This window comes from Gobio gobio (assembly GCF_949357685.1).
Source record: "Gobio gobio genome assembly, chromosome: 6".
Classification (NCBI taxonomy): Eukaryota; Metazoa; Chordata; class Actinopteri; order Cypriniformes; family Gobionidae; genus Gobio; species Gobio gobio.
In genome coordinates, this window is record NC_137102.1 from 25,332,534 (window position 1) to 25,476,712 (window position 144,179).

The following is a 144,179-nucleotide window of genomic DNA, read 5'->3' on the forward strand; positions in this document are numbered from 1 at the left end:
TTCGACGATGGAAGGCTGGAGTTGTGTTCCAGATACATGGATGTTGTAAAATCAGCATGACCTGCTTATGTGTACTGGGGGTGATTAGTCATTCCTTTTTTTTAACCCCTTGTCCCTTGTTGTCACAAATTTGTGACAAATCCTTTCTAGCTTTTATTTATTTGTATCAAACTGATTTATTTTCTTTCACTTACTCTTATTTATTTTATATCAGTCACTTATTTCTTTATTTATTAATTTTATTGATTTAATATTTTATTCCAGTCTTTTTCTTTTTGTGATATTGTGAGATTTTTTTCCTGTATTTACTTTGTTTTTATTTAATTTAAAAAAATCATACATTAAGGAGTTAATGAAATTGTCCCTTTGTTATGGAATAGGATCAATAGAAATTAATTCATTTCTTCTCAAATCAATTTGTTTATTGTCATGTGTCAATATTTACAATACAAGAAAAAGAATAGCACTCAAAAGGTTTTTTTTTTTTCTCACTCGGGCAGACCACCAAACCTTTCACATTGATGTCATGACCTTGGTCTTGCAGGTATTGCCTGGCTCAGAAACTCAGGGGTTTCCACCACGAGCAATGCCCCAAAGCCTTTCAGCGCCGTAACGGAGCCATTTTTACAGCATCCCAGCAAAGATGAACTCTGATGCTTCCTTTTTATCAGCATTCACTTGTAATGCACCTAAAACAACAAGATGTTAGTAAATATTTGGAAATGTGACTAATTATACATTACAAATGTACTACAAAATGAAGTGAAACTTGAATTGTGATCAAAATCTTTACATTCCAGTTAAAACACGCTGAATTTAAATTCAATACTATTTCATTAATTTTAATATAGACTTTTCCCTTTAAAGCACCTGCAGACACACAGGAGGAATGAATGGAAAAGCAAGGTGAAAATATCTTCAAATATATATCTTGTTTTATCTAATATTAATACTGTATTTAATAGTAACAAATAACGTGCGAAAGTGAAACAAGTAAATCAATAATCAAGTAGCTAAATTAATAAAAGAGGACCTGGATAGGCCACACTATGCTTTGGAAGAGATTATCAATTTTACAACACGAACTGGAGGCGCAGCAGTTTGCTAAATTTCTGCAGTTTGATATAGCTGCCTACAGAACTTAAAGATCTCACTCTTCTTTCTTGCTGCATTAAAGATTAAATTGGAATTCTGTAATTCTGGTCGCCCCTCATGAGCTAATATCACAGCTGAAGCAGGGCTACGGACTGATTGTCCTATTTCCCCTCACCTCCAACAGGGCGATCAGTTCTAGATCTGCTTCAGCTGTGATATTAGCTCATGAGGGGCGACCAGAATTACTGACATATAGGCCTACCATATACCACAAATTCATCCGATCGCCGCTCGTTTCTATCTGTACACTGGACAAATATGGGATGATTTTACTATAAAAAATATTAATAAATGCAAGCACAATAATCCATGAACATTTTGTAGATAATTTTAATGTCCACAAACAAATGCCTTTCAACCTGTGTGTGCTAAATACAGAATTGCATGAATGTGCAGCATTTTGTACAAATAGACATAATTGTGAATGCAAAACTTCGATTTTGTATTAATGTTGGTCAGAATCTGTGCGTGCTAATGCTGCGTTCACACCAAACGCGAATTGAGCGTCAAAATCGCGTCTACCGCGTCTAGTTTCACGCGCGAACATTTTGAATGCATTCGCGCGTCTGCAGAGAATTGGACGCGCGTAGAAATCGAGCGTTTGAAGCGAAATTGACGCGCGTTCAAGGCACTCCAGGAGAAATATGTCATAAAACACCACTCTGCCTCTTTTCATTTTCATTAAACATATATATTAAGCATTAATAGCCACACAAATGTGGTCCAGGCAACTCCTACATCATCTTCAGTACATGTATATTTAAATATCCTAAAAATATAAAGTTATTAAACTTCTCTTTGCCCTCAGTCAAAACGATTTGGCAGACAACAAATTATAGATTCATGAGAGCAAAGCTCGGCCGTTAGATCTACACAAAACGAACCACTACAGGACATCAGAGCCAGCGGCAGACGCCAGAAGGACTGGACGAGGAAAGGCTGCCTTCGCCGGGGTTATGAGCAGTGATTGCCCGGTGATCGCCTGGATCTCACAACTCCAAAAACACAAGATTATTATTATTTTTTTAATAGGCGCTCTCTTTATAAATAAACCACAGATTTGAGCTTTAAACAACTGAATTCCCACCTGAAAACGTCTTAAAACTACATTTTGTGACACAATAGTACTGTTTTTAATTTATGCAGGGTTTCTCATACACGTCACTTTACCACGTGACAGCAGCGGGCAGGCTCCTGATTGGTTAACGCGGCGCGAATTGACGCCAAAGTTCAAATTTTTCAACTCGGGCGTCAGACGCGAATTCGCTTCAAACGCGTGAATGCACAAAAGCACCATTCGCGTGTAACGCTGCGTTCACACCAAACGCGAATTGAGCGTCAAAATCGCGTCTACCGCGTCTAGTTTCACGCGCGTACATTTTGAATGCATTCGCGCGTCAGCAGAGAATTGGACGCGCGTAGAAATCGAGCGCTGGAAGCGAAATTGACGCGCGTTCAAGGCACTCCAGGAGAAATATGTCATAAAACACCACTCTGCCTCTTTTCATTTTCATTAAACATATATATTAAGCATTAATAGCCACACAAATGTGGTCCAGGCAACTCCTACATCATCTTCAGTACATGTATATTTAAATATACTTAAAATATAAAGTTATTAAACTTATCTTTGCCCTCAGTCAAAACGATTTGGCAGACAACAAATTATAGATTCATGAGAGCAAAGCTCGGCCGTTAGATCTACACAAAACGAACCACTACAGGACATTAGAGCCAGCGGCAGACGCCAGAAGGACTGGCCGAGGAAAGGCTGCCTTCGCCGGGGTTATGAGCAGTGATTGCCCGGTGAACGCCTGGATCTCACAACTCCAAAAACACAAGATTATTTTTTTTAAATAGGCGCTCTCTTTATAAATAAACCACAGATTTGAGCTTTAAACAACTACATTCCCACCTGAAAACGTCTTAAAACTACATTTTGTGACACAATAGTACTGTTTTTAATTTATGCAGGGTTTCTCATACACGTCACTTTACCACGTGACAGCAGCGAGCAGGCTCCTGATTGGTTAACGCGGCGCGAATTGACGCCAAAGTTCAAATTTTTCAACTCGGGCGTCAGACGCGAATTCGCTTCAAACGCGTGAATGCACAAAAGCACCATTCGCGTGTAACGCGCGTATCGCGCAAGACGCTCAATTCGCGTCCAATTCGCGCCATTCGCGCGAACTGGACGCGCGAATGAAGCGGATTCGCGTCCTTCGCGCCACGCGTAACGCGCCGCGGGACCTCAAGACGCGCGTCAACGCGCCTTTCCATTGACTTAACATTGAAATCACTCGCGCCTGACGCTCAATTCGCGTTTGGTGTGAACGCAGCATTAGATGTGCATTTGTGGATCCAGTGCCGCGCATGCATTCATTGACTCGTTTGTGAGTCGATCCTATTTGATTCATACGAGTCAATGAATGCATTTGCGCCACCGGATCCACAAATGCAAATCTTACGCCGCATTCACACGGGGCTTCGGCGTCAACGCTTGACGGAGGGCGTGGCTGAAGCTTGGTGCTGACGCGACCGTCATAGTGACAACAGCTAATCACATACTTGCCGCTTGGACCACAACACAACACAAAAAAGCGCCTTTTTTGACAGCTAGTCTGTGAGACTATTTTGTGTATGAAAACTGATCACTTTATTTGATTCCTCATTTGGCTGGGGGATAGCGCCTATTTGAACCACACATGATATGCTGCCTGTCATTCAATGATAAACAGAGTACACGGACGAAATACAAGCATGATACATTCCAGATTCTCCAACCGTCTCTGCCATCTCCTTCCAGGCCTGGTCTCTCCAGTTTGTGTCCCGGTATGTAAATAATGATTAGTAGTAAAGGATCGGGTGATTACCCACCGCAATTATTAAAAAATTATTAGCTTTTCCTCCATTTTAGATCGTTCTTCACTCTTCATTCACTCTTCATTCACCGGTGTTTTAAACGAACGCTATTGGCTAGCGTCTGCTCTAGGATATTTGCATAGGGTGATCTGATTGGATGACGCCTGCGTTGGCGCTTGAAAAGTTGAGAAATCTTCAACTTTTGCCGCTTGCAACGCGAGTGAAGCGCCGCGACGGAACCCACAATTCAGTTCGGCACATATGACGTCACCCATTCAAAGTGAATGAGAAGCGTTGACGCCGAAGCCCCGTGTGAATGAGGCGTCACTCGTTGCACGCACAGATGAATCATTTGGAGTGCATCTATTTTTCATCGTTGAAATAACATTATTTCAGGATGCAAACCTGACGACAAATCAATGTTAAATATCAACATCGTTTCAATGATAATTTGATTAATGCATTAACATTGATTCAATGTTGATTCAGTGTTAAATAAGTGATTTAATTGTAGTTGAAAAAATATTGATTTTAAGCCCATCTTCATCTATTTTTCATCATTGAAATAACATTATTTCAGGGTGCAAACCTGACGACAAATCAATGTGATGCTGCGTTCACACCAAACGCGAATAGAGCGTCTGGCGCGAGTGATTTCAATGTCAATGGAAAGGCGCGTTGACGCGCGTCTGGAGGTCTCGCGGCGCGGAAGGCGCGTTTCGCGCGGCGCGAAGGACGCGAATCCGCCTCATTCGCGCGTCCAGTTCGCGCGAATTGGACGCGAATTGAGCGTCTTGCGCGATACGCGCGTTACACGTGAATGGTGCTTTTGTGCATTCACGCGTTTGAAGCGAATTCGCGTCTGACGCCCGAGTTGAAAATTTTGAAATTTGGCGTCAATTCGCGCCGCGTTATCCAATCAGGAGCCTGCTTGCTGCTGTCACGTGGTAAAGTGACGTGTATGAGAAACCCTGCATAAATTAAAAATAGTACTATTGTGTCACAAAATGTAGTTTTAAGACTCTTTCAGGTGGGAATGTAATTGTTTAAAGCTCAAGTCTGTGGTTTATTTATAAAGAGAGCGCCTATTTAAAAAAAAATAATCTTGTGTTTTTGGAGTTGTGAGATCCAGGCGATCACTGCGGGCAATCACTGCTCATAACCCCGGCGAAGGCAGCCTTTCCTCGGCCAGTCCTTCTGGCGTCTGCCGCTGGCTCTGATGTCCTGTAGTGGTTCGTTTTGTGTAGATCTAACGGCCGAGCTTTGCTCTCATGAATCTATAATTTGTTGTCTGCCAAATCGTTTTGACTGAGGGCAAAGAGAAGTTTCATAACTTTATATTTTAAGGATATTTAAATATACATGTAGTGAAGATAATGTAGGGGTTGCCTGGACCACATTTGTGTGGCTATTAATGCTTAATATATATGTTTAATGAAAATGAAAAGAGGCAGAGTGGTGTTTTATGACATATTTCTCCTGGAGTGCCTTGAACGCGCGTCAATTTCGCTTCAAACGCTCGATTTCTACGCGCGTCCAATTCTCTGCGGACGCGCGAATGCATTCAAAATGTTCGCGCGTGAAACTAGACGCGGTAGACGCGATTTTGACGCTCAATTCGCGTTTGGTGTGAACGCAGCATTAGGTTTCAACATTGATTCAATGATATTTTAGTTGATGCATTAACATTGATTCAACGATGATTGGTCTGCTATCTGGGAATAAGCTTATTAGCCAAAAAAAATCACTAATCACATCATTAGCACACAGGAAAAGTACTAGTCAGGTGAAATTTACTCTCGTATTCTGATTGGATTGTAAGAGCAGACTGATGGCTATAAAATGTAGGAAAGAAGTTAAAATTAGGCAATGGTTACCTCCAAAGAAAGATGTGCAGCCATCACCAACGTGCATCAAATTGGCCTCACATGCAAGGAAATTGCGGCAAACTAAGACCAATTTACCAGATGATCAAGAACTTCAAGGAGAAGAGGTTCAGCTGCAGCTCCTGGGAGTCAGCTAGGCAATGTGCAGAACTGCTCAATATTGGCAGCAGGTGGTTTCGAGTGCATCTGCACACACAATCAGCCAAAGAGTTTTGGAAAACAGCCCGGTGTCAAGAAGGGCAGCAAAGAAGCAATTTTTCTCAAAAAAATATCAAGGACAGACTGAAATTATGAAGGAAGTATAAGGATTGAACAGCAGAAGACTGGTGCAAAGTTATTTTCTCTGATGAAGCCCACTTCCGACCGTTTGGGACATGTGGAAAATCGATTGTCCAGAGAAGAAAAGGTGAATGTGACCGTGTGCTACTGTGTCGTGCCAACAGCGGAGCATCCTGAGACCATCCATGTGTGGGGTTGCTTTGCATCCAAGGGAGTGGGCTCTCTCACAGTTCTGCCCAAAAAACACTGCCAGGAATAGGATCAAAATGTCCTCCCAACAATCCAGGAGCAATTCAGTGAAGATCCATGCATTTTCCAGCATGATGTCACAAGGCAAGAGGGATAATGAAGTGGCTCAGAGATCATTACACTGACATTTTTAATCTGTGGCTTAATGGTAGAGAACATGTGGTCAATCCTGAAAAGGCAAGTGAACAAGCAGAAGTTCACAAATCGTGATCAACTCCCAAGCACTATTAAGGTGCAGTGTGTGATTTTTAGCAGCATCTAGCGGTGAGGTTGTGAATGGCACTGCAACGCTCACCCCTCCCTTTCAGAGTACATAGAGAAGCTAAGGGGGCCGACACAGGACAACAATTTTGTCGTTGGAGAGAGCAGAGTAGCTAGCGCTCTGTAGAGAAGTTTGTCTGTTTAGGGCTACTGTAGAAACATGACTGCGCAAAATGGCAATTTCACTGAAAGGGGACCTGCAGTTTATGTAAATGGCTCATTCTAAGGTAATAATAAAGGTACATTAAGTAAGTTCTTTATACTCCACTGAAAACATAGTTACCTGTATGTATATTATATTGCATTTCTGTCAATAGATCCTCATAAATACTACACACTGAACCTTTAAGGTAATAATAGATTGCCATCAGTCAGGATTTGGCACAGAAGCTGATATCCAGCATGCCAGAGCGAATTGCAGAGGTTATGAAGAAGAAGAAGGGTCAACACTGTATACTGACTCTGCATATATATTTAAAATGTATGAAATGCTTATAGTTTTCCCAGTATACCATAGAAACGTGAAAAAATAATCTACAAAGACTGAAGCAGCAAACTTTGCAAAAAAATTTGTCACATGGCTGTACTGTACCAAAAATGTTACCCCATATTGCTACTTTCTATGATCTGGCAATCAATAGGGTGAACTAATGTGTTATGAAGATGTTTACACAGCTTTTTGAAGGTTTTTAATACTACTCGATAAAGCAACAATATGTATGATAAACAAGTTTATTTATCCATGAAACAGGAATGCTTGTAGAGCATCAAAATGAGTTTATGATTAAAGACATTAAAAAGAAGAGGAAAAATAACATTGTGTTGCAGCGTAGTAGACATAAATAGAAACTCTTCTTTCATTCTTCTTTCAGGCGCTGGGAGCGTATTGCATGGCAAGTCTGTCAAATTCATTCTCCTGTGGAAACAATTGAGTTTACATTAAACAGGGTAGCTATTTTTTCAGTTTTTCAAATAATGCTCTCACAATGCGTTCAAAAAAAAAGGAAAAAAAGAGCAAGGTGTCCAGTAACACAGTAAACAACCTTACCTTGGCAAGATAATCCTTAATAAAAGGATGTGACTTGTGGGCATCTTTCAGTTGAGACAAATATCGATTTGTCACCTGTGCAGAAACATACACACACAGGCGATATGATAATCCGTGATGATTCCTCAAGGGTGTAAAATGAAGCTCACATACATTGAAGAATGCAGATTAGAAACGTTTTTTTTTTTTTTTTACACACGTAACATGTTAACATTTACATTAATGGAGTTTACCTCAGGAGGTTTGCCCACATGCTGTGTCAACACAATGAGGTTGATGAGTGTCTCCGGGTGGCTGCTGTCCTATAGAAGATAAAGGGCAGATCATGACATTTCACTGGACCACTGACTGATCAATATCCAGTGCATCTTCATGAATTGTTTTCCCTTTCTCTTGTTTTCCCTCCAAGGCATCCAATTTACTGCCTTGTATAAATCAGCATAAGACACTAATAGGATTTATACGAAACTTAATATTCAGTAATATTATCGGTTTAACTGCACTGACAGATGAGAACAATTTGTTTTGAATTGAGCTGGATAATGACACCAAATTTGCAACATTGACACTGTTGTTGAACTGAATTGAATCAACACTGAACTGAATTGAACTTGATTAGCGACACTATAATCTTATGTGGAGCTGCTTTACAGCAGAAAATGTATTTGTTTTATAAATGATGAAGCACTATATAAATAACTATGACTAATGGAAAAATAAAGCAGAATGTTCCCGATCAAGAATAGGGGTGCTTTCACACCTGGGGCCCGTTCTTCGTACCTCGCTAACTCAGTTAGCTGGATTTGATTGTTGACGATTTGGCATGATCTTGGATTGTTTGGTTCTTCGAAGCTCATCCTGGACTTGCTGTCATAGTAACAGGTCCGTAAGCTTAAACCTGCTCGGGAGCAGGCTTATTTCATGTAAACAGGATTAGATTGCATCTTGAGGTGATACTTAAAATCTGTCCCAGCCACTGCTACTTTATTACAAGAGTGCATTACTGAACCAGGGGCAATAATAATAATTTTAAATAATAATATAAAAATGTTATATTGTATATGTATATGAGAATGTATAATGTTGTGTATAGTACTATAGACACAGCCACTTGATTGAGCGATTTATTTGTGATGGAATAATTACTTTATATAGTTATGTTTTTATTGGTTTACACACATGTTGTACAGTTACTCTGAGCCGTGCATTAAGTGATCACGGATATTATGGGAGTGGCTTGATGCAGCGCAATAGAGGATAATTTGATCTTGACCCTTAAGAAACTTAAATACTGTCACGTTACAAATCTGCTTCAAATTTAATTAAAAATTAAATTACAACATTGAAATAAAAATGTAAAGGGTGTACAAATACTGTATAAAATCGTGAATATAAATAATTGGTAATCATGTAAAAGAAAAAAAACATTTATAATTTATCTATTATAACTTATGTTGGTTTTGTCGTTTGGCTGTTTCCTTATAAAGGTTAAGAAATTCGTGTTTTTTTTTGTGTGTAATTTGTCAAGTTTTTATTTTTTATTTGTCAAGTTTTTTGCCAGGTGGCTTTTTAATTATATGATGTCATTATGTTGCTGTCTTGACGCCAGCCAATCGCTGCATTGCTGATCGTGGTTTCGAGTATCGATGCATCTGCCCTCTTCAGGGAAAAAAAGAACGCTCAGTAATCTTAGATCATTTAATCCAGATATTTTAATCCAATCCGCAAATTCGTTTGAAGAACCAAATTAGCCAGAGATCAGTTATCACGATAAAAAGATCTGGGATCTGTCAAATCATCTTAGATGTATTAAGCGAGGTATGAAGAACGGGCCCCAGGCTCGTTTGGAGCGTTTGTTTGTGGTGCGTTTTCTCGCTTAGTTCCGTTTGTTTAGGCATACGTGAACATGGCAATCACGGTCTGATCCGCACCAAAACCATCGCTCCGAGATCGCCTGAACAAGATAGTCTTGGCCGATTGCAAACGAGCTCTGGAGTGGTTCGGTTGAGGTGAGAAAGCAATACGACCCAACGGACCAATGACCCAAGCGGTATCATGATTCCTAACGGCAAATGTGTTATATAAAAAGCAGCGTCTGATTTTGTGAGTGAGCACACCAAAGTGAGAAAACCAAAGAGCACCTCTCATCTTAAATTGTTGTGTAATTGCTCTTTGCTCTGTGCATTGCAGGAATAATGTCCCGACGAAGCCTTGCTTCCCTCTTGAACTGCATTATATAGGCTATATAATAATGCAGGAATGACGGCTACATTCGTACAAAATTACAAATAAGCCAGAATAACTTTAATCTTTTTAACTTAATCTATACTTGTAATGTATTTTCGCAATGCAGACTCGCAGGACCAAAGTTAAACTTTTTTAACTCCCGTTTGCAGTGGGAGACAAAAGTTCCTGCCATTTTCTGTGCTTACTTTGTCCAGAGCATCCTGTAGTACTGACTCAGCCTCCTCCCACTTATTCTGAGCCATGTGACTGGCAGCCTGACCGTTCAGCAGCAGCAGTGTGGGCGAGTACTTGTCTGACATTTCCTGGAAGATGTAGAATGCATCCTGTAATTTATCTCCCCCCTGTTGGTAGAAGAATGAGGTAGAAGACATTCAATTCCCAGTAGATAAGGAAAAAACATCATTCAGCAAAACTAGCAAATACTGAATAGGCAATAGGCATGCAGAGGCATCTCAAATATTTCAGCTCACTACCACAATGCATATGTCTCAATGCAAAACTGTACAGTAAATGGATGTATTTGGAATGCATAAATGTACCTATTTGTCAGTTATTAAGGCTATTGAACCCCAGCAGTCAAAACAGATTAAAGACAATAAGTGTACTTCTAATGACATGAAAGTACTATATTTTGTTTTAGTATTTACTTTAATATTTTAATATTTTGTGACCTCTAACCAAAGCTCACAAAGGGAAACGTAAATTGTTTTATTCACTGACAAATGCCGTACTAAAATGGATGTTCTAGATGGATGGATTTTTGGATGGTTGGTGAGTGGCCACCACATTCCAACAAGACAGTGACATCAGCAAGGAGATGGTGAGTGATGATTTGGGCTGGAATATTGGGGAGTGAGATCCAAGGTTAGCCTGGCTCCGCCCTCCTACGTACTTCCGCTCAATTTTCATTTTCCTTCAGTACTACGTCTGGGACTGCGGTGTATGCTTAGGTTTTCCCCCGAACAATTTTTTACCGGTCCCATCAGCGAACAGAGGGAGTGGCTGAGAGCGATGACGTTGATGTCGTGCGCTAGTTTGAGTTGTAGTTCAGTTATGGCGGCGGTGAAAGATGCGAGTGTGTGGCAGCGCTGACGAATGTCCAGAAGTTAAAAGTGTGGCGAGGTCAGAGATGTATAGTAACGAAGTAGAACTACTTCACTACTGTACTTAAGTACTAAAAGGCAGTATCTGTACTTTACTAGAGTATTATTTTTTTCTCCTACTTCCACTTTTACTTCAGTAAATATTTTCGATGAGTTTAATACTTTTACTCCGATATTTTTTTTATGTGCTGCATCGTTACTCGTTACAATTATAAAAATGTTACGAATCATTCCATTCCAAACCCACATTACCGCTTATGAGAGAGAGCGCGCGCGCGAGAGTGCGAGAGAGAGACAGAGCGCGAGAGAGAGAGAGCGCGCGAGAGAGAGAGCGCGCGAGAGAGAGAGCGCGCGAGAGAGAGAGCGCGCGAGAGAGCCCCGCGAACGCGCATTCACTGTCTTTAAAACAACACGAGCGTCTTGCGCTCAAATTGCTCTCTATTTGTTTACATAGTTAATGTGCACTGAAGTAACATATACAAACAATGAACAGCTGTATTTTTATAACTAAGATTAACAAAGATTAATAAATACAGTAAAAATGTATTGATCATGGTCAGGGGCGTAAATTTCATCTAACAGTTGGGGGGGACGATAAACATGAAATTTCTCAAGAGCAATTTTTGAAGGGGACACAAATAATACAGCCAAAATCGTACTTGTAAGGATATGTGTACCACAAAAAAATATATAATAATATAAAAAAAAAAAAAAAAAAAAACATTTTGTGCTTATTTGGCGTTTTGGTGCACTGAAAAATGATCTAATGTTTTTCTTTTCTCTGTCATTTTATCTGACCAACAACACAAAGCGATAGTTGTTTAAATATGAGTAAGGTTCCCCACGCAGTCATATTATAATTATTAAATTATCTCGTATCCTACACATAGTATTTTATACTATGATATTCAGATCTTTAGATATTCAACTGCAGCAAGCCCAACACAGATCTGGCGGAGCGGCCGTCCGCATATACTTTAGATTTAGAATTAGCGCCAATTCGAGGGCGGGTTCGGGTTGCTTGAATTATGGGTTCATTAGCCTATTATTCTTAATGAAAAACACAGCAAGAAAACAGTACAATGACACACTCCGTTAAATAGGCACTTTTACATGTCGCTTTGAAACCAAATGTTCCGCGATCATCTTCTGTCAGCTGTTTGCTCTGGTGATTAATGAAATCTGACTCTCGTTCGGCTCGTGCTGTATTGAGCAGACACATGCAGTTTTTAATTGTTGTGTCTGTTCTCTAACTAAACAAAATTATTTTATTACTATAAAAATGAAAACGACGGTGGCCCGGGGCGGTGCCGCGGTGGGCAAGTGATATTAACAGTGTTTTGCCTAATCTGTATTAAAGAGAAAAGAGGCCGAAAGAGTTCATCTGATGTTTAAAGTGAATAAAATAGTATTGACAGCTTACTGGAGTTTCATAACTGCTGTCTGAAGGGCTTGTTGTCTCCCCAAACTTGTGTTGTAGTTTTTTTTACGTTCTATGGGTAACGTTAAGTTAGTTGAGGTGCGCGGTGGATCAAACCACTGTGGGGCAAAGGGGGAGGGGGGAACTCAAAATTTTTCTAAACTTAAACGCATTTTTTTGTCCTGTTTGCTTTTGTATTGTTTTACTACTTACACATGTATTTTAAGTATATATCATTATATTATTTACAATACTCAGTGTGGTTTTTAGGGGGGGACAGCCCTCAGATTGGGGGGGTCCTGTCCCCCCCGTCCCCCCCGTGATTTACGCCCCATAGTTCATAGTTATTAGTCTAATACATTAACTAATGTAATGTTAACAAATCAAACCATATTGTAAAGTGTTGCAAACAAATAATTTACTCAGAACACCTCTTGAAATGAGAATATAAGTGTGCTTACCCCATTTTTTTTAGTAAGAGTGGTTATAGTAAGATTTAATCTTAATGAACTACAGTATTTTCAGGTTATTTATATGACAATATGTAGAAAAATTACGTACCAACATTGTGATTGTCCTTTAGCTTAATCATTTGAAATAACAAAAACAATATGATGTTCAAACTTTTGACTACTTTCTTTAATAACTACATAACACAATACTTGTACTTTTACTTTCAGTACTTGAGTAGTACATTTTAAAATAAACTACTTGCAATACTTAAGTACAAAAAATGTTGAATACTTTAGTACTTCTACTTAAGTGTGGTGCTTAAAGAGCACTTCAACTTCTACTCAAGTCACTTTTTTGATAAGGAACTTGTACTTTTACTCAAGTATGTGTCTCTAGTACTTTATACATCTCTGGGCGAGGTGGACGAGTGAGCGACACCGGTGTGCGTGATTGAGACACACCGATCTCGAGGGAGCACGGAGGCATATAAGGACGAGCGACACCGGTGAAGGACGAGAGAGGACCAGGCCTGGATTTTAAGTTGGGTTTTGTTATGTTTGTGCGCGGCAGTCGTCCGTGAGGGGCTGCCGCTTTTACTTTCATTTTGTGTTTATTATTTGATTAAAAGTTGTTAAACGTTCGCCGGTTCCCGCCTCCTTCTTCCCTGAACAAACGAACTCCCTTTACACGGAGCAAGAACAATCACTGCTGTACTGCTGATGTTGTGGTCCGGGAAAAGTCTTTTTCAGCTCGCTCCATTAGTGGTGAAGGAGTTGGCTGAAGCCGTCCGTCTCCCACCACCCGCGAGAAAAACCCAGGCTGAATTACCGACTTTTGACAAACACCAAGGTCGTGTGGTAATGTAATTGCTGTCCGAATCCACATCTCTGAGTTTTCAAGAATATATCACTTCAAAACTCACTGTTTATATCCTTTATAGACCCTTTCAGAGCACTGTGCGGTTGCGTGAGCTGTAATTTGCATTTCTAGACTTGTATTTCTTTAAATACTGGCAAGTGTTTACAAGAGCAAAATATTTCACCACCGCTCAAAAAATAAAAGAAGAAAAGCACGTAAACATTTGAATTGGGCTGTTATTCAAGGCGGCATTTATTCTTATCATACTAAGCATATGACATTTTATTGACAGCATACAATCATATATGATTGCACGAGATATGCACCACAAGAGCAGCGCGTTCAGATCACAAAACTCTCCTCTCCACCGTGAATATATAACAATCCGAATGTACTAATGCACGAGGTTTTATCACTTACACTGAGGTGGTGTGCTCAGTTAATGTGAGAATCAAAGGCGAACGGCGCGTGACATACGTCACGACCAAACGTTAGTGATTGGTTAGGCAGATCCAGAGTGACTCTTCGCAGATCCAATAGTTTTAAACTTCAACAGAGTACCCGCCTTCAAGGAAGTAAACGCTTGTCAATGGAGAGTGGCCAGACTCTATGTACAAATGAAATGTACGAGAGTCTGGTAAAACCAGGCTAATCCAAGGTCCCTTTAGTGTGTCAAAATTAGTTATGCAAGAGTTTATTACTGACCATTTTCTGCTACGGTATAAAAAGAAAGGATAGTGTTTAATGGCATCTTTTTATGAATGAAGGCCAGTATCACTGATACAAATGTCTCAATGAAAATGATTTGCCCTCCTAATTTTAAACATTAATTATAGCCATTCAACAATACAGTGTAATTGAAAGCTATCCATTTTTTAACATTTATTAGGCTACAAAAATATAACTTCATTTAAGTGAACTTAAAACAATCCTCACATAAACCCATTATAAATGTCATATTTACCTGTGCCCTTTCTACCTGTCTAATAGGAAATATTAAAGTTATCAAACAGTCTGCACTGCATAAATTATAAATTAAATATAGATTAATTCTTATTAAAGGTATAAAGTTCTTTAGTCAAGAGCAGTGAGTAATTTTCTCTGTTCCCTTTGTTCTCTGATGGACATTAATGACACACAGCATTAGTGGCTGCTGTCCTTTTAAGATCTGCCGCTGCCACACATGACGTGGATCTCACACGCGTCCCATTTTCTCACAACTCTATGTTCATTTAAGACTTTTTTTTAACTCATTTAAGACTGCTAAACTCAGCAAAATGGACATTTTGCCATAATTGTGTGTGTTACTGTTTGTTCAAGCGTGAAAGAGAACTCGACTCTGGTGCGCTGTGTGTGCGTACGATACTGGCACACGTCTTTCTGAGCGTTGTGTGTTTGTGAGGGCATTCACAGACAGCACGTTCTCTTGTCTTTTCGTGCTTTAACGGTAGGGCTGGGTATCGATTCAGATGTTCCGATTTGATTCGATTTCGATTCACAAGCTCTCAAATCGATTCGATTTAGATTCTCGATTCAATCTCGATTCAACTCAATGAATATAGATTTAATTCAAATAGCCTACGATGTTTATAAAAAAAGAACAGTGAACAAGTTTACAAGTGGGTTATTAAAAAGAAATTAAGAGCCACAAACCTGTATATTGAACTCTTTTTATTTTAGGTACACTTGGGTAGGCCTACATTAAAACCGAACCAATCTCTATATTTCAAATGCATACAATTATGTTAAATACAATATAATTTTGTTTTTATGGATATTTTGATACACTTATTCTAAAACATAAAAAGGATATTGGATGATTTTCAGCAATTTTCAGTAAAGGACAAGCATTTCTTGCGATTTAGCCGACCGTCATTCAGACTCTGTCCGTTTTTATGGAGGCTTTTTCCTCCAGGGGCGTCTGAGCTTTGATTCGTGCCCCGGATGATGCATTATATTTCGTCACTATCTCTGTTATTTGCGTGCCTTCCTTAGATGCGATTGCCATTCGATTTTATCTTAACGACAAGCATATATGCGATACCGGGCAGGATCGACTGGAAACTACAGGGAAAAAAAAAATCGATTCTTGGTCTTGAGAATCAATTTTGAATTGACCACATTTTAAAAAACGATTAATCGAAAAATATATATTTTTTTCCCAGCCCTATTTAACGGTTTAAATTCATTTGCATGAATAAGAACGTGATCTAGGGCCCTATGAAATCCGTTTTATTTTTTCTCAAATTCCGTTTCATTTTTTCCCAAATTCGGTTTTTTTCCGTTTTAATTTTTGGGAATTCAGTTTTTTTTACCCTTAACTGTTATTTTAGTCGTAAAAAGAGTGTTTTTAATGTTAATATAATAGAACATAAAACATAAAATAGGAATGACCTTAAATTTATTGAGGTAACAAACATCATATTTACTTTTCAGGACAAATACTGCAACATAACACTGCACTCTAAGCACTTTCAAGTCACAACTAGATATTAGTGCTGTGAATTGATAATTTAAAAAAAAAACTAATTAATCGCATTTTTTCTGTAATTAATCATGACATTGGAGTTTTTAATATTTTGATATTGTAATAATTTCAGTTACTCTCCAAATTAATTTAGATACAATTTAAAGACAGCATATTTTAAATGTGTGTTGTAATGGCATCTTTTTATAAATGAAGGCCAGTATCACTGATATTAATGTCTCTATGAAACATGATAACGTTACATTACAGTATAACTGAAAGCTACCAATTTCAACATTTATTAGGCTTTAAAAAATAACTTAATTTAATTGAACTTAAAACAATCTTTACATAAACCCATTATAATAAATGTTATATTTACCTGTGGCCTTCCCTGTCAGACATAGTCTACACAGAAATTGAATAAAGTTATCAACACCTTTCTTAACTGCATAAATAATAAGTGAAATATAGATTAATCATCATTAAAGCTACAATCTTCTGTTCCCGTTGTTCTTTGAACATTAATGACAGACATTATCAGTGCTACTGTCACTTTAAGATCTACCTCAGCCAAACATGATGTGGATAATGCTGCCTTCACGTGCTATCGGAAATTTGATGATTCCGACTTCTGAAGTCGTGATTACGAGCGCATTGCATTCAAGTTTCAAAATGTGAGGGCGTTCATGTGCAATGTTTACCTAGGAAACTCGTATATTACGATAATTCCGAGAGCACGTGAAGGCAGCATAAGACGCGCTGACCAGCGCATCTCATTTTCAAGTTCATTTAAGGCATTATTTTCCATACAGTACATTAAAGTGCATTAAAAACAAGGCAAAATACAGCAAGCACTCCCCGTGAGGGAACTGCTCGGCTCGGTACAGAGGGCTTAGCGTTGCGTTTCTTAACTTTTTCACCGACGAAAGCAGAGCCGTGGTGAGTCGCTTCGCCATACTTTCATTGATTTGAAGGGGGAGCTGAAATGACTGGAGGGGTTGTGTTGCCCAGATTTGCTTCCCCCGTCTGCATTTTCCCCAGACATACGTTCTTCTCCCACACAAAACCGCATTTCATTCCACGTCAACACTAGATTCCGCGTTAATATGCCAATTCCGCGATTCTGTCCGTGATTCGGTGATCGCAGAAATCATAGGGCCCTAGTGATCAAACCATTCCAAAGGATGAATAAAAAAATGTATGCTGTGTTAATTGCGTTAAATATTTTTAACGCGTTAAACTGGAAAAAAATTAATCGCATGCGTTAACGCATTACCATTGACAGCAGTATTAAATATCTATTTGGCGATTGGTTGACATTATCCAATAGCCTGCAAAGTAATTTCAGAGGAAACATTGTGATGATCGATAATGAAAACAAAACTTTTTATCTTTAGGATGACGTGCACCAATGAATCGGTCACAGGAACACAAGGAATGCCCATTAAGAAAGTAAATTATTTTAATATCACATTGATTTGTATACTCACAATGGCAAGGTTGACCCAGGCTGTAGCAAGCTGAGTCAAAGTGGCATCTTCATCTTGGTCTTGCATCTTCTTTAGCTCCTTTCTGTTAATACAACAGATCCATGAAAATATGAAAACATATTTAAAGGCATTAAAGGTACAGTATGTCAGTTTCGCCGCTAGAGGTCACTTATTCAAAATAATACAAAATTAAAATGACGTCATTGATAGGCCAGGCCATGACTCTAGACTTTACACTGGTTAAAATAGCAGATTTCTCTGGATTTAAACCTTGTTGGAAACATTTAGAATAATGTAAGTACACAAGTCAATAAAATATATAACATTGTTCTTAGCAGTTTTTGAACATTTTCATCCAAAAATCGTACATATTGTGCCTTTAAAGGCAGGTTTAATTTCTTATTTGTAGATTAGAGTCAGAAGTTAGGCAACATAATATAGTGTCAAATAATATTTAGCAGGTTCAAAGGTATTGTTAATAAAACATGCAAATAGCATTCACACGCACACAGAGAACCTAAAATAAATAATTAATAAACAAACAAATACCTTGCCATATCAACTCTGTCCAACTTTAGGAGTACCTGGACAGTCATGGCCATGCTATAAGAGAAATACAAAATGACAGTGAGCAACTTGTACATTTGTAATCCCACTCATAAACTATTTATGAAAACTCCCGACTCACCACTCCAGACTCTCTCCCTGGTGCAGGGTACGTAACGCCGCATCTGTGTTCATCTCATGCAGATAGATGGAAGCCGCCATCAGCAGGAAGGTGGTGTTGGAAACATCAACACTCTTAGCCATCTTTTTGTCCAGTTCTGCCACTATTGCATCCCTAAGAAAAGCATTGTGCCACCAGAAGTATGGTTTAGTTCACTTCATGCCTAATCATTAAAAAGGGATAGTCCACCCAAAATTTGCTCATCCTCAGTCGTTCCAAACTCACTTTCATTCATCTTTGGAAAAACAAATGAAGATCTTTTTAATGAAATCTGAGATTTCTGTCCCTCCATTGACAGTCTACGCAACCACCACTTTCAAACCCCCAAAAGGTAGTAAAGAAATCATTAAAGTCATGAGTTTCCAGTGGTTTAGCCACAATTTTATGAAATGACACGAGTGCTTTGTTTACGCAAAGCAAAACATAATTTACCACTTTATTTACAAAATATGAATCTCCAAAGCGCGTTCCGCAATGTCTGCTCTTGCGTCAACAACACAAATGCCTCACGGTGCTCTCTTGAACACATTGAAGATTAATATTTTCAAATAAAGTGGTAAATTATGTCTTTACTACCTTTCTCTCAGATTTTAAAAGATCTTCATTTGTGTTCCAAAGATGAACGAAAGTCTTACAGGTTTGGAACGACATGAGGATGAGTAATTAATGACAGAATTTTCCTTTCTGGTTGAACTAACCCTTTAACTGATAGACCAAATGGCTAACCTGTAGTATATGTATCTTGGGTTATATTTATATATAGTCTGAAACAATTAATTAAAAAAAATGATAGTTTAACTGCACAAACCTCTTGCCTTCATTGGACAGGTACTCGGCAAACATCCTAACAGCCTGCATCTCCTCAGAGGCGCTGGGCTTTATTTCATCCAGAACCACACCATACTTCCTCTGAGAAGACAACAGAAATCATCAGTTATTTAGAACTCAAAATTAACAGCACTAACTGTAAAGCATATGCACATATATGAAAATACACATATATGAGGGGGGTAATATCTGTCTGCTTTCTGTCATAGAGGGAAAAAAACGCTATAGCTGACAGTTAAATCGAAATATAATATGCAAATCAATCTAATTTAGTACGGGTTGGTGTTCAATTGTTTTAATCTCAACAACATTAAACCAACAAAACAGTAGCACGGCGCCACAACAGAATGACTGATGCTAAACATAACTTACCTGAGCAATATATGCTCTGTACAGAAAAATGTTCTTCTCTGCATCCTTTTCTGGCCCTGTTGTCTAAAAGAAATATAAGATATTTACAAGTGGTTGTTTGTCATTTGTTAATTACGGTCTTGTTAAAATATTTAGGTAGTGAATTATAGAGACGCTATAAAGAATTAGCCACAGGCTAACAGACATACTCTAGAATCTATAGGCCTAAGCGTTTCAGTAGGACATGTTTTCGTGTCATGGAGAATATTTTCAGGACACTCACCTTTACTTTTTGGACTTCGTTAATGCAGTGTTGATAACTGCCGATGTAAAACGCGTTTTTAACATCGAACAGCTCATCCACTTCATTCTGCTGCGACGCCATGTTTGTGAAACGTCAACTTTGTTGACGTCACTATGGCCACGTAACCAGAACGGCTTGCTTCATTTCGCTGATGAATTCATACCGGTGTGTGTATGGTGTCCTCTTGTGGCGTCGTCAGGAATAGGCGAAAATTACTATTCCGTCCAGTGGAGCTCAGTGAAAATGACACCCAGGCCCAGCTCCCCGTCTCTAAACTTATGCAGACATACTGTAGGCTACATGTTACATGCATCAATAAAGTTACTTTAAAAAAAAAAAATTCATTTTAGTACCATTTTTAGGTCTACTTAATGTATTGGAACTGTTAAATATTTGTATAATATGTTTATATAGGCTATATATATATATATATATATATATATATATATATATATATATATATATATATATATATATATATATATATATATATATATATATATATATATATATATATATATATAGTGTTGGGGAGTAACTAGTTACATGTAATTACGTAATTTAATTACAAAATAAATGTAACTGTAATCAGCCTACAGTTACTGAGAATTTTTTTTAATTAAATTAGTTACTTATGAAAATATGAATGATTGCAAAGGGGGAGGAAATGTGTTATATAATACACGAATCATGATGTCTCCTGCCATTTAAAGGTTTTGCAAAGCGATGCTATTCTTTTGATTGGCTCTTGTTTGAATTTGCAGCGTGCCACATCAGACAATTACATAAATCCACATTGTCGATGAAAGCTTTAGGCTACAACCTGTCTGAGAGTTGCCACCATAGCGAGTGATAAAAATGTGTTTTCAGTGCTGGAAAATAGAAAAGTAATCCAAACGTAATCAAATGTCATCAGTTACATTACTTTAATAAAGTAATTGAAAAGTTACACTACTTATTACATTTTAAATAGGGTAACCTGTAATCTGTAACCCATTACATTTCTAAAGTAACCTTCCCAACACTGCATATATATATATATATATATATATATATATATATATATATATATATATATGCAGTGTTGGGATATATATACTATATGCAACTTGCCCCGAACACTGTTATATTATTCACACAGTTAAACTGCTCAGTTGACTCATGTTTATGTTATATGTACTGGTTTTATTGTGTTTATTGTGTTGATTTTAATTTGAAGGACAGATTTCACACACACACACACACACAAAAAAGAAAAAAGAAATAAATAAAGCAAGATACCAACATACAAAAAAGATAAAAAGCATTTGTGTAATTGGACTTTTGTCTCAAACAAACATAGCCTAGCCCTTGTGACTACTTGCCTACTAGACTCCTCTATATCTTAATTTTGGTCCAAATAATTCAAATTATTATATTACAAATTTGAATTTCCCTAGTCCTTATTCTTGTTTTCATTGAAACTCATTGAGACTCACTCCATCTCATCATCTATATTTCTTTCGTTTCAGGCCTATAGTTTGGTTATTTGTAAAAAATAAAAAAAATAAATAAAATAATAAATAAATAAATAAAACATTTACGGATGTTTAAATACTGCCAATTTCAAAGTTAAACACCTTCACAGAAAAATTAATATTCATACATATTCCAGAGTTGTTGCTAGACATCCAGGGCTCAGAATTATAAAATTATAAAGGAAAAGCCACATTTTCACCTGTGTCATAGTGATTAAGTATATCATATTGCACCAAGCAAATAATGATTGTTGATGTCAGGAAGGTTGGCAATATAATTAATATTTCTTACAAAAAACATATGGTTACAGGCTATGAAATATTAACTCAAATGACATATAATGCCTCAAACAGGGATGCACAATAATGATACGGTGCAAAATAAAAATAAAAAAACAATCAAAAAACATAGACTCAAAACCATTCTTATACATTAGAACACTGAAGAAAGCAAAGTCTCAAATTTTGAGGTCAGGGTGTAATTAAGCAAAACACAAGGAACTGCTCTCACAAAGCTAGCACCCATTCCATTATAAAAACCTCTGACTCCATATTTCTCATAGATCCCGACGAGTCCTTGAAGAGCATCTGCAGGCTTGTGTGAGGTAGAACAGAAAGCTGAGATTGTGAGAGAAAAGACAACAACACAGTGATCAAATTACAAACATTTTTAGTAAATGCAAAAGAAGACAAATACTGATACATTCACACAGTCTGGGATGAACGTATCCTGTATGTTCTACGATTGTTTTGGCTAATGTTCCCATTAAGTTATGAAAACATTATATCTGAATGTTCTTTGAATGTTTAAAACAACCAGTTTATTTAAATGCTTTAGAGAAAAAAAATAGTTACAAACATTAAGGGAACATTCCTTTTTTATAATTGTTCAACATTATAGCAACGTTACTTTTGAACATTCTTTGAACATTCTGAAAAAGCAGTAACATTTAAACAATGTAAGACGAACGTCCAACTTAATTTCAGACAAAAGTTCAATGAGAAAGGTAATGTTTTGAGAACATGTTAAAAACCAGATAATTTTTAACAAACAGTCTATTAACATTTTCGGAAGAATATTTGTTCATAACTATGAAAGAGACATTGCCAGAATGTTACGCCAAAGTTCTGAGAATGTTTGCTGTTATAGCTGGAATTCTGCTGCTGTGTGAATGCAGACAGAAGATGAGCATGATTTAAAAAAAATGCCAGATTGTACAGCACAGATATCAATCATTAAAAGCCTTAAAATATATTTGAGTTAATAAAGGGAAACGTTCATGCAAATAATTATTATCAGTTCAGGACAGGTTAACATTCACCTTGAGCTTGCTGTTGTGTTCTAATGACAGCAAGTGGGTAACTGGTGGCCTGTCCCGATGCAAACGCTGCAAAACTGAAGAGGAAGAGCTTGGAGTCACTGATGTGCTCTGGATCCTGTCTTGCCCAGCTTATAATCGACTGCCAGAGGGGGAAAGGTTTCATGTTAAAGGGGTCAAGAACTGAGAAATCAAAAATCATATATTTTGACATATATTAGGCAGCAAGAGAACATTTTGTCCTCAAAGTCGATGTGTTAGAAGCAGGTAAAATGGGTAAGCATATGGATTTGAGGGAGTTTGACAAGGGCCAAATTGTGATGGCTAGATGACTGGGTCAGAGCATCTCCAAAACTGCAGCTCTTGTGGGGTGTTCCTGGTCCGCAGTGGTCAGTATCTATCAAAAGTGGTCCAGGGAAGGAACAGTGGTGAACTGGTGACAGGGTCATGGGCGGCCAAGGCTCATTGATGCACGTGGGGAGTGAAGGCTGGCCCTTCTGGTCCGATCAAACAGACAAGCTACTGTAGCTCAAATTGCTCAAGAAGTTAATGCTGGTTCTGATAGGGGGTGTTCTGAAAGGTGTCCGAATAGACAGTGCATCGTAGTTTGTTGTGTATGGGGCTACATAGCCACAGACCAGTCAGGGTGCCCATGCTGACCCCTGTCCACAGCCGAAAGTGCCACCAGTGGCCATGTGAGCATCAGAACTGGACCACGGAGCAATGGACGAAGGTGGCCTGGTCTGATGAATCACGTAGATGGCGTCGCTTACCTGGGGCACACATGGCACCAGGATGCACTATGGGAAGAAGGCAAGCCGGCGGAGGCAGTGTGATGCTTTGAGCAATGTTCTGCTGGGAAACTTTGGGTTCTGCCACCCATGTGGATGTTACTTTGACACATACCACCTACCTAAGCACTGTTGCAGACCATGTAGGCCTACCTGTACACACTTTCATGGAAACGGTAATCCCTGGTGGCTGTGGCCTCTTTCAGCAGGATAATGCACCCTGCCACAAAGCAAAAATGGTTCAGGAATGGTTTGAGGAGCACGAGTTTAAGGTGTTGACTTGGCCTCCACATTCCCCAGATCTCAATACAATCCAGAATCTGTGGAATATGCTGAACAAACAAGTCCGGCCCATGGAGGCCGCACCTCTCAACTTACAAGAATTAAAAGATCTGCTGCTAACATCTTGGTGCCAGATACCACAGCACACCTTCAGGGGTCTAGTGGACTCCATGCCTTATTTACAACATGTAAATAACTGTGTTAATTCAAATGCCTGATCTGTGATCAGTGATTTCTGATATGTAATGATTCATGTACAGTCAGATGTTCTTTGTCTATATGTGTAAATCAAACCAGTGACTAAATGGTCAACTTCACATTGTGTCTCTTAGGATGAAAATAATCTGTTATTTAAACTGAGATTAAATTGTAGAAATCGACAAATCTTTTATTTACATCATGTTTGCACTGTTAGTTATGATGAAAGCATTCGTGAGAGTGCAGAAATCGAGCTGCAATGACGAGATCACTGCATTCATGTGCTCAACATGTCTGTGATCGGCTACAATGCTCATCACTGCAAACTTTATTAAAGATATAATGCTATAGTCAACACTTTTCATGATTCTCACAGTCTCACAGCAGACACGCCCCTTCAAAAAGAGCGTTCAAATCAGAAGGTTAAATTCAGGGTAGGAAAAATGCCTTTTATTTCTCAATTATGACTATTTATTCTGCACCCCAGGAAACATTACACTGCCCAGCCACACTGCCTGAAAGTATTTAGTCTCTTCTTGATTGAATACTCAGATACCTCCTCCAGTGCCCCGAATACCTGATGCACTGCACATTCCACCCCAGCATAAGGTATCATGCAGAGTATGCTGGGTTTGAACCCTCTGTAGAAAGCTGCCACCGACTCGTTCTGGTAAATCAACTTGGCACATCCCAGTACTCCATTGTAGGTGCCAGCAGGCTGGAGATTGAGTCTCACTTTCAGCACCTGCCATTAGAAGAATACAAAAAATTAAACTTAACATATCAACTTACATGTACAAGTCAAGAAAGATGACTGGTGTTACTCTAATAATTTGTAATTGTGAATGTTACAGTAACTACAACTTAGTTTATATTGTTGATGGAAATTACTAATATGGAAGGTACTGTATGTATGAATTCTCATAATTGCAACTTTGGACCCACTTTATATTAGGTGACCTTAACTACTATGTACTAACATTTAAATTAATAATTTGATACAATGCACTTATTGTGTACATACATGTTTCTTACATTTAAAAAATTACCAGCATGTAATTACATCTGTAATTAATTTCTGTAGTTACATTTATAATTACACTGTAGACACTTCCCTTACACCTAACCCTACCATTAAACTTACCCATTCCACCACACCTGTCCTTAACTTTACCCGTAACCCACCTCAATATCAGCAAAAGTGTTTTGCAATACAATATAATCACAATAAGTACATTGTACTTGTTTTTTTAATGTAGGCTAAGTAGTAAGGCCACCTAATATTAAGTGGGACCACAACTTAATTTCTTGTAATTCACAGTTGTGACTTACTATTGCGACTATTTCTCATAGTTACACATTTTGTCATAATTGTGACTATATATCTCACAATGTCACTTTACCTTACATTTCTAATAATTGTAAGTTAAAATGGCATATTACAACTTATTGTAACTAAATGTTTACCTTCTTCATAAAAATGATGACAGAAGTGTATATTTGACAGACAACACCTAACAGTAAGGAACTCCAACCTGTTGTTTGACTGTGATACCTCTAAGGGGTAGAACACGGCATGTGCCACAGCCCCGGACACACAGCCCAGTCCAAACCTCTGATGGACCGACAGACTGTCCCTCTCACCAAGAGTGGACAACCTCATCTGTTGGGAGAGTGACATAAAGAACGTTTGAACATCACTGCACATGTGAGTGAATGTTTGTGCATGTTTGTGTGTTCACCTGGGCATAGATGAAGCACTGAAGCGTTGATTGTGGTGTTCCTTTAAGAACATTCACAGCATTTCCTTGCCACAAGGATCTAAAACCTCCAGTCTGCAGCTCTCGGAGTCCCAGAGACACAGCTTTGGATCCAAAAACCTATCCAGTACACTGAAGTGTGTTAGGCTACTATTGTTAAATCACACAAATAAAACATATCGTATATTAACTTGTTGGAAACTCAGAAGTGAAGACCAGGAGACTTGGATGTATCTTCAGCAGGATTCTTTATTGTGAACGTGCTGTCTGTAGCTGTAGTCCATCAAGTCCACTAAGGCAGTGTACATTGTAGTTTTTAGGTGGCAGGGGACGACCTTAAACAAAGCATGCAAATGAAGTATCCAGGTAAAGGGACCGGCCCCAGACTCTAGAGTATCACCAGTCCTAATTCAATCAGCATAACTATTCAAAATGGGACAGGGGCTTCAAGAGCCATTAAAGACAAAAGGTGAGATTCTAAGTAATCTGGCTCGTTTGACTTACAATAAAGAGAACAGGAACTGGCAGAAAACTCTTGCTGGAAACTTTGCTTAACAGAATAATTAATCTGATGTCACCATCTTTACCATAATGCTAAATACAATGTACTTCCCTTAGTTTTAAACATATTTGTAACCCCACATAGCCTACTCCTAATTTAACTGAAATACTAATATTCAGTAACTGCACTGACACTTTTGGATGAGAACCAAATCTTGAACTGAATTGAGCTGGATGATAACACTACTGTCTCCTGTAGAGATGCTTAGCTTAATTGACTGCTTAATAATTGACAAATTCTGCAACATTAAACGTTCCATTTTGGTTTCTGTTTCGTTTTCCTGGACTTTTGGGGGAGCGGAAAACATTTTATGCATTTTGGCCATTAATTTACTAAAAATGCAAACTTTTAAAAACAATAAAAACTTTTGTTTTTGTCTCTGTGTAAACTACAAAAACTAAAATTGGGTGTTCAGACAACATTAGGGCTGGGAAAAAAACATCGATTTTTCGATTAATCATTTTTTAAAATGTGGTCAATTCAAAATCGATTCTCAAGGCCAAGAATCGATTTTTTTCCAGTCGATCCTGCCCGGTATCGCATATATGCTTGTCGTTAAGATAAAATCTAAGGAAGGCACGTAAATAACAGAGATAGTGACGAAATATAATGCATCATCCGGGGCACGAATCAAAGCTCAGACGCCCCTGGAGGAAAAAGCCTCCATAAAAACGGACAGAGTCTGAATGACGGTCGGCTAAATCGCAAGAAATGCTTGTCCTTTACTGAAAATTGCTGAAAATCATCCAATATCCTTTTTATGTTTTAGAATAAGTGTATCAAAATATCCATAAAAACAACATTATATTGTATTTAACATAATTGTATGCATTTGAAATATAGAGATTGGTTCTGTTTTAATGTAGGCCTACCCAAGTGTACCTAAAATAAAAAGAGTTTAATATGCAGGTTTGTGGCTCTTAATTTCTTTTTAATAACCCACTTGTAAACTTTTTCACTGTTCTTTTTTATAAATATAGTAGGCTATTTGAATTAAATCTATATTCATTGAGTTGAATCGAAATTGAATCGAGAATCTAAATCGATTCGATTTGAGAGCATGCGAATCGAAATCGAATCGAATCGGAACATCTGAATCGATACCCGGCCCTAGTCTACCCCAGATAGCATTGTGACATTGAGTCAATGTTGAAATTCCATCAGAATCATCAATTTGGTTGAGGTTGAAATGTCAATGCTAAGTAATATTGGATCAATGTTGAAAATTCTATGCTAAAAGAATTGTGGACCAATGTTGAAAATTCAATGCTAAATAATATTGGATCAATGTTGATAATTCCATGCTTTTCAGTGTTAAAAAGACAAACATTGAATCAATGTTGATTTTTGGTCAGCTTAATTCTCCACTGGTGAGGCTCACTATATATCTATCTGTCCCATCATTCAACATGTTAAAGCAAATTCAAATCAATTGGGTACATTTCTGTGAAATGTGAGCAATCTCCCCCGAGTGTGTGGATTAACAAAGAACCACCACCATCAATTGAACTCAATGGGACGAACCAGTTGATTATTATAGGCATATTGTTAATATTACTGTTTTAATTATTGTTTTAAAATCTCCTCCATCATGGAAAACATCTCCAATCCTCTAGTGTTATCTGCTAGCTACAGCACATGCAGAGAGATATATAATGACTGTCACTTAATTCTAAATATATAATGAGAGTCCTTAATTCTTGTGGTCATCCAGTTATATAAATCATAGCCTGTTTTAAATTGATAAAATGTAGGCTATTATTATTATTATTATTTGAATCATGTATAATTTACATACATTTAATTATTTATCTAAATAATACAGGGTTAATAAAGAATTTAGAATATTTTACCCTACCGATCGAATGCGACACAATCCAATCCAGTAGGTGACGGTAATGCACCTCCAGATCAAAGCGCAGCTTAACAGACTTCAAGCGTGAAAAAGACAGAGACAGGACAGCAGCAGTGTTTTTTTAGAGGTAAGTACAAACAGATTAATACAATTCATCTCAATTTTCATTTTGTGTTTTTATTTATCTTTATTTCTTACAACTTGTGTGCTTCTCCTGGGCGAGTCAGAGTGAACTGCGACGTTAATAGAGTCACGTGAATGCCCTCTGTACACAACCAACGGCCAGGATATTCTTTATTACATCGAATTTCAGTTTGTTTTTCACCAAACCCTATCATATTTTTTTTATTAATCTTTATTTCTTAAGCTGGGCATACACAGTGAGATTTTCGTCCGATTTCGAGCCAAATTCTGACTCATGCAACTCGGGACGGGATTATTTGGACTCGGGATTATTTGGGTCGGGACGATTTTCAGCTTTGTCGTGCGCCGTTTGTTTTGAGGTGTTCACATGATTTTAGAATCAAAATGATTCATCTGTGCGTGCAACGAGTAAGATGTGCATTTGTGGATCCGGTGCTGCGTATGCATTCATTGCCCCGTTTGTGAGTTGATCCTATTTGATTCTTTTGGATTTTGAGACAATAGGGTCGACTCACAAACGACTCAATGAATGCATGCCTGGCACCGGCCCCGCAAAAGCACATCTTACTCATTGCACGCACAGATTCTGACCAACATTAATACAAAATCGAAGTTTTGCATTCAAAATTATGTCTATATTTGTACAAAACGCTGCACATTCATGTAATTCTGTATTTAGCACACACAAGTTGAAAGGCATTTGTTTGTGGACAGTGAAAAATCTACAAAATGTATCAAGTTCATGGATAATTGTGCGTGTATTTATTAATCATTTTGATAGTAAAGTCATCCCATATTTGTCCCGTGTACAGGGAGAAACGAGAGACGGTCAGATGAATTTCTGGCATGTCAGTAATTTTGGTCGCCCCTCGTGCGGGTATCGCACAGCTGAAGCAGAGCTACGAGCTAATTGCCCTGTTGGAGGTGAGGGGAAATAGGACAATCAGTTCGTAGCTCTGCTTCAGCTGTGCCTGTACGATTAGCTCACGAGGGCCAACCAGAATTAATGAATTCCAATTTAAAGGGTTAGTTCACCCAAAAATTAAAATTCTGTCATTAATTACTCACCCTCATGTCGTTGGACACCCGTAAGACCTCCGTTCATATTCGGAACACAAATGAAGATATTTTAGTTGAAAGCTGATGGCTGAGAAAGGCTTCACACAGGCCTCCATTGGCATTCAGTACATTGACACTTCCAAGATCCATGAAAGGCACTTAAAACGTCGTTACAAAGTCTATCTCACCACAGTGGCTCTACAATAATCATACAATGTGACGACAATAGTTTTTGTGCGCAAAAAAAAATCAAAATAACACCTTTATCCAACTTGTTCTTGTCTTCCGTGTGTGCCTCCACGACGCATGCGCGAGAATATGACGTAGCGCCGGTGTTCGGGAATCGATGAAATACACACTTAAGCTCCATTTTGAGCACTACGCCGAGACCTAAAGCACGATCAATGTAGAATCCAACAGCTTAGACACGCGCGTCTTCCTCTGCTCGTAAACAAATCGCTTCTGGGTCATATGTCCGAACGCCGGATCTGCGTCATATTCTCGCGCATGCGTCGTGGAGGCATACACGGAAGTCGAGAACAAGTTGGATAAAGGTGTTATTTTGATTTTTTTTTGCGCACAAAAACTATTGTCGTCGCATTGTATGATTATTGTAGAGCCACTGTGGTGAGATAGACTTTGTAACGACGTTTTAAGTGCCTTTCATGGATCTTGGAAGTGTCAATGTACTGAATGCCAATGGAGGCCTGTGTGAAGCCTTTCTCAGCCATCAGCTTTCAACTAAAATATCTTCATTTGTGTTCCGAATATGAACGGACGTCTTACGGGTGTCCAACGACATGAGGGTGAGTAATTAATGACAGAATTTTCATTTTTGGGTGAACTAACCCTTTAATCTTTAATGCAGCAAGAAAGAAAACGAAAGAAGAGTGAGATCTTTAAGTTCTGTAGGCAGCTATATCAAACTGCAGAAAACTGCTGCGCCTCCTGTTCATGTTGTAAAATGGATAATCTCATCCACTGGGGTGTCCAATCCTGATCCTGGAGGGCCACTGTCCTGCAAAGTTTAGCTCTAACCCAAATTAAACACACCTGAACCATGAGCATACTAGAAACTTCCAGACAGGTGTTGAGGCAAATAAGAGCTAAACTCTGCAGGACAGGCCCTTGAGGACCGAGTTTGGACACCCCTAGCCTATCCAGCTCCTCTTTTATTAATTTAGCTACTTGATTATTCATTTACTTGTTTCACTTCCACACTTTATTTGTTTATTTACTTTTAAATACAGTATTAATTTTAGATAAAACCAGATAGATATTTGAAGATATTTTCACCTTGCTTTTCCATTCATTAATCCTGTGTCTGCAGGTGCTTTAAAGGGGAAAGTCTAAACTAAATTTCATTAAATAGACTTGAATTTAAATTCAGCTTGTTTTAACTGGAATGTAAAGATTTTGATCACATTTCAAGTTTCACTTCATTTTGTAGTACATTTGTGATGTATAATTAGTCACATTTCCAAATATTTACTAACATCTTGTTGTTTTAGGTGCATTACAAGTGAATGCTGATAAAAAGGAGGCATCAGAGTTCATCTTTGCTGAGACGGTGCACAAATGGCTCCGTTACGCCCCTGAAAGGCTTTGGGGCATTGCTCGTGATGGAAACCCCTGAATTTAGAGTATTCAGAGTATTTCATTCTCTCTTCTACCTTTTTTCTTTCAGTACTACTGTCCCATTTCTGTCTTTATTGGCGAGTTTCCATTTGTATTTACTTCCATTTTGCAGATGCAGGTTGTCATGTTTTTCACTTGTGTTATAAATTCAGATGTAATTGTTTTAAGTCAATGTGAGATTTCTTGTTGAAACTGTGGGGGCATAAATAAATACATTTGCATGTAAACTGAAGGATGTTGTTTACTTTGAGTGACTAGATACAAAATCTGTCACGAACGCTATGGTGAAAAAAGGGGTGAGGACTCAAATGCAGGTGAACATGAATTTTATTAACCAAAGAAACATAAACACAAAACAAAAACCCACTATGGGGTAAAAATCAAACATCAAACAGAGACAAACCAGGGACCGAGATCAGGGACAAGAATCAGGAACCAGAATACCTCCACACGTAACATAGACAACATAACCGCACAGGACTGAAAATGGAAGGAGACTAAATAGCAGACAAACAAGGCAGGTAACAAGGGACAACAGGTGGAGCAAATTAACTAATAATCAGATAACGAGGAGTGGGGTCAAGACAGATGACAGGCGCACACAGGACAGAAATAAACCAAAACACCATGTGCTACACAGGACAAGACAGACATGTGACACTACCCCCTCTCCAAGGAGCGGCTTCCAGACGCTCCATCAGAACCCAAAGAGGGACAGACCAGGGCGGGACGGGAGGGACAGACGGCCGGGGGGGCGGCCCGCAGAGTTCAGGCGGCCGGGGAGGCGGCCCACAGAGTTCAGGCGGCCGGGGAGGCGGCCCGCAGCGTTCAGGCGGCCGGGGAGGCGGCCCGCAGAGTTCAGGCGGCCGGGGAGGCGGCCTGCAGCGTTCAGGCGGCCTGGGAGGCGGCCCGCAGAGTTCAGGCGGCCCGCAGAGTTCAGGCGGCCCGCAGAGTTCAGGCGGCCGGGGAGGCGGCCCACAGGGTTCAGGCGGCCGGGGAGGCGGCCCACAGGGCTCAGGCGGCCCGCAGATTTCAGGCGGCCGGGGAGGCGGCCCGCAGAGTTCAGGCGGCCGGGGAGACGGGCCGCAGAGTTCAGGCGGCCGGGGAGACGGCCCACAGGGTTCAGGCGGCCGGGGAGACGGCCCACAGGGTTCAGGCGGCCGGGGAGGCGGCCCGCAGAGTTCAGGCGGCCCGCAGAGTTCAGGCGGCCGGGGAGGCGGCCCGCAGAGTTCAGGCGGCCCGCAGAGTTCAGGCGGCCGGGGAGACGGCCCGCAGAGTTCAGGCGGCCGGGGAGGCGGCCCGCAGAGTTCAGGCGGCCGGGGAGGCGGCCCGCAGAGTTCAGGCGGCCCGCAGAGTTCAGGCGGCCCGCAGAGTTCAGGCGGCCGGGGAGACGGCCCGCAGAGTTCAGGCGGCCGGGGAGGCGGCCCGCAGAGTTCAGGCGGCCCGCAGAGTTCAGGCGGCCGGGAAGGTGGCCCGCAGAGTTCAGGCGGCCGGGGAGACGGCCCGCAGAGTTCAGGTGGCCGGGGGGGCTCGGGCAGAGCAGGGCGCCTGGGCGGCTCGGACAGAGCAGGACGCCGGGTCGGCACGGGCAGAGCAGGGCGCCGGGTCGGAGCGGGCAGAGCAGGGCGCCGGGTCGGAGCGGGCAGAGCAGGGCGCCGGGTCGGAGCGGGCAGAGCAGGGCGCCGGGTCGGAGAGGGCAGAGCAGGGCGCCGGGTCGGAGAGGGCAGAGCAGGGCGCCGGGTCGGAGAGGGCAGAGCAGGGCGCCGGGTCGGAGCGGGCAGAGCAGGGCGCCGGGTCGGAGCGGGCAGAGCAGGGCGCCGGGTCGGAGCGGGCAGAGCAGGGCGCCGGGTCGGCGCGGGCAGAGCAGGGTGTCTGGGCGGCGCAGACAGAGCAGGGCGCCGGGTCGGCGTGGGTGGAACACGGACCACCAGAACAGCCTTCCTCCTCCGTTTCGGAACAGGGACCACCGGAACATGGAGCACCGAAACACGGACCACCGGAATAAGGTCCACCGGACCACGATCCACCGGACCTGGGACCACCGGAACATGACCCACCGGACCTGGGACCACCGGACCACGATCCACCGGAACAGGCATGGAGGGAGCCTTTCTCCTCCTCCTCCTCCGTTTTGGGACCACCGAAACAGGGACCACCGGAACAGGGACCACCGGAACAGGGACCAGTGGAACAGGGACCAGCGGAACAGGGACCAGCGGAACAGGGACCACCGGAACTGGGACAATGGTCATTGGAGGGCTGGGGTCAAGATAGTCTATGAACTCCCAGAAGCCAAAAACCCCCATCCTCCCCATCTCCTCCGGAGTGAGGGGCATGTCCAGACAAAGATTAAAAACCTCCTTGGTCTCTGCCTCACTAAGGTCCAAGTGATCGATCTCAATGAGGAAGACCCGAGCAAACCTTCTCACATCAGCTCCCTGCTGACGTAGATAACGGGAGTTCACATACCACATAGCCTCTAGGTGGGTGACAGGTTCCATGGAGAGAAACAGAAAAAAGGGCAAAAAACAACTGCTGAGTCCTCTACTGGCGGTTATGTTCTGTCACGAACGCTATGGTGAAAAAAGGGGTGAGGACTCAAATGCAGGTGAACATGAATTTTATTAACCAAAGAAACATAAACACAAAACAAAAACCCACTATGGGGTAAAAATCAAACATCAAACAGAGACAAACCAGGGACCGAGATCAGGGACAAGAATCAGGAACCAGAATACCTCCACACGTAACATAGACAACATAACCGCACAGGACTGAAAATGGAAGGAGACTAAATAGCAGACAAACAAGGCAGGTAACAAGGGACAACAGGTGGAGCAAATTAACTAATAATCAGATAACGAGGAGTGGGGTCAAGACAGATGACAGGCGCACACAGGACAGAAATAAACCAAAACACCATGTGCTACACAGGACAAGACAGACATGTGACAAAATCATGTCAATTGCAGCCATACATGAAAATTAACTGGCATAGAATCCTGCTGTACATAAAGCAAGATTGAGGTTTTTTTAGTGTTTCTATGTTGATTCAGTGTTAAATAAGTGATTTAATTAAAGTTGAAAAAATATAGATTTTATGGCCATCTTGATCTATTTTAATCGTTGAAATAACATTATTTCAAGGTGCAAACCTGATGAAAAATCAATGTTAAATATCAACATTATTTCAATGATAATTTGATTAATGCATTAACATTGATTCAATATTGATTCAGTGTTAAATAAGTGATTTAATTGTAGTTGAAAAAATATTGATTTTAAGCCCACCTTGATCTATTTTTCATCATTGAAATAACATTATTTCAGGGTGCAAACCTGATGAAAAATCAATGTTAAATTGCAATATTAGGCGTTTCTCAATGTCAAGGAAGGATCCTCGGAAGCCAGAATTCCGAGGATGCTACATCATCGACGTCCGTCGAAGGGCTGTTCCAATGTCTAGGATCCTCGGAATTTCAACCAAGGTCTGAGTCCTTCGTTCGAAAGATATGCCATATACAGGAAAGGATGCATACGAGTAGACTTCGCGCACTTAGCGTTCTCAAATCACCCACAATCCTATGCGCGCAGCTTTGCTATCTTGTTCAAAAAAATACAAAATATCGGACGTTGGTGGAGTGTTAACGGGGCAATATGCTTTCAAGTGTAAGTATTTACGTTACCAAACATTAGTTATAACCGTAGTAAATGTAAGTAAAGTTTAACTTTTAAATGCCAGTACAAATTACAACCGTTATACAAATGACGTTATTGATGGCTAACGGACCTTTTCACTGACGTAATGAGGCTGACGCGCACTTGCTAGCCTGTTCCATTTACCTGTTCTCCGAATGCTAAAGAGGAGCCTCGCCTAGCCTCTGAAGGAAGAGACTTGGAAGGACCAGTCCTGCAGAGGAAGGATCCTTGACATTGAGAAACACCTAGTGATTCAATTATATTTTAGTTGATGCATTAACATTGATTCAACGATGATTCAGTGTTGGTCTGCTATCTGGGACATCACTATCTACTAGCCGGGAATTAATACCCAGCAGGCACACAACGTCATAAGACGTTGCTATTTGGCTACATTTTGGTTGCGACGTCAGGTGACCAAAATTCAACGTCAGCTCAACGTCTAATGCCAACGTTAATTTGACGTCCAATACCAACGTCAGCTGATGTTGATATTTAGTTGTTTTTAGGTTGTGTTGTAAAGTAACCAAAATCCAACATCGAGCCAACGTCTCAAGCCAACATTATATTGACGTCAGATTCTAACATCATTAGACGTTGATGCTTTGTTGGTTTTAGGTTGTGGTATTAACTAACCAAAATCTAACGTTGAGCCAACGTCTCCAGCCAACATCATATTGACATCAGATTCTAACATCATTAGACATTGATCCTTTGTTGGTTTTAGGTTGTGGTATTAACTAACCAAAATCTAACGTTGAGCCAACGTCTCAAGCCAACATCATATTGACGTCAGATTCTAACATCATTAGACGTTGATCCTTTGTTGGTTTTAGGTTGTGGTATTAACTAACCAAAATCTAACGTTGAGCCAACGTCTCAAGCCAACATCATATTGACGTCAGATTCTAACATCATTAGATGTTGATCCTTTGTTGGTTTTAGGTTGTGGTATTAACTAACCAAAATCTAACGTTGAGCCAACGTCTCAAGCCAACATCATATTGACGTCAGATTCTAACATCATTAGACGTTGATATTTTATTAGTTTTAGGTTGTGAAACTCTAACATGAAACAGGAAACTCTAACATCATTAGACGCTGATATTTTGTTGGTTTTAACACATTTGTAGTGGAGTAGACCTCCCGAAACTACTAGTGTCGAGGAGCGGGCATGTTACGGATACGTGGTGTTGTCAGACGCGGTACGCAGTAGGCGGATGTTTGTACAGTGAGCTGAAATGACAAGAGTGCACATTTGGTAAATAAATATAAAACAACATTTATTCATCACACAACTATCTACAACACAACCAAGGAGGCTTTGCTTGAGTTGTTTCTCTGGATTTTGTTGTTTTTAAGGAAAAAAAATACTAATTTTGTCTCTTTAGCATTGTCACCTTTTCCGTTCTACATGGAGCTCACGCGTCCGTTGTTTTTTTTAAACATTTTTTTATAAGGACTCATTTTTTATATAAGGATTTTTTTCTACTTGCCCTGCCAAAATTTTCACTGGCCCAACAACAACAAAAAAAAGTAATAAATAAAATAAAATAAGCCCAGTATTGTTTTTGTTGGTTTTGATCCATGTAACCTTAACAAATAAGTTTATGACTCCAAAAACTACTAGCCTAACTAATATATATTGTAAATATTGTTAAAGACAATCAGTAATAAAATAAGAACAATCAAATTACGAGCAACAGCACAGCAGAACAAACATACAAAAAATGTAGGTTAATATAGGTCTAAACTAGTTCCCTTTCGAGGGAACTCCCACTGCATCGGAACAACGAATTTGGGGACACTCCCTAAGCAACAGCGCGTCTGAAGTATGAATGAAATCAGGCCAATCCTGATTGGTGTTGCGTCATGACGTAACTATGATGGCATACCCGGAAGATACATAAAGGGGAGCCCGGGCATAGTAATGGCAGTTATCGCTCTTCAGCATAGCGCTCTTTGTGAAATCTGTCTGTCTATTTATTGTTGTACGTTGTGAGAGTGAAAAAGTGTGTGTGAAATGGCGACTGAGAAAGCAAGAGACTTTAAGCAGTGTGTGCATCCGTGTCCCCGTTACATGTCGGGCTCGGACACACACTCGCTTTGTGTACAGTGCCTGGGTGTTGAGCATGCTCGGGCGGCTCTCGAGGGAGCCGCCTGTGATCATTGTGAGCGGCTCACACTCAGGCTCTTGCGTTCTCGGCTGGCCGTGTTTGATGAGGCCGGCCAGCCTCGTGAGCCCTCTGGTTCTGGACCCCCAGTCGCCGAGGCGGCTCGGCGTCGCAGATCCTGGGGCTCACAGCGGGATCTGTCAGACAGGTTTGGGACTGCTGAGGCACCTTCCCAAACTTTGTCTGACGATTCCTAGATTCTCCCTCCCCGTGTGGAAGCCTGCGCTGCGGCTTCTTCCCCCGGGGTGGAGAATCCGGTGTTCATTCTCTCTGGTTCTGAGGAACCAGATGAGGTGGATATCGAAGCGGGTGGTGGAGCACCATATGAGTCGCCACTTCACCCACCCGCTCAAGAGGAACTGGTCGAGGTTTTGACCCATGCGGTGGCCAAATTAAGAATTGATTGGCCACAGGAAAATGAGGAAATCCAGCCACCAAGCAGGCTGGATGACCGATTCCTTTCACGCCGGGCTCAAACACCTCGTCGGGGCTTGCCTTTTTTCCCGGACCTGCACAATGAGTTGTGCAAGTCTTGGAGAAAGCCGTATTCGGCGCGCGTTTCCAATCCCCCTGTATTGGACTATTCTAATGTCCTGGGGGCGCGTGAAGCTGGATACGGGACGATGCCGCGGGTGGAAGATGCTCTCGCGGGCTATCTTTCTCCCGAATCGGCATCGTCGCTGAAAGCCCCGGTACTGCCCACCAAGCCCTGCAGGGACACCTCAGCCTTGGTGGGCAGAGCCTATATGGCGGCTGGGCGGGCTGGTAGTTCCTTGCATACTCTTTCCATCTTGCAAGCCTACCAGGCCGACCTCCTGAAGGAGTTAGATGAGGGTGAGGGTCCCTCTCCGGGGGACATATTGGAGCTCCGGAAGGCTGCGGATTTGTCTCTCCGCATCACCAAGGAGACGGCCCGTGCTGTGGGCCGCTCAATGGCATCCATGGTGACTGTGGAGAGACATTTGTGGCTGAATTTATCGGGGATGAAGGAGAAATAAAACCTTCCTCCTAGACTCCCCGATCTCGCCTTCTGGACTGTTCGGCGAAGCTGTTAATACCGTCGTCGACAGATTCCAGGAGGCGAGGAAGCAGTCAGCGGCCTTCCGCCATACCTCCCTCGTCGCTCCAAAGGGAAGGCTGCCTCCAGCGGGCAGCCTCAGCCGTCCACCAGTTCCTCGCACCGGCAGGTGCAAAAGCAGAGCATCGCCTCTCGAGCCCCTCCTCCTGGAGCTTGGCAACAGAGGCGGCGCTCGCACCAGCAGGCTTCCGCACCTATGGGCGATTTAAGAAACGTCCTTCAGGCTAGGAAGGCTGCTGGGAAGAAGTCCTAGCTTCGGCTGGACTTCATAGAGCGGTCCCCCCCGCGCGGGAACAACCGAGGTTATCCCCGCCGCGGCGTTCTCGGGAAATCGATGTGGTGATCCCGCCGTCACAGACGCTTCGGGCCACATCGATTTCCCGCGGATGTTCACTGCTCCAGCCGCCTCCGGGAGGACTTGCGACTGGGCAGTTAGCGCGTCCGTACACCGAAAATTGTCCCCAACTGCTCCCTGCCGGTCCGCCGCTTCAGGGGGTTGGGGACGAGGCTCGGTTGACACCCGAGGCCAGCCTCGAGAGGCTGGTTCCCTTAGTAGATTATCTCGGCGCGTGGGAACGCCTTCCGAGTATTTCTATGTGGGTCCTGCAGACTGTAGAAAAGGGTTACAGACTGCAGTTCAGTCATCCTCCACCAAAATTCTGTGGAGTGACATGGACTGTAGTGGAACCAGAGCGGGTTCGGGTTATGGAACAGGAAGTAGAATCCTTGCTGGTAAAGGGGGCCATAGAGTATGTTCCCCCACCAGAGAGGGAGTCCGGGTTCTACAGCCGGTACTTCATAGTTCCAAAGAAGGATGGAGGGTTGCGTCCTATTCTGGATCTGAGGTATTTGAACCGATCTCTGATGAGGTTCAGGTTCAAAATGCTCACCATTCCTACCATCGTGAGTCAGATCCAGTCCGAGGACTGGTTCGTCACGATAGATCTGAAGGACGCATACTTCCATATATCCATCCTTCCGTGTCACAGGAAGCTCTTGAGGTTCGCTTTCGGGGGCGAGGCGTACCAATATCGAGTGCTTCCCTTTGGTCTAGCTCTTTCCCCACGCACGTTCACAAAGTGCATGGATGCAGCTCTGGCTCCAATGAGACTCCAGGGCATCTGTGTGCTGAATTATATCGACGATTGGCTCATTCTGGCCCAATCGTACGATATGGCGGTTCGGCATCGAGATGTCGTTCTGGCCCACATAAAGTGCTTGGGGCTGAGACTCAACACCAAGAAAAGTGTGTTGACGCCATCCCAGAGAACAACGTTCCTGGGAGTCGTGTGGGATTCGACATCGATGCAGGCGCAACTAGCTCCCACGCGAGTCGAGACCACGCGGGCGATGGTCTCAGGATTAAGGCTAGGCCGCAGCATCACTGTCAAGCACTTCCAGAGGGTGCTGGGTCACATGGCAACAGTGTCCAATGTAATACCTTTTGGCCTGCTGCACATGAGACCTCTACAGTGGTGGCTGAAGACCAAGGGGTTTTCCCCCAGGGGGAACCCGTTCCGTATGATCAGGGTAACGCGCGTATGCCTTCGTTCCCTAGCCATATGGAAAGAACCTTGCTTTCTGTCCCAGGGGCCAGTGTTGGGAGCGTCCTGTTGCCGGAAATCCGTTTCAACAGACGCCTCCCTCACTGGTTGGGGCGCGGTCATGGACGGCCGCTTTGCGAGGGGCCCATGGGAGGGGCGTCATTCCTCCTGGCACATAAATTGCCTGGAGATGATGGCGATCTACAAGGCTCTCAGGAGCTTTCTCCCGGACCTCGGCGGTCACCATGTCCTGGTACGGACAGACAATACGTCTGTCGTAGCGTACCTCAACCGGCAGGGGGGTTTGAGATCGCGCCCTCTATGCAGACTGGCGCATCAGATCCTCCTGTGGGCCCAAGGGAAACTGTTGTCCATCAGGGCAATGTATGTCCCGGGGGTCCAAAATCAGGGAGCAGACATCCTGTCCAGGCAGGGGCTGAGGCCCGGGGAGTGGCGACTCCACCCAGAGGTGGTGGAGGCCATGTGCGAGAGGTTTGGCCCAGTGGAAGTGGATTTATTCGCGTCTCAAGAGACGACCCACTTTCCACTGTGGTTTTCTCTCACGCATCCGGCCCCTCTGGGGCTGGATGCCATGGTGCAGACGTGGCCGAGGCTGCGTCTGTATGCATTTCCCCCGATCGCTCTGCTCCCGGGGGGTCCTGGAGCGAGTCCGTCGACAAGGCGCCAACCTGCTTCTGGTGGCGCCACGTTGGCCGACTCAGGTTTGGTTCTCGGACATCATAACTCTGCTGGCAGGTCAACCTTGGGAGATTCCTCTGAGGAGGGATCTCCTGTCTCAGGCAGGGGGCACGATATTTCACCCCCGGCCCAAGTTATGGAACCTTTGGGTCTGGCCCCTGAGGGCCCTTGACCCTTAAGATGGCCTTTCTCTTAGCCATCACTTCTCTGAGGAGGGTGGGGGACCTTCAGGCCTTGGCGCTTACGCCGACTTGCCTGGAGTTTGCCCCTGGCGAAGTGAAGGCCATCTTACACCCTAGGGCCGGTTATGTGCCCAAGGTGCCATCTAGCGTGGTCAAGCCTTTGGTTCTTCAGGCATTTCATCCTCCGCCTCACGTGACGGCGGAAGAAGGGAGACTTCACCTGCTCTGCCCGGTCAGAGCCCTTAAATTATATGTGGAGAAGTCTGCGCAGTGGAGGAAATCTGAGCAGCTATTAGTGTGTTTTGGTTCATCTAAGAAGGGGCTGCCTGCGTCAACCCAGACTATCAGTAACTGGATTGTCCAGGCAATAGCCACGGCCTATCAGGTGCGCAACCTGCCTTCACCTATGGCCGTGAGGGCACATTCCACCAGGGGCATGGTCTCTTCGGTGGCCCTCCTTTCTGGGGTCCCTTTGCAGGACATTTGCGAGGCGGCCGGATGGGCTACTCCGCACACTTTTATTAGATTTTATAGTCTGCACCTCCCTGCGACGCCCGGTGCTAGGGTACTCCAGTCCTAGCTGTGCCCGGTCTCCGGCTTCACACTAGGACTGGTGCTACCGTCGGTGTGGCCTAGTGGGTACTCGTTCCCCAAATTCGTCGTTCCGATGCAGTGGGAGTTCCCTCGAAAGGGAACGGCTTGGGTTATGTATATAACCCTTGTTCCCTGAGAAAGGGAACGAGCACTGCATCTCGTCGCCACACCTCGGCAGGCCTGGAGCGCATGCTTCATCGCGATAACTGCCATTACTATGCCCAGGCTCCCCTTTATATATCTTCCGGGTATGCCGTCATAGTTACGTCATGACGCAACACCAATCAGGATTGGCCTGATTTCATTCATACTTCAGATACTTCAGACTTTTCAGGTACCCAAATAGTAATCAAATGTAAAATATTACTGCATAGTCTGCATTAAATTATATATCACTGCATATAAATATAGATTAACCCTTATTAAAAGTTATTCCGTCATGAGTCGTGAGTGATTTTTTTTCTGTCTTTTGTTATCTCTACGATATTTTCCACTTTCCATGTTACACGTTAGGGGGCACTATTACACATCTCCTGAATGAGTACAGCATCTCTTGATTAAAACAAGCGAAGAAGAAGAAGCAGCAATAACAACGATTACAGACTGGGGATATCACGGAATTCATAGTGTGAAATATCCCAAACCATTGCTTTTGGTTCCATCTATTAATTGCTCAGTCAGTTGTTTGTTGTTTCTTCTCTTTTTTTGTGTACATATTCACAACAGACCTAAGTAAATTTTTAGAGATTTTTAGGTTTTAGATTTTGGAATTGCATGTTATCCCTTGTGTTGCCAGAAGATAAAAACCTGGCATGGGTGAGCCCATGACCTTCCATCTAGCACCAGAGTAGAACCAGTGTGACATCTGCATTAGATATGAAGAACCTGACAAAAACTATGACAACCGGTTCATAATGTGTTACGTATTATTAATTATTTGGACAAATGAGATAATGGCCAGTTTCAATATGAATGTAATGTCTGTCCAACGTTGGAGTTTGATGTCAATCTGGTGTTGAGTTTAGAACCCAATGTCAGATTGACGTCAACCTCCAACGTTGGACGGATGTTGCATTTTGGTTGAAAATGAAAATCGGGTTGACGTCAGAACCCAACGTTACATTGACGTCAGAACCCAACATCAGATTGACATCAACATCCAACGTTGGACGGATGTTGCAATTTGGTTGAAAATGAAAATTGCGTTGACGTCAGAAACCCAACGTCAATCTGATGTTGTGTTCTGACGTCAACCCGATTTTCATTTTCAACCAAAATGCAACGTCTGTCTGACGTTGGGGTCCAATGTCAATCTGACGTCATATTGAGGTCCGGTGCCTGCTGGGTAATACAGCGTTTTTTGTTGTTTTCACAGATCTGTGTGAACAGGGATCGTTTTGACAACATTATCGTTGCACCTTTTCTGTTTTTAGTAATAATAATAATAATAATAATAATAATAAGTTTAATTTATATAGCGCCTTTCCCAAGCTCAAGGACGCTTCACAATAACAGTAAGTAACAAGCAGTTTACACATAGACGGACAGTGGACATTTGCCCAGTCCAAGTAATGAGCGATTGCAGTTGCAAATCGCACTACATATGCAATACAACATGAAAAACAAAGGCAACAAACATTAATTACAGACAGCATGGTGGGCAGTTTGAGTAAAGATGCAACAGATTATTGGTAGTCAGTTAACATTGTGATTGTGTTATGTCAAGTTAACATATTCATGACTGATAATACTGATTAAACAAATGTGTTTTAAGTTTACTTTTAAAATCATTTAACGTGGTTGTTGTCCTGAGAGCCAGGGGGAGAGAGTTCCATAGCTTAGGGGCTGTAACAAAGAAAGACCTGCCACCCATAGATGATAGGCGAAATCTCCGCTCACAGAGGAGTTCACAGCCAGAAGATCGGAGAGTTCGAGGGGGAATATAAGGAGAAAGTAATTCAGAGAGATAGGCTGGAGCAAGACCATTGAGTGACTTAAAAGTAAGCAGAAGAATTTTGTAAGTGATACGGGATAACACGGGTAGCCAGTGCAGTTTGAACAGAATTGGAGTGATATGGGCAGTTTTTTTAGTGTGAGTTAGTAGTCTTGCGGCTGAGTTTTGGATATATTGCAAACGTGAGATAGAGTGTGCTGGTAGTCCAGAAAAAAGAACATTACAGTAGTCGAGGCGAGATGTGATGAACGCGTGGACTAGTGCTTCAGCGTCTTTTGGGCTGACATAGGGGCGGAGTTTGGCAATACGGCGCAGATGAAAAAAGGACGCTTTACAAAGTTGGCTAATGTAAGCGTCGAACGTCAGTGAAGGATCAAGAATGATACCCAAATTTTTTGACAGTGGCAGATGGAATTATTGATGTAGCTTCAAGGTCAAGTCTGGGAATATCACTTATATTCTTTGTTAGAGATGGAGGGCCAATGATTAATATTTCTGTTTTAGTCAGATTCAGACTGAGAAAGTTGGAGTTGAGCCAGGTCTTTAACTCATTTACACATGATGATAGTGATGTGGTCTGGTAAATATAATCCGGTCGGCAAGCAGTATATATCTGGATATCGTCGGCATAGCAGTGATATTGAAAACCATGGCGGCGAATAATTTGTCCGAGAGGCAAAATGTAAATAATAAATAGTAACGGGCCAAGAACTGAACCCTGTGGAACACCTTGTTTGAGAGTGACAGTGGGAGATTTGTAATTGTGCATAGTGATGTAGTATTTCCTATCTGTTAGATAGGAGGAAAACCAGGATAATGCAGCCCCTGAGATACCAATCTCTGATAGGCGCATTAGTAGGACTTTATGACAGACAGTGTCAAAAGCTGAGCTGAGGTCGAGTAGTAGAAGTAAGGAAATGTTTCCCGAGTCACCAGCGAGTAAGAGGTCGTTGATAACCCTTGCTAATGCAGTTTCAGTACTGTGGTTTTGGCGAAAACCAGACTGAAATAAATCAAAACTATTGTTGAGAGATAGATATGACTGCAATTGAGTGGCGACAACCTTTTCCATGATTTTTGAGACATACGGTAAATTGGAGATTGGGCGGTAGTTAGCGTATTCAGTTGGGTCCAGATTAGTTTTTTTAAGAATAGGAGTAACTGCAGCCGTCTTTAGTGAGACTGGAACAGAAGCAGAGAGAATAGACATGTTTACAAGATGTGATATAGGTGCAGAAATGGCAGAGTTACAGTGTTTCAGAAGTGTTGTAGGTGCAGGATCCAGCCGGCAAGAAGAAGAATTGGATTTCTGTATCATTTCACTAATCAAGATGGGATTGGTCAACATAAAGTTATTAAGTGTTTTTGTCTGAGCTTGCTCACAACTAGAAGTGGTCGGTTCATCACTAAAAGTCCCACGTAAAGCATCCAGTTTCCCCTGAAAGTGGTGCAGAAAAGAACAGCACAAGTCGTCAGATTCTTGTAGACAGGCATTGTGCACGGGTGCCTGAACAAGCTTATTTACAATGCTGAATAGTGATTTAGGCCTGTTGTTTGCGTTATTGATTAAATTAGCGATATAAGAAGAGTGAGCTGTATTTAAGGCGGTTTTGTAAAGCGTAATATGGTCCGAAAATGCTTGGAAGTGTACAGTTAGATTGGTTTTCCGAAAGAGACGTTCCAGCTGTCTGCCTCTTGCTTTCATAGCCCGTAGCTCAGCATTAAACCACGGCGAAGAGTGGGACAAGGGAACAGACCTAGTCTTAATTGGAGCATGCTCATCCAAAACATCAGCAATGGCAGAATGGTACAAGTCAAATATTTTGGATGGACAGGTGGAATCAAAAACATCAGAAATAGCAGAAGAAGTAATCGATGCGGCAAACATGCTAGCATTAATAACATTGATCTTACGATAAGAGATGTTAATATTGTCAGTACATTTAGTTGGACAGATTAGTGTAAAATCAAGGGTAATAAGCTTGTGATCAGAGATAGGAGTCACCAGACCATTGATGGAGATGTCATTCAAGCCAGATGTACAAACTAAGTCAAGTGTGTGGCCGTGAGTATGAGTTGGGAAGTTAACATTCTGATAAAGTTCAAAGCAGTCCAGAACAGTCATTAACTGAGTCCTATTAGAGGAGGGAATATCAACGTGAATGTTAAAGTCACCAAGCAAGATGACCTTGGATGATGAATCACAGGCTAGCGTTAGTAGTTCACTTAGTTCAGAGAAAAAATCGTTTTGCTGTTTGGGTGGTCTATAAATCAGGATGATTGTAAGGGGACTGTTAGAGGAAGTTTTCAAAACCATATATTCAAATGACGTAGTAGTGTGGAAGTCCAGCTGAGCAAGTGTTATGGAGTTGCGATAAATGACCGCAAGGCCACCCCCTTTAGTATATAAACGTGGCTTAGACAGGTGCTGGTATCCGTATGGTGTTAGCAGATTAAGATGCATGAAGTCATTCGGTGTTTGCCAAGTCTCAGTAAGGAATATCATATCCAGATTTTTGTCAGTAATAAGTTCACTTAGGTAGGGGCCTTTGTCCGAGATAGAGCGACAGTTCAGTAGAGCAAAGTGGTTTTGCAGCACTTCTGAGTTATCAGCTGAATTGACATTGAAATCTGACTTTCTTACGCAGACAAGCGATCGCGGTGGACGGCAGTCGCTTAGGCGTTTCGGATTGACCATAGTTCTGTGGCTTGACCAGATGCACGGGATAACAGTTGGTGTTGATTGCTGATAGTTAAAGGGACTTCGGACTGAACGGTGCACGTAGCGCGGGCGCCGGGTGATCCCGAGCGAGCGGCAGTGCTCGTATGTTTCAGAGTTGAGGCGTGGGTGCCGGTTAAGCGCCCTGAGTTCGCGTGACAGATATCCAAAATCCATGTTGGAAGGAAACCCAGTAAAAATAAGGGAAACCAGAGACAGCACGAGTGCTATAGCCTTTGGTGTGTTTGTAATCGCCATGAGAAAATCAACTACCAGCAGAGTTACGTTAGCCAGGACCACAACCATCACAACATCTATAAAAGCTTACGGAGAGGAAAGCTATCCAACCTGACAGCAAGCTAATCGAACAACTGGTAAGAAGAGTGTTAACTCACCTCACAGTCAATCCAACAGATGGAGGAGAGAAGGGTGAGAGGGCTCGTAGCAGGCTGACAGCAGAGAATCTCAGCGGTGACAGCAACAAAAGTACACTCAGCCAAGTAGAAAAAGTTAAGTCCAGTTTGTAGCAGGATGCAGAAAAAGAAAGAAACACCAACTGTCCAAGAAGCGGACACAGCAAACGTAAACAATAGACGACGAAGCGTGGAGCGGCAGCCAGATGCGCGCATCTATTGACAACAATAGTACATTGTTGTCGTGTAAACGTAACCTTAATACATCAGTGTTTGCTGTTTCCTTTTTTCCATAGAAGGTTCTCATTTGTTGTCATGGCAACTCTTTGTTTGATTTTTTGAGCCACCTGCTACTTGTTTAACTCTTTAGTTATATTTATTCCTCAGTTTGAGTTGTTCTTTGTTCATTCTCATTTATTTATAGTTGGTTGTATTTCTTCTGCATTGCAGTATTCCAGTATTAGTTTCTGCGTGTTATTTGGCTTGGTTTATTGTTAAATAAAGTGGCTGTTGTGCACAGATCTTCCCTCAACTTCTCGTCCTTGCTGCAAATAATTTATCTCCTGCATGGGGTCTTCCGGCATCCAGCTTCTTCTGGACGAAGGTTTCACCTGGATTCACCTCAAGCCGCTGATCTGGTCACTCCACCTCGGCCCGTCATCCAGACTCCTCTGCCTTGGCTCCTCCCGCCCTCGGCTCCACTTGGGACCAGGGGTCTTAAGGGTCAACCGGGCTCCCTCTGTCAGACGACGCCTTGTCTGCGCCACAGATTTGCGAGCCATCCGCTGTACTACGTCACTCCATCCCTACGGCTCCATTTGGCTCTGCCCTCCCTCCTGTTTCACCTCGGCCCTCAGTCGCTCTGGCTCCACCTCAGTCCTCTAGTACACCGGTTCCTCCTCGGCCTTGGCCTCGAGTCCACCTGCGGCCATCGGCCTTACGACTACACCTGGCTCTCTCATCAGTTCTTTGTCCGTTCTCGATTGGTGATAGTTGTTGTGTTTGCACAACAAAGTTTCCAGTTTTCTCCTGTTTGTTTGTATTGAAGTCTAAGTATTCTTAATTTTCGTGAGCTTCATTTGCACAGCATAAACTGCATTTTATTGCTAATAATTGAATATACATAGCTATGTCTTGGCGGACTAGATCTGCTATGCTGCTGTTACATGAGAGATGTCTACTGCCGAAACAAATTAAACGCATTGCACATGAATAGAGGGAATAGGATACAAGCTGCTGCAAGGAAAGTAGGGAGAACCTCCTAGCAGATCTAGGAAGGTGGTGCTGTGAAAGGAGGAGGGCTGGGAAAATTCTCCTTGGCGTGCTGCACTGAGTTAAGCCAGTTCAAAAACAGAAACAAATAGGCTTCTTATATAGAACAAAAAAGATTGACTAGCTAAAGCAGTCGGCTTTAGGAGAACCAATCAGCTGCTCACAAGAGTTTCATGACTGTGTGAACGAACTATGTTTAAAATGTTCCTGATTTAATACAACATATTATTCCTAAAACAAACATGGTGAAAATGTACTTTTTCTGGCTGTTTACAGTATTTTCTGAGTATTCAAAACAGAAATCCAAAATCCCCTCTGTAAAACCCTTTAATTCTAATATATCAACAAAATGAAACCTGGCTTTTTCCAATGTTCTAATTTCTGTTCTGGAAATATATGCAAAGACGTGAATATTTAATTAGATAATGCTTCATTTGCATATTTAAACATAACACAAATGTAGATTGTAAATGTAAATTCTAGTTATCTACTGGCAAAATAAACCAAACATATGAACGAGTGATTTTGAGCAATCATTTCTCAAAGGTGTATCTTTAGTTGTACAACAACGCTCATACTTTGTTTCTTTTGATTTTAAAATCAAAGACATTTAAGGGAATTTAACAGCAAGTGTAGATAGCATTTGTGACGGACAAAAATACCTGAAGTCGTGTCTTTAACATGTCAATTGGTGCTGTCACAGTTCTGGACACTGCATCTGCCAAGCCTGCGGCCAATATGAAGTTCCCCCAGATTGACAGGTCAGTCTCGTCCTGAGATAACTCAATAGGCAAAGAGCGACTCTCTCCGACATCAAACACCTAAAAAGACAACATCCTTTTATAAACCTGACGATAAACAGTGCAGATTTAACATATATGTGCAAAATCTTGAAGTAATTGTTTTGTTAAAATGACATTTTCCCCGTCATTTTCTCATGTCATATACTCAGTATGTAAAGTCTTACTTTCTCTGCAGAACACAAAGATTTATAGAATAATATCTTAGTTCTCAAGGAACACAATGCAAGTGAACGGTGACCAAAAGCTCCAAAAGCACATTAAGACAGTATAAAAATAATTAATGGTAATATTAATATTAATAGTGGTTTAATCAATGTCTGTATGTTCTCATCATTTTTGGGTGAGAAAATAAAATGCAATTCCTGGATGGATCTAAAAGCTGAGTGTTTTAGGAGTAGGAGTTTTTTGCAGAAGAAAAAAAAATCTAACTCATCTGATTAGGGGTAGGTTAGGGTTAGGTTAGGTAAATAATGAGATAATTTTCCTTTTGGGTGAATTATTATTTTAAAGTTTAAAGGTATTTTACAATTTTTACCAAGTTATGCTTCCAGGAAGATACTAACTCTCCAATGTTTTCTGCTGGGTTAATGATGACGTGCTGCAGGAATTCCTCCCAGTCTACGGTCATAGAGTTGTCTTCATCCATCCTAATGACAATCAGAATTAAATGTTAATAATCTAATAACTGATTAATAATACAATCAATACAATTTCCTAAGCATTGGATGGATTTCATGCATTTAATATAAATTGTACCAGAACACAAGGTCTATTTAAGACTTACATAAATCTGTATGTCAAGGTATCAGACCCCAGATTACAAAAACATGGAAGGATCTTGATGTGACATTTATTTTCTGTGGCATTGTTACAAATGGCATAGAAATCAATATCAAATATCATTATAAAATATTGCAAATGTGAAGGCGGCAGCATCAGGTCTCTTACATTTGAATGATTCTCTTTGCATTGGTTTTTGATATGACCAAACCTAATTCCTTAAACAGAATCATGATATCATCCAGGTCAATTGCCCCTAATCAGAGGAAAGAACATATATTCAATTCAATTCACATTTATATAGTGCTTTTCACAAAACATAGTTTTTAAAGCAGCTAGCTTTACAGAAAATGCATGTTTTCTAATTAGTTTCTTAGGATATATTTCTCAATGCTCATCTCACTTTTTCAAAACTCTTCACACAGTTATCTATGTAAGCTAAACTATAGGATTATGTTTTGTAGTTGTCTTTTCATTCCTATGTTAGTTTATTGTGCTACAATTCAGTTTAGCTGTTTGATAATTTGTCTCCTTAGTTAATGATTACCTCCACCTGTCATCTAGTTCCCTTGTTACCTCTGTGTATAAGTACTCCCCGTTTCGTTCAGTTCCTTGTTGGTTTTCATCATTATTAAGTGTGGTAAGTGTGTTTATACTCCTAAGATTCTCACGTGTATTCCTGTTTTGTGGATTAAAGACTATTTAGATTTAATGAATTCCTTTGTCATTACTGTTGGATTGCAACCACAACCATGACAGAAACCCTCAAAATGAGTAAAATTAAAGAGGACTGCCTTTTCTGGAACGACCGGACGCTGGAGGAATATGTGGAGGGCTATCTACAGCTGTACAACTAGGCACGCTGGGTCGATGTAATCCTGAAAGAACTTTTCTGGAGCGGGATGATGTCATCCTCAGCCAGATGCTGCTGCTGAGTCGCCGTCCTGTCGCTGAGTTTGTGGATTACACCCTGTGGGTGCTGATCCTCCCTCACCTTGGGAGTCGTCGAGAACAACATTCTCTACGCCTCCCTGATACATATTCCATCACCAGACGCTCTCTCTCTCCCCACTCCAGAATGGACTGCTCGTCCCAGCCCGGAGAGTGGGAAGGAGAGATGGAAAGTTAGGGAGATATTCCGCTGCGTGCCGGAGTTTGATGCCCAAGCCCACCATGGATACAGAGCCTGAGCCAACGGACAACATGCGAGTGCCGCCTCCCACCCCGGAGCCAGAGCCAGCCAATGCATCCTTCGGCTAATCAACTTTCGGTCAGAGCCAATTACCGCCCCTGAACTACCTGGTCTCTTCCAGTCATCTGCCCACCCCGCTGGACTTATCTGGTAAAGTGGTGTTGTGCAGCCCCTCAACTTCATCTTCAACGCTGTTTCCCTTTCAGTCGGTCACTACGACGTACGCCGGTATTACCGACGAATTGGGATCACTTTAGAGAGCCCCTATCAGCTTCGAGATTTAGAGAACAGGCCAATGGGCCATTGGCGTGCAAGATTTGCATCTCGCGCTACGCCCCGCGGGTATAAACAGGAAGCGAGAGCATCGCACTGACGTCATTCACTTCGGAGCCGAACGGCGTTGATGAAGCAAGCCTGCTTTTCTAAAAGAAAGCCTATCTGCAAGAGAGATGCTCCAGAGAACGAGAAGGACGCTCTGTGATGGCGAAAAGGCACAATCAGTGAGACATGTAACATGCGGTTCACCGCTGCATCAGCATAACAAACTGCTGTTCTCACAGCAACTGTCGGTATGGTGAGGGCGTTTGTTTCAGTGAGTGCACCACAGGACTGCACTTACCACCTGTGTGTTGCCGCGGTCTTCCCCTGGGTGCTTCAGCACTGTTTTAAGAGCGTTTCCTCACAAAAGAGCAACACGGGTGTGACACTGCGTCTTTTTCAAGACGTCATTCCACTCGTGCGTTTCTGGATGCGGTTGTTTCCTGTCCTGACGGCCACGATCCCTCTCGCATAAACATGTTGAGACTGTGTTCGTGGGTGATCCGTGTTCTCTCAGGGGAACGGGATCACGTCGACGCGCTGGTCATCTCGCCTTCCGTGTGAGGGTTTGAGTGTTTGAGTGTTCAGCGCGCCGTGTGCCGTCTAGCTGCCGAGTGACAGCGCGGGTTGCCACGGCATCTCAGCGCGCGTCACTCGGCGGCTACGCATGTTGAGACTGTGTTTGTGGGTGGTCTATGCTCTCTAATGAGAGCATAGCCACGTCGGCGCGCTGTTCGTCTTGCCTTTTTCATAAGGGCTTGAGTGTTCAGCGCGCCGTGTGCCGTCTCACGGCCACGCCCACTGTCTCACATGTCTGCTGGTAGCTTACAGATGGGATTGCTGGTCCTAAAAAAATAAATAAATAAAAAAAAACAAAAAAACAAAAGGACCTAGCGTTTCGTTTGGGGCTCTAGCAGAGGACAGATGTCAGTCGCTGCATCGGAGAGAGGGCTTGTGTGTTGAAATGAAGATAATGCTGAGATTCCCACTATAATAGTGGGCGCTCGTGCTGAATCCGATTCATGCTCGACAGCCATGCTTTCCCGGGTGGCTGAGGCATAGTGCAATGCATAAATCGCCTTGCCTGCCCCTTGCCTTTCCCGGATGTGCGTTGGAAGGCTTTTGCATTATGGAACTATTGGTGCCAAAATATGGAACACCAATAGGGCCATAATCTGTATAAAGTTTTCCTCTCTCTCACTACCCTCATCGGTGGGGTGGCAGTGCCACTGGCAGGCCACCTCCGCCCTGCTTAGGGCATGAGGGTAGTTCTCAGCCGAGGTTGAGCTGCGCACAGCGCTGGCCCTTGGCTAGACGATGTCCAGAAACACCATTGACCCGGATTTGGTTCGGGACTGTTCTTCCCCCGGAGGAGGGCCGGGTAAAAACTATTAGTAATTCTGTTCCGCCACTGGGGTTAAAAACAGCCAGTGGTACCCAAAAATATATATATATAAAAAAAAAATAAAAAAAAGAGAAGAACAGTTCCAATATCTCTGGGTCTCGGGAGTTCAGGAGTGGCAGCGTGTGATGCTACAAGTCTCGCCGCCCTCATTCCCCTCCCCACAAGAGGGCGAGAATGGCAGTGTGTGACGCTACAAGCCTCGCCACTCTCATTCCCCTCTTCTCAGCGGTGTGTGGACGTCAGTGCGCGACGCTATGCCTAGCCGCTCTTGTTCCCCGCTGAGGAAGGAGGTGAGGCAGACCGTGTGCAACGCCACAAAGCCTTGCCACGCTCAGCCCCTCCTTCATTTGGAGAGCGCGCTGGGCGGTGTACAACGCTCCCATGCCTTGTCAGCCTCTGGTGCCTCTCCAAATCGCCAGAAGGGGGTGCCGGCTGTGGGAACGCACTCAAGCGGCCTTCCCACACTCGCGCACCCCCTCAGCGGATGCAGGTCGTGTGTCAGACCCAGACCCCTACACGGACCACTCCCATGTCGTCCTGGGGTCCCTGCATTCCGCCTCGCTGCCCTGCTGCGGGTATGTCTGTGGTACCGATGGCCCCGCTTGTTCGGTCTCTGGGGGCCTGGCTAGCGCTCCCCAGCCCGTCTCGCTGGGTCATCTGTACCATCAGACTCGGCTTGCGATTCAGTTCGCCCGGCGTCCGCCCAGGTTCGGGGGCGTTCACTTCACGTCTATTGCGTGGGTGGATGCCCCCGTGCTTCAGGCGGAGATCGCTGTCCTACTGGCGAAGGACGCGATAAAGCCGGTCCCTCCAGCCGATATGAAGTCCGGGTTCTACAGCCCGTACTTCATTGTACCCAAGAAAGGCGGCGGGTTACGGCCAATCTTGGACCTGCCTTACTTGAACCGTTCCCTCCACAGGATGCCGTTCAGAATGTTAACGCAGAAACGCATCTTCAGGTGCGTCCGTCCCCAGGATTGGTTTGCAGCGATCGACCTGAAGGACGCGTACTTTCATGTCTCGATTCTCCCTCGACACAGACCGTTTCTACGCTTTGCTTTCGACGGACGGGCATGTCAGTACAAAGTTCTGCCCTTCGGGCTGTCCCTGTCGCCCCGTGACTTCACGAAAGTTGCGGAGGCGGCCATTGCTCCCATGAGAGAGCGTGGTGTTCGTCTTCTCAACTATCTCGACGACTGGCTGATTCTTGCCCAGTCGTGGGAACAGTTGTGCGAACACAGGGACATGGTGCTTCGGCACCTCAGCCGGTTGGGTCTTCGGGTCAACTGGGAGAAGAGCAAACTCTGTCCCGTACAGAGGATCTCTTTTCTCGGGATGGAGATCGACTCGGTCGCCATGACAGCGCGCCTCACCGAGGAGCGCGTCCAGTCGGTGTTGAGCTGCTTGAATACGTTCAAACGCAGTACAGCGGTTCCACTGAAATAATTTCAGAGGCTCCTGGGGCATATGGCAGCAGCAGCCGCCGTAACGCCGCTAGGGCTGCTCCATATGAGACCGCTTCAACACTGGCTACACGACCGAGTCCCGAGATGAGCGTGGTACAGCGGGTTCCTCCGTGTCCAAGTGACGCCGAGATGCCGCCAAACCTTCAGCCCGTGGTCGGACCCTTCATTTCTACGGGCAGGAGTGCCTCTAGAACAAGTGTCCAGGCATTCTGTTGTCTCCACGGATGCCTCATCCACGGGCTGGGGTGCCACGTACAACGGGCTTGCAGTATTGGGTCTGTGGACGGGGCCCCAACTGCAATGGCATATCAATTGCCTGGAGTTGCTGGCGGTTCGTCTTGCTCTCAGCCACCTCAAAGGGTCGCTCAAAGACAAGCACGTTCTGATCCGGACGGACAGCACTGCGGCCGTTGCGTACATCATCAAACAGGGTGGTCTACGCTCCCGCCGCATGTCCCAACTCGCCCGCCATCTCCTTCTGTGGAGTCCGAAGCATCTGAGGTCCTTTCGTGCCATCCACATTCCGGGCCCGCTCAATCGTGCGGCCGACGAGCTGTCACGGTTGCCCGTGCTGCCCGGGGAGTGGAGACTCCACCCCCAGGTGGTCCAGCTGATTTGGAGTCGCTTGGGGCTGCACAGATCGATCTGTTTGCCGCCCCGACACAACCCACTGCCAGTGGTACTATTCCCTGCCCGGGGGAACCCTCTGCACGGATGCCCTGGCACACAGCTGGCCCCGGGGCCTACGCAAATATGCGTTCCCCCCCAGTGAGCCTTCTTGCACAGACACGGTGCAAGGTCAGGGAGGACGAGGAGCAACTCCTCTTGGTAGCTCCGTACTGGCCCAACAGGACTTGGTTCCCGGAACTAGTGCTCCTCGCGACAGCATCTCCTTGGCCCATTCCTCTGAGGAAGGACCTCCTGACTCAGAGACGCGGCACCCTGTGGCACCCGCGTCCGGACCTCTGGAAACTCCATGTCTGGTCCCTGGACGGGATGCAGAGGTTCTAGGTGACCTACCACAAGCGGTAGTTGACACCATCACTTCCGCCAGAGCCCCCTCTACGAGACGGCTATATGCGTTGAAGTGGAACCTGTTCGTCGACTGGTGCTCTTCCCACCGAGAAGACCCCCGAAAGTGTTCGGTCAGATCTGTGCTCTCTTTTCTTCAAGACGGGTTGGAGCGAAAGCTGTCTCCCTCCACCCTCAAGGTGTATGTTGCCGCTATAGCGCAATCATGACCTGGTTAATGGTTAATTCATTAGGCAAGCATGATCTGATCGTCAGGTTCCTGGGGGGGGGCGAGGAGATTAAATCTGCCTCGTCCTCCCTTTATACCCTCTTGGGACTTGACTCTGGTGCTGATGCACTTCAGAGGGCGCCCTTTGAGCCTTTACAGTCAGCTGAGCTTAAGATCTTGTCTCTAAAGACAATACTCCTGATTGCATTGGCCTCAGTTAAGAGGGTAGGCGACCTGCAGGCATTTTCGGTCGACGAATCGTGCCTGGGATTCGGACCAGGTGACTCTCAGGTAACCCTGAGACCCCGGCCTGGATATTTGCCAAGGTTCCCACTACTCCCTTCCGGGACCAAGTGGTGAGCCTGCAAGCCCTGCCTTCGGAGGAGGCAGACCCAGCCCTGGCTTTTCTCTGTCCAGTTCGCGCCCTGCGCGTCTATGTTGACAGAACGCAAAGCTTAGGACCTCAGAGCAGCTCTTCATCTGTTACGGAGGACAGCAGAAGGGAAAGGCTGTCTCCAAGCTGAGGATGGCCCACTGGATAGTGGACGCCATCGTCTTGGCTTATGAAGCCCAAGACGTGCCCTGCCCGCTCGGGTTAAGAGCCCACTCCACTAGGGGTGTTGCTTCTTCCTGGGCGCTGGCTCGTGGCGCCTCGCTGACAGATATTGTAGAGCTGCGGGCTGGGCGACACCTAACACTTTCGCTAGGTTTTATAGCCTACGTGTAGAACCGGTGGCTTCTCATGTGCTCGCTTCCCATAGTCAGCAGCTGAAGTGCCCGTTCTAAGTGTCGGCTTGCTGCGCCATTCCCTTCCCCATGGAACGGATACGTGCGCTTATTTTCTCCAGTCGAGTTCCCCAGGATTGGCGAACCCTGTTGAGTCCTCCGCACCCCTCGGCAGTCGGATGTGGCGGAGCGTCTGACGCCAGGTCTGGCACTTGTATGCATTGGTGGAACTTGTGTCGGACTGGGGTCCGTATGTCGTGACCCCTACGGCGGTCCCATACGTGTATTCTCCACGGTACAGCTCCCTACGGTGAGCTCGTGTCTTTCCCTTGGCAGAGTTCCTCTGCCGTCTCAGTTCGGTGTCGTCCCCCGCCTGTATAGGCCGGGGCCACCTCTGGGACTTCCGTGTGTTGTGCTGCCCACGGCCAGCCCATACGTGTTCTCTCCACATGGTAACTCCCTCCGGGTATGATGTGGCTCCCGCAGCGTCCTTCGGGCACGCTTTCCCAGCGTTATCCAATAAGTCTGCTGAATGGGTCTTGCGGTTACGTATGGTAACCCTCGTTCCCTGAAGGAGGGAACGGAGACGTACGTCCCGTCGCCACAGTTCCTTACCATCACTACATGGCCGAGTCATAGTTCGGCTCCTCAGTGAAAAACGTCAGTGCGATGCTCTCGCTTCCTGTTTATACCCGCGGCGCGGGGCGGAGCGCGAGATGCAAATCTCGCACGCCAATGGCCCATTGGCCTGTTCTCTAAATCTCGAAGCTGATAGGGGCTCTCTAAAGTGATCCCAATTCGTCGGTAATACCGACGTACGTCTCCGTTCCCTCCTTCAGGGAACGAGGGTTACCATACGTAACCGAGACGATCTCCAGCTCCTGGCCCTTAACTTCATGCATTTTCTTGTTTTGTAAAGAGATTTTACAAAAACCATTGTACAATTCTCCTGTCTCCCACTTTTTTTTCCTTTTTTTTTCGTGTTTTTAGGTGAAAAACCTTTGCTAGTGCAATGGAAGAGACCTGTATGAAGTATTTTGGTAGTTTTAGTGCATTTTGAATGTGAAATTAACTGCTGCACCAACTAAGTTGGTTAGAGTTTTGAAAAAGTGTTGAGAAATGTGTCCTAACGATAAGAGTAAGATAACTGTAAGAGTTTTTACAGTTACACTGTAAGAGTAATCTGTTACCAGAGGTGACTGTGTCAAAGTAACATCCAAATTGCTGAAATGTAGCAATAGTCGCATCATGCAGTTAGCTAACATCATGTATTCATTTCAGGAAAATATAAGAATACAAAAAATTTATATAATATCTACACTCTAAAAAAAAAGGCTCGTAATCATAGGGGAACCTTTTTTAGTGCTATATAGCACCAATTTTGGTGCTTCAGTGGTTCTTCACCACTTTTTTTTAGAGTGTAGTCTCTAAAATATGATTTATATTAATTTATATAAAATATATTTTTGACACTGTTTTGGTATACTTTGTTTTGTGAGTTACTACCAGTTCAAGCTGTTTAAATAAAAAAATAAAAATGATAGCATAGGCTATTTGTCACAGACAACTTACCACATTTATTTCTGTCAAGGGCATGGAAATCTATTTTCCATTTCTTCTCTCTGTCCATCATGTAAATAAGAAATTCCTGATAGCTTAGACGTCCATCCTCGTTTTGGTCGTAATTGGACAAGATTGCCTGAACGAAAGAATTATCGACTATTATTTGCTCACCCAGAAAATAATTGTAGCCTAATCCAGAGGCTACATGAAAGAATGATTAGGCCTATACCTGAACACCTCTGCACTTGATATCAATAGAAAATCTTACTTGAACCTTTTCAAAAACGGGTTCCACACCTATCCTTCGCATTTCACTCTGCAGCTCCTCGTGAGATATAAAACCGTCTTTATTCTTGTCGAGTTTATCAAACAAGCCGCGGAAGTGATCCATGATGGTGTAAAAGACAAAATGTTATTTAAATACCATACGAGCTTTAAGTAAGCCTATTTGTTTATTTTGTGGTCGTTGTTATATTTTGACCTTATTTACTCTGATAACGCTGAGTCATATGTTGCCGGAGGATGGAGTGCGGTGGTCCAGCGAAATGCCATCCTTCCTCTCACCGGGAATCTGGTGCTGTACCGATGCTAACCAGCAGATGGAACTGCGCTGTGTGGTGCAGATCTTCAACATTGTTCACAGACCAAACATGGTCATTTCTAAAAGCAAACCTGTGGGTGCCTGGTCGCATTTTACAATGTATTCTTAACAGACTGGTTATCTAATATTTTTTCAAAGATTAGGCCTACTTCAAATATGCAAAATCGGTCTGGGTGAAGGGGAAAGGTTGGGATGGAGAGGAAACCCGATCTTTTGATGGCAGTCTGCCACTACTATACTTAGAGGGCTGCCTGTTAATGTCAGATTTTCCATCTATTTTCAGAAAATGACGTCTAATAACCTGCATCTATGACAACTTTGCTTAGCTTCTGATGAAGACTGTGCTTTTAGTTTAATCTTATTTAGCTAAAGCTTTACGCTAAGTGGTTTCACACATGGGAGTTATACTTTATAATAACCTGTTGCCTGCAGTAATATGAATTAAAAAGGTAACAATTTACAGTAACATTGTTACATATGTTACACTTGCCATAGTAATAATAGTAAAATGCATAATTACAAGCAACTAACTAACCAACCCAAAACCAAATCCTACCCTAACCCTGTAGTTACTAAATTTTACTCAGTACATATATAATTACACTGTATTGACACCTTAAAATAAAGTATAACCTATAAAAGTCTCCCATTTTAGTCTTGGTCAACAGGACAGATTATTTAGAACTGGTGTTAAATGAAGGGAGACAATAATAAATGAAGAACAGCCTATAGTGGGAAAAACACAAAAGTCATAAGAGGCTGCAGCAGCAAATGCAACATAAGATCATTTTTGGGATGAGATGTTACCTATGACCTACAGTAAGCATACTAACCATTAATTAACTATTCTCTTTGCTTGATTTCTCATAAGTGTAACATGAGGATATGACAGAATGGGTGAATTCAGGTGATGGGCCACAAGTGGGCCACACAAATGCTTTCTTTATGACTTTTGATTACTTCAAGGTGGGCCATCCATAATTTAACAAACTCCAAAACATTTAGTCTACTCTAGGCTGACATTAAATCGATGGGTTTGTGAAAGAAAAATTCCATATTTAAAACGTATAAAGTAAAATATCTAGCAGGTGGACTTCATTATTAACCGTTTTTAACCCCCCGGAGCCGTGTCGAGTACTTTTATAATGGATGGATGCACTTTGAGCTTTCAATTTTGGGCTGCCACTGCCATCATAAAGCTTGGAAGAGCCAGGACATGTTTTAATATAACTCTGATTGTGTTCATCTGAAAGAAAAATGTCATATACAGCTAGGATGACTTGAGGGTGAGTAAATAATGGGGGTAATTTTCAATTTTGGGTGAACTATCCCTTAAAGTTACAAACATAATACAACACTGAACAGCAATTTGCTACATTTCTACAGTAGCATATTGAATATATATTCAGAATCTAAATCAATTAGATGTAAATTAACACCTAAACAAGTGTTAGTCTTTCAGTTTCACAAATGGTGAAACTTATAGGAATAATTTTGGAGGCTATAATGTAAACATTGACTAATATATATACTGCAATGAATTATAAACAATAAAGAGTGTCATTCTTGTTTTGTAAAGAAACTTTATGAAAGAAAACATTGTATCCTTAACCAAGGATAAACTAGACCGAAGTAACAGAACCCTGACATAAGCTCATTGTGTTATGAGTGTTTGTTGGGTGAAGACCAGGTGAAAGCCTTATAGTGTTATTGAAGAATGACTTGATTTAAGACATGAATGAAGTGTTTTTGGTAGATTTATTCCATTTTGTAAATGTAAAATTTGCTGCTGCTGTGCCACGCTGATATTGGTTAGGAGAACTGTGTGAAGACTGGAGAGTTTTGAAAAAATGAAAGTATTGAGAAATGTGTCCTATTTAGCGATTGTAAAAAAAAGTAAACACCTTACAAGAAAACTAACTTTCAAAATTAACTTTGCATTTTATCCCCTGTTAACTGTAGTAACAAACAAAACAGGAACTGTTACAATAATATTTATTTGCATTTTGTGAGCAAGCTAAATTAGAAATTAAAATCTTATGTCGGCAAGTCCTCCTTTGAGGTGAGCCACAATCACCAGTGTCATATTGCATCAGCCAAAACTATTTTATTATTTAGAGAAATAGTGTCCCTTTAATTAAAGACCATTGTTGTGCTCTGAAAGTGTAAACACATTGAACACAGTACAATCTATCAAGCTTAAAGGCCCACTTTACCTGAATTAATCCTACATTACAGGGTTTTTTTAAACAATCGCTAGGGCACATTTCTAAAAACTTAGGTCACTTTTTCAAAACATAGTTCTCCTAACAAGCTTTCATCTTGGCACAGCATTAATTTCATATCTATAATTTACAGCATTAAATGTTACATTGTCCATGTTTGCATTACAGTACAAAATTATTCCACTGTAAAATCCAACAGTGATTCTAACTAACACTTGTTTTAATTGTAAAACTCCAGTAATCTGTACTGTTCACATTCTATACCTTGTCTAGTTCAGATTAATTGATTGGTTTGAGTGCCATTTTGTCAAGCAAAAACCAATCAAACTCACAATTATGGTGATCAGTGTTCTCATTTATATATTTATTTTAATTTACATTTACATTTATGCATTTAGCAGACGCTTTTATCCAAAGCGACTTACAACTGAGGAGTACAAGAAGCGATCCGTCATGAAGTATATTTCAAAATGGTATTACTGTAGAAATGTATCAAATTACTGTCTTATTAATGTTTGTGTTATGCAAGGTTTTGATGTTTATGTTTAACAGTTTTGAAAAGAGTAGGCTATGTAAACATGTGGAAATTGGCCTGCAGGTTAGTTTTGGTGGCGTTTGTGTCTAAGTAAAGATGTAGTCAGTGTTGTAGTACTCAAAACCGGTCTTGGTCTTGAGACCGTCTTAAGACCATTTTTTGAAGGTCTTCGTCTTGTCTTTGCCTCAAACATGTGTATTCGGTCTTGTCTCAGTCTCAGACTTAGAGGACTCAGGATTTTGTTTCAAGACCACAACTGCTGGGATATTACTAAATTGCTGGTGTGTGATTGATTTATTACAGTTTTTCTCAGTTGCTTTGGTACATTTCTCGAATCATCCTCGACATTTGCAAAACAGCAAGTGCATTTCTCAAAACAATTCGTACAAATAGCAAAACACCGTGGATTACCTGCAAAAGCCATTCTCTTGCTCAAAATCCTTAGTTCATCTCTCAAAAGTAAATATCTGTGTCAATGAACATGTCAGTGCCATCAGAATGACAAGTCCTTGTGTCATTGTGTATGAATAAAATAGTCAAATTGCTTTGTCATGTTGTCAATGTAACTGTACTCTGGAGGGATGTTCTGATGTAAATATGGCTAAAATTTTGATGACAATTATTGTAAATTGTAGGTTACACCTTAGTGTATGTGGGAGTTTGAATGCAAGAGACTGGACAAGATTCCCATTTATGCTTTTACTGTTTGTACTGTAATTTGTTGACAGACCATGTCATTGCGATACAGAAAGGAAAAGACAGCACTGCATAGCACAAAGAAAAAACCCCCCAGAAAAACAAAAGTAGAAATGTAAATGTCTAACGGAAATGTATAGAAATATGCTTGACATTTTATGACAACTTGTTCAACCATTTTGCATGTAAAGACTTATGCTATGAACTAATGCCTTAATGTTGTGGGGGGTAAGACTATTCAACAGAGACCCATTATAATACATTTTGATCAACATGACATAAGCAACTGATAATGTAGGAAACGGCAGAGAATTGTACATAATCATTTGCATGGATGTACACAAGCATTTGCAACTTGTTCAAAGAAATGAGAAACTGCTTTTTTGATGTGCACAAGTGACACAATGATGTGAAGATTGAACATGTAGCTTTGAGAATTTCAATTCTGATCTGAGAAATGTACCAAAGCGACTGAGAAAAACTGTAACATCATTGATGTGATTTGATGTGAAAGTTATTGCTTCAGATGCAATCATCAGAATCAGCAATCATTAATTCAGAAATTAATGAAGGATTGAGTCAAAATGTCACCAAAATTAATAGAAATGCTCACAAAACGCAAATAAGTACTTGTATGACATCTGGATTTTTATAACGTTATATAGTTAAGCAACATCATAAGCAAGAGAGCAGTTTTCACAAATTTGAGCATGACTGCAGTGCAAACATGATATTGCAATGCTTTTAAACAAACATTCAATCATTAAAAATACATATATATTCTCAACATTATTTATGCATTTGTAATTTGCCAATTCAGATCTTCTGTCCCACCTATGCAGTGCAAAGATGAATTTTGAGCATGACTGCAGTGCAAACATATTGCAATGCTTTTATGCAAACATTCAATCATTAAAAAAATATATATATATTCTCAACATTATTTATGCATTTGTAATTTACCAATTCAGATCTTCTGTACCACCTATGCAGTGCAAAGATTAATTTTGTTGTTAATAATTTCATTTGATTGTACAGCTCTATAGTCCTTTCTCAGGCAGTTATGAGCTTTATGAATTTAAGGAGTGCTGGTCTGGTCTTGGTCTTGTCTTGGTCTCAACCCCTCAGAGTCTTGGTCTTGTCTTGGTTTCGACTTGGTCTCGGATTAGGTGGTCTTGACTACAACTCCAGTAGTCAGTGAATTCATTTTGTGCCAAAGCAATGATAAAGGGGAACCTCTTTCTTGTCAGATCTTGTCTTCACTGAACAGACCTGGATGGATGGATGGGTGGGTGGATGGATGGATGGATGGATGGATGGATGGATGGATGGATGGATGGATGGATGGATGGATGGATGGATGGATGGATGGATGGATGGATGGATGGATGGATGGATGGATGGATGGATGGATGGATGGATGGATAGATAGATAGATAGATAGATAGATAGATAGATAGATAGATAGATAGATAGATAGATAGATAGATAGATAGATAGATAGATAGATAGATAGATAGATAGAATCTACACACAATATTCTCAGAGACATGGGCTATTCACATCGTTACATGCGTTTCTGGTTAGAAAGGATTTAGTTCTGAAAATGGATTTATCTGAAAATGGGAAATGACGTGCTATGTTCTAGAAAGCGCCCTCTGATTCCAGAGCTGCACTGGTACAGGGGAGGGAGCAATGGCTATTTAAAGAGAGTAAAATAGCACAAGATCTTTAGTGCTGAGTAACCGCCTCCAAACAGACACAACGGGATCAACTGATCATCTGTGTCACGGTTTAAAGAGGCAGGATTTGACACCGACGGTGCTTTTATTCACGGTCTTCTTTTTCAGTAGAGTAGACTGACGAATCCTCGTGCAGCGGCGCCAACCCGGTCTTCATAAGCTAGGAGAAAATGGGCAAAGATTTTTACAAAATATTGGGAATCGCGAAAGGAGCATCAGACGACGACATCAAAAAGGCGTACAGAAAACAGGCTCTGAAATGGCATCCTGACAAAAACAAGGCGGCCAATGCGGAGGAGAAATTCAAGGAGGTCGCGGAGGCTTATGAAGTTCTCAGTGACCCAAAGAAACGTGAAATATACGACCAGTACGGCGAAGAAGGTAGGCATCTTCCATAACTGTAATGCACATATTAGCAGTGAGCATTATGTTACCCGAATGCTTAATCCTTCTCATCTTTTAAATACTTCGGATGTTGACAAATATGAAATCTCCGGACATTTACCGTAGCCTATGGCCATATACAAAGTTGACCATATGGAGTCATGGTTTTATTGTGCTGGCAGTTCTCAACCAACATATTTTAAGTCGGAAACAAAGCTTTGTATTAATTAAGCGTCGAAATCAGATGTAACGGTTGCTGTCTAATTCTGTACGGGCGTATCAAAATCAGAAAGAGCTTTATTGCCAAATGTAGCCTATGTTTGCACACACAAGGAATTTGTTTTGGTGACAGAAGAAGCTTCCAGTACACAGAGACAACAACAGTAGGCCTACACAGATAGTAAAATAAAGAATAGCCTACTTAGATATGAACAGACTAAGATACACATAACATATAAATAAATAAAAAATGACACATTTGTTTGTGGGTCAATGACATGCATATTTTTGTGTCCAAGTGAATTATTTCTTTTAAAATAATTTGATAAATTCATATCACTTTATTCTATAAAACCTATTTAGTTTGAATTCATTTTTTTGTACATTTAAATAATGCAGTTTATTTTATGTTTTGTTATCTTAAACCCTCAAAGTGTCAGGCGGCCCAACTGTCTGAAATTAAAATGGTGTCGTAATAATACAATAATAAATAAATAAATAAATAAATAGGTCTACTAGGGCATAATTTTAGGTTCGAAACCTTTCATATAAACACATTTTATAAATATCAGTAGTTTTAAAGTTGTTGAGATTATTGAAAAACTTTTGTCCAGCAATTTGTATATTTTCAAATGTCAGGGTGGTACAACTGCAAACATGGCTCTCTTATTATGAATTGACGACCCCAACTGAGAGTGAAAAGGTTTGTAGATCTCTCTCGAATATTGGTAAAAACGGCTCATTTTAAGTATGGGTAGGTTAGAACACTTTCCATGTCAGGTGGTACAACTACAGTAGGCCTATACAACTATATTTGGTTGTAAAAAATGAATTTAAACACTGACATTTTATTTCACAACTGAAACTTAAACACATTGTTCATGACTCCAAAAAAAGGCATTAACTCAGTTTTGAAAAGATAAAAACATAAATTTTCTGAAGCTTTATTTGTCAATGACCCATGTACGGATGTGCCATATACAGCAGAGTAGAAGTATATTACTAGTATTGCTTATTGGGATACAGTGGGCTGTATAGTAATGCAAGCCTAACCTAAATCTTCCACAGAGATAAAAACGTGTTTTCTCTCTGCACATTTGTAGGTCTTAAAGGAGGTGGAGGAGCGTCCGACGGACCAGGAGGCAACTTCACCTACACCTTCCATGGAGATCCTCATGCAACGTTTGCCACGTTTTTTGGGGGAGCCAATCCTTTCGAGATATTTTTTGGCAGGAAAGTCAATGGACGAGATGACGATGACATGGAGGTGGACGGAAGTGACCCCTTTGGTTCTTTTACGAGTTTTAACATAAATGGATTTCCACGCGAACGGCACGTTGGTCAGGGCGGCCCGCCGCGCAGAAAGCAGGACCCCGCAATCCACCACGAGCTCCGGGTGTCTCTAGAGGAGGTCTTTCATGGGTGCACCAAGCGCATGAAAATCTCTCGAAAGCGCTTGAATCCGGACGGTCGGACCTTGAGAACCGAGGACAAAATACTCACTATTGAGATCAAGCGTGGCTGGAAAGAGGGAACCAAAATTACGTTTCCAAGGGAGGGTGACGAATCGCCTAACACTATTCCTGCCGATATTGTGTTTGTCATTAAAGACAAGCCTCATGGCCACTTTCGACGAGAGGGGTCTGATATTGTGTACCCAGTCCGTGTCAGTTTGCGCCAGGTGAGAAGAGCCTCTTACAAATTAATTTGCTCAATGGTCATCTATCCATCCATCCATCCATCCATCCAACCACACATATACACATACACACATCCATCCATCTATTCGATTTGCTAAGTTGTCTTGTTGAATATAAGTCGTCATTTTTACTTTGAAAAAACATTATTTATACAAGATTTTACTGTAACATTAGGTCGACATGTATTGTCCATTTAATGCAATATAAATTGCAGTATGTATACATTTACAGTTTAACATGTTAAATGACCAATTAACGTGTTTTTACCAAAGCATTATTATATCACTTTTCAGTTAAAATTACAAACACTATACAGCCTATTCTGACACATTTAAAGCCTATACGTTCAATAGATCTGTGCAGGTTACTATAAGGCTCTGTTTTGTAAATTTCCCTAGCTAAAAACATACATTCTTTGTGTGAAATTTCGTCTCTTACATAATGCAGTTTGGACGAGAAGGAATTTGAGCTCGATCAGCTGTTGTGAGATGCCGGAAAAGGAGCTCGCCCACTTAAACTGTGAACTGCCATCAAGATGCACTTCTATGGCACAATCATTGATAGACCATCCTGTGTCTGTACATAGAGTACCAAAACCATAATAAAAAAAAAAAAATTGCTTTTAGGCTGTTGAAGGGATGTGTTTGTTGAAAGGGAAAGAGTTGGATACACTTTTGCACACAATATCTGCAGTATAATGAATGATTTGAAAGGAGGGCAGTGGTTTGCGCAGGTTACTGTCATAATGTGAAAGTTTCATACGGTCAAATGTAACATCTGAAATTCTCAGCTTCCTGTCCTGATGCTGGTCATTTAAGAAAAAAGTGTAAAGAATACACTGTGAATACAGGATGAATATGTATTCATATCATAAATTTAAAGGTCCCATTCCGCATGATCCCATTGTTCAAACTTTAGTTAGTGTGTAATGTTGCTGTTAGAGCATAAATAATACCTGTAAAATTATAAAGCTCAAAGTTCAATGCCAAGCGAGATATTTTATTTAACAGAAGTTCCCTTTCAAAGCCTACAGCGAACGGCTGGCTTGGACTACATCCTGGTACTTCCTTCTTTAATTACGTCAGTAGAGCAGTAGAACAGACTAACCTCCGCCCACAAAGAAACGCGAAAAAGGGGGCGCGGTCTTGTTGCTGTCCCACGTGGAGAAGCGGACGTGTCGCGTGGAGAAAAGGAACTGTTGCGTTGAGTGTGTTTATCGCCATGTCGTCGAGACGCTGATATTTTCATCCAGGAGTCAAATCACCTTTGTTTGGCTTTCCCAGGGACGCTGTAGAGATTATTGAACGCATACATCTCTCCGTTAAGAGGCGTGACCTTTCCAACATGCGCTAAGCTGCTGTCGAATCACAACACAGGAACTGCTGGCACGTGCGCTAAGCTGCGGTCGAATTACAACACGGTAAGCGCTTGCACAATCAGAACTCGTTACGTGTTTCTGAAGGAGGGACTTCATAGAAAGAGGAAATCACCAGCCGTTTTTAGGACAGTGAAAACAGCGGTACACAGATAAGTACATTGTATGAAAAATACTGTGTTTTTTTACACGCGAAACATGAACACATGTTATATTGCACACTGTAAACACAATCAAAGCTTCAAAAAAACACGAAGAACGGGACCTTTAAATCTAAAAGCAGGTCCAATTATCTTCAAACAGCTGCTCACACCAGATATGATTAAATCTGTTTGCCTAACTAGTCAATATTTTTTTCTAGATGTATGACAATGTAAAATTAAACTATTTATATGTAGTTATGCACAGTATAAAATTATATGATATGAAGTTATGACAACATAAGGTTTTACATTGTTTTAACTTTAAAAATAAGTTCAACCCTTTTTTATTATTTAGAGAAATAGTGTCCCTTTAATTAAAGACCACTGTTATGCTCTGAAAGTGTAAACCCATAGGAAACCCATTGAACACAGTACAATCTGCTTATACCCCATTCAAGTCAGTTGAATGTAATTTAAGTTGAAACGACTTAAACATCTAAAGCCCAGGATACACTGCACGATTTTCGGCTGACGAAAGATTGCCATCGGGAAACAATCCTGACGATTTCTGTGATTGTGGCTCCTAATCAGTGGTTCTATGTTGTAGAATGAGAGAGGTTCAAAGACGGGCGTTGTCACGGTCTTGTGACCAAAGATAGCCTACGATCATTTTCTGACAGTGTGAGAAATTCAGCATGATCATCGCACTGTGTGTTTGCTGCTACGGCCTACGTCTACTGACCTGCCAATGCTAAAACGTAAAAATGCTTTTTTTGCTTTTCCGTTCCTCTTTCGCCGCATTCTCTTTTTTTCAGCACACATAAAAACTACTACTGCCAAAGTGATTCATTATGCTCTTTTTGTTTACCACTAGCACATGCCAATGACGTTTTATTCTTCTATACTAACTTCCATCGTAGCCTACGAGTCAATAGGTGTCATAAACGTACAGTCTATATGCATGTCGTACCCAAGTTTAATAGATTCATGTCGCACAGTGTGTTTTGTAATGATCTTATAGGATTGCTAAAATCGTGGAGTGTATCCCGGGCTTTAGTTTATTGTAAAAATTTAAGGCAGCATTTTTTACAACAATTACAACAAGCTTACTCATGGGTTAGTGACATCACTAACCCTAAAATGTACACAAACCCTGTCCCTGGGAACAGAGTCCTGCACGGGTCCGATTTTGTAAATCCGCACCCGCCCGTACCCGTAGTGCGTAAAACCGCATCCGACCCGTTTTCCGACAACAGCACTAATTAAAATCCGTACCCGACCTGACCAAATTAAAATAGAACCGACACCCAACCCGCACACGAAATAAAATCAGTTTAGCATATCACATTATGGACGCACTTACAAAAATGTTTATTGTCAGCATACTGAAGTTAGTACATGACCATTAACCCAAGGACAACTTCAGTCGAAGCTGTCAAACATGGTTATGTGTCCTTATCATCTCTACAACGCACATTCAGTTCTGTCCCCTTTTGTAAAATACTGTTCGATAGAACTGCTTGTGCTGTTCCAGAGATGAAGTTCCACATTTGCGGCTATCCAATATACAATCTTTTCTTCAACTCCTCAGGATCCATCTCGATGACTGCAGTGCAGGCAGATCGCGCGCGGTTGTGAGTCTCCTGGGAGGGCGCGCGTGCGCGCCGCGCGGGCACAAATGTGTTTAGACCCGTGTTTCTCCCTTGTCCGACCCGACCCGCACCCGTATCCGACACAGTTAGGATGTTTTTCACCTGTTTCAGCAATATTCGTGGGTCACCCGTACCCGCACCTGTGCAGGACTCTGCCTGGGAACACCCGTAACAAAGGCCATGTTGAAAAGAGGAAGAGCTGTTGTAGTAGAGCACATTTAGGAGTCTGCTCAAGCTGTTGTATCTGTCTTTTCACATTTATTGCAAAACAGTACGTAACACAAATGCAATAGCATGTCATAAAAGCAAGATGACAACATAAGTTATAACCGTAATTAAACTAAACTATACCTGTTCTATTTTCATGCAGCATATATTCTCTATAGTCTCTGAAGGCATCTTACAACAGTTCCCACGAGCGATTTATAGATTATCATGACAGAATATGACTTGAAAATAGTAAATCCACACCTGCTACATAAATTCATCAACTAACCATTCAGAAACGTCCTGTTGCATTGTACATGTTGTCACTTGAGTCTCTCCATCATTGTTTGAACATAAAAGGCTGAACAGTTTCTGACATTTTCAGTGCGTGTCTGCATGAGGTAATCGGAGCTGCTTGAAAGGGGGCCGGTAGCAGCAGCTCATTTGCATTTTTTAAAGGGACACACAAAAACGCTGCGTTTTTGCTCACCCTCAAAAAGTGACAATTTTAACATACTATAAAAAATGATCTGTGGATAAATTGAGCTAAAACTTCACATACACACTCTGGGGACATCAAAAAAAGGGGCATTATAGAACTTTATTTGTTGCACTTCTTTACTGCACAATGCACATTTCTTAATATTAAGTCTAAAATGTGTTTATTTTCACTATTAGTAAGGATAGTATGATCTCGGTATAATATCAGTATTTAAATGCAAGATATTTTAAGTGTACCTAAAGTATACTCGCAATAGTTCCATTTTAGCACAATCAAATATACTTAAGTATATCTTTAGACCTCAGCATTATTTCTAGATAACTAAAGTACATTACATACAAAATTAGTTCAGCATACTTTAAGTATACCAATTTATATGCTAAAAGTACAATTGCAGGGTATTTATATTAAGTACGTAATATGTAAATGTATATACATAGCATAAAATAAATGTATTTAAAATAGATTTTAGTATATTTATTTTTCTCAAGGGCAGTCATCAAAATAATATAACCACGTTCAACTTTTAAGTTATACAGGATTTATCTAAGCAAGATTTTTAAAAAATTGGTTGAAATGACTTGTACAGACAATCTGATTATACTCCAAATTTAAGGCAGCAACTGAACTTGAAGTTGAATAAGGGGTACATTTAGAACTAATAGAATAATATAAAGAATATTTCTTATCCGACTAACAACTGTATTGTATTTCTTTGATCATAGTCATTGTGTGGCTGCTCCGTCACCGTGTCGACGATAGACGGTAAAACGTGCAATATGAAGATAACCGATGTTATCAAACCCGGCATGAGGAAGATCATAGCTGGACAAGGACTGCCCTTCCCAAAGAACCCAGAACAAAGAGGGGACCTCATTGTGGAGTTTGATGTGAACTTTCCTGACAGTCTGCCATCTAATGCCAAGGATGTCCTGAAAAGACACTTACCCGTCTCATAAAGTGAACTTGGACAGACTATAGTGACATTTCTACATGAACAATTCAGTCCCCTCGCATATGTGGACTAAAATGACAAATCAAATTTTGAGAATGTGCAATTTCTATTTTTTATCTAAATGTTTGTTAAATATATATATGTATATGTTATATATCTAACACACACACACGTTTTATATATATATATATATATATATATATATATATATATATATATATATATATATATATATATATATATATATATATATATATATATATATATATATATATATATATATATATATATATATATATATATAATTATGTTGCATGCCTATGTATGTCAGTGACAGTGCAAGCTTAAAGTGCAATTTGTGTCTGAAAGTTTTTTCCGCAAACTTAGGGTTTTTTATGCTTCATTTAAATTGTGTATTTGAAATGTTTTATTGAAACCTTATACAACATCAGTGTTTTACAGACTAAATTAGAAAGATGTATTTGTTTGCCTTTTTCAAGTAGAAAATGCATCTGTGACAGATCTCTGACAGATCACGTACTGTTCTTCTCTCTAAATGCACAAAATGATAGATTTTCAGTAAATGATGGCTTGAAGTGAACTGCGTGAGGGTACCATGGATACTTGCCTTCATTCATGATACTTAGCATTTAGCTAGACATAATGCCTTTTCACATCTGATATGTCAGATCCCTGTAAATGTGAGCAACAGACTCACGCAATGTACCTGTCTTTGACAGAGACCAAAAAAATGGTGACTTGTGCTGTGGGTTCATAGCACACAATGTTTATTCATTTAAAGTCTGAAAAAATTGCATAATTTGTTTTATTTTACGTTTTATTTTCACTCTGTTGACTACTCCTAGTGTCTTGTGTTTGGAAGATTCTTCTGACTAAATCCTTATGATACAATTAATAAAAACTGTAGGAGGTACAGAACCCTCAACTACTGAACACGTGATTCATTGAAACATCCGCCAGAGGACGCCACATGTTAAAAAACATGACTATATGGGGGAAATTAGGTCCAAAATAATCAGCAACCTTGAGGAGTGAATTATGAAAGCATATTGTTTAAATCTCAATGAAAACACTGACAAATAGCTAGATAATTGTGTCTATCCTTACTAAATTAAGAATGAATGGCACAAAGATGTAAAAACATTGAGTTACAGTACTTTCGTATTCATTCATTTGGTATACGAAATTATGAATATTTTACTCGCAATGTGTAGTATTTATTGGGTTATAGGCCTATCGGCTATATTTTCTACACGCAGCTTATCTATGGAAACTGTTAACTGTATCTTGAGCCTATTTATGGCACAATAATCCCATATTTTGGGCGTATGTTTATCTTCATCTGCTTTCAACTGTTGGAGTAAAAAAAAAAAAAATCATTAATTGACACCTGAGCCAGGTAAATGAGTTTCTGGATGACGTCACAGCGCCCTGTAGCGCGCTGCGCGTGCGTTCGGCCATAGAGTTGTCCATTGTCTGAGTCTCAACGGCGAGAGAGTTTACAGTAGATCCGTATACAGTATTTCTAATCTACTACCTGTTGAATACTACCGTTTTAAGCCTTGACGTCGCTTTCGAAGAGAGAAAACTAACACACCGAACTAAAAGGACACATTCAACAGGTTGTTTTCCTCTTTCAATGCTCTAGCTGTCCGGTTCCCGTGTACTTCAGTCCCCCTCATACGGATTTACAGGAGGAGCGAACATGCCTTTGGGACTCAGGAAAAAGAAAAACAAGTCGAAGGAAAGCTCGAACTTAGTGGAGAACGAGGAGGTCAGCGGGCACGCAGGTGTTGGGAAGTCTGCGGTGAACGGCGGCGGCGCAGGTGGACTCCCTGCTCCACCTGCCAGCCTCCGACCGAAACTGGTGTTCCACACGCAGCTCGCGCACGGGAGTCCCACGGGGAGAATCGAGGGCTTCTCGAACGTCAAAGAGCTATACAGCAAAATAGCAGAAGCCTTTAATTTAAGTCAAGATGAGGTAAATGTCAACTGTTAAATATCTAAGTGTGAACTTGAGTAAGTACGCAGGCAGCTGAGTTAGGAATAAATTAGCAACACAAACGAAGTTGCAAATCAAAAGCGTCTTTAACCCAAAAATACTCTGGTGTTTGCATAAGGTGCGTCTTTCTGAGTACAGGCAACTTGAAATTTCGGAGAGCCGTTGACTCTTCGTTGACCTGAAAACACTCTTTGTAAAGACACAATTTTGTGCCAAAGTAAAAATGTTATATGGGTCAATGACAAATAAGGATAAACTAGTTTAAAACACATTTTCCAAGTGCTTAGAAATGTAATTTATTCCCCTCATCTAGGCTAAAAGTTATTCATTTTGACCTGAACAGAACATTTTCATAAAAAGGTCAGGACTTGATCACCTTTAGGGTCTAATGGGGTCCTCTCTTTTTTATGGGGTTCTTGTTACATGACAGATTTCCTGCATGCTGGTTACATAACACTGATTTCAAAATAGAATATTTTGAATCAACATTCAAAAATGGCTATTATTATAGCCTAAAGATAAATAAGTTTAAAAAAAAACTCAGTTTCAGTGTTGGTGTAGGCCTAGTTCCTGTTTTACATTTGTAGTGCAACAAAGAATGTGTTTTGAAGTTGTTATTTTTTTTTGTATTTCATTCTTAATTTGAATGACTTCCAGAAAAATATGCATATTATGTCACTGACCCACATGAATTTGAAAGCATCACATAATTCTGGTAATACAATACATATTCAAGGTGAAATTCCAACACTCCCATGGCAGTTTATAACAATTTTATGTTTTGTTGAATTGGTGGCTAATTCGATGTCATACAATCTCATTTGTATGTTTTTGTACAATCTGCTTATGCCCTATGCACTGTACATTATCGTTCATTTCCGGGTTCATTTACCACCACGTTTTCTCAAGATAAAGTTGGAAATTCTTAATTTTTCTAATAGTTCCTAACTGAATGAACAATTTTTCTTTCTTAAGGATGTAACCAGGTTCTTGAATTTGGTATTTGGAAATTAAGAGGTTCTTGAATTTAGAATTTGGAACTTGAGAGGTTCTTGAATTTAGAGTTTGGAACCTGAGAGGTTCTTGAATTTAGAGTTTGGAACCTGAGAGGTTCTTGAATTTAGAATTTGAAACCTGAAAGGTTCTTGAATTTAGAATTTGGTTGTTGGAGATTAAAAATAATTCTTGATGAAGCATTCTAGATACTTCAGTTTAGTGTATCGCTAATAAGCTACAAGTTCTTTTTTGAAGACCGTAGGTTCTCCTATGGCATCAAGTGTTAAAAATCTTTTGGGTTGTAATTGAAACGTTTATTTTTGAGAGTGTGTGAAGTAAATAGGGTTGTCTCTGACCTCTCATAAATCAATCAGTTGCTCCTCATTTGGAAATGTTTCCTACAAGTTCCTGTACTGAAAACACTTAAAGGGGTTCATCCAAAAAAAAAAGTCAGACCAGCAACCGAACTGTTGTCGGCTGTGTGGTGTTTAAAGGATTTAAAGGTCAGCAACAGATAGGTTGATAGTATTCTAAACATAATCACTTGATGGCCTGGTGAATTTTATTAATTGCTTATACATCAATCCAACAGAGTTCCTTTATGAATACCATCCATTATTTGCATGCTCAAATGGTGGGTCCTGATGGTGGTATAGGAACATTGCAGGTTCTCAGAGGAAGTCCCTCACATCCTGTTACAGTGGGTACAACCCTAACACATGATGATAAACCCGCTCCGGCCTCCCCAGGGATGGAGGGTGTGCAGAGTATTGCATGCTGTGCAGCATTACTCTTTTGCATACTTTGCCTATTGATTCTTAGATGGCTCTGTTGTTACCAGGATATTGGGATGAATTTTATTCTATTTAGGATTTGAGCAGTCATTTGAAAGCTGTCATATGTAATGGATTGTTTGGTTTACTGCCAATATCATAGCACACAAGGCATTCAAACTTTCACCATGTCAACTTTGAGAAAATGAAGTATACATAGTTAAGGGCTTTGACGATTCGGTTAGACTGCTCTCTGTTTACATGTTAGTGGGTGTAGGCTACCTTCCTTTGCAAAATTAATGTGACAAAGAGACTCTTTTGTCAAGTGACTGGCAGACTGGAACCAGACGTGTCAGCCATCATATAGTTTAACAAAGGTAAAACAAAAACATTGTAAAGATTTATCTGTAATTTTGCAGAACTTCACTGATCAAAGTCTGTTTATTACCACGATATAGGAACTTTCACATGCTGGACTACGTGACTTCACTGAAGTGTACTTTCATGGAGCCAAAATGTAATTTGTTTAACATTTGCATACAGGTGCTGATGTCTGGACATGGTGTTGTCTGCTCAACAGCTTTCTATGTTTTGCAGGGTCAGTCACTTTTGCTAGATTGTTTGAATTCGCAGGCCTAACCTGAATATTTTGCTCTTAAGTTCAAACGGCAGCATGTATTGACTAGTTAATTTTACTTTCTTCCTCCTTTACCAGTTTTTGTTCTAATAACAGCAAGACAGTATAATGCAATCTGAAGCAGTCTCCTCATCGTAGTCCTTATTAATGCTAAAAATGAACTGGGAATTTCCCTTCTATCAGAGTGGAATGTATGTTTGTAGTATTGCTAATGGAATTATAATATGCGTCAAAATAAAAGCGGTGTTGTCATGTGTCGTTTTATAATTCAAATGAGTAGACTTACACATGCTGTCTTTTAAAAAAAAGCTGGATAGACTGCAACATTGTTGATTAGTATCAGCATTATCTGATGTGGCAAGAACACACAATATATCTCAGTGTGACAGCATACGACCCCAAGTGAGATTATTTACAACCTAGATTTCTGTAATGCTTCATAGACAGTATCATCCATTGTAGATACGAGACCAGTCCCCTGTGTAACCATTCCCAATCTGACTAAACAATAAATTCTAGTTTGGTCAGTATTTATCAGGTTGAATTATGCACTGACAAGGTATGCAATTTCAAATTGTTGTTCATTAAGGGGAATTTTGTAAACCTCAGCAAGAACATGTGCAGGTCATATTTTACAGCAAAATCAAAGGGAAGTAAAACATTTTATATTTTGCGTATAGAGAATTAACCCTATTTTATTTGATCTATTTCTGTTAAAGACAAAGAACTGGGCCCGTATTCTTAAAGCTTCTAAGAATCCTCTCAGAAAGCTCCCAATTTACCTTAAAAACTTCTACGTAGGAGTCTTAGCTTAGCTTTCAGGACCGATTATATACATACATACATCTCTCTCACTATATACATTTGTCATTAATATTCTTTATTTTTTCTTTACCATGCTGTTGAAATGAACAGCGACACAATAAGGTTCTGAAATTGCTGTGTAATCACTTTGTTTGTTTTTTTGTGAAAGACCCAAATCAGCACTGTTGCATTTTTCCAGTTGACAAACATGTTAATGTGGTTATTTCCATTTCTGGTGCTATGGCATTTCTGTGCTGTGTCGGAGATGTTAGCGTGTCTCCATGCCTGGACTGGCCATCAGGAGCACCGGGTGAATTTCCGGTGGCCTGGCAACTGATTTGGCCTGCTGCCTCTTTCTTTCTCTTTTTTAATAATTTTTATTTTATTTTATTTTAATTATAATTTTTATTTTTTGCCTTTTTAATTATATATAATTGCCCCATTGAACTAAAGTGATAATTATCTAATTCGGCAAACTGTATGCTAAATGACATCATTATTATCTATTGTAAAGTTACAGTAGTAAAAATTTTTAGCAGACAGATATTCATATAGTTTTTACGTTTGGAGGGAGCTAGGGCAGACAACACAAAAAGTATTAGTAATAATGCAATAACTTGTTCAGTATTACGATTTTTATATAAATATATTGTCATGATGTATTCATTATTGTACTAATTTTGACATTTAAGCAATTTAGAATTTTTTTATAATTTATTTGCAATAGTTTTGTTTAATATCGGATATTTAAGACATTTTAAAATAAAACAACAATACATTGTCCTAATGTGATACTTTGAATTTACTTTCTGTGCAAACAAATTACAATGTTTAACATTTTTTGCAACAATGAGACAGTTCTGTTCCTAACGTTAGACCTGCTGAAGAAGAAGTGACAGGTACAAAAAGAAGTACAAAGAAGCGAAAAAGTAAACAAACACAAGGGAGAGGGTCGAGACAGAGAGATGTCAGGGAAAATGAAAACAATGAAAAGGAAAAGGGAAGTGAAGGTGCAGTTCAAGAGAGAACCTTTAATTATTTTACACGGCCACATTTTTTTATTTGATGACCATACAAAAAATATGATTCTCTTTGGTTCCAAAATTTGTTGTGGGTGTATGAGATGGCCTGGATGAGTGCGAGATTTCCCAGCCTGAAATTTTGTCCCAGTCCGGTCCTGCGTGTCTCTAATAAGATTGGTCACAAACATGATTCCCTCACGATCTAATGTGTAGTGTCTTAATTTACATTTCTTCTCCCTCTTCGTGCTTCGTCCATTTTCTACTCTGCTAAAGAAACTCTTAAGCCTCTTAAAAGTCCTCATCCATACTGTTTTGTTTCACCTAAAAGTTGGATATATGGCCCTATTTTAATGATCTGAGCGCATGGCGCAGGTGCACTTACAATGTATCCGAATCCGCTTTTGCTAGTTTAACGACAGGAAAAAAATTGTCTGCGCGCCAGACGCATTGGTCCAACAGGGTTGTACCTAGTCTCTTATTGAGTCATGGGTGTATTTTGGTTATAACGTGTAATAAACCAATCAGAGTCTCATCTCCCATTCCCTTTAAAAGCCAGTTGTGCTCACTCCATGGCGGATTCGCTATTTACATGGTGGAATTTGTGAGAGGAAAGACTGAACTCTTCTTCAGAGAGGAATCCTTTTAATTTTAATATTTAAACTAGTGGTGGGCATAGATACATTTTTTTTATCTAGATTAATCTCACAGTAATCTTGGAATTAATCTATATTAAAATGGCTAATTTGAATTCTGCCGAAGGCATTCAGAATATGTGTGCTCGTAAGTAATCGTTTGTCTTTTTGTAGTTTGAATAATAAATAACTTCTGTCCCTTTAAGACCTGACGCACGCATGGATTCCAAACACTGTTCCTGTGAGCTGGTTACGACTATGTCTACATTAAAACTCACCAAGATGGGCATTGAGACATTTTTGAGTGTATTTGACCATTAATAAGCTGGAAAAAGGAGCTCATTTTTGCACTTGTATGTCAGAGGCGGCTTTATTACAGCATGTGTGTGTGCGCTTCAGATGCGAGCACGAAATCTGCGGGAATTAGTAGAATTAACGTTATGTGCAACCCTGCACGAAATTCAGACTGGTCACACCAATACTAACACGTGCCAAGAGGAAAAATCCTGCAGAACACCCATTCGCCATGTTCAGAGGGTTAACCGGACTGAATGAGAGGAGGCAGGTGCGTGTCAACTCGCTGCCGGTCGGAGAGGAGAGCGCAGCTGACAATACTGCAGAAAATGAGTATCGTATCGTTTCAGATATTTCAGTATCGATACATATCGAAATATGGATATTTTTGACAAAACTAGTAGCCATACACAGGTTCGAAGACTCGTTCTCTCGCCGTATACATCCGCGCTAAACTATCAAGGTGAAAGTCATCATAGCTTGCGTAGTATAGACCCAGCTCCCAACCCAACTTTGAGAATAGATTAACGGCGATATTTTTTTTAACGCCCGATAAGAGTCTCACGTTAACACAGCACGTTAATGCCGATAACGGCCCACCACTAATTTAAACATGTTTGTGTGCCGCTGCACATCCCTGTGTGTGTAATAAGCAGAGTGTATGCGCGTTGTGCACCCGCCTATAGGTGCCTATTACTAACGTGCCCTTTAAATAACACAAAAAATATTGCGCTATTAGACCAGGTTTTTGTTGGCCAACGGCGCAGTCGTTTTCAGTTGCCTCAAAATAGCAACACACCAAGAATGCGCTTGAACACGCCTAATTTTCAGACCAGCACGCCCATATGCGAACAGATGGGTGCAAGTGCATTTGCGCTGGACGTGAAAATGATAACTGCGTGGGGCTGAAACTAGCAAAAAAACACTTGTCGTGCCTGACGTCGCATTGCACCGGATGTATGATTGGGCCCATAGACTACACTTTTTTAAATTATTTTTTTATCCTGGGAAAATGGACCAAAAATATTTCAAATATTTCACCACCCTCTAACACCACCAGCCACTTGCGAGAATAATGGTTCAACTAAAGTATATTTGCCATTTAAAATAGGATATGTCAGAATTCCTATTTCCAGTGCAGACTTCCTGTTTCAATATGTCAGCATTGCTAAACATTTCTATTTCAATATGTCAGCAATGAGAAAAATGTTACGGGGTTGTTAAGAATTCATACCATATTTCAAAAAGCAGTATTTATGCATAGTGTTTGCTGCTGTACTGCTGATTTTACTACAATTGTGCCCTGACACAATGATTCTTATTACTGCTTTATATTATTGTATCATCATTGAGATTGAAAATTACAGTACAGTATTTTTATAACTTTTTTTTTTACTTCACTACATTCCAAAGCATAAGAGAGTACTTTTACTCCACCTATCATTTGTTGACCATAGAACAGCTGCAATTGGATTAGTACAATTCGTAAATGAATCATTCTTTGTTATTTGTGAACCGATTCAACAGGTTCATTGAAAAGAATCAGCTCATTCATGAATCTGACATAACCTCGGAGTGCATGTTGATTTGTTAAATTCGGAAGAACCTATACATATACATAATAATGAATGATTCATTTGCAAATCGAATCGGTTTGGCATCCAATTGCAGCGTTTCTCAGGTCAACAATTAATTGATTCAGTGATTCAATCAGAGCGAGTCTTCCACTGTTAGAGCTATTATGTTTGCATAGTGTTCTTCTGAAAATGTTAACATACACTCTTAAAAATAAAGGTTCCAAATGGGTGTTTTAGTATCAAGAACCGTTTGTGTTTCTCTTAAAAGAACCATTTTTTTCCCCCTAGTGTGAAGAAAATTCTAAAAATCTTAAGAACACTATTCAACTATAAAGAACCTTTTGTGCATTGGAATGTTAACGGTTCTTCATGTAACCATCAATGCCAATGAAGAACCTTTGTTTTTTTAAGAGTGTATTTTGCCCCATGTTATGTATGTTTTTATACTGCCATCACACATTTTGTTTTTCTTCATTTTTGAATGCTACAGTATATGGTATATTTAGTTTTCTTGTTTGCACACTTGAATACCAGTAACTAAAATTTACATTTTAGTATGTTGAAGTTTAATTTTGAAAATAAAGAACTTTTATATCTTTACTCAAGAAAACTTGAAAAGGATTAATATTTTATTAGGGTATCTGTACTTTTACTCAAGTACTTGAGCACCACAAAGCTCGAAAGTAAAAGATGCGTTACAGTAATGAGAATTTGAAAAAATGTCTTGCGTAAAATCTGCAAACCTGCAAATCATATCATATGTTGCTATACTTACTCGTCACCCACACTGAGAACTGAGGTTGATCCAATAGGGTCATTATAAAGAATATGATTTATCAGTGTTGTAACATGTTCTACAAGTATGTACTTTGCTGTTGTCAGCTGAATGGAATGTGTTCAAACACAACACAATTTGAGTCACGCCTTTATTGAAACCCGTTTAGATGGTTATGTTGTAACTTCAGACGTCAGAGTGTGTATTTCGAATGAACACATTTTAACATATGGATGTTAGATGGGCTTATTACCTTTTACTTTATGAAATACAGAAATTCCAAGGGAATAGTTCTCCCAAAAGTGTTATTAATGTCTTAAACCTCTATGACTTCTGTGAAACACAAAAGACGCTATATATTTAAATCAATACAGTGAAAGTAAACAGGGTCCAGTATTGTTTTGGACCCCATTGACTTACATTGTATGGACAAAAATATATGAAACATTCTAAATTTCAGAAAGAATGTCATTCATTTTTTAAACGACTGGAGTGTGAGTAAATGATGACAGAATAAATGTTTTTGGGTGAACTATCCCTTTGTTTGTTGATAAAACGTGTGTTAAAAACAAAGTTGACCCATTTGAATTTCACTCTCATTCACAGGATAAAGTTTTGAAAGCTGGTAAATCCTTCCTTTACCCCAACAACGTTAATGGTTACCTATGGAAAATTGTCGATGAGTCTTATTTTGCTGTTGTGAATGGATTTATACTGTAATATCTAAGCTAGCTGGTTAGTCAGTCGTTGTAATGAATGATTTGATGATTCTCTTCACTTCATCAACAAACATGTTGGTGTGGTGTTAAACCTGGCTGCTTCAGCATTTTGACCAGTTAATCTTTCAAAGCGTATACATCACGTTTGTTCTTTTTTTGGTCCGTTATTAATGCCGGCTTAATCTTTAGGCTCTGCTCATTCATTCATTAGAGCAGATTGCCCTGCCAAGGCCCCAAAATAGCACCCTGTTACCAAAGAAACGGGCCACTCTCTCTCTCTCTCTCTCTCTCTCTCTCTCTCTCTCTCTCTCTCTATCCAACCAAAAATGGAGCTTTGACCCACAATATTATTTCCTCAGAAGTGTTGTAGTAGATCACTATAATCCTGTGTATTGGCTAACAAAGTTGTTTTGAAAAGCTCAGTTGATTTCCTGCCTGTTTCAAGAATGTGCTTCTGAAAGGTCGGCATGTTGCAATCCTGTCTGTGGGTGTGTCTCGTATCGAAGGTGAAACATTTGCCAGTTGAAGGAGGTTCTACTCATATGATGTGTGATGTGGGCGGGTATGTCAGAGCGTACGTTCGCTGTGTCTCTAAAAACGTGTGATGTGTAAGAGGAAGCATGATGTCAGTCGCAACCTTGGTAACACAGTGTAGGTGTCCATGAATCCGCCCACAGATACGATAAAGATCCGCCTGCCAGGACGAAGCAAAGCTGGCCATCTAGTAGCCAACGGCCGTCTCCTCCCCCCCTCCTGTCCATGTGAAAGCTCCCCCTTAATCCCGGGCCTTTTGATAGGCTCTGGTAACCAGGGCAACAGTCTTGAATGCATGTCAGCTGATGTGTGTCCAAAGTGCCTGTAGTGCACAAGAGGGGGAGAAAACAAGTCGTCTTTGTTGGAGTGTCTGCACCACCAAAGGTCGCTGTAAAGAGCTGATATGGACTGATCTTTTCTCTTACGTTAAATTGCGTCCAAAGGTTGTCCTACCTAGAACATACGTGTGTTCTTATGAGCATGAGATCATGTTTGCAATCAAGTTATCATGAAGGAAGTGAAACTCTTTAGTCTTTCTTGACTTGTCATACAATACTTCTGCGCAGCAACTAAACGTTTAGTTGTCATCAGGTGTTCATTGGTCCGGCCCATCAGTCGTCAACCTTAAATCTGGCATCTCAGGTTGCCATGTCTCATGTTTCCTCACTGCTGCCAGACACTGAAAGACATGATGCCAGATTTTTAGATGATTGACACCAGGGTGACCCCATCTGTCTGTGTGGACATTGGTTATGGCGGTAGGAACATCCTGCCATCTGCGTTTGGTAGTTTTTGTTTTTATGTATTATTGCATATATGCCATAAGTATTTTTGGTCACACTTTATAGTTTATGGTCCAATTGTCACTATTAACTATTATTTTTGCCTCAATAAACTCCTAATTAATGCTAATAGTTAGTATGGTTGTTAAATTTAGGTATTGGGTAGGATTAAGGGATGTAGAATAAGGTCATGCGGAATAAGGCATTAATATGTGCTTTTTATAAGTACTAATAATCAGCCAATATCCTAGTAATATGCATGCTAATAAGCAACTAGTTAATAGTGAGAATTGAACCCTAAAGTAAAGTGTTACCATTTTTTTAATGATGCAACATTGAACAGAATCTAGCTTTATAAGCAGCATTTGTGACTAAATCATTTTGAAGTCACTTTTATTGCAGCATCATTGTTTTTTAAAGGGTTAGTTCACCCAAAAATGAAATTTCCCCTTGATTTACTCACCCTCAAGTCCTCCTAGGTGTATATGACATTCTTATATAGTTATATTTAAAAAGTCCTGGCTCTTCCAAGCATTAATGGCAGTGAATTGTTGTTTAGTTTTTGAAGTCCATAAAAATGCATCTATCCATCATATAATTGCTCCACATGGCTCCGGGGGGGTTAGTAAAGGCCTTCTGAAGCGAAGTGATTCATTTGTGTAAGAAAAATATCCATATTTAAAACTTTATAGACTCAAATAACTAACTTCCAGCGGATCATCGTACGCATCGATTTACGGCGAAAGAGTAACCCTTAACCCTTGAACCTTTGACGCATGCGTATTGACAAACGCAGAAGCGCAGAGGATCAAGCAAAACAAGACCCTGGTCATGAATTAGAAGTCTAAAACGAGAATTTTTAAAGAGAAATTACGGAATTTTGATATAAGAGAAGAGGGGCTTGAGTTTGTTGCCCAGCACTATCCGCGAGAGGGTTCAAAGCTTGCGATGCTCCTGTACATTGCGTCAGGGGTTACTCTTTTGCCGTAAGTCGACTTGCGGTAGGCTGACCGCTGGAAGCGGAAGATATTTTTCTTACACAAAGGGGCCACTTTGCTTCAGAAGGCCTTTATTAACCCTCAGGAGCCGTGTTGGGCAGTTATATGATGGATTGATGCACTTTTATGGACTTCAAAAACGAAACAAGAAGTCACTGCCATTACAAAGCTTAGAAGAGGCAGGACATTTTTAATATAACTCTGATTGTATTCGTCTGAAAGAAGAAAGTCATATACACCTAGTGTAACCCCTCCTGTTCGAACCGCCCCGCTCTAAGCATGAGAGTCGGACTCTCTAACAAGGAGGCTAAAGGGTGCAACCTCTGGCATAATTCACTAGAGCGTCTCTTGAGATCAGAGGAGTGGGGTTTTCTCGCACAGCAACTACTAGCTGGTGGGGGAAGTCCTGGGGGAAGTTCTGTGAAATGGTTTTGAATGTTATGAAACATGTTAAGTAATTATAACTGGTAGTTGAAAGATAAACAAATTAACCAGAATGTCCTAAAGGAAGATGCAAAGGATTCCTATTGGAATTTTATCATTTGGAAACAATCTTAATGGGATCATAAGGATGCAATTAAAATAAAAAATGATCTGACTAGATTAATTGAAACTATTGCGGGATTAAAAATGTTTGTCTCCTCCTAAATATGATCTTAAATACATTTGCAAGCAAATGCAAAAGTGATAGAAATAGTGGGAGGAAAAATTATACATCGCCATGTCCCCTTAATACAGAGCCCCTAAAGGTATATGGTGATGTAAAAAAGGAGATGGGAGGAAAAGTTATATTTCAATGCATTTGCATTCTTGCGCTCAACTTTTGCTTTCCCTAATGCCCGGGACACATTTTAGGCCTTCCCAAATGAAAAAATTACCAATCGTGGTGATTTCTGGGGTCGTGGCTCCTAAACGGTGGTCCTACGTTCCACAGTGAGAGAGGTTTAAAGACAGCTGTTGTCATGGTCTTGTGACCAAAGATAGCCTGCGATGTAATTTTCTGACAGTGTCAGAAATGTAGCATGATGATCTCACTGTGTGTTTGCTGCTACAACCTACATCTACTGACTAGCCCAGGGGTTCTCAACCCTGGTCCTCGAGGCCCACTGTCCTTCAGAGTTTAGCTCCAACCCTGATCAAACTCAACTGCCTGTTGCTTTCTAGTAATCCTGAAGAGCTTAATTAGCTGTTTCAGGTGTGTTTGATTAGGGTTGGAGCTAAACTCTGCTGGACTGTGGGCCTCGAGGACCAGGGTTGAGAACCCCTGGACTAGCCAATAAAAATGCAACATGAAACGGCGTATTGATCAATGCGACATGGCGCTAAAACTTAAAAATGCTTACCTCAAGCTCCATTTACAAAATTAGCATGCCAAGTTGGCCTCTTTTTCCTAGCAATGACCACGTCCATATTCCCCTCTTTCGCTTCCTCCTCTTTTTTTGTGTGTTCACAATCTTGCTTTATTTGTTTATCACTAGTGCATGCTGATGACGTTTTAGTGTTGTAGTCAAGACCATCTAAACCGAGACATCAGCGGAAATGCACAACGGTCACTTAATACTAACTTCTTGTTTATTGGACGTTTGTATAAAATCAAAATCATGTTGGCAATTGTGCTCATATTTGTGAAAACGAGATTCCTTGCTCTTCTGATATTGCTTAATTATATCCTATGTTATAATATAAAAAACAAAATCTCACACAAATACTTTTTTTTGTAAATCATATCTTGAATTTGGGGGCATTTGTATGAATTTTGGGCATTTTATTTTATTAATACAATACTGTATTGATTTCGAACCCGGCACAACAGTAATAAAATAAATCACATTAGACATAAGTTATTGATTGCATTTTAAGCAGTAAGTCTTACCTTAATGTGATTTTATGATGTTATTAAATAAATCTGACAATGCACCAGCAATTTAAGGATATCCTCGCAGTTGTGGTCTTGAGATGAAATCCTGAGACCTTTTAGTTTCAGATCCGAGTACAAATGTGGTCAAGACAGAGACAAGAGCCAGAATTTCAAGACTATCATCATACAGTCTACATGCTTGTCGTACCCAAGTTTATTCGATCCATGTCATACAGTGTGATTTGTAATGATCTTATAGGATTGTAATGATCTTATAGGATTTCAACCAAATTATAACAGAGATAATAGGCATAAAAATGAATTTCTGTCAAGAAATCTCCAGAGCTTTGTTTAATACTGCAGTGAAGTTTTATCTTCTAAAAACATCACATTATATTTGGTGATGTGTAACATTTTCTAATATATACTGTGGGATCAGCTACTAAATTAAACTTAGTAAAGTTGCATAAATCCTTAATGTTCTCTCTATATGTTTTATTTTAAAAAGTGCCGTGTCACTGCAGTTGAAACTCTCCTCTAAATGTATTACAACAGATCCTATTTTGCACACTCAACACCCACAAAATTGATATGGAAAAGCTGCTGGGAGGGCAGATAGGACTGGAGGACTTCATCTTCGCTCACATAAAAGGGATCAAAAAGGAGGTGGAGGTGTACAAAGCTGAGGATGCACTTGGGCTCACCATCACAGACAATGGAGCTGGATACGCCTTCATAAAGGTAGGCTTACAATGAGGCGTCTTTCTAGAACAGGCTGCTATTATGGGATGCCGGCCCTTCAGCAGTGTAGTTTTCTAAGTGTGGCGCACATACTGTAGCTTTTTCGTAATACTAGCTCTTCCCATGTTCAGCCAATGATTTGCATGTTTTTGAAAGTAAACAAATCTAGTGCCTGAAGAGTATTTTATGACATTGTGTAAGTTGTAAGATATCCCTCTTTATAAATAACATTATTTACCCTTTTGTCTGATGTCGGCTTCGTTTGGCCATGCTTTGATTGAGAGAAGTTAATAATTTAATTTATAAGTTGTAATTTAGAAGGACTTTGAGATCACATGCTGTAATAGCTCTGAATGCTGGCTTTGTATCTTTAAAGCAAAGTGTCAGTTGTGTTTCAGACTTTTTTAAAAAATTGTTTATACCAAAATCTATTTGTTCAATTGCTGCTTTAACATACTAACAGCTGAAGCGTGTGTATGTGTGTGTTTTCCGTTTGGCAGCGCATCAAAGAGGGCAGTGTGGTGGATGGGGTGAAGGTGATTTGTGTGGGAGAACATATCGAATGCATTAATGGAAAGAACATTGTGGGGATGAGGCACTTTGAGGTGGCACGAATGCTGAAGGAGCTGCCAAAAGATCAGTCCTTTACCCTCAAACTGGTGGAGCCCATGAAAGCCTTCGGTTTGTCATTCATACTTGTTGTTGAAGTACTATTTTTGTATATTCTTATTTTTGAATACTGTATGTGACTGGTGTATGGAAGAAAATCTTGACAATAGAGTGCAACAGAAGTGATGGTATTTGCTTCTCAAGAAGCTAACAATCGATGATTTCAATTATCAAATTCCAATTATTATATATTCGGGTCTTTAGCGACCTGGATCTATATTTTACACACGGATGGATCGCTACCTGTCACGATAATATAAAACTCTCCTGATATTAGAGTAACAATTACAGAAGAATAAAATAAAGCATATTTTATTACCTTTTGGAGCTTGGAAGGGTTCAGTTTAAGCAAATACTTTCAGCATCTGGCTCATATTCACCATCTCAAACATTCACATTCAACATCTTCTAAATCAATATTTTGATTGCTGACAGCTTCTTCCCCAGATCCACCTTCAAGTGACAGTGACACTAATATCTGATTGCGTTCAGTACTTGCTCTGCAGTAAATCACTGAGCCATTTCAAATTTTGCTGATGATACTTCCTGTTCTTTTGTTTTCTGCCTGCGGTAACTATGAGGGAAACATCACTTCATTATTGTGTATCAGACATTGAATTGAACTGCTCTTATTCAGTCATCAAAGATTCAATTATTGTTGTGCAGAAGGTGAACAAAATACTTGCACTGTTACACACCTCGGGTCGTAAGCGACCCTATAAAAATGTTTTACAAACATTACTGGGAAAACATAGGCATTATTTTATACAAATGTTTCTTTCGTGTTATATTGCTTATAATAAATAGATTGAAAAACACTAAGAAGGTTGATGTCTAACTTTAAAAAACGAATGAGGAGGAGGGTAGTGAATGATGTCCCAGGTCACTAAAGACCCGAGGAATGCGACTCGAGGAAGGGTTAATTGCTGAATTCCCAATGAGGAACTACACTACCCATAATCCTCAAGAGAGATCCACCAATAAAAGAAGCTGTGGCAATGGAAAATGCTGAAAAAAAGCTCAGCAGTGATCGGTCACTCCCATGAGGCATTGCGATTGACGAGTCTTCTATTTCTCCTCAGACTTCATGTAATCTATTAAATGTAAATTTAATGTAAAAAAAAAAGAACATGTTCTTTCTTTCACTTGGCAGAAATGCTTGAACCAAGGTCAAGAGGAGGTGGAGGCAAATCCTCAGGAGAGGGCAAGATAGGCACAGGCAGAGAAACCCTCAGATTGCGCTCAAAGGGTCCCGCAACAGTCGAGGAGATGGTAACCGTGTTTTTTCAGTGTTTCCATAGATGGTAATAGTATTACAACATGGTTGCTAAAGTTGATAGTATATCTAATGCCTTTGTATTACTCTACAGCCCACTGAGTTTGAAGAGAAGGCAGTGAAGAAAGTGGATGACCTTCTTGAGAGTTACATGGGCATTCGAGATACTGAATTAGGTGAGACTTCTGTAGTGTGTATCACATTGTGGAGTGTACATTTATATACAAGGAAAATAAAATAGGTCCTAGAACTGACCCCTGAGGTATTAGAGATGGATGAAGTACTATCCTTTAAAAGCACACACTGAGTTTGTGCTGAAAGTTTTTTAATTGTTCATTCACTAAAAGTTAATTGGATAGTTCACCCAAAAATGAAAATTATCCCATAATTTACTCACCCTCAAGCCATCCTAGGTGTGTATGACCCTTTCGGGTCAAATACAAACAGTTATATTAAAAAATGTCCTGGCTAATCCATGCTTTATAATGGCAGTGAATGGCAGCCCAAAATTTGAAGCCCAAAAAAGTGCATCCATCCATTATAAAAGTACTCCATATGGCTCCGGGGAGTTAATAAAGCCCTTCTGAAGTGAATTGATGGGGTTTTGTAAAAAAAATATCCATATTTAAAAATGTATAAAGTAAAATATCTAGCTTCCGCCAGACCTTCTTTCGTATTCAACTTACAAAGAAAGTGTAGCGCCTTTGCAGTTAAAAATGCTTACGCTAAGTTCTAGTCATACGTCTGAACAAAATGATAAACACAACACTTTTGTTTTTGCCTCCATTTTTCATGAGCTGAACTAAGACTTTTTCTATGTACACAAAAGGCCTATTTCTCTCAAATATTGTTTATAAATCTGTCTAAATCTGTGTTACTGAGCATTTCTCCTTTGCCGAGATAATCCATCCACCTCACAAGTGTGGCATATCAAGATGCTGATTAGACAGCATGATTATTGCACAGGTGTGTTTTTTGGGGGGGCTTCAAATTTTGGGCTGGCATTCACTGCCAGTATAAAGCTTGGAAGAGCCAGGACATTCTTAATATAACTCCAATTGTATTCTTCTGAAAGAATATACACCTAGGATGGCTCGAGGGTGAGTAAATTATGGGGTGTGGTGAACTATCCCTTTAATTTCTTCCAAAAAAGCAATCTTACAGACCCCAAACATTTGAATACTTAATTGTTTTATGTGTAAAAAGGGATATTTGTTAAATTGTAAATGTGTGTGCGTGCAATGGATGTGTATTTATTAATGTATAATGTGAGTATAGATGTTAACATCATAAATGTGTGTGTATGCACTTATATTACAGACAATGCTAAATGACTAAAATACTTTTATTAATTAATAAATTAATATAAATTAATTGAATACTAACCATATACTATATTGAGTACATATTTGGGACAGAACATAAAGAACACATTTGATTTTCTTTTGTATATTATATAGTTTTGGTACTGTGATGTGTAACCACATTATGTCCAATCAAAAATCTGGTTGCCGAAAAAATCACTGACCGTTGCAATGTAATTCGCAAACAATGGTTCATTGCATTAAATGATACTACCAATACGTGTCAGGCTCTGAGTATTGCAAAACGGGATGACTTTATCTTCCTCCTCACTTCTGCACAGCGGCCACGATGGTGGAGGTGGGCAGAGACAAGAACAACCCTGACGAGTTTGCAATGGCTCTGGACCAGGCTCTCGGTGACTTTGCCTTCCCGGATGAGTTTGTGTTTGACGTCTGGGGAGCCATCGGTGACGCCAAACAGGGACGGTTTTAAACGCTGCTACGCACACAACCATACACTGAAAAACTGCACAACTCTGAACACAAGCCCTTTGATTTCAGCCGTTTAAATATAAAAATAAAACCTAAACAAACATAAAAGTACATATCACCACTGTATTTTTCTTCACATAATACATTCTCAAGCCTTTAAAAAGCGTCAACAGCATTTAGTCACCAAGTTTTGACCTATCATTAGAATTGATTTGTGTGGGTAGCTTTTTTTTTAGTTGAAGCTGGGAGTATATGATATTTAACACAAGCAAAGGGAAAGGGTGATGTTTGAAACACTCTTTTGCATAGAAATAATTTTGTATAGAATTATGGATATATACATCATTAGAGCTATTTTAGACTTTTTAATTTATTTAATAAAGTGATAAGACTTGAAAAATTGCAGCGTCAATAGCTGATTGTCATTTTAGTGAATTCAGAATATATACATGAACAACATGGTCATAAGTAAATGGTGCCATATAGTTAATTTCAGAAATATCACAAATGATTTGATAGCACATTGTTGATTTTATTGTAAAATACAATCCAAAAGGGATCACTTTGTATGATAGACGTATGTTTATTTTTTTGTGCCTTCACTGTTGTCAATTAAATTTTGTATGAACAATTTATATTGCGCTCAAATCACAGGTTTTTTTGGTCTTTGCTTTCACATTAAAGGTGAAAAAAAATGTACTAAATTACTTTGTGAATTTGATCATTCACTGTTGATCAAATAATAAACTCTTGCCTATCTAGTTCCTCTTATCATCATTTTAACAAAGCTCAATATCTTCATGTATGATTGCCGTTTATTCAAGCCAGTGTTTAAAGCTAATTTAAAGCACTGCATTAAGCTCATGCTGTTGTAAATGCACTTACTGCAAATGCCACCAACAGTCGAGAAGTGGAACAGAGGGAATATCTGGATAAAGACTGCCCTCTGCTGTACCACAAATAAGTTTGTGTTTTTTACAATAACCCTTTCAGACAAAACAGCTCCATAATGTAAACATATGAACATAAAAATGGTTGCAAGTTATTTGATTTGTACACTCTTAGAAAAAAAAAAAAGTTAAATGGGGATCTTGATTTAATTTGTCAAAAATGTTCAATAAGGAGAACGTCTTAAATGATTGCACAACGCGTGTTTAACAGGTTATTTGAATTTTGTGATAGTTTTTATTAGGGTTTTCATTCATACAATTTAATCAAAATAAAAAAAAATTACTTCACTAAATCCATGAAATGTTCCCATGATGGGAACCCTCAAAAGATTGTATACCTTTTCTTCTAAACGAGACCATTTCAAGGTAAATTCCTCAAAGTTCAGAAACAATTATTGGTCTTGCATTTACACCACCTTTCAAAGGTTTAGGGTCAGCATCTATTTGAATCTAAAATGGGGTTTCTGCAGATCTTTAAAAGTCTTCATTTGCCTTCACACAAATGAAGTGCTTTAAAAGGTCTAAAGTCATGCAGAACGTCTTAAAGTCCCCCTGTAGTTCATTTTATCCCTTAAAACTCACCTTTGATCACCAAGATGATGTATTTTTCTTATGATTTTTTTCATGCCTTAAAATAGCTTGAATGTAACTCTACACCCTTGCTTCATTTAACATACTTGATCCATAATTATGCAAATTAGCCCCGCCTCCACACAATCACACCAGCTCAGAGATCCAATAATGTGTTGCTAATGTTACACAAACCATGTTCCTGTTAGCCTTCTCAGAGTCAGACAGCTGCCTTCTAAAAATCAGCATCCTTAGAAAAGCTGAGAAAGACATATTTCATCATAACATCGTAATATACATAATTCACCCGCTATATTGCTAAAAGTACCAGATTTTTCATATCAACAGAAAAATAGACTGGGATCTTGAGACGACTCTGCTTCTCAGCATAGTGATGGTAAGGTAGTTTGTGACGTCAGAGAAACAGTCGATTTTTAAACCACGTTTTTAAGACTATCTTTGTTTCATCTGCAGTTTTAAAAATGGAATCGACTTATGAATTAGCACATGGTTTGTCTGAAAGTCTATTAAAAATCATTGGCCACCACATATACATATAAACAACATTACAAACTTGATTTTAACCACAGGGGGTCTTGAAAATTATATCATGACATTAAATGTTGCATACATTGCAAAAACAATTATCTTCAGTATTTTTGTCCTGTTTTCCAATACAAATATCTAAACATCTTTAAATCCTTTTACATTCACAGAGATGCAAGTATAAAATAATCATGTGCAATAATCATGCTGTCTAATCAGCATCTTGATATGCCACACTTGTGAGGTGGATGGATTATCTCGGCAAAGGAGAAATGCTCAGTATATATTCTGAGCCCATTGGCAGATATTTGTTTTTGTTTTAATCAAACGCGCTTCATTTTGATCAATTACACAGAAAAAAGACTTCATATTTTATGTAATTTTGTATCTCCATTTTTCTTGCACTGGAAAAGAAGACAAATACTGAGGAAGAACAGTGTAGTGTATAGTGTTCCCTTGAATCTATTCCTTCAATTTTCTTTACTTGGTTTTAAAAAGAAGTCTTAAATGTACCTTCATAAAATCTGCAGAAACCCTGTTAAATATTTTGTAACATTAGAAATGCCTTTACTACTTACAACACTGTAAAAAATGCTGCCTTAATTCAAGTACAATCAACTTGATGTTTAAGTAATTTCAACTTAAATTACATGAAACTGACTTTAAAAATCTTGTATAACTTATAAAAAAGAAAGCTGCAAATTGCTTAACTTATTTTGATGAGTTAAAGCAATGTAAAAACATGTCAACTTTTTGACCATATAATTTTTTTCAGTGAATTTAGATATTAAAAATTATTAAATCCTTAAAAAAAAAAAAAAAAAATCTTGGAGCCTTGAATGGTATGTACGGATCCTTTTGTATTATTTTTTTTTTTTTTTACTTACCGTATGTTGTGTCGTAAAAAAAAATCTATTATTATGCTCAAAATACAGTTGGAACAATGCAGCATTTAAATTTGTGTTGTAAAAATCCAATAAGACCCAGGAGAAGGGCCTGAGACAATATTTCCATAAAGTACCTTTGGGAAACTTGTAACTAAAAGATACATATATTAAGTATCGGTCACTCTACTCTACAAACCAACACTGAAATAACTATATTACAATATTTTATATATCAACTTTATTTGTAGCCTCATTTTACATATTTGTAAAAAATACAGTATGGTGAAGAAAGAAGATTCCCCTCTCAACCCACCCCCCCACCCCCCCAAAGAAAAGAAGAAAAAAAGCCAGTTTACATTACAGTCCTTAAATCCCACATTTTGTCAATATTAAAAATCTCTCCTTTAAAACCAAAGGCAACTCCATATATTGAGGACTAAAACTTGGCAAGTATAAGAGATACTGTTCACATTTCTAATAGCCTTAAAATAACAGATCTGTCACGCTCATGAAAACAAACATGTTAGTTTTTAGGTGGGTAGAGTTTGGGGGTTATAAGGCCCTTCATATATGGATAACTGAATCAGTTTTACAGCAGCTTTGCAAGATATGGCTTGGAAGCACAAGAATTGCTTTAATCGCGTGTTAAATGTTTCTTAGTCGGACAAAATGTGGAGTGCCTTGAGAATGCAGTCAATATGGACATAAGCTTAGAATTTTTGAAATGCAAGACAGAAAAAACACCTAACTTTTAGCACCCGTTATGTGACATGGACAGTAAATATGCTTTGGTTCTTAAAGTAATAAGACAATCTACCGCAAGCTGCGATACCTTGAAATGTAAATCAGTAGATGCATTATAAATTCCTTCATTTTTTTAAGCTTGTCTTGTGCAAGAGCAGGTCAAATGAAAATCACAGGAGGAGTTGAGGTCGGGAATGAACGGCTGGATGGATGGATGGATGGATCTAGTGTGCCCAGCAGAGTGATGTAGTGTTCTGGCTGAGATCTTTCCATGCCCCGTCCGCCCTTCTTAGAGTTCATCACCAACGTGAGCGGTCCTGAAGGCATCTCCAGTCAGCTTCTCTTGAGCTTCCTTCATGCTGGCCACAACTGCACATGGAAAGAACATTTAGCTTGTTTTGCGTCACATTGGATTTAAGTCTAATTTGTTTTTCAAATTCATCATTAGAATGGACTGCACACACACACTGTGAATCCTGTTTTGTGTTGCTATTCGAATGCCACAGTTTACTATATGAGCAAAGTGAATGAAAACTAATATATTCAGGTAAATACAGTGCATTATGATATTACCAATCCAGTTGGGGAGACATGCCAGTGGCGGCATTTCTGCAAAAAGATATTTTGTTGTTTCGTGCATATTTTGCAACACTTTCAAAGGAAAATGTCCACCGAGTGGCATTGAGGCCACATACCACATAAACATTACATGGTTCAAGTAACCAAATTTTTCCTCCCATGTGGTCAGGGCCTATAATTAACACTCGCCAAGGGCCAAATGAGGCATTGGCATTAGCGAGTATTTGAAACGGTGTCACTCGCCAGTTGGCCGGTAACATTTGTATGAATTCTGAACAAGTGTGAAAGGACGTTTGGGACAGTTGACGGGCCAGCACTGCATTGTCACAAAAGTTTAAGCATTGAAGTATTCAATTCCGGGACCAGGTGGTGAACCTGCAATCGCTGCCCTCGGAGGAGGCAAACCCAGCCCTGGATTTTCTCTGTCCAGTCCGCGCTCTGCGGTTATACGTGGACAGAACGCAAAGCTTTGGGAACAGCTCTTCATGCGTTACGGAGACCAGCAGAAGGGAAAGGCTGTCTCCAAGCAGAGGATGGCCCACTGAATAGTGGTCTCCCGTACCAAACCCAAGGCGTGCCTTGCCCGCTCGGGTTGAGAGCCCACTCCACTAGGAGTGTTGCCTCTTCCTGGGTGCTGGCACATGGTGCCTCGCTGGCAGATATATGTAGAGCTGCAGGCTTGGCAACACCTAACATGTTCGCTTGATTCTATAGCCTATGTGTAGAGCCGGTTTCTTCCCGTCCCGTGTGCAGATAATTTTGGCAGATAATTTTGCTTGTTTTAAGCAAAAACTCACATCATTTTGATTTTATTTTCAAGAAAACAAGAAAATTATCTTCTGTCATTTTACTTATCTAGTAAATGCACATTGATTTAAGAATTTTTAGATATTTAGACTAGAAACAAGACACAAATACTATGTAAGAAGAGCAGTGTATCCCTTATCTTCCCTGCATCAGAGGGCTTCTGTCTTTTTTGACTCTACAATTCGGCCATCCGTCATAAATAATCAGGCAACTTACACCGTGTCAACACCTGGCGCGAACGGCCAAGCACCCTAAAAAATGAAAGCAACCCTGTCTGCGTTGGATGCGGCGAGAGGCGACGCAACACAACAAATTCCCCTAACGATAAACTGATCTCGCGTTGTATTTCTGACGCACTTCAAGTTGATCGGCGGGGGGAGATTGATGAGGCGGACCGGGAAGATGCGGGGGACTTAGGGCGTTTTCACACCTACCTTGTTTGGTCCGGATTTTCGGACTTTTCAGTTTGGTCCGAATCAAAATTGCAGGTGTGAAACCTCCCCCGTACCACGGTCCGGACCAAACAGACGAAATTTGGTCCGACGAAAAGAGGTAGTCTCGGTCCTGATCAAACTGAACAAAGGTTCGGTTCGTTTCTAGTGTGAAAGCATTTTCTGTATGGTTCGGACTTTCAGACCATTTATAGGAAGTTTATGTTTATGTTTAGATATTATAACGTTATTTTTAAATTCAATCTAGGCTACATTGATTATGAAAAGTGAAAATATGCGCAATATGTCAGTAGACAGAAAGTCAGAAATAATTTTGTATGATTTGAAATTTTGTATGATTTTGCTTAGAAAGCATTTCTTTAATGGGAATTTCGTTTTGTATAAATTGTAATCAACGTTTAATCAGATAATTGCCTGGATTTAATAAATAAGAAGCAAATAGTCTATTGCAGACAATAATCGCGGGAGCGATCACATGCTTTCAGGGTTTTTCCTACATTGAACATTTTTTGGCGGCCGCCAAAACAAATTTTTGCCCCGCCAAAGCCTTATTTGATCAGTTATTGTGATTTATGAGTGATGTAGATCTACTGCGCTTGTGATCGGCGCATGTTAACTGATGACAGAGAGAACGAGCGGAGAGCCCTATCCCGCGCGCACGCTCTCGGTCTTCAAAATAAGCACCGTTTTAGCATTCTAATATTTCACATATCACGTTAATCAAAAGGTCGGAAGACCGAATCCATGTTGCACGTGGTGGATTCGGACATTTTTTTCCTTGAACTACCGCTGGATGTGAATTGCGCTCAAAAAACGCTAACTCTTCACCGACCAGCTGACATAAACCATACTTTCAATAAACGGGAAACAAATCCTATCCAGTTATTAAGTGTTTTCTGTGTGTTGACCAATCTTTCGCGATGTTCTAACAGACGGGATTCACACACAACGCGTCTGCTAGTGTCTGATTCGCGACCTAATGACTCCTTTGAATCGAATCATTTTAACGACTGGTTAGAACAACTGAACTGTCCAACACTGAACTCACGAATCAGTTTAATCATTTACTCAGAACATCTGAAATGAGAACACAAGTGTGCTCACCCAATTTAGAAAGAGTGGATAGTAAGAATTAGTTTGAATTATCCACAGTCTTTCAGCTTATTTCTGTTGACAATGTGTAGTAAATAAATAGCCTAAAATCATTTAGTTTAGAATGGAGTGAGGTGAAACCAGAACAAAGTTGTTATTAGCTAGCTGATAATTTTATGAAATTGTATATGGCAGAAAATTAGGCTATTTGTTATTTTTTTAATACTATTTTTTAATATTGATATGGTTATCAAAACAATTATTTGTAAATAGTGTAAAAATGAGGAACAAAAGAAACAAAAATCAAGGTATCGAAATAAGATAAGCAAAAATTACAAACTGTTTCTTTGAATTTATTTTAAATGTATTGTCAGTATTGCGCTTGCAGATCACGTGGGTAGGGTACTTTTTACTGTGTATGTGTGGATGACCATGTCGGTCAGCCACCACCGAAGACCATTTTTGACCCAGGAAAAACCCTGGCTTTACACATGAACTGGAGCGGGTCTCAAATAAACCGAAACTCAGCAGGCTACTTGCCTCACAAACATGAGAAATACGTGTATATAAAGCTTGAAATGTCCACTTTTAAACGTAACGAATAAAAAAATAGTCAAGCAATGCGCACTGTTCAATAGTGGCAACGATGATATGCGTCCGTTCATTCAACTTGTCAAAGACGCTGACGTCAGACGCACGTCCGTTTACAAACCAATCAATGTCCAGATGCCGCCCACATAGATGATGACGAGTGGACGCAAGTGCGTCATGTAAAGTTCTTTAGTCCGCTCACATAATTGCAATGTGAAACCAAACCAAAACTAACCGAATATATAAAAAGTATCAAAACATGAACTTTGGTTCGGACCTTGGTGCGGACTTTCAGGTGTGAAAACGCCCTTAGTTAAGTTTTTTTGTGCTTTATTTGGTAATATTTCAAATTAATATTAATAAAATAGTATCATTAATAAATTTTGGCGCCCCTATGGATGAGTGGCGCCCCTAGCATTTGCCTATTCCGCCTATGCCACGGGCCGGCATGTTTTGATGACCTTTAAAGATGGTGCGGAAAGCAATGGCTTGTATTATCATTTTGTCTGCATCCATTGCAAATCGCACCATTTTTACTTCCTTTTGAGCCTGATTTTCTGGGTCAGTGTATATCCCTATACAATGTCTTACCTTGATCTGCATTGCTGTAGAAGTACTTGTAGTTGGGGTTTCCATTCTTGTTTGTGATCTCAGAGTGGACTTTACCAGTGGGATCTACCAAAGAACAAAAAAATGTTTTCCTTCAAATCACTACGGCGATTTACTGACACCTAGTGCCGTGGATGTAGCATCACACAACAGTAAAATGTTTTGTTACTTATTATGGTATTCTAGAAACACACTATTCAAATATGATTCATTTATTCTGCTACTGTCCAATAACTTGAGGGTTACTGAGATAATGTAGTCATATTTGTCTGGTTATGTGATGACAATAATTTGCCACTCATTAACTCCTCCCTCCATGTAAAATGAAATAAAACTGCTTTTATTAGGCCACTAATTTAGCCTTCATCAAGGTTAATAATAAAAAAAAACTATTTCTGTATAAATAAACCTTTTGAGTGAGAAAGGAAAATGAGTCCACATTAAAGGAACGGCTGATGTTCTAAACGAGAGCATTTGCTTAGCCGATTTGTTTATGTAAATAACCTACCAAGAAAAAGTATTCTGGGAATGTAACCACCATCTGGGCTGAAGGCCTCATCTTTAGGCTCCTCTTCATCCTACATGGACATGTAAAGAGAAGATGTCATATAATGACCAATGCTTACTGGACAATATGTGTACTAGGGATGTGCCCGAAGCCTAAATCTGAATTTAGAAAGGCCCGGAAAATGAATAACACATTCTACGAAGACATGTTTAGTACACCAGATTTCACTTATCGCGTGAAAGAGAGTAAGGAGAGATGACTGACAGGACGATGAGGGAGGATTTGGTGCGCAACAGATCCTGAGCGTCATTGGCAAATATCTTATCTTGCAAAATGCGTGGTCAGTACCGACACTCCCTATACAAGGAGTACGCGTGATTGCGAATTCGAAAGTGAAAAATTATTTCAATACTCCACATATTGATAGCGGCTCCCTGATGCCTGCAAATTATATACAATATAATGACCCAAATATATAATTGCACGAGAACAAGCATTGGAATATATTTTTCCACTTTTATTTAATTTTTTCACCATCCCTTTAAGGGCTCCGTAGAATGTGTAATTGCCTTTCCGAACTATTCGGCTTCGGTACCATATATGGTTTTTGCAAAAAATAAATAAATAAAACAGTAATACTCACCTCCAAGTTAATCATGACAAAGTTGTGAGCCAACTCCGAGATGTCCTTCGATTCAGCAAACTTGGGCTTTAGAGCTAAAGTTATTTTTGCAACATAATACATGACATTCATAACATTCATGTGTACACTTCAAGGAAACAGAATAAGCCATGTATACACTACTGTTCAAAAGTTTCAGGTCTGTAAGATAAAAAAAAGAAATTGACAGTTTTATTCAGCAAGAATGCATTAAATTGATCAAGAGTGACAGAAAAGACTCTTAAATTATGAAAGAAATCTATTTCAAATAAATGCTGTTCTTTTTAACTTTTGTTTTTCTACAAAAATATGAAGGCACAACTTTTTTTTCACCATTTAACTATAATATGAAATATTTCTTGATCATCAAATCAGCATATTAGAATGATTTCTGAAGGATCATGCGACACTGACGACTGGAGTAATGATGCTGAAAATACAGCTTTAAATCACAGGAATAAATTACATTTTAAGATATATTACAATAGATAGAGTTATTTTAAACTGTTTTTTTTTTCTTACTTACTGACCCCAAATTTTGGAACATTATATTGAAATACTTTTGTATTTCCATTCTTATGACAGATATTCTGACCAAAGCCACATACCTTTACAGGCACCACACCAAGTCTTGTGAATGATAACCATCAGAGGGAGTCCACTGGACAGAACAAGGTCAGAAGAATGTTTGAAAAACACATTCAAATGCAGATGTAAACCTTGTGCAAGCAAACTCTCAGTGCCTCACTGGGCAATAGCGATACTTAATTCCATTCAGTCAGAAATCCTGCAAAATTTCTGGTCATTGTGTAAAATAATGACGTTATAAATAATAAAGTTTAACCCTTTAAACTCTGACATCTGAAATAACAGAATAATCTTTTTGTTTAATTGAACAGTTTGTTGAACTTTTAGACAAAATATTTAAAGTTTGCACGCGTATTTCCTGTTGAGCATCAGACTTAATACATCAGGATTTTATGGCTCATAAACAGTAGTATGATATATGAGAAGATGGAGCTCATACTTTTATAGCTGTACTCAATTTAATTCCAAGGACAAAACTCAGTATCATATTTAATACAGGCTTTTCTAAGTCCTCTAAATTAATCCTCATAATCAAATCTTAATCTTATATATATATGTATGTATTAAATATGATACGGTAGGCTTTATAGGGTTATACTTGATCAGATTATATTTCTGAAAGTCTGGTCAGGCCTAACTTTCATAGAAATATTTAAAACCACAATGCTACAGTACAGAGATGAAAGGGTATTGCAGTCATATGTACCTTGCTTCAGCCTCCTTCTTCCCATCTTCAAGGCCCCTCCAGTGAATGTGGTCCCCGAACCCTTCAATAAACACAAACAACTGCATTATAGATATTTAACATGATACATCCGGTTGGGAACAAGTGTACCTGTTGGAACAAGCCAGGACTACACAACAATAGAACAAAGAGCTCTGCCACAAAACACTTGTGATCAGAGATCCCATCAAAGTCTTTCATCCAATTCCCAAATGCAATGACAGAGCTGACTTCGTCTTTCAGCATACATAACTCTGACTTCATCTGATCATTTATGATCACTTATGGATTGACTCTGCAAAATCCCCCCAACTCAGGTTTAAGATGAGATCATATCTGAATAAAACACACTTCTTTTACCTATACGGATACGGGGATATATATACGGCTATACTAACAACAGACAATCACCCTTACTAACGCAGTAAGATTACTGAGTTTTATCTCGGTCAGTCGAGAGTTATATTAGATCCGCGTTCCGGGTCAGAATAAGCCGGTGGTCTAGCACGGCTAGCTTTGATAGGGATTGTTGTAGATCGCTTATCTAAATTTATTGACATTCTTACCTCGTCCATCGCCATCAGCTAAGACCTCCCCGAAATGTGATGCAATAAAAATCAGTATAAATGAAACCAACGCAATGTTGAGTAAAGACGACGGCATTTTCATTCCGATGGTAGTTAGCCTTGAGCTGCCTGGATGTGATGGCGAGAAACCGCTGGGTCCTAAATCCTGCCCGATTAAAGGATCGCGCTGATGGAGTCAGTTGCGTCACATTTTAAAGTCACCCTGAAACCAAAATAGACAATTCTTGTTTGTTTGTTTTTTTATCAAATATTTTTTATAAATAATTTATCCGTGCATGTGTCCTCATAAACTTTAATCAAAATAACTCTTCTGACCTTCTTGAAGCAACATCTCTAAAGACATCTAGAAGTTTACTGTTTACTAACACGAGGGCTGCGTCCGAAAACCTAAGCGGCTGACCTGTTGCCTAGCTGCCTTGTCAGGCAGTGACTTGTAAGACAGCGTTTGTGCATGAAGGCATCTCACAAAACTGATTTCGGACAGACTTCTAGGGCAGTATAACAGTTTAATGATCTACAGCAAAATAGAGCGAGCTTTGGTGAGAACTAAACAGATATTTAATTAATAGTAATTTCTCGCTAGAAATTACATCAGAAGTGGAAAATGTTGGTAAAAAACGTACATTTAGGCCTACACACAAAGACCAGCAAACGCAACTTTCGGACCCCATCTTTTTTTATAGCTCAACTGTCACAGAATGGAACACACAGGGTTGTGGGATATCAAAGGCAGCGAAGGATACATTTATGCTGCCTTCAGAAATCAATCAGATGAAGGTATCTCAGGAGAGAGGAAGTGAAGCGAACATTAGATTCGGACATGCCTTAAAGCCTTCCTTGAAATGTGTTCTCCGAAAGCAGCATTTTCCAGGTTTCGGACGCAGCCGAGGGCAACTCTGCATTCACACAGGCCGTTGGGCGACAATGCTCGACAGAGGGCGTGTCTGAAGCTTGAAGCGACAGTCATAGTGACAACAGCCAATCATATTACTTTTCCGTTGTTGCATGAACGCAATTGGCTGTACTAGGGCTGTCTGATGCTAACGCCTGCATTAGGGATTGAAAAGATGATCATTTTTCAACTTCTGCCACAAGCAACAGAACTCACAATTCAGTTTGGCAACACATGGCGTCACCCATTCAAAGTAAATGAGAACCATTAACGCAGACGTCCTGTGTGAATGCACCTTCACTCACGTGAGTTCTAAATGGTCCCTTTTACATCTCTGGGGTTCTCAGACGCGGAAGTCATAGTTGGGTAATTTCTAGACAGAAAGACAACACCAAATATAATTTTTGTATTTCCAGTTGCTACAATAGCAAAAGAAAAAATGTCTGTGATAGAGTTTCCATGACTTTCTAAAAGAAAAAAATATATAGAGAGATTGATATTGGTCAGAAGAGAGAAAGATGTCAAATTTGCTGTCACTTCCTCAGCCATTGTAGTAGACACCTCTTGCAGTAGCATACATTTGTAATTTACTGATAAGGTCATATAACACAATATATAGCATTATAATGTATTACATTTAAAAAATATGAAAAATGTAAATGATTTGCGATGTTGATAACTGGCGAAACACGTCATTACCAGTTCGGGGGTAATGCATTAAAGTAACACAAAAGTTACATAATCAGATTCCTTTTTCAAGTAGCTAGTAACACATTACTTTTAAATTCATAACAAAATATTACCTTTTCAAACAAGTAATGCAACCTGCTTTGTTTTTCCATTTATTGACTGACAGCTCTCCTGTCCCCATGTTGAGAGAAATCGTGAGTAAGTGCAGAGGCGTTGTGTGCGCTGTGTGAACATGGTGATTATTGTATACTTATTGTATAGTTCTAGAATAATGTGAACATTTACTCATCTCTCTTGCACAAAAACAAGATTCAGTTTTCCTCAAAATGAATAAAATAGTGAAATAAGATTTCAAACCTGCAATCATTAATACAAATATAATTTTATATATTTAATCTCACTTTATTAACCAATGTCTTTGCTGATGAGCTTCAATGACCCAATTCAACCAAACTTTGGATAAACCTTTTTGAAAACCGTTTCATTTTTTTTTTTTCACCCTCTGCTTTACATGCATGAATTTGAATTTCCTTCAGCCTGAGGCTTTTTTGTTATTAAAAAACAAACAATCAATCCCAGCCCAGATGAGAAAAAGTGCCAATAATTCTGGAGTTGACTGTAGATATGCACATTTTGCAATAAACTTTTTATCGATATAATCAACATAAATGAATAGTATTTATATTATTTATATGTCCTTTTTAATTCAATTATGTCATTTGCATTGCTTCATGGACTTGTAGTTCTTGTCTGATTTTCAAATACTTGTTTTAATGTTTGTAATGTTGTGATTTGTCTCGTAGGTTGGTTAGGCCTTTAGCTTTGGCTTGATCAAGGCCTTAAAACGGCTAGATCTGCTTATTTCTCGACACTCTTAGGTGAAAACAGACACAACCCCAGGTATTTATTTGATACTGTGGCTAAATTAACAAGAAATAAAGCTTCAACTTCTGACGTTTCCAAACAGCACAGCAGTAATGACTTTATGAACTTCTTTACGTGCAAGATTGATGATATTAGGGAGAAAATTATAACTATGTAACCATCTACTACTGGCTATTACTAAATCCCTTTTTTTTTTAAACGCAACTTGATCCTAAAAAATTTGTCAATTACAGGCAGATATCAAATCTAGCCTTTCTGTCAAAAATATTAGAAAAGGCAGTATCCTCACAACTTTGTTCCTTCTTAGAAAGAAATGGTATCTGTGAGGATTTCCAGTCAGGATTTAGACTGTAACATAGTACTGAGACTGCTCTCATTAGAGTTACAAATGATTTACTCGTATCATCCAATCATGGTTGTATCTCTCTATTAGTGTTATTGGATCTTAGTGCTGCATTCTATACTATCGACCACAACATTCTTTTGAATAGACTCGAAAATTATCTTGGCATTAGTGGAATTGCATTGGCATAGTTTAAATCATACTACCGTCATCAGTTTGTAGCAGTAAATGAAGAGATGTCATACCGATCACAAGTTCAGTATGGAGTACCGCAAGGCTCAGTGCTAGGAACGTTGCTTTTCACCCTGTACATGCTACCCTTGGGAGATATCATTGGGAAGCATGGCATTAGTTTTCACTGTTATGCTGACGATACTCAGCTCTATATTTCTTTGCGCCAGGAGTAAACTTACCAATTCACAAGATTAACGGAATGCATAGCTGATATAAAAAATTGAATGACAAGTAATTTCCTACTACTTAATTCTGAAGAAGAAAAAAAAAAGATATTCTAATTATTTGACCAAAAACCTCCGCAAGTAACCTAAAATACTGTCTAACACTTGATGGCTGCTCTGTCTTAACGCATTATACTCCCTCACGTCTACTGCAGTCTCAAAAATCTGGCCAGATAATACCTAGAATCACAAAATCAACTGCAGGCGGTAGATCCCTTTCCTATTTAGCACATAAACTCTGGAACAGTCTTCCTAGCATTGTTCGGAAAGCAGAAACACACTGTCAGTTTAAATCTAGACTAAAAACACATCTCTTTGGCATACACATAGAAAATTATAAATTTATATTATTCAAATCAGTTAAATGATTGTTTTAGGCTGCATTAACTAGGTCAGCCGGAACCGGGAACACCATGGAACTAGACAGCTATTCTGAATGTTCAGATCTAATCTGACTTCTGACTTGTAATGTTTGCCTAAATCATAATCATGCACTCTTTGTTCGTTGGCCAGAGGAGAACTGGCACCCTGATTGAGCCTGGTTTCTCCCAAGGTTTTTTTCTCCATTCATTCACCTGATGTAGTTTTGGTTCCTTGCCATAGTCGCCTCTGTCGCTTTTGGCTTGCTTAGTATACTAAATATTGAACTATTACTGATCTGCCCGCATTGACATTATGTTGTTGGGGTAACAGCTTAGGACCCAGGACCAGTAGTGAAAAATGAAGACCAAGAGTCAGGAGTGTAATTAATTAAATACTGTTTTCAAGGTCTAGCCACGTCATTACTGCAAGTTGAATGATTCTGATTGGCTCAGAGAAAATGGACAGTCTTGGTAAATTTCCACACATTGTCAGTTAATCAGATTCACGTGTACAGATATCACTTGTTGACGCTTTCACCCCGGAATTAGGTACGTAATGACCTTCCAGATTCTGGAGCAGGCACCAGCTTGTCCAGACCAACAAGCCCCCTATCTTTTAGGATGCCCATAATCCACCTCCAATATTGATCTGTAACACCGAATACTGCGCACATACACAGATACACAGTCTGTCCAAGGTCGGAGTTGGTGAGATCTGGTCCCAACCAGAGAAAGTTTTCCAAATCAATATAACGTGCTTTTGCTCAGTGAGAGATACAGACAATAGTACAGACCATATTCATCTTGATTCTTTAGGGTTTCAGTAAAAGGAAATATGAAATTAAATAAAATTAAATGAAAGACAAATCCATATTTCATCTCTGGAAGCCGGGCTAAATGAGCAATCAGTCCCCACTCAGAGACCAAATACAAACTTTAGAAAATGTAAAGGAAAAAAACAATCATTGGTCCTCTTGATTTAAGCAAAATCATAACTGGAAAGAATCATTAAAATCATAACAATTATATAGGAGGATGAATATTATGGAGTGATTATGAATTTAAGTAGGATATTTACATATATGGCTCAGAGATCCTGTTGAACACTGTGAAGCTACTTTGAAACAATCTGCATTGTAAAAAGCGCTATATAAATAAAGGAGACATGACTTGACTTAGGTTCATGGCTTATACCACTTAAACAAAGACTTTCATTTCTATGGGAAAAATTGAAGGGGGGGGGGGGGGGGGGGGGGGTCTTATGGAACCAATGCCACTGATGAAAAAGTGTGTGAGCACTGATGCACTCTGTTAATGTACTTACATAATTTTTTATTATGTAATAATACTGAAAGAATCATTGTACATCCCACATTATTTGTAATGTGGGATGTTCAATTAAATTTTTATCTAAACCTTTGCTTCCTTAAAAATCAATTTCATTACCTAATATTTACATACTTTGTTTAAAAACAAAATATCCAAGGCTATCCATTATGCAATGCATATTTGGTAAAATGCTGCTATTTATCAATAAGGTTTTGATTAAGCTATATAAACATTTTTCTAACATGCAGTTACAAGTTCCAGTTTGATGTTGTTGTTTCCACTGAGGAAGATGCAATGCAAGAAACACTAAAATATGTTAGTTTATGACTTTGTCATTTATTTAGACCATTTATTTGCATCATTAACCTTGATGACTGAAATATTCATTGAGAACTGTTGCCCAAGTTTGCCTCAGTTATAAATTTGTAATTATTAATATTATTTAAAAAAAGAAGATTGTAGAAGATCACCCCCCCCCCCCATATATATATATATATATATATATATATATATATATATATATATATATATATATATATATATATATATATATATATATATATATATATATATTTTTTTTTTTTTTTTTTTTTTTTTTTTTTGCTGCAGAAAAAAATTCTGAGCCACTGAACTATTTTTTTTCCTTTCTTTATTCTATAGCTGAAGATGAAATTAAAATATTCTCAAATTTTGTCATATTACTGAAAATATTTCTTGAAATTACAATGCAGTAATTCAGTGTTTGGAGACTTCCTCTTATGTCATGACATCAGCTCTTTTAAAACTATTTTTTGTGGTCATTAAGCATTGTGAAACCAAAAGAAAAATAGAAATAGAATTTCTCAATATTTGGTTGCACTGAAAATGTCAACCATTTTTACATGTTCAAAAAGGTAGGGAAGTGGAGAGAAGAATTAGTATGTTACTATATTGTATATTGGTATAACAGTGGAAATTAGTGCACCTGTTAAGCAATTACAACACCTCAATGCCTTGCTAAAGGAAGAGTTCACCCAAAAATGAAAATTCTGTTCCAAACCTTTATGAGTTTCCTTCATCTGTTGAACACAAAAGAAGATATTTGAAAGAATGTTGGTAATCAAACAGTTGACAGTAGCCATTGACTGCCATAGTATGGAAAAATACTATGGAAATCAATGGCTATCAACTGTTTGATTACCAACATTCTTTAAAATATCTTTTTTTGTGTTCAACAGATGAAACAAGTGTGGTTTTGGAACGACATGAGGGTGAATAAATGATGACAGAATTTTCATTTTTGGGTGAACTAACCCTTTAATATAACAGTGATCTCAAAGTACAAAGAAAGCATCACCTGAGCAATCCCTTTTCTTATTGGTCGTCCCCATTATTAAGGTAATAACTGTTTGACTCTCCTTTGGGAGCAATAACCTCAGTCAGGAGGAACTTTTCACTATTTCTATGCATACAAGTGTTTCACGAATATTCTGATGTTGAAGCCATTTTGTTTAATTTACACTCATATTCGGTGTTTGTTGTTGTGCCTTATTTCATATTCCCACCCATTTATAAGACAAATTATATTGCAGTAAGACAAAATCATGACCGGTACGAAGTTTTGCTGAAATGCTTGGCCACCTTTAATAAAACAGCAAGAAACAAATCAAAAGTTCACAAAAATAACATTACTGCATAAATAATTAATACTTAAATACAATAAATAACTTAATAATAAATAATCATTCCTTTTAGTGACAGAAAACTAAAATGGCCGTGCTTGGCCGTTAACAACTAGTTAGCTATTTTGCCAAAATGTAGTTCAAAACTCGATTTATTGTTATTGTTCGAAGGTTGAAACCCTTTAGGACTTTGCACAGCTGCAGTCGCTCTTGAAAAGATTTTTGATGATCCATGGACACCTGAAATAAATACATAATCATACTTATACATCCACATCAAAAAGGTCAAAGGAATATATTGAAAGCAACACATAAAAATATAACCGGTTTTACCTCTGCCGGAGAGTTGTCCATTACAGAGACAGAGAAACAGTTCTATTACGATGAGAAAAAAAGAAAGAATATTCACAGATTGAAAAAGAGCCTTGCAGTTATATAGTTACAGTTACAGTTGTGTGTGTTTGTACCTGTAAGAGGTCATCAATGCTTCTAACGAGTGTATTGGTGAGCTCTGTGTTCGAGTACGCTTGGAATGTTTCCCGATAGTAGTGGAGATCTTCTAGAATCCTCTGCAGGCATTCATTCTACAAAAGAACCATGCCTCCGTATGTCAGTGTAACAGACAGAAGACACTGCCAATAAACAGAAGAATGGGAAAAATGGATTGCAAATTTACCTCGTCGATATTTAGGACAGTGCCGTGAGCACAGTCGGAGTTCTGTTGAGTGAAAAACAAAGAATAGTTATATTATGATTTTGATTATATGCTGAAATTTAGCAATCAAGAATGAACTGTGATGAAGGAAGGAGAGTAATCAGTAATGATTTTTGAATACATTGGTAATTATATATTTATCAGCACTAGTTTTCCACTGTGCGCTACAGAGCCCCCCAAAAACACATACATAAGGCTGCGCCTCAGAGATTAATACTGTTTCACCAATAAAGTAAAAAAATTACATTTGAGGTTATTCATTAGATTTTTTAGAATCCATAAAACATTTATTCTTTGAATGTGTATTAACCCAATTGTTTTGGATTGATATTGAGTATCTAATATTTAAAGTCACAAAATCTGGTAAAGACATATTTTTGTTATATAAAACTAAGAGTTTGGGGCAAAGTTTGGTGATTAACTTAATAATTAATAATTAATTATTAATTATTAATTAAATACCACATACACAAACAGAAATGGACTAATAATATTTAAAATTGAGCCTAAGCATTATATTTAGGCCCTAAAAGATGCAAGAAATAAAAAAAATATAATTTTTGAATCCTTTTCTTTCAGGAATTTTTTGTAAATTATCCCCTGTATAGGTTTTTTTTTTCTTTTTCTGTTGTTTCCGTTGATGCTATTATGAATGTAATATAGGCTAGATAATAGACTGTAGACACTAGACAGATCATAGACATAGATAGTTGGTATTATAGATAGTATAGAAATGTTGTTATTGTTAATACAAAGAAAACAAAATTAGGGGGGAAAAATACCTGCGGTGTGCAAGCAGCCAACGTTTGCGTCCTGAGGTGCACCTCTGCGTTTTGCTGGGTGCAGTCAAACCCGCTGAACAAGTGGTCCTGTGAGCGGATAATACACGATAATAATAATGTAATAATAATAATAATATATTTATAATTTAGACTCGAATGAATAAGTGTTTGTGAAAGAGAGAGAGAGAGAGACTCACCATCTCGAGCACCACTGACACGTTCCAGAGCAGAGAGCGCGCGAACGCGTTGCACGTCGTTCCAGTGAGGCTCAATGGCGACTCACGCGCTCCGACCGGTCCGGCGATGCCACAGCGCCACAGCGCGAGGCACAAAAAGCTTACGGCCAAATCTTTAACCCAAAAAATCACATTTCACAAAGCGTGAAGGTTAAAGTGGCTACACTACACAGTCGGAATCGTTTGTAGATTAAAAAAAGGTAACAATACTTACAATTACAGACCCTGGGCAGCATTGTTGCGTTCAGCTGTTGCATACATTCTAATGCTCAGGATCAGGATTTGTCCTTTTATAATTATTTTGGAGTAATGGGAGTTTCCTTGTCAAAACACTTTAACTCAAATGAAAACAAGACGCTGCCCATGTGTTTTGTAATTTCCGTGGTATTACAGATGTTGAGTTCTGGAGTTTAGGACACATCGCTTGCATACATTGGGAATTAACGTACCTACGTTTCGATTTACACAGACACACTTACAGTGAGTGTACAGGATAAGAATCTTCTTATTCAGTAAAGCCCCTTTCATTACTGTCACTTTAACAGCATTTTAAATTTAGTCGCATTCTCGTTTACAGTCATAATAAACATTTTGCAGAAACGCGTAAGGAAGGTTTAAAAAGAACACAGATGTCCAGATGTAATGTCCTATAGGAACTTTATCGAGTAGGCTACTAGTAAAAATATAATATTCCAGGTTAACCTCATTTATATTTTGATTAGGCTATAAGTTGAACATTGTAACATGACCAAAGGACAGCACATGTTATCTGAAATAATAAAAAAAATATCCAGGACAAACTAAAATATTTTGTCAATAAAATATATTCACTTTTTCAAATAAAATAATGCCATTTTTAATCCTTAAAAATATGATTTTTTTTTGTTTGATAGCAAACACAAAGCAAGACACAGCTATACAGCATAGTTAAAAACACAATAATAATAATAATGAATAATTTCCGATCATTAACTCAGAATTCATAAAAATAGGCCTATAGAATATATTCTAATAGGGGCTCATTGTAACGCAGTGTTACAACGCAGCCCACCGCAACTGTTATTTAAACCCCGGCTTGTGTCTTCTGCTGGTTAGATCAGCAGAACTATCTCGACTCTTAAATAACAGATAGGCTATAGGCTACGATTAAAATATTAGATTTGTCTTATTTTAAATTAACACAAAAACAGAGATGAATAAACTTAAGTAAGAGATTTAGGCTACTTTTGTTACGGTTAAACAAATTATATCTTCCAAAGATGTTTTAATTCTGTCGCAATTTTTTTCTCGAAATAATGTTGATATGGCCAATAGTAAATAGCCTACACTAAGTTTCGTGATCCTGTCATGTGTGGAAAGTTTTAAACCATGTGTGTTATTTGTTATTTAATTTAGTTGTTATGGCACAAAAAATCCAATATTAAAAGAGGGCCTCTTTTATATATATATATATATATATGGTGCAATATAGATGGTGCCAAAAATGGTTCCATTTTTGGTGCCATATAGAACCTTTTTTGAGTGTATATATATATATATATATATATATATATATATATATATATATATATATATATATATATATATATATATATATATATATATATATATATATATATATATATATATATATATATATATATATATATATATATATATATATATATATATATATATATATATAATAATGTAAAATACTAAATAAACTATTGTATTTAAACATTATGGCCCGGTTTCACAGACACAGCTTAGACTAAACTAGGATTAGGCCTCAGTTCAATTAGGATATTTAAGTAGCTTTTATAAACGTGCCTTAGGAAAAAACATAACTGGTGTGCATTTTGAGACAAAACAATGGGTCTGACATATTTTAAGATCTGTCAGTGCAAGTTGCTTTCAGTTAAAACAGCTCAAACATGCATTTTAGTCTGGGACTAGCTTAAGCATTGTCTGTGAAACCAGGGGTAAATTTATTTTATTTTAACAATTTAGTTGATAATAATTGAAAAAACAATGACAGACAAAACATAATACCAGTAACAGAGATTAATATAAAATGTAAAATTATAATTCTATATATTCTATGACTTTTATCAATTTAAATTTAATTGCCCATATTTTAATTGAAGATATGTCATAATAGAAACACTATGAATGCAAATGTAAAGGTTTAAAGGTTTTAATAAAAGCAAAGATGTCTGAAATGGTCATCTAATTCGTGGAAACACTGAATAATAACTCCATTAATTACAATTATTATTATTATTATTGTAATTATTTAAAAAATCCCTCATTAAAGGGATAGTTCACCCAAAAATAAACATTCTGTCATCATTTACTCACACTCAAGTTGTTCCAAACCTGTATGAGTTTCTTTGTTCTGCTGAACACAAAAGAAGATATTTTGAAGAATGTTTGTAACAAAGCAGAGAGAGCAACCATTGACTACCATCGTATTTTTTCCCTACTATGGTAGTTAATGGTTGCTCTATCTGCTTGGTTACAAACGTTCATTCACTTTTGTGTTCATCAGAATAAAGAAACTCATACAGGTTTACACACACACGCACGCACGCACGCAGGCACGCACGCACACACACACACACACACACACACACACACACAAAACATTGATATTCAACATAATACAAAGTCATAGATCACTATTTTCCAGAGACCAGAAATTAGATCAATCAACCTCAAAACTGTTTCGGCTGACTAAATCTCACAAGTTTTGATTTTCAGATGCAATGACTGAAATTTTAAATAAAGGAGCATTAATCAAAAGTGCTGAGATGGGATTTTGTGTCATTTATGGTCAACCCTAAATGTCAAAGTGACCATGAAATCAAAATGGACCATTTTTGCTAATGGCATATTGCAGTATTTATTATATTTTTTTTATACTCTTGCAGGGAGGGGATTAAAGTATTATAATATTTTTTAATACTTTTCTTATGGTAATCAACATTCAGCACACATTTATTTGTATAGCCCTTTTCACAATACATATAATTTCAAAGCAGCTTTACAGAAAATGCATCTCTTCTCTTCTCTGATGATGTGTTTACTGGCGTTAGGGCGGGACAACCTGTCAATCACATGAGATCAACCAATAGCAAACCACAACCATCCAAACAAATCACCCATGGACAAAATCAAGTCCTACCCTACATTTTTTCTTGTTCGAGATGATGCTTCACATGGCTATACATCACAATAGGAAAGAAAAAAATTCCTTTCTGGAAGTTCCTTCAGACTTTAAAATTCACGGTTCAAACTCAACGGTTATGAGCATTAGCACACTTTTGAGCCAAGGTTTAAAAATATATATTATTTGTACCAATATTTTAAGAGTTCATAAAAGATAATACATAATACATGCTATCAAAAATGATTTACTAACCTTTTCTATGTAATCACCCTAAAGTGACTGTAAAAAGGATAATGTACATCCCAAGAACAAACACGTTTTAACAGAAACAATAATGTAAGTGATTTTATGAAATTATAAGCTTAAACAAATTAATAACCATGTAAGTGCTTCACTGTAACTTTGATATTTGCTGCTTCTATGCCCCCAGGTTATACTTTTTTTTTATGGTTATCAACATTCAATATACATTTATTTGTATAGCCCTTTTCACAATACGTATAGTTTCAAAGCAGCTTTACAGAAAATACATGTGTCAACATTACAATTTAGAGTGATCTGTTATCAGAGGTGTCCGTGTCCAGAAATGTGATTTTCAGAATGAGTAATCCTCTTTTTTCCCTTTAATGTCACATTTCCTCTCTTTGGCACATGGGAATTTAAGTATGAAACAGCAAGCGTTCCTAGTATCGTTATTTGGAGGGTTTTTCAAAAATGTTCATAGAAAATCAAGAAAAGTGTTAACAAAAACAGATATTTGAAAAGTTCTCATGGCTTTTTCCCCCCCCTTACTATTAGTGATCATTTGGAAGAGCAGACACGTCATATCTGATGTAAAATGATGTAATATTGTGGTGCTGGGCTCTTGCCAGGGAGAGAGTGGGAGTGCAGCGCTGATCTGGAGTGTTGGCCACAAAAAGGAAGTAGAACTACTCGACTCTCGGGTCAGTGTTGTATGCTAATACTTCACCACAAAGTGCTATTTTCAAATGGACTGTTGTGCTAAAATTCTCATAAAAGAAAAAAAAATACAAAATGTAGATATGAAGTGAACTCAAAGAGAGAAAGCGATAGATGGTTTTTACAGTTATTTTCTTTTATTGCATTTTATTTCTTTTTAAGAGGTTTCGTTTTTGGGACTGACCTAATACAAACCACAATGACACTTGTTTGGTGTTGAGTGCTTTGTCCCTTGTGACTGCGCAAAAAAGTTTAGAAGATGAAAACAATGCCATGTCATGCTGGCCCATATTAAGTCATTTATTTGACCGTAACTTCCTTTTACAGTTATGTGCACACTACACAGATGTACAGAATGGTGTGTCACTTAAATCTGTGAAACTGGAAACGCCACAGTTTAGAAGATGAAAACAATGCCATGTCATACTGGCCCATATTAAGTCATTTATTTGACCGTAACTTCCTTTTACAGTTCTGTGCACACTACACAGATGTACAGAATGGTGTGTCACTTACATCTGTGAAACTAGAAACGCCACATTTAGAAGAAAAAAAAACAAGTAAAATAGGCATTCTTAAAAGACTGACATAATAGTTCATTGTGAACACAAGAATACATTTTCCACCACACCAGGCAGCTTCAAACAAATATAACGCTAACATCATCCTGATATTCACTTTTGGTTATGTTTTCTGTGTTTTAGGTAGGAGCGCTCCATTCACAGCACATCAGCCAGTGCAAACACTGTGTCGGAGTAAAACTAGAGTAAATCTATTCATCATTAAGGAGAGATACTGCAGAAGGCTAGTAAGCGAATCCACCAATAATCTGCACAGAGAAGCAGTGAACTATAGTTTAAAAGAGTGTTCGATATGGCAGTTTGGTTCTGCCATGGCATAAAAAAAAAAAGGTAATTGTCACTTTCTCTCACAAATCTGACTTTTTTTTCTCATTTCTTACAATTTGGACTTTATAACTCGCATTTGCAAGTTTACTGTATATCTCACAATTTCTGATTAAGAAAAAAAAAAAAAAACACGAAAAAAAGTTTATACCTTGCAATTCACAGTTGCGAGTTAATTCTTTGGCCTACTTTATTTCTCGCAATTGGGAGTTTATAACTTGCAATTGTGAGGAAAAAAGTCTGAATTGTGAGATATAAACTTGTTATTGCGAGAAAAAAAAAGTAATAATTCTGAGATCAAAGTTACAAGCTTCCATAGTTTAAGGGATAGCTCACCTAAAAATGAATATGCCTTTTTTTTTTTCCTTCTAGGGAAAAGAGATATTTTGAAAATGGCCATGTTTTTTGCCCATACAATGAAAGTCAATGAGGTTTTGGACCCCACTGACTTTCATTGTACAGACAAAAACAGTTGAGACATTCTTTGAAATATCTCCACGCAGGTTTGGAATGACATGAGGGCCATTAAAAAGACGACAAAATCATTGGGTGAACTAGCCCATAGTTTTTCCTATTAAGGTCCATACGGAGTGATCTAGTATTTAGTACATCATAAAACCAGCAGACAATCTGCACAGGAAAAGATCCAGCCTGTCAGTGATTGATTCATGTTGTATGATTCTTTCTGGTTTCATACATTATGCAGGATCAACAGGACTTTCTCAAAAGTGAGTGTGTAACCCTCAGCTAAGGTGCGGGCATGCATGAACACTTACAGCATGTATAATTAACATACATCCACACAAAGCATGGTACATAGGCAAAAAACACACATCTAGTTGAAAAAGGGCTCTAACGAGGACACTGTTTCATAATATAGTGAAACACAAGTGGTCGGACCCTGTGCCGTTTGCCTCAAAATGGAGAATCACAGCGACCGTGGCAAACTGCTTTGCCTTTTGCCAGAGACTTCTCCATCATGTGCCTCTGCTGGCTATGTGCATGCCTGTTCAAAAACAAGAAAGAAAATATATATTTTTTATTTAATCAAAAACGTATTGTAGCACCCCTATTATGCTTTTTCGGATATTACCATTCATGTAGGTCGACAAAGTTTTAAAGATCAAAGTGCACAATAAATGGAGTGATAGTCTCCCAAAAGAAAGAATCGATTTTGAACTGCCTGAAACGAGTCACCAGTAATTCTAGTTTTACTTCCTAGTCGAACCTACATAGGTTTGTAACAAATTTGCATAATGCCAGCCTACGGTCTTCATTGGCTGTTCGTGAACAACGTCTACTTTGACCCACCCCCAAACACTGTAGTTATAACTGAGGCCTGGAAGAGTTTGGTTCATGTTGTCGACATGTTGGGAAGACGCAAAATCCACTGCATTCAGTTCCAAAGGATGAGGACTGAAGGTCGAATTGATACGGTAAAACCAACGCCATCGTTCCGGTTCAGATCACTGTGTATCAAGTTCTCAGTAAGATCCAGAGCTGAAATTTAGATATGGTAATGAGTGTTTGGTTTCCAACAGCTGTAAGCTGTAGGCCATTCAAAACAGACTGGCCCATCAGAGTAGACCAATCACAACAGACTGGGCTATCTGACCATAGACCGTAAAAAAATATGGACGACGCGACTTCAGCTGACAAGAGTTGAAGCTTTCGTAGGCAACGCACACGGCACTGACATCTTGGGACCGAGTCTGCGCAGTAGCGATCTCGGGACCGGAGTTGCGCAGTAGAGAGCAGGAAGTAGGAGGCGCGATTATCAAAAGTCCACCCACACTCACAGATGCAGAACAATTCATTATGTTGGTGTGAAATAAACAGTTATGGAAATGTAGAAATTAAAGCTAAAGCTCCAATCTCCTCCCCAAAATCCCGAAAAAGTCCATTAGTGCCTCAGTGATAACTTCACTCAGAGAAGCCGTCAATCTCAGCTGTCAATCATGACGTCACACCCCCGTTTTTATAGCATCAAATAACTAACTAAAACTAAACTTATTAAAAAAACGAACACTTGAAATGAAATCATCGAAATAAAAACTGCCTAAAATGACAGAAACCATCTTTATGAAACAATTATTTGAAGTGTAATTGAATTGTTTAGTGTGTCTCTAATACATGGAGGGGTGGGGTTTAGGAGCTATACTGGGACCAGCCACCGAGGGGCGATCGAGGCGCGGAAGCTTCAGTTTCTGACAGGAGTGCTGCAGGCTTGGACTGAGCTTGATGACGTAGATGTGACGTGAGCAACCTGTCTGACAGTTGGAAGTCTTCTAGTAGTTGTGCAAAGTGAAATCTGAATCACTGAATCTTGCAGAGACAGAAAGCGTGAGCAGGAGCCACTTTTGGTAAGTATTCGGATTCATTATTGTCATTTTGCATAGTATTTATTTATTTTAATAAATTGCCTCATAGACAGTAAAAGATTGCCTGCGAGCTTTACAAAAACGGCTTCTACGGGGTGATCGTGTAAGATACAAGGTAATGGAGCCTTTTATACATTGTCGTGTTTCTTTAGAAATAAACAGTGTGAGTCTTTAAACGCCTCAGATATAAAGTTATTCGCTGTCAAAGTGACGCCAAAATGAATGGGAGTCAATGGAATGCTAACAGCAGGTGATGGCTTGGTTAGCAATGGCTACCCCTATGGAAGGTACGCTTTCCGGGTGCTGGATTACCCACTTGCATCTGACCAATCAGAGCAGAGTAAATAAGAGCAGAGTAGACCTATCACAACAGACTTGACAGAGTTGGCTCTCAGAAATGAGGGGTATAAAGAGTTTATCAAACAGTTTCAGATACTGTGAGAAAAGAGGTGATGTGCAATGTATTTAATGAGAAAATGCAAGTGTTTTTTGACCTTAGATGCATGTAAATGTAAAAGAAGACCTCAAACAAAATTAGGAACCTTTACAATAGCATAATTGGGGCACTTTAAGCAGCGTTTTGATTGGTTTTCAGACCTAACCTGGTAAGATCCTCCACATCTACCAGCATGGCATCCTGTTCCATGTGTAGTTCATCTCTCATGAGCAACAGCTGAACCAGCTCCTCATTAAGACCTGCAGTGAATTACAAATCAAACTCTTTATTGCCATTATCACAACGAATTACATGTGTCTTTCACTGGTTGCTGCATATTATAAATTACACAAAAAAAAGAAATAAAAATAAGAGCATGGCAAACTGACAATTGTATGGGTTATCAATTAGATTATCTAAAAAAAAAAAACTATAATAAAAATGTAATGGCTTATTTCTGTCTCCTTTCTTTACCTTGTATCTGAGAGTGCAGGTCATTGGTGATGACCTGTAACTGACCAAGACTCATGTCCCTCAGGTCCACAGGCCTCAGATTCCTCTTCATTAGACTCTCACTGATGTGTGGCAGATGTGGTAACTATAGCACAAGGACGAAGAGGAGTCAAGATGAATACATTGTGATTTTTTTCTTATTAGCAAGCGTGATGTGAAAGCCTAAAGCGAGGATAAAATAAGCTTTGGGAAAGAAATATAACAGCACTATTCCAGGACACTTGTCTCACTGACCAGGTCTGCGACGGGGGACCTGCGGTGTAGCTGAATCTGTCTCTCAACCTCCACCTGCATGCGGGCCATGGGACGGGCCAAAGCCAGAGCCACACGCGCCTCCTCCTGCAGCCGCCGCTGTAGCCGCCAGAATTCTGAATCCTCTGAGTCCAGGTCTTCCTCTCCTGTATCCCGGTCAGACAGAGATGAACTCTGTTTACTCTATAGAGAGACAGTGAGGAAAAACTGCTTGCTTAAGTTTCAGTTTCAAAACAGAACAACTTTGTTTAATAGACATTCAAGGTGCCATTTACCATAGGAGACAATGGGGTGTCCAGGCTGGTCTCTGTCCTGCTGTCCTCTGCATCACTGTCCCTGTCACTGCTACTGTCATTCACAAAGCACATCTGTAGATTCACCCCATTCTGAAACCTATAATAAAAGTGCAGCGAGAAAAGAGACATGAAATCTGATTTTGTAAGAAAATGTTTAGCAGGTGTAGGTTTTGGAGAATGCCATAGTACAAAACAGACATGGATACCAGTTGAAATTATTTTATTTTGTTTTACCTTTTTATTTCACTGCTATTCATCATTTAAGATTTGTAGTTTCTGACTGTTTTTGCATAAACAAACAAAAAAAAGTTTTAAAAATGTATTTTAAAAATGTAATTTACACAATGCAGCTTACTGCATTTTTATTTTGTCATTTTATTTCATAAATGTTTTTATTGAATTAAATTTATTAATTGTATTTATTACATTTTTACATTTATCTAATTTAATTATTTTTTTAATTTCATTTAATTATTTTATTTTGAGCTTTTTTACTGCTATTCCATATTTAATATTTGTATAGTCTGACTATGCTTTGCAGAAAAATATACATTTAAATTTTAAAAACTAAAGAAAATTTACAATATTTTTCTCAATCCCATTGTTCCTAATATTGTTTAGTATTCCAAATTGATATCTTATTTTGTAGGGGTGTAAAATACACCAAAGACTTTTAAATTATGTAAAAAAAACAAAAAGGTTTTCCCCCAAGTGTAAACTTTTAGATAGTATTTAAAAATAAACCGTGAAAGAGTGACTAAACAGTGAAAGAGTGAAAGTTCTATTTTTTAATGTCTGTGAACCACAGTGAAATACACTTCCCATGCACGGAAAGCTGTGAGTTAGACTTTCCTCTTCAATTGCAAGAGAATTTCGTGGTTAATAGTATTCTAAGAAAACACTAATTATAAACTTACTTGAAGCCTATATAGTCACAGTTGAAGACTTCATTGGCAGAGTTTACTCCTGTATACTGGACTGGTATGAGACTGAATCTGCGGTATCTCTTGTAAAGTTATAAGATAAAGTAAGATAATAGTTTTGCGGGGAAACATGCTCATTCTGTTTAATTTCAACTCTCTTTGGACTTTCTTTTGCTTGGATTTCTAGGAACCTTTTTGAAACTTAGTTGCAAAACGAGAAAAGACAGAAAAACAGCAACTACTACACCATCAAACATGACCAGTCCGTGGATTTGTGGTGAAATTATGACTGAGGCTAAGAGAAAGCACTAAAAGTAATATTTGTACAGTACATAACTATGTATATAAATGTTTAGCGCAGATTAAATATAAAGAAACCAAATTAGCACCACAGGTTCATTTGTCATATGCTTGCTTTTCATTCCTTAAATCAGCATTTCAGACCCATTAACATTGTTTTCTTTTACATTCAGTTTAGAACAAAGAATAATATTAATAATAATGCTAATGAAAACAATAGCATTCCCAGCACTTAATGCTTGGACCACAAACAAGCATAAATACCAATTAAAAGTGACAACTATAAACATCTTAAGGAGCACATTTTTGCAGAAAGATTATTTTACAGACGAATTGCTGACAAATTTCCACATCAGCATATTGTTCTTGAGAAAGTGTTAAAAGTCGACAGACTCTCCTTCTACCATCCCAAAGTGCTCTAAACATGAAACGCAAACACACCAGACTAAAAAAACCCAACAAAGTTCCCTTTTTTGTCAAATATTTGTTGAAACAGTGGAAACAAAGGAGACTGGGGGTTAAGTATACAAGACAACATGAATATGAAAAATAATTATAGGTTTGGTATCTGCAATGATTACAATTACACCAATCATATTGTGTTGGTCCCCATTCTTCTGCCAAAACAGCACTGATCCATCGAGGCATGGACCCCACTAGACCCCTGGCACCAAAATGTTAGCAGCAGATCCTTCAAGTCCTGCAAGTTGCGAGGTGGGGCCTCCATGGATCGAACTTGCTTGTTCAACACATTCCACAAATGCTCGATTGGATTGAGATCTGGGAAATTCACTTCAAACTCGTTCTTGTGCTCCTCAAACCATTCCTGAACCCTTTTTGCTTTGTGGTAGGGCACATTATACTGCTAAAAGAGGACACATCAACCAGGGAATACAGGTTAATGGTGTCCATGGCCTGCAACAATGCTTAGGTAGGTGGTACAAGTCAAATTAACATCCACATGGATGGCAGGACACAAGGTTTCCCAGCAGAACATAGCCAAAGCATCACACTGCCTCTGCCGGCTTGCCTTCTTCCCATAGTGCATTCTGGTGCCATTTGTTCCCCAGTTAAGCGACGCACCCCGGCCATCCACGTGATGTAAAAGAAAGCAGGATTCATTTGACCAGGCCACCTTCTTTCATTGCTCTGTGGTCCAGTACTGATGCTCACGTGCCCACTGTTGACGCTTTCTGCTGTGGACAGGGGTCAGCATGGGCACCCTGACTGGTCTGCGACTATGCAACCACATAGGCAACAAACTGCTATGCATTGTGTATTCTGGCACCTCTATCAGAACCAGCATTAACTTCGAGCCATTTAAGCTACAGTAGCCATTTAAGCTACAGGTAAGTACAGCCTTGGCCACCCATGACCCTGTTGCTGGTTCACCACTGTTCCTTCCTTGGAACACTTTTGATAGATACTGACCTGCAGTTTTGGAGATGCACTGATCCAGTCGTCTAGCCATCACAATTTGGCCCTTATCAAACTCGCTCATATCAACTTTGAGGACAAAATGTTCACTTGCCTCCTAATATATCCCACCCACCAGAGCCAATCCTCCCTATACTCAGAGTACCACCAGGGGGCCCCCTTGCTCTCAAGAATTAGCTATTTATCATGCGTAACATCCAACATCAGTCGAATCATGTGAAAGTCACGTGTAAAAGTGTATTGAGCTGCGGAAGAGACGTTGTTTAACTGATTCTGTCCACGCGATCCGAGACAGAAACACTGACAAGTACAGGCTACTTTGGGCTTCAGCTGTGCGCTTAAACGGATAAATACGCGCAATTTAAAAAAAATATATATATATCCGTCTTGGGGATTTAAACATTCAATTATGTCTTTGGTGAACAGAAGGATTATTCTGTGAGCTGGGAAAGCAATCTAATACACTTGACAGTGTATAATACACTTGACAGTGTATTAGGCTGGTGCATTTGGCCTTAGTGACAGCAGCGGATAAACCCGCTGCACTCTGTCATTTAATGTAAATCAAACAACAAAAAACGAGAGAATCATTCACTGCTCTTCCCTGAATAACATTAGTGTATTTAATTCATACAATGAAAACTATGCAATGTTTTATTTTTTTCTACATTTAATTACTTTAATACTTTTCTGTATTAAAGCAGTAGGCTAAATTGTTAATTTCACTGATATCATTTTTTCTGTTGTATTGGTCCTATTGCTTTTATATTTTTTTAATTACTGAATGTTTCAACTCACTGTTGTTTGTTGACAGTGTAAACTGCTCTTAAAAGAACAAATTAAGGTTGTTTTTTAAAGAAAGTACTGACAGGGGCCCCCAGACGAAGTTTTGCTTAAGGCCCCCAGAAGTCTAGGATCGGCACTGCCACCCACTAACGAGTGCTGTGATGAAGAGATAATCAGTGTTATTCACTTCACCTGTTGGTGGTCATTATGTTATGCCTGATCGTTGTATAAGCCCTTACTGTCACCTGATGGAATTAAGTTTCCTTCCTTGCCACGATCACCTTCGTCTTGCTTAGTTGGGGTTTAAAACGCACTTAATATTCAGTAATAATATCAATTTAAATTAGGGTGACCTGATTTCTTAGAGTGAAATACAGGACTCCCTTTTTAATCATTTAAAATCTTTAAGGATTATCTTTAAATGTACACACATAACATGCTTTTTGACAGCGTTGTGTTCGACTTAAAAGGGATAGTTCATCTTTTTCAGGGTGAACTATCCCTTTAAATCTCCTCCGCACTCTAATTTACTGACACTAGATCCCACCTTCAGTATCAATGGGGAATTGTTATTGGATGGTAATTTTGTTCTCCAAAATATACTATGACAGGATTTGCTACCTTTGATTAGGCTATTCTTGCATGACAGAAGACTCTCGATCGCTTAGCTTAGTGCTCAAAGTGGGTCACAATTCAGCGTGTTCCTCACGGTGCGTGTCCACTAGCAGAGCAGAGAGAGTGTTTTCAGTTTATTCCTATGGAAGTTCAGCTTCACGCTCACGCGTGAGCAAGACACTCAATTTCCATAAGAATGAATTGAAAACACTCGATCCACGCTAGTGGACACAAAACAAATTACTTTTTACATTTACACCAGAATCAGAGGACAAGGTGTGTTTATCAACAGATTGTCATGATACCTGCATCTGCAGTTCTTTCTAATAAAATAATTTACATAATGTGATGCAGGAGCTTTATGAGACAGTTTCCCCATCCACTGTTTTCGCTGCGTTCACCCCTCATCACAGCGAAACCGGAAAATGCACTTTAGAAAGTGTCATTTTTAAATAAAACTAAAAAGTATTATTGTGGATGTGGCATTAGATTAACATCATGCACAGAAATGATTAAAGATACAAATCACACTGTAAAAATTATTTGTTGGTTTAACTTAATTTTAAGGCAACCACCTTAGATTTACTTTGAGTCATTTAAACAAAAAAATGAGTTGATACAAAGAAAGATTAGTTTAATCAGCAGAAACTCAAAATACTATGTTTTCTGAACAATGTTTGTGAACCTACACTAAAAAAATGCTGGGTTGTTTTTTTTTGACCCAGCATTTTTTAGAGTGTAAGATGATGGCAAAAGATTTGTGAAAAGTTGTGATAAATCATGAAAATATACTTTTACAGTGCAGTGGCAAACAACACTCAGTCAATGCACTGATTTAAACGGCTTTCTATTTTTTTAAATAGAAAACAAAAAAGGAATGGTTTAATATAGGAAGATTAAATGGATGGACCCTTAAATTTGGAATGTTGTTACAGGATCAACAAACATGTTGATCCAGGAACATTTTGGACTTGGTGAAATCAGTCATTTTAAAATGGTCAGTTATTTTCATGTGATATGGCTAAGGTCTCATGGTGAAAAAAAACATGCTTCGTCATCTAGTAGCAAAAATATTCTCAGCAGAACCTTTTTAAATATTTGAGAATGGTTTTCATCATTATAATTTTACCAGTAGCTATATCATCCCATTCAATGCAGTTATACACTAAAAACAAATCACCATTACATAAGACACAACATCAAGCCACTGATCACAAACGCACACTGACCGTGAGGACATGCAGTTTTTGCTGCTCTTGCTGCAGCCAGTAAAGGTAACCGGTCCGTCGTCATAGAAACTGCCAAGGGCCAGCTTCTGCCTAATGGACTCCCTCTCGTTCCTCTGGGCCTGAGCGAAAACACAGTTGACTTCAATAAATGAAGAGAACACACACAGTGTCACACAGCATGTAGTAGGCCACAGGAGACCTTGTGACTATGAGAAGTTTTAAAGTAGATATCATCCGCTTTAATACATCTACATGCAGCATCTATTGAATGGTTGTGGTTAACAACTTGCTGGATTTCAAGGACACGAAGGTATCGGTGTGGGAGTGTGAAAAAGAAGATACAATGTAAATCAACGACAGAGATGGAGAGAGAAAAATGGAGACCTGAGGCAGTACACGTGAAGGAAGGCACAAGCCCTCGACAAACATAAACACATAATTGCCTGACTGTTTCTGATGACGTTATATTGGAAAGAAATGTTCTCTCAGATGTGCATACTACACTCAGTTCATTGCCATGGCAACTCAGTTGCCTTCTGGTACCCAGTATGACTAATATTTAAAACATGCCTTGCACTCATCTCTAGAATAATCATAAGGCCTATTATTGTGAAATGCAATAACTTTCTCTTCCTATATCCACGGACAATTATTTTTGATCGCTTTCCATTTTTAGGTTGATTGCAGAACAGCTCCACTGAGATTAACATTTAGATGGAAGAAAATATGGGACAGAAGAGAGGATGATTCATGATGCACTTAAACGAAACATCAATAGCTCGGCTTGTGATGTATTATTAGCAATGTGTGAAGGTTTCCTGCGCCTTGCTTTTAGAGGATGAGATGTTGCCATTAAAGTTACAGATAATGCCAAGCAAAACACAGCCATTCATATAGCCTACACAAAAACAAAACACGACCTTGTGTAGGATGGGTTGAATTGGTCCCAATTCAAGCAGTGTATTTGTCTTTCAATTTAGAGCATATCGTTGAACTAAATCTACAAGAAATGTAACATCCATCACTCAAAACGCAGTTTTCTTAGTATCAGAAATATTAATTTAATCTTTAACCACCTCATATACCATGATTTAGTAAATATACAGGCATGTGTGTACACGCACACTAACTATAAAGCACACTGATGCAACACTTGCACTGTATTAAAAAAAATATATATATAGACCTGTCTTACCTGGTAAACACATTTCTCTTGGTGCACCATCTTTCAGCGCATTGTATAGTGCAGCAGCCAAGCCCTACCTTCTACTGCAGTGTCTGAGCTACACCCTTGAGACCAGCATCACACACACACACGAAAGAGGGGGAGGAGGGAGAGCGTAAGCGCGCTCTCCTTGCATGCTCAAGCGCCTTTCAATGAAACACAGCCACTTAAAATAATAAGGCAATTCATTTCATGCATGTTTTTTTTTTTTATTTAAAAAAAAAAAAAAAAAGACCCAATTCATAATTCAGTCACGTAAAAAAAAAATAGGGGGGGTGGACTGAAAAGGATCTTTGACCATATTTGATTTATAGAGTAATTTAAGGGAATTATGACAGAATAAAGTAGACACCAGCATGTTCTGAGTAAGAATCACTTTGCAGTCAATCCATACACACTCAACCTATATTAGCATTAAAGCAGGATGAAATCTTTCAAAGCCATGTGCAACAGATCACCAAACTAATTCTGAACGCCCCCAGTCTTTACGATTTAAAAGTTTCATGGGAGTGTGTCAGTGTCAATCTCTGTCAAGTCCACAAATTTAGATGCAAAGGGGTATTTTTCATTAAGCTTAGAATTAGGTGGTATATAGTACTGTGGTGGCTCATTGTGAGGCTGGTTGCATTCTGTAGCTGCAGTTGTAGAACAGGGTTGAGGGGTGGTCGTTATAGGTGGCATAGGAGTTTTGGGAGGTTGCACTGGGTATTGCGAATAAAGGTGTTGCAAATAGGGAGGATAATTGGCGTAGTAATTATACTGAGGGAACACACCTCCAGGATACATTGGGGGTTGCAGCTTCTGGGTTGTTGCTGACGATCTTGATGGGGAGGCGGTAGGGATGGCTGGATCTGGTTTGCCATGATGGTAATGAGGGTAGTAATACGGCCAAAACTCCTGGGGGTATCCTGGAATTTGAGGCTTTTGGGTTGGTTCTTGGGCAACTGATGTGGTGGTGGGCATAGAGGTTGGAACTGGTTTCTCTGGGAGCTTTGGTTTGCCATGATGGTAGTGATGGTAATGAGGGTAGTAATACGGCCAAAACTCTTGGGGGTAGTCTGGAAGTTGAGGCTTATGGGTTGGTGCTTGGGCAACTGATGTGGTGGTGGGCATAGAGGTTGGAACTGGTTTCCCTGGGGACTTTGGTCTGCCATGATGGTAGTGATGGTAGTGATGGTAGTGAGGGTAGTAAGGGTAGTAATACGGCCCAAACTCTTGGGGGTAGTCTGGAAGTTGAGGGTTCTGGGTTGGTGCTTTGGCAACTGATGTGGTGGTGGGTATAGAGGTTGGAACTGGTTTCCCTGGGGACTTTGGTCTGCCATGATGGTAGTGAGGGTAGTAAAATGGCCAAAACTCTTGGGGGTATCCTGAAAGTTGAGGCATCGGTGTTGGTGCTTGGGCAACTGATGTGGTGGCGGGCATAGAGGCTGGAACTGGTTTCTCTTGGGGCTTTGGTCTGCCGTGAGGGTAGTGAAACGGCCAAAACTCTTGGGGATATCCTGAAAGTTGAGGCATCTGGGTTGGTGCTTGGGCAACTGATGTGGTGGTGGGCATAGAGGTTGGGACTGGTTTCTCTGGGGACTTTGGTCTGCCATGATGGTAATGAGGGTAGTAATATGGCCAAAACTCCTGGGGGTACCATGGAAGTTGAGGCTTTGGGGTTGGTGCTTGGGCAACTGATGTGGTGGTGGGCATAGAGGTTGGGACTGGTTTCTCTGTGGGCTTTGGGTTACCATAATGGTGGTAATGAGGGTGGTAATATGGCCAAAACATATGGGAATCAAAAGGCTGTTGGGGCTTCAGGGTTGGTGCCTGAACAACCGTTGGTTTGGTGGGCTTAGCTGTGGGATAAACCTTTCCATGATAATGAGGGTAGTAAGGCCAAAATCTTTGCAGAAATGCTTGAGGGTACCCAGGAGGTTTGGGCATTTCTTGGGATGTGGCGGTAGAATCTTCACCAGTTTCAGTAGTAGATAGTTCTGTCATTGGGTCTGCTGCCGAACTCAGTGCATCAGGAGGAGAGTGCGGCAGTAGAATTTGCAGATATGTCGGTGGATTAGGTCCCCGGAAGGTTTTGTTTGCAGTTGTAGAGATCACAGGACATGAAATGACTGCAGAGTTTCCCTTCCATTGTATCTGAATCACATAACTCCCTCCCTGAAAAAAATCATGAACATCCAGGTTGGTCCTCCTCACTCTGTACTCATAATAAGTGGAATTTAAAAAGCAATACCTGTTGCATGACACCGCATCCATCATAGGGTGTAGCATAGACAAGACCTCCAATAGTGGGAATTGTGTGTCCACAATGAGGCGGCAACTCAGTGAGAGAAACAGGTGCACCATTATCTGTTATATATATATATATATATATATATATATATATATATATATATATATATATATATATATATATATATATATATATATATATATATATATATATATATATATATATATATATATATATATAAAAGGATTAAAAACCACATGGAGTTCCCCCAGAATTGATGCAATTTACATTAAAATTAAGAGTTTGATAAAGGACTAGTAGACTACAACAAACTTAAGATATTATACTAGCATCAAGTTTAATGATCATAAATAAATTCACAGGTTACCTCGACACAGCTCAACCTGAGCTACTTCTGGACCATTAAGTTGCAACTTCATGAGATCGTCACCACACCTCAACTTTGGAGACATGGCACCCAAGGCTGCTTCAGAAGAACTGACTAGTTGTCCTCGAATTATTTCCTTCTGCAGCTCTGAAATTTAGAAGGTTTTCCCCGACCAAAGACTGAAAAGGCTTTACAAATTCTATCTGTGGAATTCCCACTTCATTACATTATACAAAACTCTAATGCATTTTTACAATGAAATTAAACCAAGCGCTCATTACCTGCGACACTGGCGTCGTCACCGGGGTACTCAGCCAAAGACTTAAACCCCTTGTGATCTGGCATAAATTGTTCTGATATAACTTCGACTCCTCCATCCTTTGTTTTTTGTGTTCCAGATAATTGTTGTAAATTTCGGCACTTTATTAATAAAATGCATGTGAAAAAAACGCACAGTTTTTCCCGTATTTTCCCATTCGCCATTCTTCTACTTGCATGTTCGAGTGACGTTCTGTTTTAAGCATTGGCACATAACGTAAATTAACGTGCAAGTAAAATCACCTGTTCCTTTTAATGAACACGCGAGATTCACCTGAACAGGGCTGCGTTCAGCCCCGACAAGGCCATTTTTTTAGTTATTTTTGATAAAAATTTCAGAGCATAATGAAAACGGTATAAATACGTGTTTAATACTGCAAATACGCTCGATGCAATCACTGCCCTTGCAGTTGTTGTGCCGAGATTCGACGGCCTGCCAGAATCCGACTGCCCTCCGCGTGCACACGCATGACGTCATTTGTTGACATCGGTGCAGCCAATGAATTTAATGTTTGTGTTGCCCTTTCATTTTCATTTAATTTTATGTAGTTATTGCGTCCTTATGCTGATAAACATTGTTTGTTAATGTCTTGAGAATATACTGAATTGTTTTGTATTTTTTTTATTCAATTAAAAAATGACGAATAAAACAAATAAATAAATAAATAAATAAATAATACATTTTCGCACTGTTTCCTTTTCAAAGCTTCTTGTATCCATTTTCCCCCCACCCAAGTTAAACCACATAAAACGTTCAACAAAAGCGTTAAGAAATAGTCAAAAGTAAAATGAATACTCCACTTAGGGGTATGGTGTTTTTAGCCTATAAGGGAACGTGTGAATTAATCCTAACATCCAAGGACATTTTTGTGTTTTCTTTTTTTCTTTTTTTCATGTTAGTGCCAACCGCACACATTTTGGCAGAAGTGTGTATTTTTATTTGATATTTTAATATTTCACCCTTATTTCCTTTCCTAAATATTTGGCACTATGTAAACACAGTTACACTAGTAGGGCCTTCATGACAAAATGTCCCCATTGAAACCCTTAAAACTGCAATTTTTAATCAAATGCCATTTTAACTATAAAATTATGCAGTCAATAGGCTTTTAATTTAATTTTAATTTTAAATTAAATGTTACTATTTCTTTACCAGATGGCACAATTTCCCATGGTTTGGTCTAATCCTTGCTTTTTCCTGTTTTCTGCTTCTGCTGTATTATATACTGTAGCTTGATTAAATTATGCAGCTATAATTGTGTGGGTATATGTAGGTGCAGATGTCAGAGTGTGGTTATGTGTGTACTAAAAATTGTGTGCATGTAATATTTGAGAGAGAAATTATACTGTACTGTAAATAACTAAATTCACATGTGTACCAGTGGAACTTTCCTGGCATCTAATGGAAAAGGTTTGGTACTGCACCCAAATAAAATCTTATTGAAAGTTCAATTTTTGAGATATCAACCTCAAATGTAGAACACAATTTGTTTAGATTTATGACTTAGATTCTCTATCAGTTTTTGAGTTTATAAAGTACATATTTTATATAAAATATACAAATCATAAACCATTTTCATAAGCTTTTCGATTTCTATTAGTGCAATATAATCCCATGTGCAATCAATTCTGCTTATTTCTGTACATAAATTATTCTAATTTCTGCTGCCAATTACCCTCTGCCCCTGCCATAGCATATCAAATGTAATATCAATTTTACAACAGTACACCTGCCAAAATTATGCTGCACATGGAGTGTCTGCTGAGAAGACTGTGACTGTAAACACAAGCGCAAGAAGTTTCCGGTGGTTACGTATAATTTCATCAGTATTAAAAAAATGGACCTGCCAAAATTAAATCTGCCCTCTACACCTCCACTGTACAGGTGACATTTCTGGCTGTGAAGTGTGTTTGATGAGAAGATTATGTCTAAATATATTTACTCTTTTTTTGTATAAAATATTATTACAATTCAAAATAATATAATATTTTAATTCAGATGTCATTTATTCCTGTGATCAAATTTTCAGCATCATTACTCCAGTCTTCATTGTCACATGACCCTTGAGATATCATTCTAATAGGCTGATTATTATCAATGTATTTTTGTGGAAACCATATTACATTTGTCTTCCATGACTCTTTGATTTGAAGTTTCTCTTTTTTTTAAAGAATGCTAATGTAACAGCTGTCACTTATGATCAATTTAAAGCTACTGTCTGTCCGTAACTTTTTTTTTGTGTTCAAGATTTACAAAAATGATATAATGAGAATGTACAACATGAATCCATTTTCCAAACTGTGTTTTTGTCTTACCCTGAATCATTATGGATTCATTTATAACTGTTTATATCGGGACTATTTCAGGCAAGACTGGTAGGAACCGACATGAAAAATACTAAATTCAAAACACATTTTTGTCTGGGTCCCAGGAGGATATATAGGAGAAATAAGAGTGGCCCTGAAATGGAGCCCTAGTAGAGCCCTGGGGGACCCCGAAGATTATGGGCTTACAAGCAATTTGTGCAATAAAATATCAAAGTCAACGGTATCAAAGGCTTTTGATGGGTCCAAGAAAATACCAACACCACATTTTCCCTCTTCAATGCAGTCATTCATTTGTTCTATGAGGTCGAGTATTGCCATAGGTTGTGCTCTTTTTTCTAAAACCGTATTGAGGGAACAAGAATATCTAGTTTATCAAGATAGCCACTGAGTCTGTATACTACTAGAATTGATATGGGATTGGAATTATTTTAGCAATTTTTGACATTTTGGGTACAGTGCCAGTAAAGAAAGTTTGATGCAATGAGCCGGTGGCTCTACAAACCGATCAGTTAAACTTCTCTGCGGTCAAATCAGCATGATCAAAACTTCCGCGATTGTATTTTTTCTTCAAATAACAAGTCAAGAGAGTGAACAATGCAGGAAGGAATTTTATTTCGCTATGTAAGATAGCCCTTCAGGCAGTGTGGTGATACATTTTGGTAGCCTGGCTGGAAAACACATAGCCCCGGGAGGCCGGGACATTGGGCGGGGCGATTTTGCCCTGATTGGGGTGTTTTCTGTCATTTCAGGTTGAGTTTATTGAGATCCATGCCCTCCAGTCAGACCAGGAGGAGACAGACAGCCGGTTGTGCTCTGCCTGCATTATGCCGTCAAGCTGGGATTCAAGTCGGCAGTATGAGGACCCTGGACACCGACATCTTCTTGACATCTTATAACTTAAACAACAAATACACATTCAACCTTTGACCAACTTACAATATCAAGATAACGATCATTGTTAATCTTGCGCATCTGCTTGATGGCAACCTGCAAAAAAAAAAAAAACCTGTGTTCAATAACATTTATGATTTGAGATGATTTGAATTTCAAATTTCCGTGTTCCCTTGAACACTCTTCCGAATCCTCCGGATCCAATCATCTCTCCCACATTATAGAGAGTCTCAAAGGAGTCTGAAAAACAAAATATGAGAAATATATGAGCTTGCTAGATCCTTTGTTTTATATGAAAAATATCAGTGTAAACAAGACAATAATAATACTGTTTAAAACAATGTTGGAGAAATAATGTCTGAGCGCCTCAGAGCCTTACACACGTTCCTGAAGAAAGAACAAACTCTTTTCCTCTTCTTACATTCTGTAGGTTTTTCTGGAATGAAGAAAACAAAACGGAAATATTAGAAACATCTCTGACTCCAAATTAGGCAATGATATAATGACATAACTTACATTTTACTGTTAAATCCAGAAAGACAATTTCAGCAAATGTAACATGAAATATTAAAATCTCCATCTGTACACTTTACACTGCCCAGCTTTATTTCAGTCTCACCTGTTGAGCTCTTGTTCACTGGTGAAGCCTCCATAAGGCCATTTGAAGTCTCCGTTGGCTCAACGGGAACTTGACCTGGCAGCGGAGGCCACATCCACTCTTCGGGGCTGAACTTGATGTGAACTTTAAATTGGAACAGTACTTGCAGTACTGATGACGTTTCACAAGTCCACGAGAACACAAGTACAGACAAGAACGCATATTATGAAACGGCCTAGGTCTCTGCAGAAAAGTAATAGAAGTTACCAGATCAGTGGGCGAGGCCTTAACAGAGGGGCGTTTTCTACTGCGTTACCTGATTTGCCCACATCTGTGTGGGCAGGGTTTAGCGGTGGGTCGGGTGAAGGGGATAATTTTCATTGCTTGATTTATAAACAACCATTAGTTTGAAAACACCCACAAATTTAGACACGGACACTTTTGTTCCACTGTGGCTGGGATGTAACCAATCGGCAAGTCTCTGCAGGATAGTAATAGGAGTGGGCGAGGCCATAAACAGAGGGGCGTTTTCCACTGCGTTACCTGATTTGCCATGTCACAGTGTGGGTAGGGTTTAGGGGTGGGGTTGGGTGAAGGGGATCATTTTTATTGCGTGATTTATAAACACCCATCAGTCTGGAAACACCCACAAATTTAGAAACGCCCCTTTTGTTCTGCAGAGACCCCTTACTCGCCGCAAACTAATTTCTCTAGCTGCAAACGGAGACGTGAAGTCGGACATTTACTGCTTCCTCAAGAGAAGTTCTGGGTTGGTGCTTGGGCAACTGATGTGGTGGTGGGCATTGAGGTTGGAACTGGTTTCTCTGTGGGCTTTGGTTTGCCATGATGAGGGTAATGAGGGTAGTAATACGGCCAAAAACCCTGCGGGTATCCTGGATCCATTGAATAAAGAATAAAGTTGGCATGTTAGGCTACGTAAATTAACACGCACATGTGAAAACACCTGTTCCTTTTAATGATCACGTGAGATTCATATGGTCTAGTTCTCTTTTTTCTTCTTTTCTCCCAAAAAAAAAATTATACGGGAGCGCGTTAGCTATTTACACATAAACAAATAAAAAGGTTACTCTGTTATAGTATCTCACTTTATTTCCTTATTTTTTTATCTTACTGGGTGTCCTTTTGTTTATAAAAACGTGTTTAGCTTATATTTAAATAACAAATAATAATTTTATATAGCAAACTTTTAAAGGTCCCACATAGGCATGGTAAGGTGTTGTATTCGGTTGCAGGGCTGGTATCGAGTTGCTACGTGTTCTGACTGACTAGATAATGAACATTTCCACCGCTTCTCACATTATTGTGTTTGTTGTGATGGAAATTTGCACATATAAAAAAAACACAAACATATAGTGAAAGAAATAAAATAAAATTTGCTATAGATGATGACTAGTTGTGCAAATATCATACGAAATAAATGCAATGTGCTTCTGGTGTTTCAGCACTCAGGTCTGGCTGAAAGCTTATGGTCTCCCACAGAGTTTGATATTACAGGCTGGACAACTCCTTTAATGGCTCTCAAATATCCATGGATACCATCAACACTGAAGTGGGCGCATGCCTTCAGTGCACTGCTGTGGAACAATCCAAATGGTCTAAACATTCCTTCCAACAGGTTTGATCAGCGTGACAAAGGGGGATAGAACTTTATTAGACAGTCTTTCAGTAAGAGTAATTTTCAGATACAATAAATTGCAGGTAAAAATTTGTCCAGACCATTGGACTGGTGAACATCTCCCAGGCATACCTCAGGAATGTGATATGGAAAACCAAAAGACAACTTTTCAGCCAGGTGAGCACGTGAATTAATCATCTTTGCAGACTTTGTTTAGAATTTAGAATGTTAATTTTTTGGCAGAAACCTGCTAAATTTTGTAGTCATTTTGTTCGTACAGTTACAAAGGGAATTACATTTTTGTTTTCTACTACTCATCAAAGTGAAATCAATGAGCCATTACGTTCTATTGTATTTATTGTGATAGATTTTGACCAACTTGACTACATTTATAATTGATTTTTCACTAAAGATTTATATTAGGCTACAACTGTGTTGTAGCTATAGTTGTGTATGTTGCTATTTTTCATTACAAATGCTAGGCTATATAAAAAAGAAAGAAAAAGGTTAACATTGGCCTAAGGAGCCATCAATAGTATTAGCCTACCTGTAATTAGCCTATGTACTGTAAACCAGGAGTGTCCAAAGTCCACGCTTAATGTACAAATTGTGCAGTTTCACAATCTCAACACAAGGTGGCAGTACTAGATTTAAGGCCCGGGAAACATTAACATGCCAAAAGTGGAACAAAACAGCATTACTTGTGCGCACCATAGACAGTAAAATAAATGGACACAGCGACCCCAAAGGCTTCAAAAGTGAAAAGTGAAGTCAATTAGAAGCACTCACTTCCTGATGGCTGAGTGTACTGCATGCAGCCTGAGACTGAGCTTGACAATGTAGATGTGACGTGAGCAACCTGTCTGACATTTGTAAGTCTTCTAGTAGTTGTGCAAAGTGAAATCTGAATCATGGAACAGCTGTGTCGTCATCTCCGCTCTGGAGAAGCTGCGTGGTGCATTCTGTGCAGCTTCTCAAGAGAAGTTCTGGGTTGGTGCTTGGGCAACTGATGTGGTGGTGGGCATTGAGGTTGGAACTGGTTTCTCTGTGGGCTTTGGTTTGCCATGATGAGGGTAATGAGGGTAGTAATACGGCCAAAAACCCTGCGGGTATCCTGGATCCATTGAATAAAGAATAAAGTTGGCATGTTAGGCTACGTAAATTAACACGCACATGTGAAAACACCTGTTCCTTTTAATGATCACGTGAGATTCATATGGTCTAGTTCTCTTTTTTCTCCCCCCAAAAAAAATTATACGGGAGCGTGTTAGCTATTTACACATAAACAAATAAAAAGGTTACTCTGTTATAGTATCTCACTTTATTTCCTTATTTTTTTATCTTACTGGGTGTCCTTTGGTTTATAAGAACATGTGTAACTTATATTTAAATAACAAATAATAATTGTATATAGCAAACTTTTAAAGGTCCCACATAGGCGTTGGTAAGGTGTTGTATTCGGTTGAATCACGTTGTTGAAATATTGTATCTCGTTGCTTTTGGCTCTCTATGGGCTTCTCTCCATGTTTCTCCCTTGACTGTATTGGACTTCATGCCTCTACGTCCCCCCGATTGCCTCATAGACAGCAAAAGATTGACTGTGGGCTTCTCCTGTTGTCTAAACGGTAATTTCTCTACTATGCGACAGTCATGTGGTTATGACGCAATCGTTAGCCTATAATTTACAAAAACGGCTTCTACATGGGCGATAGTGTAAAATACAAGGTAATGTAGCCTTTTATACATTGTCACGTTTCTTTAGAAATAACAATGGTCAAATGGAGTCTTTAATCGCCTCAGATGTAAAGTTATTCGCTGTCAAAGTGACGGCAAAATGAATGGGAGTCAATGGGATGCTAATAGCAGGTGATGGCTTGGTTAGCAATGGCTGCCCCTATGGAAAGTACACTTTCCGGGGGCTGGATTACCCCCTTGGTGCGCACCAAGCCCGTAGCACTCCTCTCAGAAACTGAAGCCTCCGTGCCTCGATCGCCCCCAGGTGGCTGGTCCCAGTATAGCTCCTAAACCCCATCTCTCCATGTATTACAATGGACGCGAGACAAACTAAAAATTAAATTACACTTCAAATAATTGTTTCCTAAAGATGGTTTCTGTCATTTTAGGAGGTTTTTATCACGATGATTTCATTTCAAGTGTCCGTTTTTTAAATAAGTTTAGTTTAAGTTAGTTATTTGATGCTATAAAAACGGAGGGTGTGACGTCATGATTGACAGCTGAGAGTGACGGCTTCTCTGAGTGAAGTTGTCACTGAGGCACTAACTGACTTTTTCGGGATTTTTGGGAGGAACACACCATAAAACGCTGCTCACCGTCACTAAATGGGTAACGTTATGTGTTTAATTGCACAATTTTTTTTTTACGGTCTATGAATTGTACACAAATGCGGCGGCGCGCGTTGCAGCCAATATAATTTCATATTAAAGCACAAAAGAAACCCTGAGCATGCAATGTCATAGTTATGTCGTCAATTAAGTCATGAGTTACCAAAAAGGTGATTAAAGCTGCGTCAAAACTGTGCATGTGTTTGTTATGACATTTAAGAACAAAAGAAAAAGAGGAAAATAATGTTTTTGTACTTAATTTAGTGTTTGATAAATTTATTCAATTTCTGTATTTTCCAAGGTCACAGGTATATAACATTTATTATAATGTGTTTTTGTGAAGATTGCTCTAAGCTTACTTAAATTAAGTTTTATTTTTCACTTTGTAGTAAACGTTGTTTGTACGGGAAGAAGGAGGCGGGAACCGGCGAACAATCAAAAACATTTAATCAAAATAAAATGGCGGCGACAGCCCCTCACGGTCGACTGCCGCCTACATACAAACAAACACAATGAAAATAAAAAGCTGCAGCCCCTCACGGTCGACTGCAGCAACCCATAACAAAACATAAATAAAACTCAACATAAAATCCAGGCCTGGTCCTCTCTCGTCCCTCACTGTTGTCGCTCCTCCTTTATAGTCCCTCACTCCTCCGCAAGGGCCGAGATCGCTGCGGCGCGCAGCTGGCGCTCATCCTCCCTGATGAGCGCCGCCTCGTCCCGCCCTCACGGTCCCTCGGCCTCGCTGCCCGCCACATACCCCCAACGCCCTTCGCAGGCCGGGGGGTACTCCCGAGTCTGCGCTCTACTCCCCCCCCCCCCCCTCCCCGGGGGGGCCGATCACGGCGGCCGCGGGACCTGGGGGTAAGAACAGCGAGGTGAGAGAACGGAGCGAGGAACCTGAGGAGCGACAGGGACGAGAGAGTGGAGAGAGGAGAAAAGAGAGAAAGAAAAAAAAAAAAATTCTGGTCCGGTTCCCAGACACACTGCCGCTCGGTCCTCAGCCAGCCAAGAGGTTCTTCTTCGCGGTGCCATGCGGTGGTACTGGACGGCCGGTGGACGGCTCGACGCTCCTCCGCCCCCTGGCGGCCGGCGGTGGCTCCTCCTGTCGAGGGCAGCCGGCAGCGAGTCCCGCGCGCTCCCTGCCCCTCCCCTACACGGCGGAGGGATACAGGCTCCGGCCCACGGCGAACGCCGGTGACTCCTCCGCGCTCCCTCTAGGACGGCAGCCACCCCACCTCGACCCAGGGGCACGGCAGCGAGCTCTCCGTCCCACCGACCTTCATCCGCTCCAGCACCACCGCTTCGGGCAGCCGCTCGCGGACTTCTCTCCTCCGCGCTGCCCGAACTCCGCGGCACCGCGATCCCCCTCAGCTGCGAGGGCTCTTCGACAGCGCGTCCCTCCTTCCTCCCGGGCTTCGGCACCACTGTAGTAAACGTTGTTTGTACGGGAAGAAGGAGGCGGGAACCGGCGAACAATCAAAAACATTTAATCAAAATAAAATGGCGGCGACAGCCCCTCACGGTCGACTGCCGCCTACATACAAACAAACACAATGAAAATAAAAAGCTGCAGCCCCTCACGGTCGACTGCAGCAACCCATAACAAAACATAAATAAAACTCAACATAAAATCCAGGCCTGGTCCTCTCTCGTCCCTCACTGTTGTCGCTCCTCCTTTATAGTCCCTCACTCCTCCGCAAGGGCCGAGATCGCTGCGGCGCGCAGCTGGCGCTCATCCTCCCTGATGAGCGCCGCCTCGTCCCGCCCTCACGGTCCCTCGGCCTCGCTGCCCGCCACACACTTGTTCTTAATTTTTAAAGTCTAATAAATATTAAAATTGACAGCTCTCAATTACTGTAATGTTGAATGGCTATAATTAATAGTTACATTTGAGAGAGAAAAAAGTTTAATAGCGACAGAGACATCAGAAGTAGTATTGGTATCAGAGATACTGGCCTTCAGTCATAAAAAGATGCCATATACATAACATATTAAAAATATGTTTGTCAATCTTTATGTTGTTTATTTGGAGATTGAATGTAAAGTTATTGCAATATAAATTAATATTTAAAAACTTTTTAGTTGAATTTTTATTTTTTATTTTTTTATCGATTAACAGCAATAATATATAATAGAAAAGGAACCGGCCCCCAGTTGTGCCCCCTTTTAAAAAAGTTAGGACATCCCCTGCTGTGAACAAATGCAGTTCTTGGGTTCTACTCGTTCTTGTAAATGAGTTAAACATTTACAAGAACTACACATACATTTTCATAAGGCCAAAAGTTAGAAAGAGCTTTAAAGTCTGGACCTTCTTGAAATATTGACTAAACAATTGTTTTTCCCCATGTGTAAAATGTGTTCTGCTAATAATGTCAGATATTAGGAAAAACCTGGCTTTCATTAATAACAGGAAATTAAGATGTTAAGTATAAGACAATTATTTTGTAAAGTTTGACCTTTGATGGCACATTGATTCAGAAAATTCTGTCAAGCTAATACGTTTTTAGATGCTTAAATAAAATACATATTATATGTAAACAAGTAATTAGGCTATAATTTATTGCAGTTATATTATCAACGCATGTGTGAATGATAACACAAAAGACAATTTTACTAAAACAAACAAATCTCGTTAGGGAGCAAGCCCATCGGTGCACACTTCAACCTCTCCAATGTTCAGGGTCGGGGAGTAATGAAATACATGTAACTTAGTTATGTATTTAAAATACAAAATTTGTACAAAAAATGTATTTCATTTCAGTTACATTTTAAATGGGTGGTAATCAAATTACAGTTACATCCGAAAATTATTTTAGATTACCAAAGTGATTACTTTGAATTTTAAACATTAATGTAAACTGTAACAGGCAATGAATGTAAACAGCAATTGGTGATTCTCAGACTCTGACACTGCAAAAGCATCCTATAAGATACATTTCAGTTTCATACCCCTTGCAGAATATAACATTTTAATAATTTAAAAAAAATAGGAGGGATCTGGGATCATAAAAATTGCACGTTACTTGTATTTAGTACTGTCCTGAATAAGCTATTTCACAAAATAGATGTTTACATATACTCCAGAAATGACTAAATTTATACAAATTGCCACATTCAAAAATGTACATACCCTTGAATCTTAACTGTCTGTCATTACCTGGATGATCCACTACTGTTTTCATGTTTCATGTTAAGTCATTTGTTTATGTTATTGTGACTTTTTATCTTACAATTCTGACTTCTTTTCGGAGAATTGTGAGATATAAATTCACAATTGCAAGAGGAAAAAAGTTATATTTTTCTCAGAATTACGACTTTAAAAAAAAGGTAATTGTGACTTTTTTTCATGAAATTGTGAGTTTAATAATAATGATATTTATAATGCGCTTTTCTTAAACCCAAAGCGCTACTGTAAAAATAGAACAGAAACAACAAAAGCAATACAAAAATAAATTAAAGAAAAACAGTCTTAAATAAATTTGTCTTAATTGACTTTTTAAAATTATCCAACGTTGGTGCATTTCTGATGGGAAGAGGAAGCACATTCCATAGCTTAGGGGCTTTGTATGAAAAGGCTCTTTCCCCCATGGTCTTTAGCTTACATGAAGGCTGGTGAAATGAAAGAGAGTTAGCAGAGCGAAGAGAGCGTGATGGAGTATAAGGACTGATGCGATCACAAAGATACTCAGGTGCAGTCCCATGAAGTGCCTTGTATGTTAAAATAAGAATTTTAAAATCAATTCTCGCGTTTATGGGAAGCCAGTGCAATTGTGAAAGAACCGGTGAAATTTGTTCACGAGGAGAAGTACGAGTGAGCACACGAGCGGCAGAATTTTGTATATACTGAAGCTTGCTCAGCGATTTAGCTGGAAGGCCAGAGAACAAGGCATTACAGTAATCTAACCTAGTTGTAATGAAGGCATGTATAAGCCTTTCTGTGTCTGCAAAAGAGAGAAAAGGTCTAAGTCGAGCTATGTTTCTCCGATGGATAAATGCAGTTTTAGAAATGTGTTTTATGTGTGCTTCTGTGGATCAAAAATGACACCAAGATTTCGCACCTGTGAATTACCTGGGGATTACCGTGCTGGAATCAACAATCAAACTGATCTGCTCTGCCTTACGAGTAGCCGCCATTGTACCAATCTGCATCAATTCAGTTTTGGAGCTGTTCAGCTTCAGGAAGTTATTTTGCATCCAGATACTGATCTCTGCTAGACAACTACGCACAGCTATTAATGAGCAATGGACATCAGCAATAGTGGTGATGTAAATCTGCGTATCATCTGCATAGCAGTGATACCCAAGACCATATTTCCTGATGATCTGCCCAAGCGGAAGCATATAAATGTTATAAAATTGGACCCAATACTGAACCCTGAGGAACTCCCTGTCAAACAGGCACGTATCAGATTTGTAGTTACCCAAGCTAACAAACTGGGCACGAATCATTAAATAAGACCGAAACCAACTGGGTACAGTTCCAGAAAGACCCAACCAATTGTCCTGCCTGTCAAGCAGAAGAGAGTGACATAGTGTCAAAAGCACCACTGAGATCCAATAAGACCAAGATACTGCATGCACCTGCATGCACAATAAGAAGATCGTTAACGACCCTAACTAAAGCGGTTTCAGTACTATGCCCTCTTCTGAACCCAGATTGAAAAGGTTCAAAGAGACTGTTCAGTGCTAGGTGATTATTTAGCTGAATAGCCACAACAGGCTCCAGACCTTTAGCCAAGAATGGGAGGTTAGAAATAGGCCTGTAATTGGACAAATCAGAAACATCACAGCCAGCCTTCTTAGGGGCTGGTGTAATGGAAGCTATTTTTAGTTCTGGAGGAACAATTCCAGAAACCAATGACAAGTTCACAATTTAAAGGTCCCATGGCATGCCATTTTTCTATTATTTTATAATGTTTCCTGAGGTGTACTTATGTTGTTAGTATGACTTTTACATCATAAAATGTCATAATTTAGAAATAAAAGGCATTTTTTCTATACTGCTGTTTACCCTGTGGCTGAATGCCCTGCTTCAAGAGGCGTGTCTGCTGTGAGACTTCAGTAAAAACGCCCACTGTTGTGATTGGCTGACATCTTTGCATTTTAAATGAGCGGAGGGGCGTGGTTTAATGAGGTCTACGAGGCACGAGCAGGCACGAGCTGCTGCCAGAGAGACGGATGGACCTGAGTTCACTTCACATCAGTTCTCAGCATGTCTGAACTGTTGTAGTTACAGCATATACTTCAGGTTATTAGTCTATTTCTAGTCGGAGGGACTGTCACTCATGTCAGAAAGTTAGTAACTTTAGTAAATTATGGATCAGCGCTGACTGGAGACGCGAACCGTTTAGAACGATTCAGTCCGATTTGGTGAACTGATTCGGTTCACTAAAAAGAACTGGTTCAAAAGAAAGATCGTTCGCAAACCGGACATCACTAACGTACCAGAGATGGAGCTCAGCGATTGCTAACAAAGTTATTTATTGTAACTACTGAGTTATGAGAGCGCTGTCAGTCAGCGCGAGTTTATTGTGTTTGTATCTGAGAGTTCTGAATAAACACGAGTCCCAGTCACACCGAGTCCGTCTTCATCATTATTACCAACTTTGTAACACATGCAAAGTACCATTACAGCTGTCGAGATGAACGAGTTAAAAGTAAGTGTTGATAATAGCATTATTTTTTAAATAAAATAAAAGCGTCTGTGACGCGCGTTGAGTACACAGCGCAAACAAATACACAACAGCAGTAATCGAATGTAATCCAGTTTATTGTGGGGCTAGGCTGGCTAGCCCGGATATGCTCACACTTACCCCCCTTCTGCTTAATCTCACGATGCGTTTGGTGCCTCCGCTGTGCGCCAGATGCAGTACTGGGGGTCGGGGATGTTGAAGGCCACCGGCCAGTGCAGCCCGAGCTTCGGCGTGTGTGAGGTTTATCTCTAAAGATGTTTTTCTCTGCCGATGTTGAGCAGAAACTCATGACTGTATGCACATTTTAGAACCGATAGACGCGACGAGGACGTACAAAAACACTGACTCACAAGATAGAAAACACAGTTCTGTCTGGAGAGAGAGAAGCGGCAGCGTGTGCACGAATAATAAATAATTAGCTACACATCAGAAATCACTGATCACAGATCGGAACTGAAAAAAGACTTCTGTTTTCATTTGTACATCCAAACACTGAGAAACTGCCAGCGTTCACTCGTTCACAAGTAATGATCTCTTGAGCGTTTGCATGGGCGTGCCAGATTCTCTGGGCGGAGGAAAGGGAGGTAACCGTTCCTGCTTGGACGTCAAACCAGGAGACTTCAGGATTGGCTAGTCTGGCCTGTCATTTTCTCAAAGGCAGAGAAAGACAGCCAGAACTCGGGTTTACACCGATCAACATTTCTATCCACTTGGGGACAATATTCAGGCTAGGGGAACTCATATTAATGTTGAAAAACCTCATAAAATGAAAATTTCATGCCATGGGACCTTTAAGTCATAAAAGGGCAGATTGATGCAAGGCAGTTCATAATAACCGAGCAGGGAACCAGATCTAAAATACTGGTAGTAGAGTTCGTGGACTTCACTGTACTTATAATAAAATCATCTCCGACGGTTTCAAAGTTCGAAAAGGTAGTGGTTGGGGAATTTGAAGGCTGAATATCAAATAGCTCAAATGGAGTGATGGTGTTTAAAGAGCTATATATACCCCCAATCTTACCAGTGAAATAATAAAGAAACTTATTACACTGGTCAACCGAGGAATGAACAATGGCCTTAGTTGGTTTAAGAAGATTGTCAACAGTCTTAAACAGCGTTTTAGAATTATTTACAGCTTTACCAATGATGCCTGAATAATAGTTTTTACGTGCAGTATTCAAAGCAGAATGATAAGCAGACTGTTGTTGAGTGTACAGAAGCCTGTCTACTGTCAGGCCATATTTTTTGTACTGACGTTCTACTTGCCTTCCAGCAGCTTTCATTAAATGTAACTCCGGGGTGTACCATGGACAGAGTTTCCTAAAAGTAACAACCCGTTCTTGCACAGGTGCAAACTCATCCAGAAGTGCAGATAGCATGGATTTATAGTGCTCAACGGAGTTAGTAGTGGGAAGCCCAGAGACAGAAGTCGAAAAAAGAGTTAAGTCCATGTGCTTGATGTTACGAAATTTGATAGTGCGCTCAGAAATGGATCGTGAAGACATAACATTTATGTCAAAAGTAATAAGTCTATGGTCACTTATACTCATGTCAATACTATCCAGAGATTGGATACCAACACCAGCAGAGCATACCACACCCAATATATGGGCCAAATATGGGTCGGAAAAGTAACATGCTGTTTAAAGTCAAAACCATCCAAAATGTCCAAAAAGGTAGCAGTTTTGACACAATTTGGATTATCAATATGGAAATGGACATCACCAGTCAACACCATAGATGGACAGAGTGGACTAAGAAGTGTCAGCAACTCAACTCAGAAACAAATAAAGGATTTGGTGTTGGTGGATGATAAATGAGCAAGAACAGGTGAAACACCATTGACTTGAAAAACCAGACATTTAAATGATAAAACAGTCGGAGCATCAATAACATTAATTGATACATTCGATCCAAATATTACAGCCAAGCCACCACCTTTACCGGAAGCTCGAGGCATGTCAATGTATTTATATCCAGATGGGGCACACATGTTCAAATTAAGATAGTCATTGTCTTTGTGCCAAGTTTCACTGAGACGAAGAATGTCAATTTTCTTAAAGGATAGTGTCAGTGATAAGTGCCGTTCTCTTTCATAGGTTCACTCGACGCTGCGTCACTTTAATGACGTAATGGGACGCCCTCTGGGTGTGCCGATTGTCTGAAGCCCTTATAGAATCACGCCAATTGATTGGCTGATGGCGCACACGTCGCCCCACCTGACGTAGTCACCTATATTAGCGCGCGCGCGCCATCTGCTCCTCAGATTTCTCTGCCTTCACGAAGCGGCCATTTCATGCCCTTCGGTTATCGATTTTTCTGGCCCAAAAATTCTAGGATTCAGTCGATATTTACCTCAGCACTTCAGCGACCGCGGATTGTGGAACTTTGTTCTCCTTGTGGTGAAGTGCTATGGAATTCCGACGTTGCCCACCGCCGTGCACTCGCTTCATCGCGATCGACGATCCCCACAGTAAGTGTGTTAAATGTCTGGGATTTCCTCACGCACGCGACGCGGTTCAGGGGTTCTCTAACTGTAAATACTGCGATAACCTCCTTCTCAAAACCCTCCGCTCGAGGCTCGCGGTTTTTGAGAGGGAGTCATCCATTTTTCCCCGTCGCACTCCCGAGGCTGCGCAGGCCTCTCTTGGATCCGCGACCTGGGGTTCGGATGTAGAGCTCGAGGATGTGGAGTGCGAGCAGACGGGCCTCGCCCTTTCTCTCCCTCTCTCCCCCGAGCACGTGCGCGGGACTCCGCCTGTGGAATACTCGCACGATTATCTCTGTCCCAGCCCGGAGGCACGCGATGCGGTTTCCTTCGGACTGGAGCATGTCATTTTCACTGCAGCATCCGACTCCGAGGATTTCGGTGCTCCAAATACTGACGACGCTCTCCCGCCAAGCGGCCAGGAAGCGCGGCCATCAGCGGCATATGACGAGCTCGTGGATGTACTCGCGTGCGCTACACTGAAGCTCGAGATCGAGTGGCCGGATGAACCCCGCGAAGCTCAATCTTCTCGGTTGGATGAGAGATTCCTCAGCGGCCCTAATTCTAGGCCTCCGTGGAGGAAGCTACCATTCTTCAGTGATCTACACAGTGAGATTTCTAGATCCTGGAAGCAGCCGTTCTCAGCCCGCCTAACTAACGCGGCAGCCGCGGATTTCACCAAACTCGTGGGTTTTGAGGAACAGGGCTATTCCGCTATTCCCGCAGTTGAGGACACGCTGGCCACTCACCTCGCGCCATCTTCAGCTCCCTTGTGGAAGTCCCGCCCCCTTCTTCCCACTAAGCCGTGTAGGACCACTTCTGCCCTGATTGGCAAATCCTACATGGCGGCTGGTCAGGCTGGCATGGCCCTTCATACTATGGCCATTCTCCAGGCATATCAGGCGGATGTATTGAAGGAAATGGACGAGGGCACCGGTTTGACACCAGAAGCTGTAAAGGAGCCATGGATTTGGCGTTACGGGCTACTAAACACACAGCTCGCGCTGTAGGGCGCTCTATGGCGGGCGCGGTGGCGGCGGAGCGCCATTTATGGCTCAATCTCACTGAGATTCGCGATAAGGAGAAAGTTTTCCTTATGGACGCTCCGATTTCCCAGTCCGGATTGTTTGGGGAGGCGGTTAATACTGTGGTTGAGAGGTTCAGATCTGCAAAATCCCAGTCTGCCGCTCTTAAGCAGTTCATGCCGAGGAGAGCGAGGGACGCTCCTTCCCCCTCCCCCTCTCAGTCCAGAGATCGCCCCTCTTTCAAAAGAGAGTTTACCGCCCGGAGGAGCGACCAGAGTTATCCTCCACCCACCACGGTCTGGGGAGCTCGCGGTCGTCCATTTCCCCGTCAACGTCCTCACAGACGCATCGACCCAAAGCGGCCCAGCAAACCTTCTGCTTCGGCCACTTCGAGTCGCTCCTGACCCTCCGGTCAGAAAAAGGGGAGCTGCAGTTCACGACTGGGGCTGGGTCAGACCGCGCAAGCGTTTCTGCCCGCCCCCCACCAGCTCTCCCTATCCAGCTCTGTCATTTCCGCCGCCCAGCGTGCTTCGGAATACAGAACCGACTCTATCCTCGCCTTTTCCGGCGCTGAAGGAAGGAGACGCTGTCTGCTTTCTCCCCTCACGTCTGATTGGCTCACCATCCGCCGCTCGTCCAGACGGAGACACATCCGGTCTTCTCCGGGAACCAGAGCGGCCCAGCCTTCCACTGCCTACTCCGCACCAGGACGCCACGTGCTCTCCTCTGCGGATGGCCACACCCCCCTCAGAGGTCCAGCTCGACACCCCAACTCAGGTATGTCCACCGCACCTCAT

At 40.0% G+C, this 144,179-nt stretch overlaps 5 protein-coding genes across 7 annotated transcripts; 1 reads left to right on the forward strand and 4 right to left on the reverse strand.

The window, feature by feature from the left end:
* Positions 1-7,408: 7,408 nt before the first annotated feature.
* Positions 7,409-20,110, reverse strand: cope (COPI coat complex subunit epsilon). Its single transcript, XM_079819056.1, has 10 exons — positions 19,971-20,110; positions 19,709-19,771; positions 19,317-19,417; positions 18,470-18,622; positions 18,331-18,384; positions 17,782-17,863; positions 10,173-10,328; positions 7,974-8,042; positions 7,741-7,815; positions 7,409-7,608 (listed from the first exon to the last, which is right to left on the reverse strand). The coding sequence occupies exons 1-10, from the start codon at positions 20,070-20,072 to the stop codon at positions 7,561-7,563; spliced, it is 903 nt and encodes a 300-aa protein (XP_079675182.1). The 5' UTR covers positions 20,073-20,110; the 3' UTR covers positions 7,409-7,560.
* Positions 20,111-21,941: 1,831 nt separating this feature from the next.
* slc25a24l (solute carrier family 25 member 24, like) lies at positions 21,942-57,328 on the reverse strand (the record flags this gene model as incomplete). The annotated part of the gene is made up of 10 exons (XM_079820441.1): positions 21,942-22,126; positions 22,831-22,969; positions 24,676-24,843; positions 25,654-25,761; positions 25,841-25,978; positions 48,107-48,265; positions 48,783-48,894; positions 49,196-49,283; positions 56,947-57,073; positions 57,206-57,328. The coding sequence occupies 10 exons, from the start codon at positions 57,326-57,328 to the stop codon at positions 21,942-21,944; spliced, it is 1,347 nt and encodes a 448-aa protein (XP_079676567.1).
* A 5,346-nt stretch (positions 57,329-62,674) lies between these two features.
* Positions 62,675-89,844, forward strand: LOC307128371 (dnaJ homolog subfamily B member 4-like). Of its 3 annotated transcripts, XM_079820185.1 has the most exons (7): positions 62,675-63,117; positions 64,443-65,020; positions 84,853-85,038; positions 85,539-85,719; positions 86,861-86,979; positions 87,078-87,159; positions 88,629-89,844. In XM_079820185.1, the coding sequence occupies exons 1-7, from the start codon at positions 62,907-62,909 to the stop codon at positions 88,778-88,780; spliced, it is 1,509 nt and encodes a 502-aa protein (XP_079676311.1). In that variant the 5' UTR covers positions 62,675-62,906; the 3' UTR covers positions 88,781-89,844. The 3 variants fall into 3 exon arrangements, with proteins under 3 accessions (XP_079676311.1, XP_079676312.1, XP_079676313.1); XM_079820187.1 differs by lacking the exons at positions 62,675-63,117; positions 64,443-65,020 and adding an exon at positions 71,300-71,875; XM_079820186.1 differs by lacking the exons at positions 84,853-85,038; positions 85,539-85,719; positions 86,861-86,979; positions 87,078-87,159; positions 88,629-89,844 and adding an exon at positions 69,644-70,045.
* A 2,097-nt stretch (positions 89,845-91,941) lies between these two features.
* On the reverse strand, positions 91,942-99,808 carry txndc12 (thioredoxin domain containing 12 (endoplasmic reticulum)). The gene is made up of 7 exons (XM_079820199.1): positions 99,654-99,808; positions 99,070-99,130; positions 98,384-98,436; positions 97,758-97,831; positions 97,115-97,184; positions 96,589-96,672; positions 91,942-92,845 (listed from the first exon to the last, which is right to left on the reverse strand). Exons 1-7 carry the CDS (start codon positions 99,754-99,756, stop codon positions 92,766-92,768), a joined length of 525 nt encoding a protein of 174 aa, XP_079676325.1. The 5' UTR covers positions 99,757-99,808; the 3' UTR covers positions 91,942-92,765.
* Positions 99,809-112,300: 12,492 nt separating this feature from the next.
* Positions 112,301-123,547, reverse strand: LOC307128375 (schwannomin-interacting protein 1). Its single transcript, XM_079820195.1, has 7 exons — positions 123,410-123,547; positions 122,215-122,333; positions 116,904-117,021; positions 116,611-116,811; positions 116,338-116,461; positions 116,030-116,123; positions 112,301-114,052 (listed from the first exon to the last, which is right to left on the reverse strand). Exons 1-7 carry the CDS (start codon positions 123,437-123,439, stop codon positions 113,962-113,964), a joined length of 777 nt encoding a protein of 258 aa, XP_079676321.1. The 5' UTR covers positions 123,440-123,547; the 3' UTR covers positions 112,301-113,961.
* Between the last annotated feature and the right edge of the window lie 20,632 nt (positions 123,548-144,179).

What these genes read in the sequence shown, in the direction of transcription:
- cope (XM_079819056.1), bottom strand. Translation starts at nt 20,072, where the DNA reads ATGGCGTCGCAGCAGAATGAAGTGGATGAGCTGTTCGATGTTAAAAAC. An exon ending in CCTGGGTCAACCTTGCCATT is followed by an intron (nt 10,329 to 17,781) that starts GTGAGTATACAA and finishes TTCTACCAACAG; the next exon opens with GGGGGAGATAAATTACAGGA. An exon ending in ATGTGGGCAAACCTCCTGAG is followed by an intron (nt 7,816 to 7,973) that starts GTAAACTCCATT and finishes GTTTCTGCACAG; the next exon opens with GTGACAAATCGATATTTGTC.
- LOC307128371 (XM_079820185.1), top strand. Translation starts at nt 62,907, where the DNA reads ATGGGCAAAGATTTTTACAAAATATTGGGAATCGCGAAAGGAGCATCA. An exon ending in GGAGCCCATGAAAGCCTTCG is followed by an intron (nt 85,720 to 86,860) that starts GTTTGTCATTCA and finishes TTCACTTGGCAG; the next exon opens with AAATGCTTGAACCAAGGTCA. An exon ending in CCGCAACAGTCGAGGAGATG is followed by an intron (nt 86,980 to 87,077) that starts GTAACCGTGTTT and finishes ATTACTCTACAG; the next exon opens with CCCACTGAGTTTGAAGAGAA.
- txndc12 (XM_079820199.1), bottom strand. Translation starts at nt 99,756, where the DNA reads ATGAAAATGCCGTCGTCTTTACTCAACATTGCGTTGGTTTCATTTATA. An exon ending in AGCTGATGGCGATGGACGAG is followed by an intron (nt 99,131 to 99,653) that starts GTAAGAATGTCA and finishes TGTTTATTGAAG; the next exon opens with GGTTCGGGGACCACATTCAC. An exon ending in AAGAAGGAGGCTGAAGCAAG is followed by an intron (nt 98,437 to 99,069) that starts GTACATATGACT and finishes TGTTCTGTCCAG; the next exon opens with TGGACTCCCTCTGATGGTTA.
- LOC307128375 (XM_079820195.1), bottom strand. Translation starts at nt 123,439, where the DNA reads ATGGTGCACCAAGAGAAATGTGTTTACCAG. An exon ending in AAGAGAAATGTGTTTACCAG is followed by an intron (nt 122,334 to 123,409) that starts GTAAGACAGGTC and finishes GTTTTCGCTCAG; the next exon opens with GCCCAGAGGAACGAGAGGGA. An exon ending in GATGTGGAGGATCTTACCAG is followed by an intron (nt 114,053 to 116,029) that starts GTTAGGTCTGAA and finishes GTTTTTGAACAG; the next exon opens with GCATGCACATAGCCAGCAGA.